At 47.4% G+C, this 134,479-nt stretch overlaps 3 protein-coding genes and 1 long non-coding RNA gene across 6 annotated transcripts in view; 2 read left to right on the top strand and 2 right to left on the bottom strand.

Moving 5' to 3' along the window:
• The window catches only part of ELF4 (E74 like ETS transcription factor 4), a 45,275-nt gene extending 3,827 nt beyond the window's left edge, over positions 1–41,448 (bottom strand). Inside the window, 6 exon segments of the mRNA XM_074391574.1 lie at positions 6–61; positions 831–1,022; positions 2,808–2,900; positions 3,337–3,508; positions 8,371–8,654; positions 41,216–41,448. Of these exon segments, the coding sequence (XP_074247675.1) occupies positions 6–61; positions 831–1,022; positions 2,808–2,900; positions 3,337–3,508; positions 8,371–8,445 (588 nt within the window). The 5' untranslated portion in view covers positions 8,446–8,654; positions 41,216–41,448.
• Positions 41,449–41,523: 75 nt separating this feature from the next.
• Positions 41,524–46,670, top strand: LOC141582872 (uncharacterized). Its single transcript, XR_012515779.1, has 2 exons — positions 41,524–41,614; positions 44,674–46,670. It is a non-coding gene; the product is annotated as an uncharacterized LOC141582872 (long non-coding RNA).
• Positions 46,671–62,922: 16,252 nt separating this feature from the next.
• AIFM1 (apoptosis inducing factor mitochondria associated 1) lies at positions 62,923–100,858 on the bottom strand. 3 transcript variants are annotated; one of them, XM_039464037.2, is made up of 16 exons: positions 100,549–100,858; positions 90,471–90,601; positions 85,310–85,409; positions 83,577–83,698; positions 83,318–83,448; positions 81,368–81,458; positions 76,041–76,125; positions 74,760–74,836; positions 73,541–73,649; positions 72,330–72,437; positions 71,892–71,980; positions 71,293–71,433; positions 68,251–68,393; positions 65,213–65,337; positions 63,506–63,702; positions 62,923–63,179 (listed from the first exon to the last, which is right to left on the bottom strand). In XM_039464037.2, the coding sequence occupies exons 1-16, from the start codon at positions 100,652–100,654 to the stop codon at positions 63,108–63,110; spliced, it is 1,827 nt and encodes a 608-aa protein (XP_039319971.1). In that variant the 5' UTR covers positions 100,655–100,858; the 3' UTR covers positions 62,923–63,107. The 3 variants fall into 3 exon arrangements, with proteins under 3 accessions (XP_039319971.1, XP_039319970.1, XP_074248241.1); XM_039464036.2 differs by lacking the exon at positions 90,471–90,601 and adding an exon at positions 91,770–91,912 and having other exon boundaries at positions 100,549–100,857; XM_074392140.1 differs by lacking the exon at positions 90,471–90,601 and having other exon boundaries at positions 100,549–100,637.
• Positions 100,859–106,406: 5,548 nt separating this feature from the next.
• RAB33A (RAB33A, member RAS oncogene family) lies at positions 106,407–118,913 on the top strand. Its single transcript, XM_003931122.4, has 2 exons — positions 106,407–107,155; positions 118,325–118,913. Exons 1-2 carry the CDS (start codon positions 106,898–106,900, stop codon positions 118,778–118,780), a joined length of 714 nt encoding a protein of 237 aa, XP_003931171.1. The 5' UTR covers positions 106,407–106,897; the 3' UTR covers positions 118,781–118,913.
• Positions 118,914–134,479: the final 15,566 nt, after the last annotated feature.

Below are 134,479 nucleotides of genomic sequence, written 5' to 3'. Positions count from 1 at the left end.
CTAATGGGCATGCTGGGGTCAGTGACAGGTGAGGTACTTCGGTTGCCCTTGCTCTTCCGGACTGTGAGGGAAAGGTGGGGACGATGAGCCGGCCAAGTTGACTATGACAAGGCCAACAAGGAGGAGGCAGGTCACCGGGGCTGGAGGCTGCAGATGGCTCTCTAGAGCCACAGCCCTCAGGCCTCTGCACCCTCATTTTCAGGCCCCCAGGGTAGCACTGCAACATGGCAACGCTGCAGAGAAACCAAGTGCTTGCAAACAAGTCACCTTTGTGAGAGCAGAGTGCCCAGCCTGCCTTCTGATATGGAAAGGCAGCCTCAAGGCACCACTGTTGTGCACGTAAGTGTGGAGCTGAGGTTTGGTTGCCATGCTGACAAGGCAGTATCGAGCAGCCATCGCCTGAGTAAATCAATAACACGGGGCCTGGGAAAGCCCAAAGTCCTCTCATATATGGCGTCGGCTTTATAAGCTCTGCAGAAGGGAGATAAGCACCCGGCATGACTAGCCTTTTGTAGGCTGAGGCCCCAGAGGTCTGGGGACTGGCCAGGGGGCCGAGCCTGGTGTCCAAACTCCCAGCCCAGCATTCAACCCGCCTAGATCATCGATGTTTCTGTAAGAGCTTATGCAGATCCCGGGCAGACAGGGGCAGCAGGGGAAATGTCAAGTTGCAGGCAGGCTAACGCATGAGGCCAGCTTTCACAGAAGGGAGGCCTTAGTCCATCTGTGTCACACCAGAGAGCTGGCCTCTTAACACATCCATGAACCCTGACCGCCCCCACGCCCCGCCCATCCCCTCGGAGACACACATACACTCACTCTCTCCCACTTACTTCTCTTCTTTGATTTCCCAGTCTTCTTGGCACTTTCCTCTCTGGGGACTTTCTCCTCCAGAGAATGCCCCTCCTGGTCACTAGTGTCACCCGCCCTGTTTAGGGCATTGGGCTCAGAGGCAGGAAACAGGTAGTTGGGCAGAGTGACGGCTGGTGCAGGGTCCGAGTCTGGAAGCATTTCGGAGGTACTGACTGCAAGAAGAAAGGCTTGGGGTGGGCAGGGCCCAGGGCAGGGGATGGAGTGGGGGTCGCCCAGTGCTGGAGAGACTGGTAGGTTCCAGGGGTGGGGGGGGGCTCTTTCCCCCACCCCAGACACAGGATGCACCTGAAAATGCCTCATGTGGCTTGTACCACAAGGAGAGGAAGCATCTGCAGAGCTGTGGGCATGAGCTGGCCCCAATCACAGCTGCCACATTTATAGCCCACTGCTGGCGGTGGGGAAGTTCTAGGCAGCACCCCAGGTAAAGGGCCATCTTGATTTAGTCCTAGGCTCATTTTATGACTCAAAGGGGCCTTAGAGATCATGTAGTCCCATTCCTGTGCTTTCCTGATGAGGAAACTGAGACCCAGAGAGGGGAAGTCAAGTGCCCAACGTCACACAGCAAGTTGGTGCCTGGTACAAATAGGCACCCCTTGTTGGATCCTGGATGAACACTGGTGAGAGCCAGGACTAGACACCTGTCACATTTCAGCTTTATAGCTTGCTTTCCCTCACTGTACCATAGCACCCCATGGGAGAGGGCAATCTAGGGGGACCTTCCTGTACCATTAAGGCATCTGCCTGAGAGGGCACTGGGAGGAGCCTGCCTTGGGGGTCCTTGGGGGAGCTAGGAGCCTGGTAGGATGGGCAGAGATCACTTCTTTCTTTCTTTTCTCTTTTTTTTTTTTTTTTTTTTTTTGAGACAGAATCTGGCTGTCACACAGGCTGGAGTACAGTGGCACGATCTTGGCTCACTGCAACCTCCGCCTCCTGAGTTCAAGTGATTCTCCTGCCTCAGCCTCCCCAGTAGCTGGGACTACAGGTACTTGCCACCACGCCCGACTAATTTTTGGATTTTTAGTAGAGATGGGGTTTCGCCATGTTGGTCAGGCTGGTCTCGAACTCCTGACCTTGTGGGATCACTTATTTCTAAATGAGCCCCACGCTGCATTGAGATGGAGTTTTGCTCTTGTTGCCCAGGCTGGAGTGCAATGGTGCGATCTTGGCTCACTGCAAGCTACACCTCCTGGGTTCAAGTGATTCTCTTGCCTCAGCCTCCTGAGTAGCTGGGATTACAGATGTGTGCCACCACGCCCAGGTAATTTTTACATTTGTAGTAAAGATGGGGTTTCACCATGTGGCCCAGGCTGGTCTCAAACTCCTGAGCTCAGGTGATCCACCCGCCTTAGCCTCCCAAAGTGCTGGGATTACAGGCATGAGCCATCACACCTGGCCTGAAAATGAAAAGAAATTCTGACACATGCTACAACATGAATGGACTTTGAAGACATTGTGTTAACTGAAATAAGCCAGCCACCAAAATACACAAAAGATAAAAGTCATATAAATATCAGTGGGTATGGCGCATATACCTGAGTGCACACATGCCTGAGAAACCAATACACAGATTTCTTTTTTTTTTTTTTTTGAGACGTAGTTTCGCTCGTTACCCAGGCTGGAGTGCAATGGCGCGATCTCGGCTCACCGCAACCTCCACCTCCTGGGTTCAGGCAATTCTCCTGCCTCAGCCTCCTGAGTAGCTGGGATTACAGGCATGCGCCACCATGCCCAGCTAATTTTTTTTGTATTTTTAGTAGAGACTGGGTTTCACCATGTTGACCAGGATGGTCTCGATCTCTTGACCTCGTGATCCACCCGCCTCGGCCTCCCAAAGTGCTGGGATTACAGGCTTGAGCCACCGCGCCCAGCACAGATTTCATATTTTTACACGGAATTCTTTTGTTACCTTGAGTTCAGGCACTGGGGTTCACACTTACAGATCTGCTTCTCATCCAGGATATCACTGGGAGACTCCATATTCAGCAAGACTTCCGCAGTTGACATGGTGTGCGAGGTGGTCTCATTGTCATCTGGTCCCAGTTCCATGGTGGGAGGAGAGAAGAAAAGTTCTCTCAGGGCACAAGGCAGGGGATACAGCTACAATCGGGGCCAGCCCGAAGAAAGGATGGTGGTAAGCATCCTTCGGGCTGGCCCTGAAGTGAGTGCTAAGTGAGCGAGAAGCAGGGGACCCTGTCCAGAGGTACTGAGGGACAGCCAGGAAGGGCCCGGCACCCTTCCCTCCCTAAATCTCCACCCCCTCAGCTGGTCTTCACTCCCGATTTTCCCACCCCATCTCCACAGACCATGAATCTACTAAGATGGTTCCCTCCTCTGTGAAGTAGCACGTTTTTGCTGGTGGCCTTGCCCATTCTGCATAGGATTACTATAAGCCACTGTGGGCTGCTGTTCCCTAAAGACACAGCCCCTCTTTCTACCACACATTCCCTGCCCAGCAAGGGAACAGACCTGTCAGCAAAAAACTGCCTTCCAGGATCTGATCCTGCGCCATGCACAAGGTCCCGTCTGTTATGATGCCATTGTGAACGTCGTCCAGCTCCAGTCCCGAGTACAGATGCAGTAAATCAGGGTACGGTACCTGCTCCACGATCACAGCTGGGAACACAGAGGGGTCTTCCAGCTATGAAGAAGATAGGGATGCGGTTCATGACACACCCAGGTGTTCCAGCAAACCCTCCCTACCAGAATCTGAAAATGGACCAAGTTTACAGCCAGAGTTAGGGGAAGAGCAGGTGGTGGACCAAGATAAGGGCTACAATGTCTGGATGTGGCAAGCCTGAGGTGCCTTTGGGACAACTGAAATAGGGATGCCTATCAGGAAGCCAAAAATAAGTGTCTAAGAGTTCAAAAGGGAGCTGGTGGTCGCTCGATCCCTTGGAGTAGATAAGAAAATTGAGATGAGAATTCAACCCTTAGAGAGTGTAAGTGTACTGAAATTAAGCAAAGCTAAAATAAAAAGCAGTATGACTGCAAATGTTTGTTTTTTTGTTCTTTTTTTTTTTTTTTTTTTTTTTTTTTGAGACGGAGTTTCGCTCTCATTACCCAGGCTGGAGTGCAATGGCGCGATCTCGGCTCACTGCAACCTCTGCCTCCTGGGTTCAGGCAATTCTCCTGCCTCAGCCTCCTGAGTAGCTGGGATTACAGGCACGCGCCACCATGCCCAGCTAATTTTTTGTATTTTTAGTAGAGACGGGGTTTCACCATGTTGACCAGGATGGTCTCGATCTCTTGACCTCGTGATCCACCCGCCTCGGCCTCCCAAAGTGCTGGGATTACAGGCTTGAGCCACCGCGCCCGGCGCAAATGTTTTTTTAAAGAAACTCCACATAGAGGAGGCTGCATGCAGTGGTGGCTCATGCCTGTAATTAGGGAGGCCAAAGTGGGTACATCGTTTGAGCCTAGGAGTTCCAGCCTGGGCAACACAGTGAGACCCCATCTCTATTTTAAAAATAAATAAATAAATAAATAAATAAATAAATAAATAAAAAACCTCTACATAGAAAGAAATATATCAGGATGTTAATCATAGTTTTCTTTTTTTCTTTCCTTTTTTTGAGACAGAGTCTGGCTCTTGTCACCCAGGCTGGAATGCAGTAGCTCAATCTCGGCTCACTGCAACCTCCACCTCCCAGGTTCAAGCGATTCCCCTACCGCAGCCTCCTGAATAGCTGGGATTACAGGCACCTGCTGCCACGTCCAGCTAATTTTTGTACTTTTTAGTAGAGATGGGGTGTCACCATGTTTGCCAGGCTGGCCTTGAACTCCTGACCTCAGGTGATTCACCCACCCTGGCCTCCCAAAGTGCTGGAATTATAGACATAAGCCGACACCACGCCCTGCTATAGTTTTATTTTCATTATGGAGTTTTGAATAATTTTTTCCCCTTTCTGTCTTTTTCATATCTTCCAAATTTTCTTTCATGGGAATGTTGATCATTCTTTTTGTTGTTGTTTACTCTCGAGATCTGCTTGTGGATGATAATTCTTTTATTTCATGCAAAAAGGATGAGAGTGATCCTCTCTATGTAGTGTTCCTGAGGGATCCAGAAAAACAAAAATGGATTAAAAGACCTTTGGGCTTGGCCCTCGGCAGTCACCCTGGCTAGATCAGTTTCAGGGCAGTGCTAGCATGCCAGGCCAAGTCGCAACGGATCTTAGTGAGGACAGACTGGGGTAGGCGGTTAGGTATCGTGATTAAGGCCCCAGCATCTAGAGCTATACTATCCATGATGATATCCACCAGCCATGGGTGGCTATTTAAATTTAGAGGTAAATAAAAACTTTGGAAAGCTTAAAAAATCATTTCTTCAATTGCACTAGCCACATTTCAAGTGCTCTATAGCCCCGTGTGACTTGTGTCCCCATACTGGACAGCACAAACACAGGACATTTCCAGCATTCCAGAGAATTCTATTGGATTGTGCTGATCTAGAACCAGACTCCCTGGGCTTGAGACCAAACTGCTGCTCACTAGCAGTGCGGCCTTGGGCAAGCTACCTAACCTTTCTGTGTATCAGTTTCCCCGTTTATAAAATGGGAGTGATCACATGATTGATCCCTTAGGATTGTTTCAACAGATCATACACATAAAGCACTCAGAGCAGGGCCTGCCGTAGGCTAAGCTCTCATTAAGTGTTAGGTATCAGGGGCTTCTAGGAGACTGGTAATGTTTTATTTCTTAACCTAAGTGGTGAGTACCTGGGTGTTTCATTTTATAGATGTCTATATCGAAATATGATTTATGCACCCTTTTGTATTTATTATACATTTCAAAATAAAAGTCGTTTCCTAAAAGGAGTGAAAGGGGCCAGGCGGGGTGGCTCACACTTGTTTTCCTTTTTCTTTTCTTTTTTTTTTTTTTTGAGATGGAATTTTACTCTTGTTGCCCAGGCTGGAGCGCAGTGACACAATCTCAGCTCACCACAACCTCCGCCTCCCGGGTTCAAGCGATTCTCCTGCCTCAGCCTCCCGAGTAGCTGGGATTACAGGCATGTGCCACCATGCCTGGATAATTTTGTATTTTTAGTAGAGATGGGGTTTCTCCATGTTGGTCAGGCTGGTTTCTAACTTCCAACCTCAAGCGATCTGCCTGCCTCAGCCTCGGAAAGTGCTGAGATTACAGGTGAGCTGGCTCACTACACCTGTTGTAATCCCACCACGCCCAGCTGGCTCACACCTGTTGTAATCCCAGCACTTTGGGAGGCCTGAAGCAGAAGGATTGCTTGAGCTCAGGAGTTCGAGATCAACCTGGGCTACATACCGAAAAATTAGGCCGGGTGCGGTGGCTCATGCCTGTAATCCCAGCAGTTTGGGAGGCCGAGGAGGATGGATCCCTTGAGGTTGGGAGTTGGAGACAAGCCTGACCAACATGGTGAAACCCTGTCTCTACTAAAAATACAAAATTAGCCAGGCATGGTACATGCCTGTAATCCCAGCTACTCAGGAGGCTGAGGCAGGAGAACTGCTTGAACCTGGGAGATGGAGGTTGCAGCGAGCTGAGGTCGCACCATTGCACTCCAGCCTGGGCAACAAGAGCAAAACTGTCTCAATACACACACACACACACACACACACACACACACACACACACACAAATTAGCCAGGTGCAGTGATGTGCGCCTGTCATCCCAGCTACTTGGGAGGCTGAGGCTACAGTGAGCCATGATTGTGCCACTGCACTCTAGCCTGGGTGACAGAGTGAGACTCGTGTCTCAATAAACACATAAGTAAATAAACAAACAAACAAAAAAGATATGAGACAGAGGAAGCGATCGATGGTTTGAGGTCTCGGAGGATGCCGGAGAGAACAGATTCAGTACATACAGAGGTTGGGAATTACCCTTGCAAGGAAAAGGAGCATTTCTTTCTCCTGGGCCAGTGGGAAGGAAACAAGAACAGGAAATGTTACGGATAAAAAGAGAGAAAGAAGGGAATTTAAGGGCATCCTGGGCTTGGAGGAGAGTCTGTCTGTTGAGGGTGGAGGGTAAGAACTGCTTCTGTGAAAAACGGCCTCTATGAAGAAAAGAAACAGTTGCTGAGTGGACTAGAAACAAATAAAAAATGACAAGTAGCACTGACAACTCATGTATGGTAGATTTTTCTTCCTTTCTCCTTGTCTGATGCCTTCCACTAGGCTAGGCACACCCTGTATGTTCAGTAAAATTGAGCAAGCTTTAGGTAGGGAGGTAGACAGAAAGTTCAATGTGTTCAAAGGCCACCAGGGGGCAGCCTTTGGTAGGCCACTAGAGATTTGACAGTTTTCCATCCTCACAGGATTTCGAATAGAGAACATCCGAGTTAGACTGGAATGCCCTTTGGAGGTAATCCATTTGGATCTCCTCTTGGTGAAGATGGGGAAACAGAAGTCAGATAGGGTAGGGGGCCAGGTGCAGTGGCTCACGCCTGTAATCCTAGCACTTTGAGAGGTCAAGGTGAGTGGATCACTTGAGGCCAGGAGTTTGAAACCAGCCTGGCCAACATGGTGAAACTCCCCGTCTCTACTAAAAACACACAAAAATTAGCCGGGCATGGTGGCAGGTGCCTGTAATCTCAGCTACTCGGGAGGCTGAGGCAGGAGAATCACTTGAACCTGGGAGGCGGAGGTTGCAGTGATCTGAGATCACGCCACTGCACTCCAGCCTGGGTGACAAGAGTGGGACTCCATCTCAAACAAAACAAAACAAAACAAAGAGATAGAGTAAGGACAGGACTTGCTCAGGTGACACTGTGGCCAAACTGGGATTGGAACCCAGGGCTCCTGACTCCTAATCTTCCATTCCTTCTACTGTACCTGGGTGCCTCTTCCCTCTCCATTTTGTAGAAGGAGAATGGAGGGTAGTGATGAGTGTGCCAGGATACCATTCAATGGTATCCTGCATTTAAGCGCACAGAAAATGTGCCAGTGCAGGGAAGGAATGGAGCAGTGGGGACTTGAGTGGGTGTCACAGAATCCTGTCCTATTTTCCAAATTCCTTCCACCAAAGACCTCATTTCTAGTTTGTCCTGAATCCTCAGGCTGGGGCCAAAGAGGTGACTGAAAATATCAGGGCCTGGACTCCAGTGTACAGTTCAGCTGGCCACACTCATTCTTGCTATGTGGCTCTTCCCTCAGCTTTCTCACTGTGACACTTTGGGAGAAGGGAAATGGCTGAAAAATGCATTTGATGGTCAGGGTACCCTTTATGCTTTACTCCATGTTGCTAACCAGCAGCTCAGTTGATGTACTTAGCAGCTGTCTGGCTGGCTTGTTGATTACACGTGAGCAATAAGCTCCTTAAATGATGGCCCAGTGACTGTGTACCAGCCTCATGAGTGACTGGCTGGTACGCAGGCTGGCTGGCAAGCAGGTCCAGTGCCCTGAGCATAGAGGTGTTTCATGGATATTTGCTGATTGGCTAGCTGTGCAGCCAGCTGGCTCCCTGGCTGGTTGTGTCTATCTGATTGTCCATACGGGCTGACTGTGCTCTATTCTCAGGGGCCATACCTGGTGGATATCATCGTCCATCCCGTTGCTTGCGAACTCAAAGATCAGGTCACTGGGCTGTAGGGTAATAGCCATGCTGTCTTCTCAGCGCGCTGACAGCGGGATTTACAGAGCCCTCCAGAGCTGTGGGGCTTTCTTAATGAAGAGATGCCACTCAGGTACTTTGGAGCCTAGAGCCTACCCCCTGAGGTGCAGTAAAATATGGGGTGGAGAGAGCTGGAGGAGGTGGTGAGCTAAGCCAGGCTCAAGGCTGCATGCTGGGCTGGACCAACCACAGGAGCGACCTAGAGAGAAGGGAGAGATGGGGACAGTGAGTAAGTCACCCTTGAGCTCTGTTGCCAGAACTGCCAATGAACCAGAGCGACGCTGCCCTGCTAAGGCAGACTGCCAACAGAGGAGCAGCCGAAAGGGGAGGACGAGGAGAAAAGAAGGGGGTCAGGGAAAGAAAGAAGGAGAAAGAGGAAGTCAACTGAATGGCCTCCCGTGGGAAGTGGCTGAGTGCTGGTGCCAGTCTGGTTCACCAGCATCAGCATCTCGAGCTAGTCCCAAAGACATGCAGCCTCCCTCCGTGCCTCCTCCCCTTCCCCTGGAGAAACTGACGGATGGAGGACCTCTGGGCTCTCTCCACCCTGAAGACGAATCCCCAGGGCACGGGGAAGTCAGGGCGCCTGGCCGGGCCTCATGGACATGGCAGCAGCATGGAGAATCCCTGTAACTCTCTTGGCTTGGGGAAAAACCGTATGCGGGGCTGAGTGGGGCCTGTGGGTATAGAGTGCTCTTCTGACTCTGCCTGGCTCCAGCTGAAGTCAGCCTTATTTTACCTTGGGAGTAGGGACCAGTTAGCTTTGAGGGGCCACATCTACAGAGGAAGAAGTGGGGGTGGTCATACTCCTGCCTGCCTTGCTGCGGGGGGGTTGTGTTGCGTGAGGACCAGCAGTGGCCTGACCCTGCTCTCAGGAATGGGACTCTCAGATGGAGCCACGCCTCCACAGAGCCTGGAGACAGAAGGACAGGTGGGTCACACGCACTGTTTTCAACAGCACCCCCCAGCCTCACCAGCACCGCCGTCACCCGCCAGAGAGCGTGGCCTCTGTGCTGTGTGTGGGTTTGTGTTCTTGGTTCAGCTTTGCTTTCAGTTTCAAGACTGAACTGTCACCCTGGGAACTGACGAGGACAGCCCCAGCTGGAGGAGGGGCAGGAGGAACCTTCCCCATCCTCTGGGGCTGGCTCGGGCCCCCTTTCCAGGAAATCTTCTGTGTTGGCCGCAGCCCAAACACATCTCCTCTCGCCCCGCGTGCCCTCAGCACTCACAGTGTCACTCGGCGGCGTCGGGGCCTGCATGTGTTTCCCTTGTCGCCACTCCTCAGAGCTGTCAGTGCAAGAGCGCCTCATCTGCGTGTTGTGGGTGGTCACACCCATGCCTGTCTCCCACAGCCCCAGCCCTCCCACCTCCCTCCTTGCCAGCCAGCTCTGCTCCTCCACCCCAATTGCTGGAGCTTCTCCACTTCCAGGCGCCACGTCTTTGGTCCCCTGGGCTCGGTTCTGAGTGTGTGGATGTGCGTGTGGGTGGGTCCACGAACAGCCTGGCCTCAGCATGAGCGCCTGAAGAATGAGCGCCATGTGCCACAGCAGAAGCCACACACTGCACGCTACCTCCTTGACACTCCCCTGCCAGTGCCGGGGTGGCCAAACCTTTTCCTGGCCCGGAAAGAAATGAGGAACTTAAGAGAGGGGCAAAGGGGAGGAAAGGGAGGGGGACCACGGTGACCTCCCTGATGACCGCTCTCCCCCACAGGAGACACCCAGGCCTCTCCTACTTCCTTTCCGTTAGCCCACAGGGCTGGCCGTGCCCCTGCCCCACCCCCACCCTCACCCCCACACCTTTCCACCCACCCCAGTAAAAAGTCGGGAGAAGTCACTCAACTCAACCGGTCAGGCCTGAATTTCCCTTTGGACAAGTGAGAGGCTGAGTACTTAGAGGCAGCGCCTGGGAAACCGCCGCCCTGGCCCTGGGTTCACTCCTCCCACCGCCACCCCACCTCCACCAGACCCTGCCTGCGACCCTTTCTCCACTGGTCTGTGAAGCCTCCCAAGGCCATTTATGCTTGGAAGGTCCCTCCCCCACTGCTAGCCTAAGCAGCCCCAAGGCTTGCATTCCAAAGCAGCTCCTGCCCTCCCACAGGCCTTCTGTCTGCCTCCAGGAAACATTCTCATACTAATCAAATTAAAGGTGATCACTTTCACCTAATCCCACTTTGTCTAAACATGAAACTCCGGTGTGTGTCCCTTCCCCCAAGGTCACTCGCTATAGCTCTTCCCTTCGGACTTGCTCATCTCTTCTTCCCAGATCAGGATTTCATGTTTGCAAGTTCATTGCTGGAGTTATCTGGCTGGCCTACTTCTATTCACCTTCCTTACCTCCCCCATGAGACAGTGGCTTCCTTGAGGGCAGTGACAACTGTGTTAGACATTGATGAAACCTGAGCACCTTTCATCACGCCTGGCACGTAGCAGACACTCAATTTGTGTTTGTGGAAAGAATGCATGAATGAATGAAGGGATGGATGGGCAGATGGGTGGATGGATGAGCGTGTGGATGGGTGGTATGGGTCAGTCAGTATATCTGAGGTATGTTTTCTGGGCAACATTTACCCGTATACAGTAGATGCCGGTAGGTGTCACGTACTCTGCCTTACGAGACAATGAGAAAAATGCACATACCTTCTGGGGTGACCTCTGTATGTTTTTACATTACCATTTACCCAGGTGCGCTATCTGTGTTCGCTGTGGGTGTGCGAGCGCACTGCGGGTATACGCATGTGCTCGGTGTGCGCATGTGTCCCCAGCATGGAGATGTGGGTATGAGAGCCTCTGTGTGTCAAAGGGCCGCCCTGGTCTGGCCGGCAAAGCCACAAGCTCAGTTGTTGGTTCCTCCTCCGGGCCAGCCTCAGCTGCCTTCGTGAGAATGACAAACCCGAGCTAATGCTGGCTGGAAGTGGCTGTGCTGAAGATGGGGGTCGGATTCTCAGGAAGAGAATGCCAGCCCCAGCTAGATATGTGGCCCATGGGTCTCAGGGGTGAGACCCCCCCCCCAACGTCCATCTGCTAGGGAGCTGGTGGGGGAGGGAGGGAACCAGGTCCCTGCACTGCACTGAATGGAATCTTTAGCCATCAATGCAGAGGTTTGAAATAAAAGACAGACGATTCCCAGGGCGTTCTTTTCTGTGTCCACATGTTGAAGCAGCAAAATCTAGGACTTGGTGAGTGCAGGTTTTGCTGCCTCGGGATTGTCAGGCATTACCCATCACCGGAGGCCCATCCTGGTGATCATCTGTCTCGAGCCTGAAGCTAAGGTCTTGAAGGGGCGGAGAGGGAGGAAGTGGCTGTCCTGCTCTTTTGGCCAAGGCTGAGAACCCATCCCGCCCTAACCTTCCAGTCCAGAAAGTTCCCCCTCCCCCTTGAGATGTTTGAGGATTTGAAAGTGAGAGGTGGAGAGAGGCTCATTTGCATGTTCACTCACTCTCCCCAGCAGAGGAGTGAACCCCCACTTCAGTCCTTCAAAATAACCTCCTTCTCCCAGGAACCTGAAACCAAAGATGCCACTACCACAGGAGGCGCGCCCTGCGGACCAGGGGGGCCCCCACCAGGGGCTCCCCTCTCCAGTGGGTTCTTTGGCTGGGACACAGCTTCAGTTGTCTAGAGCCCTGGATCTGCCTCCCCAGTAAGTGGAGGATGCAGGGGGCACACACGGACACTGTCTCCGGGAACTGAGGTGCCTGGGAACCTCAGTAACTGGTGCTGAATCCCCCCACCCTGCCACATCCTTGCACAGCTCGCAGCTTGTTCCGGTCACAGTCCACTGGCAGGGTGATAAGAGCTCCAACTCCCTTCACTCCCTTTGAGGCCCTACAGGGTCTCTGGCTCCCGCTCCCGCTGCCTGTCCTACTTGGGCCAAAAACAAAGCCTTTGTGTGAGTAGTGCCCCCGGGTGTTCTCTAAGTGTGTGGACCTCAGGGGGAGTGAGCAGGCGAAGGCATCTACTTCCAGGCCTGCAAATACACACCTCTGTGGCTCTGAGTGCATTTCAAAACTGAAGCAAAATTGAAGTGGTTTGGGCTGCTCCTGTATCACAACTGGGCCCCCTTCAGACATACAGACCCTTCCTGGGGCTGTCACTGAACTATCCCAAGCAGTGTCCAGCACCCACTCATCTGGGCCTCCCTGACAGGAAACCGCCCCAGTGTGAAAGCCACGTCCACGGTCTCCGTGGAGTGAGTTTGAATCTACACCCACTCCGCTGAGCCAATGGCTCTCAAAGGATTGCTGGTAACACCCGTGGCATTTTCACACATGCCAGGAAACATGGAGGCCAGATGGTCAGCTGAGCCACAAAGCACAGTTCTCCTTCTCCCGTTCCTTGTCCCCTCAGAGCCAGCTCCCACTCCTGAAATACCTCATCTTCCATGAAACCTTTCTGGAATTCTCTGGAAAGGAAGTGACAATTTCCTTCATGCCATTTCCCATTCCCCCAACACCCCTCCCCTACAACCACAAGCAAAATGGAAACTACCCCAGAAACAGCTGTACCCTCGACTGAAAACCAGCCCATCCCCCAGCGAACAGTCATCAAGCCGGGAACTGCCTGCTGCACCATGTGACCAGTGGTATGGATTTAAGAGACAGGCGGCCAGAGTCAGGACGACATCCAATGACTAGTCCTGGACAGAGCAGAATCCACCCATCCTCAGGACCTGAACCCACAACCTCACCAGTGAGGGCTTGACTCCAGTGAGTGAGCTAACCCTCCTCCTTAAGCAAGTGTCCAGTGAAGGCACCCCAGCCACGGTATTTTGCCAGCTCTTTCTCCTCTATTCCTTTCCTTCTATCACCCACCCCATTTGAGATGAAACCAGGAAGATGGAGGGAAAAAAGGTTTTGCAACCCCTCTGTTGGTTGGGGTTTCTCTGTGCTTATTTACAAGAAACCCAGTTCCTTCCTTGTCCCTCTGCCCCCACCTGATTCTACCATAGGGCTTGTCCCAACTCTGACAATGAGGTGACCCCAGGACTCTTCCCCAGTTCAGCCCCTCCCCCCCACACACACATCCTTCTCAGCTCTCCTCTTCCCCTACCTCCTTCCCAGGTCTTGATCTGTCCCAGAGGAGGAGGGATTAGACGGCAGGTCCCAGGCAAAGAGAAGCCTTCTCTTTTCTCCAGAGGACCCACAGCCCACCCACAGTGTAGACTGCCTCGGGTCGGGGAGGAGGAGGGAAGCGTTCTCTTGGCAATATCCTAGCAAGATGTATGACCATGGAAAAGGCGGCCATCTTTCTGGGCTGTGGTTTCTGTCATCCTTCGAGCTGGTGAGGGTTGTGAGTAATCCAGGCTTAGCAGGTGCTCACCAGGGGGTCTCGGGTGAATAAAGATGGCAGTGGGGAAAAAGCATTTTGAAAATTAAAAAGCACTCATCCAGATGATGAGTTTCAGGTGACCTCCCAGGGAGCAACGGGGGCTGCGGGGCCCCCATGAAGCTCCAGACGGTGGACCCCACTGGCTCCAGAATACACAGGGTGGGGCTGGAGTGGTCCAGTTGTTGGGTAGGAAGGGGCTGCTCCTCGCCTGGATTGGGGGCCCGGCAAGGAGGGAGGAACAGGCTGCTGTGGCTGGTGCAGCGCTCCGGGTCCCCTGTCCTCACCCCGCCCCAGTTCTTTGGGTTGTGGTTATGCGGCAAGAAAGAGCACTGCACTACTGAAGCCCCACAGGGGAGGAAGAGGAGGGGAGGGTTAGCGACAAAGAGAACCTATTTCCCCAGCTGTCCTGAGAAGGTTGAAAGAGTACCCCTGGAAGTGCCTGTGGCCACCACATCCCCTAGTGCAGGTGTCCCCAAACTTTTTACACAGGGGGCCAGTTCACTGTCCCTCAGACCGTTGGAGGGCCGCCACATACTGTGCTCCTCTCACTGACCACCAATGAAAGAGGTGCCCCTTCCTGCAGTGCGGCAGGGGGCCGGATAAATGGCCTCAGGGGGCCACATGCGGCCTGCGGGCCCATAGTTTGGGGACGCCTGCCCTAGTGCTTCAGGGAGGAGGCGCAGGACAGTGGCCTTAAGCCAGTGACGGGAGAACTCACTGCAGGGAAAGGGAGAAAGCCAAGTGTGGGGCAGCCACGAAACTCTAATATAATGGTCTCCCAGCTCCAGCCAAGGAGAGTCCCCAGAAGCCCCTGCAGACCCTAAGATCATGGGCTTTCCAGCTAGAAGCCCCAGCTCTGCCTTGGGGTTGAGACAGGTCACTCTCCTTTTTTGTAAAACAGGGATCTCCTACTTCGTTCAAGGGGTTGTTGCAAAAGGCCAATGAACTAATGTAGGCAAAAGCTCTCTGTTAGGCCCCAAATGTATTTTTCTTTTTTTTTTTTTTGAGACGGAGTTTCACTCACTCTGTTACCTGGGCTGGAGTGTAGTGGCATGATCTCGGCTCACTGCAACCTCTACCTCCCGGGTGTGCCTCAGCCTCCTGAATAGCTGGGACTACAGGTGCGCATCACCAAACCTGGTTAATTTTTTTTTTTTTTTTTTTTTTTTTTTTTGACTTAGAGTTTTGCTCTTTTTGCCCAGGCTGGAGTGCAATGGCATGATCTCAGCTCACCGCAACCTCCACCTCCCAGTTTCAAGTGATTCTCCTGCCTCAGCCTCCCAAGTAGCTGGGATTACAGGTATGTGCCACTATGTCTGGCTAATTTTGTATTTTTTAGTAGAGATAGGGTTTCACCATGTTGGCCAGGCTGGTCTTGAACTCCTGACCTCAAGTGATCCACCCGCCTCAGCCGCCCGACATGCTGGGATTACAGGTGTGAGCCACCATGCCCAGCCAACGTGTTTCCAATTCCCTGGTCTGATTTGTTACTTTGGGGCTCTGGTGGCTCATTAAGTAATCAGCATGTCTTTACCTAGATAGAGAGGAAGAAAGGGAAATGGAGGTGGCGAGATGCAGTGAAGGCTGAGGGGCCAAAAGCAACAACTGTAACATGTATGGTAGAGAGGAAAGCAGTTTGACTAGAGGGAGAGAGGAAGACTGCTTGGGAAGCTGGATAAGTGGATCCACGGAACTGTGGAATGTGAACTTAACATGGAAAGCAACTGTGAGTTACTGTAGATTCTTGAGCAAGGGAGGGGCATAAAACTCGGCCCTTTAGGAACGGCCGTTCAGTCTGGGTATAAGAGTGGGTCTGAAGCAGGAGAATCGCTTGAACTTAGGAGGCGGAGGTTGCAGTGAGCTGAGATCACATCACACCACTGTACTCCGGCCTGGTGGACAAGAGTGAACACTCCGTCTCAAATAAATAAATAAATAAAGTAGAGTGAGTCTGTGAGTGGAGGAGATGGGGGGAGACCAGGTAGGGTAGCTGAAAGCCAAGAGGTGAATCCCAGAGCCACCCCGAAGGAAAAAAATTGCCAAGACTCTGGGGAGATACGGTAACTGTAGAGACCCCAAGATGTGCAGCGTGTTCTCGCTGTAGGAATGTTAAAAGATATTGCTGGGCGTGGTGGCTCATTTCTGTAATTGCAGCACTTTGGGAGGCTGAGGCGGATGGATCACCTGAGGTTAGGAGTTGGAGACCAGCCTGAGTAACATGGCGAAACCCCGTTTCTACTAAAAATACAAAAAATTAGCCAGGCATAGTGGCTACCTATAATCCCAGTTATGTGGGAGACGGGCAAGAGAATCGCTTGAACCTGGGAGGGGGAGGTTGCGGTAAGCTGAGATTGTGCCACTGCACTCCAGCTTGGGCGAGAGAGTGAGACTCCATCTCAAAAAAAAAAAAAAAAAAAAAACCACACCGACTAATTAATTAGTGGGCCTTTAGAAGCTGGGATAATCTATGACTTGGTACCAACAGGATATTAAGTCAGATAGCTTTTATTGAAGGGACAGTGTTGTCAAGGCCCCTGCCAGCCCAGTATGTGTCCTAGAAACTAATGTGAAGCCTTCTTGCTCAGATTTGGAACTTTCCTGGGTAGCAGGGGCCATGGTGGGGTTGCTGCCCCTCCCAAATGCCCGCTGCTGCCCCTGGCCAGTCCCTAGGTCAGCGAAAGCAAAGGACAGTATTTCAGGCACAAGAGCAGTACTCCGGCATCCCTTACACAGAAGGGAGGGTGCCAGAAAGGATGACGTAGGAAGACAGCCTACCAGGGCCTGCCCAGACAGGGAGGGCAGCCTCAGCTCCGGAAGTCATCGAGAGCTCCTGGGGTTCCTCCTTCTGTCTCACCCTCACTATTGAAACCTCTCCTCGAGTTAGAAGGCCAGGGGCAGTGGCACACACCTATAATCCCAGCACTTTGAGGGGCCAAGGCAGGTGGATCAGGAGTTGAGGTCAGGAGTTCGAGACCAGCCTGGCCAACATGGTGAAACTCCATCTCTACTAAAAATACAAAAAATTGACCGGGTGCGATGGCTCACACCTGTAATGCCAGCACTTTAGGAGGCCCAGGCAGGCAGATCACCTGAGGTCAAGAGTTCAAGACCACCCTGGCCAACATGGTAAAACCCTGCCTCTACTGAAAACACAAAAATTAGGGCTGGATGTGGTGGCTCACACCTGTAATCTCAGCACTTTGGGAGGCCGATGTGAGTGGATCACCAGATCAGGAGTTCGAAACCAGCCTGGCCAATATGGTGAAATCCAGTCTCTACTAAAAATTACAAAAATTAGCCGGGCATGGTGGCAGGCACCTGTAGTCCCAGACACTCAGGAGGCCGAGGCAGGAGAATCACCTGAACCTGGGAGGCGGAGGTTGCAGTGAGCCGAGATCGCACCACTGCACTCCAGCCTGGGCAACAGAGAAAGGCTCTGTCTCAAAAAACAAACAAACAAACAAAAACAGAAGCCACACACACAGGGCATACTTTCCACCTCTGTGCCTGTGTTCACACTGTCCCCCAGGCCTGACAGGCCCTTCCTCAATTACTGTGAGTTCAATGCCCACAAGTTCTTCAAGATCTGAAGCAAATGTCACCTTCTTTTCAAAGCCTTCCCTGCTTCCTCCCCACCTGGCGTATTCTCTCCTCCTCCTCATGACACTTTAGCTTGACTTCTTAGACAAAGCAGGGGTTCACAGACTACGGCTCATGTGCCACATCCAGCTGTGCAGTCTGTTTTTAGACAGCCCATGAGATAAGAACGGTTTTAACATTCTTTAATGATTGGGGGGAAAAATCAAAAGAAGAATATTTCATGACATACAGGTTTTTTTTTTTTTTAATATATATTTTTTGAGACTGGGTTTTGCTCTGTCATCCAGGTTGGAAAGCAGTGGCACGATCAGGACTCACTGCAACCTCTGCCTCCCAGCTCAAGCAATCCTCCCACCTCAGCCTCCTGAGTAGCTGGGACTACATGTGCACACCACCTCGCCCAGCTAAGTTTTTGTATTTTTTGTTGAGACAGGGTTTTGTCATGTTGCTCAAGCTGGTCTTCAAATCCTGGGCTCCAGCAATCCTGTGTAGGAAAGGTTTACTGGCTGCTGGACTAAAGGCTTCAGTGTGAATAAATTCACCAAGTTCTCACACCTGTAATCCCAGCACTTTGGGAGGCTGAGGCCGGTGGATTGCCTGAGGTCAGGAGTTTGAGAGCAGCCTGGCCAACAAGGTGAAACCACATCTCTACCAAAAATATAAAAATTAGTCAGGTGTGATGGTGGGCATCTGTAATCCCAGCTCCTCGGGAGACTGAGGCAGGGGAATGGCTTGAACCGAGGAGGCGGAAGTTACAGTAAGTGGAGATCGTGCCATTGCACTGCAACCTGGGTGACAAGCACAAACTCTATCTCAAAAACAAAAAATTCATCATTTCTTTTTTAAAATTTATTTTAGGCCAGGCACAGTGGCTCACTCCTGTAGCACTTTGGGAGGCTGAGGCAGGTGGATCACCTGAGGTCAGGAGTTTGAGACCAGCCTGGCCAACATAATGAAACCCCGTCTCTACTAAAAATACAAAAAATCAGCTGGATGTGGTGGCGGGTACCTTGTAATCCCAGCTACTGGGGAGGCTGAGGCAGGAGAATCGCTTGAACTTGAGAGGCAGAGGTTGCAGTGAGCTGAGATCGCACCACTGCACTCCAGCCTGGACAACAAGTTAAACTCTGTCTCAAAAAAAAAATTATTTTCGAATTTGTATTTATTTTTCAGAGATGGGGTTTCGCTATATTGCGCAGGCTGGTCTTGAACTCTTGACCTCAAGTGATCCACCCACCTTGGCATCCCAAAGTGCTGGGATTACAGGCATGAGCCACCACACCTGGCCCATCACGTTCATTTTGAGAATGTCACCGAGCACTCGGGGATGGAGGTGCCTGCAGGGAGGTGTGGGCTGCCAAATACAACTCAGCAGATTCTCATCAGAAAGAAGGTCCTGGGCTGGGGTTAGGAGACGTGAGTTCTGCCCATGATGTGACCTCAAGCAGGTCACTTCTGCTTTGTGGGCCTCGGTTACCTCATCTGCACAATGAGAGGGTTGGGCTGGGTGGTCTAACGCCCTGTCTAACGCCCTGTGACTTTGACAGGCAGTGATCGACTGCATTTCTAGCTCCCACAGTTCTTAGCAGACACAGTCCTGATCATTTACTGTCAGAACAAAAGCTTACAGAAGGGTCCTCTGCCCAGCTGTGGTTTTCCACTGCCCCCGTGAGCCTCCCTCGATTCACCCTCACCTGCCCCACCCCACCCTTCCTGTCTGCTGACCTTTCTGCCCTCCTCTCAAAACTCCTCTCCTTGCAAAATGAAGACGGCCTCCTCTGAAAGAGCCCTCCCTCCCTGCAGTCAGGTGGGCTAAAAGCCTCCATTTCTTTGGGAGGGAGTCAGAGAAAGGACTCTCACCTCTCCCCAACCTCCCAGGACCCACAGCAGATAGGCAGTGGAACAGGAGATAGGGCCAGCTCTCACCGCACCCCTGCTTTGCCAGCGGAAACAGCCCTTCTCTGCCACTTCCTGTCCCAGGGGTTTCAGCAGTTTCCCCTTTGGGGCCTGTTAGCCCTCCCAGCCCCACCCCTGCCTCACACAGGTCAGGGAGTGCAGAGAGGGGAGGGCCCTGAGTGCTGAGTAGGGAGGATCCCTCACAGGAAGGCCGAGGAGACAGCTGTCTACACAAGGGGACGCCCCAGCTGAGCTCTACCAGCCTGCTTTGGGCTAGGAGCAGGTACAGACGGATGCAGTACCTGGGAGGGAGACTGGGGCTCTCCTAACCCAGACCATCTCCACAAACGCTCTCCTGTTACCAGATGAGTAGAAATGACTTTATCACTTTACCTAGCTACTGCCTTGATGGGTGGAGTGAGCCTGGCCTTAGAGGATTGGTTAAAAAACCTGAAATATAAATGCTGAGGTCAATGTCCAGGAAGGACTAGCCCAGGGTGGCTTCGAATGGAGGGACAGGTTGAATGAAGCAAGACGATGAGAGGGTCGTTCGATGGGGCAGACAACACTGAAATCAATGTCACTTCACAATTTTGCAGGGGCCTTGTCCCTAGCACCAATGGACACAGGTGACAATGGAGGGCAAAGTACAGTTGTCCTTTGGTATACTTGGGAATTGGTTCCAGGACCACCTATGAATACCGAAATCCAAACACACTCAAGTCCCGCAGTTGGCCTGTGGAGCCCACAAATCCAAAATGGTGGCCCTCACAATACTCAGGTTTCCAATCTTGGGAATACTGTAAACAAATACCCACATATGCCAGGTGAGGTGGATCAAGCCTGTAATCCCAGCACTTTGGGAGTCCAGGGTGGATGGATCACCTGAGGTCACACTTCAAGACCAGGCTGACCAACATGGTGAAGCCTCCGTCTCTACTGAAATTGCAAAAATTACCCGGGCATGGTGGTGCAAACCTGTAATCCCAGCTACTGGGGAGGCTGAGGCAGGAGAATCGCCTGAAACCAGGAGGCGGAGGTTGCAGTGAGCTGAGATCACACCACTGCACTCCAGGTTGGGCAACAAGAGCGAAACTCCATCTTGGGTAGGGGGAGGGGGAAAGTGTTCTTTTAGCTGGGTGTGATGGCTCACAACTGTAATCCCAGCACTTTGGGAGGCTGAGGCAGGTGGATCACCTGATGTCGGGAGTTCAAGACCAGCCTGACCAACATGGAGAAACCCCGTCTCCACTAAAAATACAAAAAAAAAAAAAAAAAAAAAAAAAGCCAGGCATGGTGGCACATACCTGTAATCCCAGCTATTCAGGAGGCTGAGGCAGGAAAATCACTTAAACCCAGAGGAGGAGGTTGTGGTAAGCCAAGATCGCGCCATTGCACTCTAGCCTGGGCAACAAGAGTGAAACTCCGTCTCCAAAAAAAAAAAAAAAAAAATATAGGCCAGGTTCGGTGGCTCACAGCTGTAATCCCAGCACTCTGGGAGGCAGAGGCGGGTGGATCACCTGAGGTGAGGTCTGGAGTTCAAGACCAGCCTGGCCAACATGGTGAAACCACAACTCTACTACAAATACAAAAATTAGCCAGGCATGGTGGCACATGGCTATAATCCCATCTACTTGGTAGGTCGAGGCAGGAGAATTACTTAAACCTGGGAGGTAGAGGGTGCAGGGAACCGAGATCATGCCATTTCACTCCAGCCTGGGTGACAGAGCAAAATTCAGTCTAAAAAAAAAAAAAAATCCAGGCCAGGCGTGGTGGCTTACACCTATAATCCCAGCACTTTGGGGGGATGAGGCGGGTGGATCACGAAGTCAAGAGATGGAGACCATCTTGGTCAACATAGTGAAACCCCGTCTCTACTAAAAATACAAAAATTAGCTGGGCATGGTGGCGCTCGCCTGTAGTCCCAGCTACTCGGGAGGCTGAGGCAGGAGAATTGTTTGAACCCACGAGACAGAGGTTGCAGTGAGCCGAGATCGCGCCATGGCACTCTAGCCTGGGTAATAAGAGTGAAACTCTGTCTCAAAAAAAAAAAAAAAAAAAAAAAAAAAACCCACATATAAAGTGGATCTATGGCTGGGTGTGGTGGCTCATGCCTGTAATCCTAGCACTTCGGGAGGCTGAGGCAGGCAGATCACAAGGTCAGGAGTTTGAGACCAGCCTGGCCAACATGATGAAACCCTGTCTCTACTAAAGATACAAAAAATTAGCTGGGTATGGTGGTGCATGCCTGTAATCTCAGCTACTGAGGAGGCTGAGGCAGGAGAATTGCTTGAACCCAGGAGGCAGAGGTTGCAGTGCAGTGAGCTGAGATCATGCCACTGCACTCCAGCCTAGGCAATAGGGCAAGACTCCATCTAAAAAAAAAAAAAAAGTGGATCTGTGCAGTGTAAACCCATGTTGTTCAAGCATTAACTGTATTATATCACATGTGGGTCAAGGGTAATGGCATTTTTCTGGGTGATGGAGCAGGAAACTCACATTCCATGGTGGCTGATGACTTGGTGACTTACACTCCTAAGTACTTCTGAGGTGCTGTTGCAAGGTGGGGCTCCCAGCCATAGGACTGTGTTCTTGTGAGGTTATTGTGCAGACAGGACACTCACTCGGTGAGACCCTCCCGAGGCCATGGGTCAGAACAGCTGTAAGCGGCCCAAGATTTTGAACCTCTCTGCTCAGTTGCCAGTCCTCCTTGGGACAGGCCAGAACTACGTGATGCTGGTTCTAGAAGCCTTGCTGCCCCAGGGGCCTCGTGGTGGATGGACATGATCACCTGTGCCTCCCCATGGTGCTACTGTTCCCTGAAGTTCAAGCAGCTGTGCAGGAAGCTAAGGGAATTCCTACAAATGATGGTTCTGGATGGGCCTGCCAAAAAAATGGCTGAGAAGGTGATCTTGATACTTCTCTCAGCTCTGAGGCCATATTCTTGTATCTTTGGCCAAGAACCCTGACCAGCCAGGCCTCCTATCAAGAGAGCAGGGGTCGGATATGGTGGCTCACACCTGTAATGCCAACATTTTGGGAGGACGAGGTGGGTGAATCACTTGAGGTCAAGAGTCCAACACCAGCCTGGCCAACATGGAGACACTCCGTCTCTAATAAAAATACAAAAATTAGCTGGGTATGGTGGTGGGCATGTGTAATCCTAGCTACTCGGAGGCTGAGGCAGAAAAATCCCTTGAAACCGGGAGGCGGAGGTGGCCGTGAGCCAAGATGACGCCTCTGCACTCCAGCCTGGGCAACAGAGCAAGGCTCCATCTCCAAAAAAAAGAGAGATCAGGGTCCAACTTTTCCCTGTCCCCTCTCCCTGTATGTCCCCCTATGACAAAGAGGAACCAGTTCCCCCAAGATAGGGCCCCGCCACCCGAGGGGAATATCTGCTTGCCCACTCCTGAAAGCTGGAGTGAATACAGCTTCACAGCTGGTAGGGAGAACGCCAAGGAAGCCTTAGAGACAACATCTGGATGTACACCTGGGCTTCTGCCAGCCCCTCCCTACATCTGCAGCACAAACCCAGGGCCAGGGTTTGGTTACAAGCCTGGCTCAAAGTTAGTGGCACGTGTTTGGGTGGAGGGGGTGGAAGCGCTTGAGGATGATGCCAGCTCAGGGTGAGCACTTGTGGGGTTGAGCAGTGATCTGAGCCACTGGTAGGCCCAGCATGGCGGGTGTGGCCACTGTGGCCTCGGCCATGGCCTGTTGGGGGAGGGGCGGAGGGGTGTGGGTGCCTGTGTAAGCGTGGGCAAGATTTTCTTTTGTGCCCTCTGATATCACTTCAAGTCACTTCCCCTGCGTCAGGAAAGGGAGGGCCAAACAGTAAAAATGACAAGGTGCCAGGACAAAGTGCAGGGAAGGCGGCAGGGATGTGTAGTTCTGGGGTGCGGGCTGTGGAATTGCTGGAGCATCAGGCACTGGATGCGAGTTACCTCCTTTCAGTCTTACATTACACCGTCCCTGCAAAGGAGCCAGCGAGTGGCAGAGCCGGGGTTTGAATCTAGCTTTATTTTCAACTACTACACAAAATGGACTTTGTTTTCAGTGAAATCTGTTTTGGTAATAACTCTGTTTTAACAGTTCCATTTGAAAAACAGTCAAAGTGAGGCTCAGAGAAGATTAGGTAACATGATCAAGGCCACCACAGCCAAGTGGAGGCAGAACTCAAACCAGGGCTGGTGTGACCTTGATCTTGAAGTCCCTGCTTTTCCCTCTGTCCATGCTAGCAACCATCTGCTAGGATCTCAAGGCTGGCTCACAGCTCTCAGCTTCGAAGCCTCAGAGCCCCTGTGAGGCCCCTCCAACAAAGGCTTCCCAGGCTTGTAACCCATGCCCAACCCAAGCTCCATCAAGTAAGTCAATTCTAACTTCCTGGGTCCAGTCTGCACCAAAATGGTGACTATTTGGGCTCCTGTGGCCAGCTGTGGAGAAGGGGTATTGTGGAGGGGGCGCCTTCCAGCTCTGACGATGGGGAAGCTGACTCTTCCTACAGCTCAGAGCTCTGCTGTTTCCAGAGTTCCTGGCCCCAGCCCTGAAGCAGCCACGGCATGGTCCCTGCCCCATAAATATACACTTGCTCTTGACTTATGCATCATGTAGGTCTGGACTCTTATCTTGGGGTGTTGGTTCACATGTTTATTCAAATATTTATGGAAAGTCAGCCTTGAACACCTCACAGGTGCCAGGCCCAGGGCCAGGGGACTGATCACGGGGCCCGCCCTATCTCTGCGGTAGAGTCTCTTTGTGTCACAGCTCCCAGTAAGCGCAGTAGCCCACCTGCCTAAACAGCATTGCTGGGTTCCCCATCCCCTCAAAATATGCCTGCAGCAAGTATCTTTTCAAAACTGAGGCCCAAGGGCTGGGAGGAAATGGGGACTGAATGCGAACGGGTACGGGATTTCTTTGGGGGTGATGAAAATGTTTTGTTGTTTTCTTTCTCTCCCTTTCTTTCTATCCTTCTTTCTTTCTTTCCTTTCTTTTCTTTTCTTTTTTTTTTTTTTTTTTTTGAGACAGAGTCTCACTCTGTCACCCAGGCTGGAGTGCAGTGGCATGATCTTAGCTCACAGTAACCTCTGCCACCACCTCCCGGGTTCAAGTGATTCTCGTATCTCAACCTCCCAAGTAGCTGGGACTAAAGGTGCATGCGCCACCACACCAGGCTCATTTTTGTGTTTTTAGTAGAGACAGGGTTTCACCATGTTGGTTAGGCTGGTCTCAAACTCCTAGCCTCAAGTGATCTGCCCACCTTGGCCTCCCAAAGTGCTGGGATTATACGCATGCGCCACCCACCGCGCCCTGCCTGGGAGTGATGAAAATGTTCTAAAATGGATTCTGGTGATGGATGTACAACTCTGTGAATAGACTAAAAACTACTGAAGTGTACGCTTCAAGGGGGTTAAGTTTATGGTATTTGAACTATGTCTAATAAATCAGTAGTCTTGTTTTTTAACTGAGGTCCAGAGAGGGGCAGTGGCCCACTGAAGGCCATGCACAAGGTAAGGTCTTCTGGTGGATGGCTTCAAGGCTGTTTCCTCCTCGCCCCCCCCTTCCCTATAATCCTAAGCAAGGGTAAATATAGGGTCACTGAGTATACATGGCAGGTCCAACCTTATGAAGCTGCTTTCCCAAGAACTTTAATTTCAGGTCTGCCATTAATGTGGCCAAGTCCCTGCCACTCTCTGGATCCCAGTTTGCCCATCTGTAAAGTGAAGCGGGTGAGTTTGGTAATCTTTTGCTAAAGGCTCAGCCAGCTCTGAACCTCTGCGGTTCTAATTAGAAAGTACTGCAAGGGACCAGCTATGGTAGCTCACGCCTATAATTCTGGCACTTTAGGAGGCCAAAGCAGGAGAATGGCTTGAGGCCAGAGGTTCAAGACCAGCCTGGACAACAAAGTGAGACCCAGTCTCTACTAAAAAAAGAAAAAAAAAGCAGCTGGGTGCAGTGGCTCACACCTGTAATCCAAGAGCTTTGGGAGACAAAGGTGGGCAGATCACCTGAGATCGGGAGTTAGAGATCAGCCTGACCAACAGAGAGAAACCCCATCTCTACTAAAAATACAACATTAGCCAGGCATGGTGGCACATATCTGTAATCCCAGCTACTTGGGAGGCTGAGGCAAGAGAATCGCTTGAACCCAAAAGGCGGAGGTTGTAGTAAGCTGAGATTTCGCCACAGCACTCTAGCCTGGGCAACAAGAATGAAACTCCATCTAAAAAAGAAAGAAAGGAGAGAGAGAGAAAGAGAGAGAGAGAGAGAGAAAGAAAGAAAGAAAGAGAGAGAGAAAGAAAGAAAGAAAGAAAGAAAAGAAAAGAAAAGAAAAGAAAAGAAAAGAAAAGAAAAGAAAAGAAAGAAAAGCAAGCACTGCAAGGCAGAATAGAATGGAGTGTCAGACACGTGGCCCTCCTTTGGGTGCTGCAGGAGGCCTTTGACACAATTAAGTGTTCGAATCAATGCTCCTCAACGATAGTGATGATGAAGATTTTCCCATGAGAGTCAGATTTTCTCTGACAATCCTACTGCTGACTCTCTCCATGAGGGGCAGCTGGATTCTGATTTCACCTCAGCATTGCTGGGTAATAGAGCAACCCATAATAGAGACCCATTGATCATGTCCTTTGGAGATGTCAGGAACTAGGTTCTTGGCCTGGCGCCCAGGCCAGCAGCCCCACCTTGCGCTGAGCTTGCCTTCGTGGTGGAGGGAGCGATCCTTGATGGCCACGAGGCTAGCCCCCACTGGACAGGATGTTTCCACATCGAGACCCACTTCCTGCAGCTAGGCCCGGGCTCCGGTTTCCCCCTTCTCCTGCCATCTGGTCGCCTGCCCTCTGCCCCCTCCCCTTGCCGGGTGTTTACAGGCTGCCTTATCAGCCTGGGGAATCTGGGCCTCACCCAGCCAGCTGCCCCCGCCCTGCCTGGCCCAGACAGCCTGCCCAGGGCCCTACCTGCTCTTTCGTCACTACAGGCTCCCGCAGCCCGGAGCCCCCCTCAGCCACAGGCAGGCAGAGGGGTGTGGACGAAGACTTGCTGCCTGGCACAGGCCCGCAGTGCCTGGGGCCCTGCCTGCCGGAGCGAAACCTGAATATTCATAGTGCTTTCTGCAGCTTGCTCAAGCTGGAGGAGGCATGCGTTCTTTGAAAATTGTACCTTCTCTATCTGCAGGCTATGGAGACAGGAATGAGACACCGGTGCTGCTAAGGAAGCTAACTTTGGCCTGGAGTGACTCCATGGCTCTTTTGTCCTTAGCCACCCAGAGAAGAGGGAGGGTGGAGGGTAGCTCTAGGCTGGAAGGCACTGCGAGTCCAGGCAGAGATATATATATATATATATATATATATATATATATATATATATATATTTTTTTTTTTTTTTTTTTTTTTTTTTTTACTGGAGACCACTGTAAACACTCTAAGCTAAAGGAGGGGCTGAATGAGGGGCTGAAGGCTGGCTGTGATGGAGGAGATGAGGCTGGGGGGTCTTGGGGCACAGTCTTGGCCAATCCACAGCCAGGCTTCTGAGCCTCATGGGTCCCAAGCTGCCTGTGTCCCTCCTACCCCGGGATCTGTGCACCCACCCAAAGGCTAGGATGAGGCCAGAGCTAACCACTGAGTAAGCCAAAAGATGATCCCCTAGGACAGAAGGGCCTAGATTTTTTTCATCTCATGTGTTTGAGTCATGAAGGCAGACAGGGATGGAGGTGGCACGCAAATGAAGATGCAGAGGGTGACAGATTTCCCTTCCAGCACTTGAGGCTAAAATTCTGAAAATTCAACCTCTGCCCCAGCTGTAGTCAGGTCCTACAGAGACACGGCCTGCATGCCAAAGCTGACCGAGCCCCGGACTAGGCGTCAAAGCCATAGTCCAGACCCAGCTCATCTTCCAGGGGCCTCCATTTTGTTTACTGATAATTCACTTAAAATGTACTCAAGGCAAGTAGATTGCAACATTCACAGTTAAGATCATAAGCCATACTTCCAAGAAATGTTAAAAGACTATGTCCTTCTAGGTCTGCAGAATACAATTTTCAGTAGTCTGGGAGCACTTGGGTGGGAAAGTTTGGAAAACCTCTGCTAAGTCAATTTTGCCATTAATGGGCTATGTAACCACAGGCATGCCACGTCACAGGCCTCTCGCAGCCTCGGGCCTCCATCCCTAGAGATTTCATGCTATCCAGAGCTCCAAGCAGGCTTACTGATTGTAGTAGCCATCAGGGCTCCACACTTCTTCCCTCTATCAAAACTTTCAGGCCAGCCAGGCACAGTGGCTCGCGCCTGTAATCCCAACACTTTGGGAGGCCAAGGAGAGCAGATCACCTGAGGTCAGGAGTTCGAGACCAGCCTGTCTAACATGGCAAAACCCTGTCTCTACTAAAAATATAAAAATAGCTTAGCTGAGTGTGGTGGCGGGTGCCTATAATCCCAGCTACTCCAGAGGCTGAGGCAGGAAAATCGCTTAAACCATGGAGGCCAAGATTGCAGTGAGCTGAGATCATGCCACTGCACTCCAGCCTGGGCAACAGAGCAAGACTTCGTCTCAGAAAACAAACAAACGGCTGGGTGCGGTGGCTCACGCCTGTAATCCCAGCACTTTGGGAGGCTGAGGTGGGTAGATCACTTGAGGTCACCCTGTCTCTTTATCTTTTAATTAAAAAAAAAAACAAAACTTTTAAGCCATGCTCTCATCTCTCCGAGAACAAATTTGCCTACCAGAAAAAAAAATTAATCATAAACCATTTAGTGTTAATAGCTGATAGTGGGTTAAGTGTCATCTCTCTCCTTAATACATTTTTTTTTCTTTTCTTTTTTTCTTTGGAGACAAGAGTTTCACTCTGTTGCCCAGGCTGGAGTGCAGTGGTGCAGTCTTGGCTCTCTGCAAACTCTACCTCCTGGGTTCAAACGATTCTCATGTCTCAGCCTCCTAAGTATCTGGGATTACAGGTGTGCACCACCACGCCTGGCTAATTTTGTGATTTTACTAGAGACAGGGAATTTGCCATGTTGGCCAGTCTGGTCTGTAACTCCTGACCTCAAGTGATCCACCCGCCTTGGCCTCCCAAAGTGCTAGGATTACAGGCATGAGCCACTGCCTGGCCCTTAATACATTTTCATTTAAAGAGACCATCTGGAATGAACATGTTTTAGCTTGAGAAGGGACTCCAGGGCAAGTGGTCGCCTGGAGGGGCCAACCTGCAGGTGAGCTAGAGGGTGTTTTTCGGTGGTTCTACCTCCCACCACCCCAGTCGCTGTGGAGTGAGCTGGTCTTCATCATCTATACCCCATGCCTGTGGGTTCTGTTAGAAAGCTATATGGAGTGAATGAAAATCCTTTGGAAAGCAAAAAACTAGGCCTGGTGCAGCAGAAAGCCCACTTGACTGGGAGTGAGGAAGATCAAGTTCCAGTCTTGGCCCAGCCTCTGCCCAGCTTTTGAGCTGGCGCCAACTCCTACTCCGGGGTACACACTGACATCTACGGCTGTGGCCACACCAGCCGGACTCGGCAGAGCCTTACGGTCCAAACTCATCTGCTCAGTTTCCAAAGGTCCTTCAGAGTCTGACCCCACCCTACCTACTCAGGCTTGTTTCCCATGATTTCCCAACTTAAGCCTGGGCTTCAAGCCCAGTGGTCTCCTCATGGTCCCCTGAGGGAACATTCCAGGCTCATTCACAGAGTTTCTCAGGCCTGCCATGCCTTTGCTGCTCCTTTTTGGCTAATCAAATAGTGCCTATCAAGCAAGGCCCCAGCTAAGTCCCCCAACCCCATGGAGCTGGTTGTATCCTCATAATTATGGCCTGCACCCATGGAGCCCTGTTCTCTAAACCCCCATGACTCTTAAATTCTACTACAAGATTTATTAATCCCACAGGGTCTTGAATTGCCCTTTAATTATTTCATGTGTATCTCTTGTTTCCCCAACAGGCAGTAAAATCCATGGGATCAAAGCCCATTTCATCTTCTTCTGACTAACACAGGTTTGGGCACTCACGAATGAAGTCCATCTTTTTTTTAATTTAATTTAATTTTTTTTTTTGAGACGGAGTTTTGCTCTTGTTACCCCCAGCCTGGAGTGCCATGGCACAATCTCGGCTCACCACAACCTCCGCCTCCTGGGCTCAGGCAATTCTCCTGCCTCAGCCTCCTGAGTAGCTGGGATTACAGGCACATGCCACCATGCCCAGATAATTTTTTTTTTTTTTTTTTGTATTTTTAGTAAAGACGGGGTTTCACCATGTTGACCAGGATGGTCTCGATCTTTCGACTTCGTGATCCACCCGCCTCAAAGTGCTGGGATTACAGGCTTGAGCCACCGCGCCCGGCCAAATTCTTAACAAGAGTGAGATCTCTAGAAATGACACCACAGGCCAGGCATGTTGGTTCGTTCATTCCTGTAATCTCAGCACTTTGGGAGGCAGAGACAGGCAGATCAAGAGGTCAGGAGATCAAGACCATCTTTGCTAACACAGTGAAACCCCATCTCTACTAAAAATACAAAAATTAGCCGGGTATGGTGGCACGTGCCTGTAGTCCCAGCTACTCAGGAGGCTGAGGCAGGAGAACTGCTTGAACCTGGGAGGCACAGATTGCAGTGAGCCGAGATCATGCCATTGCACTCCAGCCTGGGTGACAGAGCAAGACTGTCTCAAAAAAAAAAAAAAAAAAAAAAAAAGGAAGGAAGAATGAAAAAGAAAAAGAAATGAGACCACAGGTCCTGATAGATCTTACGGCTACAGACTAGGGGATAAGGTAGGTGTAGAGTTTGGCCAATGTCTCTAAGGCTCCAATGTTACTTTTTCTCTCTTGCTCCAAGCCTCTGTTAGGAGCAACATGTACTAGCTAGTCATTTATTCCAAGTGGCATTGAGAAGACAGTTGCTGATCAGGTCATCATTTAAGTATTCTCTCTTTGTACAAAACCACAGTGTTTCCACCCTGGTGATACTGGTTGATTACTGAACTCTCAGGAAAGACTTCATGCTGGATTAGGTCTAAGAACTAAAATGATTCAAGAGAAGAGGGGTATGAGGATAACTATATGAGAAAAAAAACCTTTTACTTAAAGAAGCCTTTTGTTTTCTGGACAGATAAGGCTAAAGAGGAATATAATTGGCATCTATAAAATGATGTATGAGGCAGATAGTCATGGATTTATTCCTTTTTAGCCTAAGAACATCAATTTAAAGATAAGCATCATCTAAAATAATGGTAACATAAGGGACAAACATAATTATAAAATGAGATTTAAAAAACAAGGCCAGACTGGGCATGGTGGCTTACGCCTGTAATCCCAGCATTTTGGGAGGCCAAGGTGGGTGGATCATTTGAGGTCAGGAGTTCGAGACCAGCCTGGCCAACATGGTGAAATCCCATCTCTACTAAAAATACAAAAAAAAAAAAAAAAAAAAAAAGAATTAGCTGGGTGTGGTGGTACACGCCTGTAATTCCAGCTACTTGGGAGGCTGAGGCAGGAGAATTGCTTGAACCCAGGAGGTGGAGGTTGCAGTGAGCTAAGAATATACCACTGGCACTCCAGCCTGGGTGACAGGTCTCAAAAATAAAGTAAAATAAAATAAAATCGAAATAGAAAACAAGGCCAAACATATTTGTTACAACAAAAATTAATGCAAGTGATATAAATGCAAATATTAAAGAAAATGTTATGGAAAAGTCAATCATAAAAATCATATGAAATTGCAAAGAACTTTAGCCAAAAACAACTTCAAAAAAGAGCAAAGATGAAAGGCTAATACTACCTGATTTCAAGAATGATTATAAAGCTACAGTAATGAAAACAGTTGGTATTAATGTAAAGAGAAATAAGTCGACCAATCAATGGAATTGACACAGAGTCCAGAAATGTGCCCACATATAGACAATGGTAGTAGACTCATGATAGCTTTTTCTACAAATAGTGCCAGAATAATTAGATATTCATATGCAAAAAGAAAAGAAAGGCTGGGTGCAGTGGCTCACACCTGTAATCCCAGCACTGTAGGAGGCTGAGTTGGGAGGATAGCTTGAGGCCAGGAGTTCAAGATCAGTCTGGGCGACATAGTGAGAACCTATTTCTACAAAAACTAAATTAAATTAAATTACCCAGGCATGGTGGCACACTCCTGTGGTCCTAGCTACTTGGAAGGCTAAGGTGGTAGGATCACTCGAGGCCAGGAAGTCAAGGCTGCAGTGAAACATAATCATGCCACTGCATTCCAGCCTGGGCAACAGAGCAAGACTCCATCAAAAAAGAAGAAAGAGAGAGAAAGAGAGAGAGAGAGGGAGGGGGAGAGAGAGAGGAAGAGAGAGAGAATGAAGGAAGAAAGGAAGGAAGGAAAAGAATTTGAATCCATACCACTCAACATACAGAAAAGTTAACTCAAAGCAGACCATAGACTAAAATGTAACACCTAATATTATAAAACCTATAAAAGGAAATATGAACCAAAATATCTGTGACCTAAGGCTAGGGGAAGAGCTCTTAAATACAGCATCAAAACTGTATTTTTTGAGTTCTTAAATACCACACTAAAACTGTATACATAACACGAAAAATTGAAAAGTTGCACTTTTATAAAAATTAAAAAGGTTTGCTAAAGTCAGAAGACACTGTGAAAAGGATGAAAAGAAGCCACAGACTATGAGAAAGTATTTACAAATCATGTATCTGACGAAGGTCTTGTATCCAAAAAATATAAAGAACTCTCAAACTACAAGAAAACAAACAACTCAGTTTGAAAGACAGGCAAAAGATGTGAATAGACACCTCAACAAAGAAGACTTACGGACAGCAACTATATTAAAAGATGTTCAGCATCATCAGTCATCAGGGAAATACAAATTAAAATCACAATGAGATACTACTGCACACCTATTAGAATGACTAAAAGAAAAAGACTGCCCATATCAAGTGTTGGCGAGGATGTAGAACAACTGGGACTCTCATACCCTGCTGGTAGGAATGTAAAATGGTTCAGCTACTTTGAAAAACAGCTGGACAGTTTCTTAAAAGTTGAACCTACACTACTGTATGATGTTGTTACTCTTCCCCTAAGTATTTAACCAAGAGAAAAGGAAATATATAGCCACAAAAAGGACTTGTGTACAGACGTTCATAGCAGCTTTGTAATAGCTAAAAGCTAGAAAAAACACCAAACATCCATCAACTGATGAATGGATGAATGGATAAGCAATGTATGATCTATCCATACAATGGAATGCTACTTAACAATAAAAAGGAATGAAATACTGATGTATACAACAACATGGATACATCTTAAAATAAATATGCTGAGTGAGAGAAGCCAGGCCAAAAAAAGAGTACATGCTGTATGCTTCCAATTATATAAAACTTTGAAAAATGCAAACTAATCTACGGTGACAGAAAGTAGAGCGGTGGTTGTCTCAGGATGGGAGGGAGGGATCGCAAAGGGGCACAAGGAAACCTTCCAGGAGTGAAGCATATGTTCACTCTCTTGATTGTGCTTATGGTTTCACAGGTATACATATGTCAAATGTTATCAAATTGTATGCTTGGAAATATGTGCCGTTTATTGTGGCACATCAATATTACCTTGATAAAGCTATTAAATCAAAAGAAAAAAGGTCCCCACATTAGATGAAATAACAGCAAACACTATATAACTTCTCCATGTAACATTACTACGGAAAATTATTACTAATTTTTACTATGTAACATTACTATATAACTTTTTACTACATCACATTACTATGTAACTTTACTATTAACATTGCTATGTTTACTACATAACATTACTATGTAACTGTACCATGTAACATCAGTATGTAACTTTACTGGGTAAAATTACTATCCAAATTCACTATGTAATATTACTATATAACTTTTTACTACCTCACATTACTATGTAACTTTACTATTAACATTGCTATCTAACTTTTTACTATATAACATTACTGTATAACTTTACTATGTAAAATTACTATCCAAATTTACTATGTAACATTATTATATAACTTTTTACTCCATCACATTACTATATAACTACACTATGTAACATTACTATGTTACTTTACTCTCTAACATTACTCTGAATTAGCCCTGGAGAGGAAAGAACCAAGAACACCCATGCTGTCCTAGAAAACACACTCCTTAGAGCCACTCTGTACCCAGGCTGAAGTGCAGCAGCACAAATATGGTTCACTACAGCCTCAACTTCCTGGGCTCAAGCAATCCTCTTGCCTCGTCCCCCAAGTAGCTGGGACTACAGGTGCACACCAGCACACCTGGGTAATGTCTGTATTTTTTTTCTAGAGGCAAAGTTTTGCCATGTTTCCCAGGCAGGTCTTAAACTCCTGGGCTCAAGTGATCCTTCCACTTTGGTCTCCCAAAGTACTGGGATCGCAGGTGTGAGCCCCCTCACCCTGCCAAGTGTGCTGATTTTAATGGGCTTAATGTTCTTTTCTCTCTTGCTCACTCCCATGCCAATGCTATTGTCCCCCTGAGCCTGGAATATCCCTAGAACACGGCCAATGATCTATTTCCTCTTTTTAAAAGGCCATCTCCCTTCTCGCCTGCAGGAAGCCTTGCCCAATAAACCTGAGGAAGGCGAAGAATGATCTTTCTCTAGACAGCCATTGGAGCCATCATCACCCAGTTTACAGATATTAAGTGCCATAGGCTGGTTGGCACGCCAGCTCTCACCTGCTGTGGGGCTAAATGCACGTGTATTACTACAGCTCTAGAATTGAATTTAGATCCTTCTGAGGAGGGGGCTGGCCCTGGTGTGTTTTTTCGTAGGATCAATGTGGCGCCAAGAAAGTGGTCACCTAATGAGACAGGTATTTTCTGTGCATAGATTCTCACAGAATCTGTGGAGCTGAACTAGCCTCTGTTATCCTTGGGGGGCATTAAGGAAAAAGACAGATTAGCTCCTCATTCTGTGTCTAAGTACCTCCTTCTTATCGGGTCATCAGGAATTTCGGGAGGTTAAGAATAATCGCCCACCCTCCCATCCCCCAAGGCCTAACAGTTCTAACTGAGGGGTGGGGACCAAGGGGCGGAGTGGAGGGCTCTACTCAGGGGTGGTCCAGTTTATCCTAGGCTGTCTGTCCCAGCGGGTGGTCACAGGCTCCTGAAGCAAACACAATCCAGTCAATAGCAAATGGAACCTCCAAGTTACTCCCTGGGAGGCCTCTGGAAGGGGCATGGCCACCAGTCCCCTGCGAGCTCTTCTGGGCAAAGGCAGTGCCCCAGCCTCAACTCAAGGCCTCTGGGCATTGGCCCAGAATGGACCCATCATCTATTCTAGTGAAGGGGGAGAGTGAGTGGTAGTCGGCCAGTTGGCTTGCAGAAGTTTACACTCAGTAGGGTAATAACAACAATCTGATGATTGCTAAATAGTTCCCAGGAGTACGTTAGGCCTTCTCTCAAAGAAACTAACTTACTCTTATTTCTGCAGTGAAGATACTCAAAATGAAAATGGTGAAGGGCTAGAGAAGGCAATGTTAATACAAATACTAATGATTTCAGTTTTGCTCTTCATACAGCACTGCCTGCCATTCAGTATATTACGCACACACACACACACACACACACACACACACACACACCCCACTACATCCTCTCCACATCCTGTGCAATGGCGGAGTCAACAAAAAGCAGAAAAACCTGGAAAATCTCCCTCTTACTTTCAGAAACGGGTGTGGCATGCCCTATCAGCATTGCCAAAGAAGTAGTTGGTCCCCAGAGCCTGGCAAAGTCAAGTGTGTGTGAAGAGGAAATGGTAACAACAATCACAATAACTGTCACAGGAATAACAATAACAGCAGTGAACACTTACTGGGTGGGTACTATATGCCAAGCACTCTGCTGAGTGCTTTATAAGCATCATCTCATTTAAGCTTCACTCCAACCCTGTGAGATGCGTGCCGACACCCAGAGTGGTTAAGTAACTAGCCCACAGTCACACAGCCAGTAAGTCTGGCATATAAATGTAGAGAGCCTATGCTCTTCCTCCCCTAGACAACAGCATGTATTAGAAAGGATATCGGGTCACACCGGAAGAGGAAAGGAAGCTTCAGGAGAGTCAAGTGTTCTGAGAAGCAGGAAGTGTCCACACTGGGACAAGAAAATGGTCCATCAAGAAGGCGGCAACTTGGCTGGTCGCCGTGGCTCACGCCTCTAATCCCAGTACTTTGGGAGGCTAGGACAGATGGATCACCTGAGGTCAGGGGTTTGAGACCAGCCTGGCCAACATGATGAAACCCTGTCTCTACTAAAAAGTACAGAACAAGGCCGAGCGTGGTAGCTCACTCCTGTAATCCCAGCACTTTGGGAGGCCGAGGAGGGCAGATCATGAGGTCGGGAGATTGAGACCATCCTGACTAACACGGTGAAACCCCATCTCTACTAAAAATACAAAACATTAGCTGTGCTTGGTGGCATGCACCTGTAGTTCCAGCTACTTGGGAGGCTGAGGCAGAATTGCTTGAACCCAGGAGGTGGAGGTTGCAGTGAGCCGAGATCTCACCACTGCATTCTGCCTGGCAACAGAGCAAGGCTCCATCTCAAAAAAAAAGAAGAAGAAGGAGGTGGCAACTTAAGGGAAAGCTTGCTCAGCTTGCTTCTTGTTAGCCCCTCTGAGAAATGTTTGGGCACTTTCCGTTGCAGACCTTGCTTCATGAAAAACCCTTCCCTGCTCCCTGACCCTCCACCACACCCTGGAAGCAGGCTGGGGTCTCTTTGCTGAGAAACTCACCTTAGGATGTGATTTCCCAACCAAGAAGTCAGGGCACCCTGGTATGTCCCTTTGGTGTTACAATGTGCTGGGGAGGGGGCAGAACAGTGACAGAGAGAAAATGATGAGTGTGTGTATGGGGGATATCCAGGTGTTTTTAATCCAATTAAACCCAACAAGGGCTAAGTTTCCTCCATGTCCAGCCTTGGGAGACACAGAATCAGTGGAAGCAATATATGGCTAGTCCTTAGCGGTAGAAACACATGAAACTCGAATTCTTCACTTCCTAGATGGAGGAGTGGGGAACAATTATGAAAATCTCTCTCGCTGGGCACGGTGGCTCATGCCTGTAATCCCAGCACTTTGTGAGGCTGAGGTGGGCAGATCATCTGCGGTCACGAGTTCGAAACTAACCTGGCCAAAATGGCAAAACCCCGTCTCTACTAAAAGTACAAAAAATTAGCTGGGCATGGTGGTGGGCGCTTGCAATCTCAGCTACTCAGAAGGTTGAGGCAGGAGAATTGCTTGAACCCGGGAGGTGGAGGGTGCAGTGAGCCGAGATCACGCCTCTGCACTCCAGGCTGGGCAACAAGAGCAAAACTCGGTCTCAAAAATAAAGAAGAAAAGAAAATCTCTCTCCTCCCACCTGAATGAAGCTCTGGGCTTCCAGAGAAATCCCAGAACCGTGGGGAAAGGTGGGATCCAGCCAGCCTGCAACTGCCGTCAGCACGTGTGGCGTGTCAGTTTTCCTGTCATTTTAGTGCCCCACGTCTCCCCGTCATCTCTCCCACTCCCCAGGTGTGTGTGTGTGTGTGTGTGTGTGTGTGTGTGTGTGTGTGTGTGTGGTGAGGGAAGGGTTTCAAAATGAAATCCCCTCAGCTTGGGTGGTAGGCTGGCCAGACACTTTGTGTCTCCTGGAGTGGAGACAGGGGTTTGCACCAAGCCACCCACACTCGCTGACCTGGTCTTTTATGTGACATGCATCTGCCAAACAATCACCCAGCCTTCGAAGGTCATTCTGTGGCCAGGGAATAGACAGGTGTATTTTCTTCCCTTTCTGCTGCGTCAAATCTCCCCCTCGCTTCCCCTCCACCCTCCTTCAAGATCTAGCCCGGGTCCACATCCCTCACAAAGCCTTCCCTCCCTCCTCCAGCGGCTGCAGACCTCCAGTCCCCGCCGCTGGCCTCTGCTCCAACAAGCACAATTAGCACCTGACCAGCCTCTGGCCTGGCTGCTTGTCCTCGCCTCTGATTGTTTCAGTGTCTTAGTCATCTCTTCCCTGGCGCCTCCTTCTCTCATCTCCTGCACGGCGTCTAGCATTGGTTGGGCACACAGTAGGTGTTAACAAATGTCTGCTGAATTGAAACTCAGCGGCCCCTATGAGGTCAAAATCCTCATAAGCACCCGGACCAGCAGTTTCTTGGCAACCAGCACTGGGGCCCGAGCTACAGGGCATTAGCAGCGAGGCTGCTATTACAGGACTCAGCGGCCAGAGAGAGGTTTGCAGGCAGGTTAGTGTTGATGAGAAAAGCCCCTGATCCCTAGGAAAGCGCCTGTGGGATTCTGGGTACCTTGCAAGAGTTTCCTTTCTCCCCTGCAGAAGTAGTTTTCAGTGTGAGAACCACAAAGAGAATAAATTGGATGACAAGCCAGGAACCTCTTTGCAGCTTAGAAATCCAGGAGAGATGTCAAGCCCAGGTTGGGGTCAGGCCCTACACCCCTGAGGGAAGAAGCCTGCCCACGGCCTTTCCCAGCTTGGTGGGGATCCCAGGAGACGCAGTGGGCATGGCTGGCATGAGCCTTTCCACTGCAGGGGGCTATAGGGATGTTTGGGGGTGTTCCTAAGAAATGCCATCTTCCCCCAGAACCCAACACATGACATCCAGCAAGACTGCCATCTGCGGCTCATGCAGAAACCAGTGCCCCGGCCAGACATAGTGGCTCACGCCTGTAATCCCAGCACTTTGGGAGGACATGGTGGGCAGATCACTTGAGGTCAGGAGTTCAAGATCAGCCTGGCCAACATGGTGAAACCCCCTCTCTATAAAATATACAAAAATTAGCTGGGGGAGGCCAGGCATCGTGGCTTATGCCTATAATCCCAGCACTTTGGGAAGCTGAAGTGGGTGAGTCATGAGGTCAGGAGTTCAAGACCAGCCTGGCCAACATGGTGAAATCCCGTCTCTACTAAAAATACAAAATTAGCTGGACGTGGTGGCGCACCCAGTTACTTGGGAGGCTGAGGCAGGAGAATCACTGGAACCTGGGAGGCAGAGTGAACCCAGATCATGCCACTGCACTCCAGCCTGGATGACAGAGTGAGACTCCACCTCAAAAAGAAAAGAAAAAAAATTTAGCCAGGGGTGGTTACAGGCACCTGTAATCCCAGCTACTCAGAAGGCTAAGGCAGGGAGAATTGCTTGGGCCTGGGAGGTGGAGGTTGCAGTGAGCCGAGATCATTACCACTGGACTCCAGCCTGGGCAACAGAGTGAGACTCCATCTCAAAAAAGAAAAAAGAAACCAGTGTCCCTTTCCCTCTCATTCACCCAAATCCTAGGGCAAAACTCTGTGTGGGAGGAGGGGAGGTGCATCTAGACCAGAATCTGGCCAGGGTCTTAAGACAAAGAGAAGCATCCAAGTCTAGGGTGCTTGATCCCCCACACTGGCTCAGGGATTTGATCCTGGCTTTAAATTATGATTATTTATAAAGATGGCTTATCCCCTCTCCCTGGCACCCTCCATTCTCCTGCTGTGACTCCAGCCCACAGGAAAAGGTACACACAATCCCGGAAGGCAGGTGGTGTCTTCCTCACATCCGCATTTTCCTCACTGCCAGTCTGTTGTACTAGGACTGGCCCTAAGAGTGTTTGCTGAGTTGCATCTGAGTTTTACGTGCTGCATTAGGCAATAGCGTAAGGCCGGCTCCCACTTACTCACTCACTGTGTGCCATGTGCCGTTCTAATAAGCAGCTTATATGTATTCATTCATGGATTTGATCCTCACTGCAGTGTTATGAGGTAGATCTCATGGACAGACGAGGAAACTGGGGCATACGATTGACTGGGATCACATAGCTAGTAAATAACAACGCTGGGATTTTAGCCTAGACAGCCAGGCTTTAAGAACTGGAGGTAAGGGGTTCAGAATTACAGTGAGCTGTGACTGTGCCACTGCACTCCAACCTGGGTGACAAAGTGAGACCTTTAATTTAAAAACAAAACAAAAAAAAAACAAAAAACAAAAAACCACTCAAAACGCAAAAACAAAAACTGGAGGTAAGATGAGAAAATTGTGGGGATGGGGGATGTGGAGAGCATGAAGGCCAAGCCTAAGAGCAGAAGAGCAGAGATTTCCCCAGGAAAGCAAACTCCTCAGCCTGTGTCTGCCTGGGTCTCTGTGACACAGGGCCTGATTTTTACAGGATGAAGGGCACTTTGGACATGCTATCAATCAGGCCCCTACAGACAGACCACAGCACCCTCCTTATTAGATCTCAGTATATACCAGAGAAGACAGAAGCCACTGTCACCAATTAGCACGAGGTGAGGGAGGGTGGATTTGGGGCCCCTAGGTTGTCCAGGGGTGGGCGCCAGTTCCTGAGCAACCACCGAGCAAACAGTGCAGCAGAGGGAGGAGGAATGCCAGACATAGTTGCAAACAAGCCACTCCTTCGGCTCACAGCAAGAGGCTGGGTGAGGGTGGGAGCCTGGAGCCTGGGTGAGGGTGGGAGCCTGCTTCATGGTCCCCCGCCCCCAACAAGAAATCCCAGGCTCTGAACCCAGCCCCAGAAACAACCACATGCAAGGGAGCCTCCTCCCCACACGGGCTGGCTGGGATAGGAAGTTCTCCCTGATAATCTCCGCTGAACTCCAGAGAGCTCCTCCTACGCGGCTCCTGTGCTGGATGCACTGAATGTGAATTAATGGTTGAGAAAGTACTTTATAACCAGGAAAACCCAGTGCCACTAACTGCAAGGAGGGATTGGCATTCTTGCTGGGCATACGTGTTCCCCAGGCATTTTCAGTGCCAAAGTCTCCCCAAAGGGAAGAACTAGAAGTGTTCCCTTCACCTCCCTCCAAACTGGCACTCAGGCCAGGGGTCAGCTCGCAGGGGGTGAGTTCCCAATGGGCGTGCCCACCAGCTGTTGGGGCTGTGCAGCGGTGGTTCAGGCCCTGGGGTGGTGACCTCACTTCCGCTCCTACCTCCCCACCTCCCCAGCACTCCTCCCATCTGAGGCCCCACCAGGCCAAAATCGAGAAGTCCAAGGTTAACTGTTCCTTCCCACTTTAAGAGCTAATTAAAATAATTAGCCACAATGAACTGTCAAACATTAACCAGAAGAGGCTGCAGGACCAGACAGGCCTCGATCATCGGCTGAGGGATGAGGGGCAGGAATCAAATGGCCATCAAATCCCTCAACTGGGGTATGGTGGGTGGGGGGTGGCCCAGGAGGACCTCGCTGAGCCCAGGTGCCAAGGGGTCAGGAGGCGACTCTGGTCAGGAAGGGGATGTCCAGGCACATGGTGGTGAGAAAAGGGTGTCAGGGTTAGGGTGCGGTGGAGAAGCCAGGAATTCATAAAGTGGCCACCGCCTCAGCAGTCCCTCAAGCCTCCAAAACAAGGCGCTGGCGTCAGGGGACCCCGAGCGGTGGCGCGGCTGAGTCCCCTAAGCGGCCCAGGAGGTAACGGGGAGGCGGGAGAGCCGGGGAGAGCGGGAAGGCTGGCGGCTGGCTCACACGGAAACTCAGGCCCCTGCCAAGAGGTCTCTATTTTGGCGATCCAGTTCTCCAAGTCATAGGTCTGCGTGCGCGTGTGTGCGTGTGACCCTAAAGCCCTAGCCCCAGAAGCCCCGGGGGCAGTCGATCAATGTAGCAGCTCCGCCACGGTCTGCCCCACCTCCTCTGCCCTCGGGCGTAAAGCTCCTGGGGGCTCGCTGTCACGATCGGCGGGTCACAGAACCCCGGCTGCCGGGGGCAAGAGGAAACGGGGGCCCCCACCCCGACTCCCCGACTCGAGGAATCCATTCCACTTCCATCCCGGGATCGGGAGCCCGGGTTCTCCATCACACGCGCGGCGGGGCGACGCCAGGGCGGCTCGCGACACGCCGCGACTCTTCCTCCCTTCCCTGGGCCCCCAGCCCCACGCCGGGGCCCCGGCGCTCTCGATCCCGCCCTCGGGCAAACTTTTCCAGGTCCCCGAAGGCTGGAAGAACCGGCGCCATCGACGTACCTGAGGCCGAGTGGCTCACGGGCCGGGCTCGGTCGCCGGGCCGGGGTCGGTCTCCGTAGTCCCCTGCCCGCTCCGGGGGCCGAGACGCGGGTCCGCAGCCCCGCCAGCCCGTCCTCTCCCCTCGGAAGCCCGGCCCGGCGAGTGGCGCCGGGAACTCGGCGCCGGCGAAAGGAGAAGTGGAAGTTGAGCACGGCGCCCGGTCCGTCCCCGCGGCCGCCAGGGCCGCCGTCCCCCGCCCTCCTCCCCGCCCGCCCTTCCTCCCCGCCCGCTTGCCCCCGCCACCCCGCGCCCGTGACTCACCTCGGCGCCGGGGCAGGCTGGTCCGGGCGGGCAAGGCGCAGGGCTCTCCCACACGTCGCGCCGCCTACGGCAAGTTGGAGGGAGAGATGCAAATACCAGGTGAGACGGCGGCGCCCCCGATAAAACGGGGCGGGGGGCGGGGTGGAGCTCGCGGGGAGCAGGGCTGACGCCTGGGAGGGCCAGGCCAAGACGGGGGGCGGCAAGGGCGCCCGTGGAGGGGTCGCGAGCCGGCGCAGACCAGCACCGAAACGAGCGAGCTAAAGGGGAAATTGCACTAGAAACACACACGTCCCCGCAGGCGGCGGCTGGGGCGGGCGCGAAGGAGGCAGGGCGGGAGGGGAGGGAAGAGCCGGAGGGAGGGACCGACGTGAGGGACCGCGGGCGGGCGGGGTGGGGGAGGGAGCGAGGGAGGGACGAGGCATCTCGGTGGAAACAGCGCCCCTCCGCCCCGGCCCGCCCGCCGCGGTCGCCAGCACGGCAGGGGAAGCCGTGCCAGGGGCCCGCTCAGCCTCTCCTTCCCCTCGCGGCTCGCTCGCGCCCGGGGAACCACGAGGCAGGGCGCCCGCAGAGCCCGCAGAGCCCGCGTCGCAAGCCGCGGCCCGGCCCGGCCCGGCACCCCCGACACTGCTTCCAGCAGGCGGGCCCTGGAGCTCTCCGCTCGGTCGGGGCCCTTCACGGCGCGAAGCCCTCACACAACGCCCAGCGGAGAAATCCCTTCCCCGGGGACTCGGGAAGGTTTCGTCCAGCCCCCTCGGCCCGTGCAAGTGGAGACCTGCTTGACACCTTTGGGCCAAGCCCTGCGCTCCACATTATTGAGCTCCTGGGATGTGCGGGCCCCAGCGGGAGGGCGGGCCGTGCGGTGGGTTGAGGCCACCAGATGCCCAGAGGATATGATTTTGGAACTATATGCCCGACTCCGCAGAATCCCGGGCCGAACACCTAGGGTGACTGGAGGGTTTCAGCGACTTCTTAGGGAAGTCGAGTCTAGGACTCCTACGGGGAGTTGGGGTGGGGGGCGCTGGGAAGATCTGAGTCGGGACGGGTTGGGGGACAGGAGCTGGAGCAGCAGGCGCAAAGACAGCCAGAGTTCGGGTGCTGGGAGCAAGCCCATGCCTACCTTTCTTCCGCTGTCCAAACCCAGGCTACTCTGCTCCACGTGTCCACTGGAACACCACGCACGCTCCCCTTCTAGCTCCCCTTCGCCCTCTCAGACCTGCCTCAATATCAACACCGCGCCCTACCTGATCCTGCAGCTTGGAGGCTCTGGAGAGAGTCCGCTGGGAATTGTCACTCCTTATAGCTCCACGTGGCCTTGTTGCGGTTGGGGGACAGCCAGGCCTCAGCCTTGACAGAAAGCAGCAAGGCTGAAGGGGCCCCAGGGGCTATGGGCTTGAGCGCTTGCGGTTGAAGGACCTGCTCAGCCTCCAGCATCGGCCTGCTTCTCCTGCCTTGGGAATGGATGATCCTAGGCGCAGGACTGGGGGGACAGGAGTGGTGGTGGATGATGGCCACAAAGGCAGCTGCAGATTACAAGTTCCTGGGGAAAGATCCTGTTGCTGGACTGGGCGCAGGCCCCTGAGATCTCCTGGAGACTCAGAATCAAGCCCCCAAAACAAGCACTTTGTCTTTACAATCTGGCATGCTTTTTCCCAGGGGATTCCAGGTCCTAGAGACACAGTTTTCTGCTGGCCCCTCATCCACGAGGGTCCCCTCTCAAATGTGGGGTAGGTCCCAAATGTCCCTAAGCCCTCTTTGACCTTGAAACTTAAGAATGGACACACTCATCCGCACATGCTCATAAGTGTGTGCGCGCGCGCGCACACACACACACACACACACACACACACACACACAGACACATGCACACCCTTTCCCATTTTGCTAAGAGTTCAGTGGTCTCTAACCTCAGACAGACCTGGGTTCCTATTCCCGCTGACTATTTATTTACCTGCGTCGTGATTTCAGGCAAGTCACTTAAACTCTCTGAGCCTCAATTCTCTTCTTAAGAAACAACAACAACTAGGCCGGACGTGGTGGCTCACGCCTGTAAGCTCAGCACTTTGGGAGGCGGAGGTAGATGGATCACTTGAGGTCGGGAGTTCAAGACCAGCCTGGCCAACCTGGCAAAACCCTGTCTCTTCTGAAAATATAAAAATTAGCCCGCTGTGGTGGTGCGTGGCTGTAGTCCCAGCTACTCAGGAGGCTGAGGCTGGAAAATCACTTGAACTCGGGAGGAGGAGGTTGCAGTGATCCGAGATCACATCACTGCACTCCAGCCTGGTGACAGAGCAAAACTCCATCTCAAAAAAATAAATACATAAAATAATAGTAAACTAAATTAAAGTTTTTATTTTTGTTTTTAATTTTTATGGGTACGTTGTAGGTGTGTATTTATGGGTGACATCAGACGTTTTGATACAGGCATGCAATGCATCATAATCACGTCAGGGTAAATGGGGTATCTGTCACCTTAAGCGTTTCTCCTTTTTTTGTGTTATATACAATCCAGTTTTACTCTTTTAGTTATTATTTATTATTTATTTATTTATTTATTTTGGAAATGGAGTTTCATTCTTGTTGCCCAGGCTGGAGTGCAATGCCACGATCTTGGCTCACCGCAACCTCCAGCTCTCGGGTTCAAGTGATTCTTCTGCCTCAGCCTCCCAAGTAGCTGGGATTACCGGCATGTGCCACCACGCCCAGCTAATTTTTTGTATTTTTAGTAGAGACGAGGTTTCTCCGTGTTGGTCCGGCTGGTTTTGAACTCCTGACCTCAGGTGATCCACCAGCCTTGGCCTCCCAAAGTGCTGGGATTACAGGCGTGAGCCACTTCGCCGGGCCTTTTTTGGTTATTTTTAAATGTACAATAAATTATTGTTGACTGCAGGCACCCTGTAATGCTATCAAGTACTAGATCTTACTCATTCTAACTAGATTTTTGTACCTATTAACCATCTCCAGTCCCCTGCCCCAGCCTTACTTTTCTTATTTTTAAATTGGAGACAATACGAACCTACTTCAACAAGGCTGTGGCAACGACTGAATGAGATAACGAATGTTTATGGCAGTGTCTGGTGCCAAGTAAGTCTTCAACAAATGCTAGCTGTCTTGGGCGTCATGTTCATCTTGTTCATCTTCGTTTTCCTTTCTCAACCCAGCTCTCAGGAGAAAGTATGGCATGGCCAAGGCTGAAGTTACTCAGGACTAGTGGTGGATTCCTCCCGTGAGTGAATGTGCTTGGAACTATGGCTGAAGCCTCAAGGCAGCACACAAGGAGAGATTTTCCGTTTGGGAAGGGCAGGAAGAGAGGTCGGCGCTGCCAACCAGCTCATGGTGACTGGCCCTAATGCCTGCCAGCGCCCTGCAGCCCACGGCTCCTGGGAATCCCATAAGTTCCCACCTTCCCCAGCTGCTCAGAACTAACCACAGCCCCATGATCTGCGAGTTGCAGCCAAAGCAAGCCCCAACCCCCGTGATGAAAAAGGCTGACCTCGCCTTGGGGAGCCGTGGGCCACATGAATGACCTTCCCGGCTGCCCTTCTCCTTCCCCACCCGGCTCGCTGCTCTTCTACCTACCCGCTGGGTGAGCCCCAGCCAGGTGGGGCCAACCAGGCTGAGATCACCACTCTCCCGATGACAGCCAAGCTGTTTCTGCCAATGGCTCATTCCCTGACTTGGCAGGAATTCCCCTTCTCGAGTTGCCCATGGATGCCCAGCCTGCACCATGAGCAGAGCACTCTGAGCCTCTCTGCTTCCATCCATCTCCAACCCTGACTGGGTGGTCGCAGGTCTCAAAACTTGGGTCCTGCAAAGAACGGAGGAGCCTCTGTGTTGCCCACAACCCGTGTGGTTCCACCTCCCTACCGGCACACTCAACTCACCCTTCCACTTGAACAGCTTTCAGAGCCCCTCTTTGTCTCCCTTTTTTTCCCCCCAGAGGCAAGGTCTTGCCGTATTGCCCAGGCTGGAGTGCAGTGGCACGGTCATAGCTCACCGTAGCCTCCAACTCCTGGACTCAAGCGATCCTCCCTCTCCTTGGCCTCCAGGGTATCTGGGACTACAGATGCACACCACCATGCCTGGCTAATTTTTGTATTTTTTATAGAAACAGGGTTTTGCCATGTTGCCCAAACTGGTCTTGAACTCCTGGGCTGAAGCGATTCTCTTACCTCAGCCTCCCAAAGTGTTGGCATTACAAGCATGAGTCCCATGCCTGGCCTTCATCTCTTTTTTCAAGCAGTGCCTGGTAGCTCATGTTTTCCTGCAAATCACCGGAGATTCTTTGGAGACAACTGGCTGGTTTCTCCCTCCTTCGGCTCACTTAACTCTCTGTCCTCAACAAATTATTATTATTATTATTATTATTATTATTATTATTTGAGACTCCTGACCTTGTGATCTGCTCGCCTCAGCCTCCCACAGTGCTGGGATTACAGGCGTGAGCCACCACACCCGGCCTCCTCAACAAATTCTATTCAAGCTTATGGCCAGAGCAAAATACCACAATGCCACAGCTTCTGTGGCCAGAGTCTGAACATGCCACCATAGACACATACTAGAAAAGTTGCTTACTGGCCAGGCAAGGTAGCTCATGCCTGTAATCCCAGCACTTTGGGAGGTTGAGGCGGGTGGATCACCTGAGGTCAGGAGTTTGAGACCAGCCTGACCAACATGGTGAAACCCCATCGCTACTAAAAATAAAAAAAATAGCTAGGTGTGGTGGCAGGAGCCTGTAATCTCAGCTACTCTGGAGGCTGAGGCTAAGGTAGGAGAATTGCTTGAACCCGGGAGGTGGAGGTTGCAGTGAGCTGAGATCACGTCACTGCGTTCCAGCCTGGGTGACAGGAGAAACTCAAGAAAGAAGAAAAAAGGAAGAAAAGAAAGAGAAAGAAGAAAGAAGAAAAAGAAAGAGAGAGAGAGGGAGGGAAGGAAGGGAAGGAAGAAAAGAAAGAAAAAGAAAGAAGAAAAAGAAAGAGAAGGAAGGAAGGAAGGAGAAAAGTTGCCTATCGATCAGACTTTTGGAACGAGGAGTGTATTCAAAAGCTGGGAGAGAGGTTATGGTGTAAAAGGAAGCCTTCCACCTATAAATCTGAGAAGCCCCCTATAATCCTTTCTATAAAACCAGTACTCATTGTTCTTCTGTTGCATTCAGTAACTCCAGGTTTGCATCTGTTGGGTTTACATGACAAGGCCATGGGTATCCAAGTGGCACACAGAGATCTCCAAGTCAAGGTTGTGTCTGGTCAGCAAAGCAGTGTTTGTTCTAAAAAGCTCCTTGAATAACTGCAAAACAGAATTCCTTTATTCAAGCAGTGCCTGATAGCTCATGTTTTCCTGCAAATCACCCCAGGCTTTTTTTTTTTTTTTTTTTTTTTTTTTTTTGAGACGGAGTTTCGCTCTTGTTGCCCAGGCTGGAGTGCAATGGCGCGATCTTGGCTCACCGCAACCTCCGCCTCCTGGGTTCAGGCAATTCTCTTGCCTCAGCCTCCTGAGTAGCTGGGATTATAGGCACGCACCACCATGCCCAGTTAATTTTTTGTATTTTTAGTAGAGACGGGGTTTCACCATGTTGACCAGGTTGGTCTTGATCTCTCGACCTCGTGATCCACCCGCCTCGGCCTCCCAAAGTGCTGGGATTACAGGCTTGAGCCACCGCGCCCGGCCTTTTTTTTTTTTTTTTTAAGGCAGAGTTTTGCTCTTGTTGCCCAGGCTGGAGTGCAATGGCGCGATCTCGGCTCACTGCAACCTCTGCCTCCCAGGTTCAAGAGTTTCTCCTACCTCAGCCTCCTGAGTAGCTGGGATTACAGACACCTGCCACCATGCCCAGCTAATTTTTTGTATTATTATTATTATTATTTGAGATGGAGTCTTGCTCTGTTGCCCAGACTGGAGTGCAGTGGTGCGATCTCGGCTCACTGCAACCTCTGATTCCCAGGTTCAGTGATTCTCCTACCTCAGCCTCTTGAGTAACTGGGACTATGGGCCTGCACCACCACACCCGGCGAATTTTTGTATTTTTAGTAGAGATGGGGTTTCACTGTGGTGGCCAGGCTGGTCTTGAACTCCTGACCTCATGACCCACCCACCTTGGCCTCCCAAAGTGCTGGTGCCTGTGCCCAGCCAATTTTTTATATTTTTAGGAAAGATGGGGTTTCACCACGTTGGCCAGGCTAGTCTCGAACTCCTGACCTCAGGTGATCCACCTGCCTCGGCCTCCCAAAGTGCTGAGATTACAGGCATGAGATACTGTGCCCAGCCACCGCAGGTTCTTTGGAGACAAGGTGGCTGGTTTCTCTCTCCCTCCCCTCACTCAACTTCTTGGCATGTGGATCTGTGTGCAACATGGGCTGGTTATACCAAAGCTCTTCTTCACAGATGATGGTCTGTTGCCTCAGCCTGAACTGCGGTGGAGGTGTGGACTCAGGCTATGGCGCAGGCACGCAGATGAGAGGATGGAGTTGGTAGCCACTTCCCAGATCACAACTTTCATCTGAGCCACCCTCCTAGGCTGGGATTCGTGTCTGACTAGGGATCTTGGAAAGCCACTTGGTCCCTGCAGCCCACCCTGCTCAGTTTACAATCATTAAAACAGGTACACATTTCTCCTCCCAGAACCATGAAAGCCCCTACAAAACTTCAGATCACAGGCCTTCTCTTGTCTTCCAGCTGGACAGCAGCTCAGGAGGCCTGCCTGGAGGAGGCGATGCCGGCACAGGAGGCGGTGGTGGCTGTGAGCAGGTGCTCGCCCTGTCAACCCTGAGGGTGGTGGCTGCTGGGAGGCACTACCCTCTGACCCCTGATAGTTGGGGAGTGGGCCTGTTGTTTGGGAAACAGTTTCAGTGTTCTTCCGGAGGACCCTTTGGGATGGTGGGAGATTTGGGGTGTCAGGGAGAAAGACCCAAACCTGTGGTTCATTTTTTTAAAAAAAGAGTAACGACAAAGTGGCTTTGGGCAGAGTCAGCAAATGAGATGAAGGCAAGGCCCCTGGAGTCTCTAACTCCACTGATCCCCAGCTCCTATCCTGGAGTGAAAGCTCAGTTTGAAAAAGTCTCTGGGACCAGGGCAGAGAGGCAGGCACCCACCCTGGGTTTCTATCAGAGGCAGTGCAGCATCCAGGGGTTTGATGGCAGAGTTAACCCCTCAGCCATGAACATCTGCTGGTTCCATACCTGTCCTGTGTCATCTCTATGACCTCTGATGGGTCCTCAGAGTGAAGCTGGCCTTAGCTGATCTCCCCATAGTCTGGTGCAGGTGGACCAAGATTGTCAACACAGGGAAGTTTGGCCAGAGGGAGCACCAAGCACATTTCTGCAGGCCCTTGAGTGTACTGGGGGACGGGGACACAAGTAGCCATCAAGCTGGCATCTCTTTTTCTTTTTCTTTCTTTCTTTTTTTTTTTTTTTTTGAGACAGAGTCTTCCTCTGTTGCCCAGGCTGGAGTGCAATGGCATGATCTCAGCTCACTGCAGCCTGCACCTCTTGGATTCAAGTGATTTTCCTGCCTCGGCCTCCTGAGTAGCTGAGATTACAGGCGCCCACCACCCCACCTGACTAATCTTTGTATTTTTAGTAGAGACGGGGTTTCACCATGTTGGCCAGTCTGGTCTGGAACTCCTGACCTCAGGTGATCTGCCCGCCTCAGCCTCCCACGGTGCTGGGATTACAGGTGTGAGCCACCTCACTCAGCTGAATCTCTTTTCAAATGGAGAAGAGACCCAGGGGAAGGGAGGGGCTTCCAGTCACACTATGTAGGGCTCTATGTAGTATAAAAAGTGAATGTCACCCCCTGGAAGTGTGCAAGGTGGTGGCCGTAAGGTCAGATCCAGGAGAGTTGGGGAGGGCACTTGGAGAGGAGGAGAGATCAGGAGGGGCTCAGACTGGGACACCACAGTGGGACCACGGGGCCTAACCCCAGGTACCCAGGACTAGGAATGAGGTAGGATCAAGGAGTGGCTATGAGGGGAACTCATTAGCCCCCCGATTTGATCCACTCTGCATCCTCCCAAGGGGCAGGCCCAGGCTGAGGTTTGTACCAGGAGGTTAGATGATTCCACTCTTTGGGATTGCCCCAATCCACTGGGAAGTGAGGAAAGGCCTGAGACATTTGCTAGGCAGAGGCATAGCAGAGGCCCAATGGAAACACAGTCACGGCCGGGTGAGGTGGCTCACACCTGTAATCCCAGCACTTTGGGAGGCTGAGGCTGGTGGAACACAAGGTCAGGAGTTTGAGATCAGCCTGGCCAATATGGTGAAACCCCGTCTCTACTAAAAATACAAAAATTACTGGGCGCGGTGGCTCACGCCTGTAATCCCAGCACTTTGGAAGGCTTAGGCGGGCATATCACCTGAGATCCGGAGTTCGAGACCAGGCTGGCCAACATGGAGAAAGCCCATTTCTACTAAAAATACAAAATTAGCCGAGTGTTGTGGCGCATGCCTGTAATCCCAACTACTCAGGAGGCTGAGGCAGGAGAATCACTTGAACCCGGGAGGCGGAGGTTGTGATGAGCCGAGATCTCGCCATTGCACTCCAGCCTGGGCAACAAGAGCAAAACTCCATCTCAAATAAAAAAACAAAAACAAACAAAAAAATACAGAAATTAGCTGGGCGTGGTGGCAGGCGCCTGTAGTCCCAGCTATCAGGAGGCTGAGACAATCGCTTGAACTCGGGAGGCGGAGGTTGCAGTGAGCAGAGATCATGCCACTGCACTCCAGCCTGGGCGACAGAGCGAGACTCTGTCTCATAAAAGAAAAAAAGAAATGCAGCTACCCCTCAGTTTCCCCACCCTTCCCCCACATCGGGGTTGAGGGTTGTTGTTGAATGCAGAGAAATATAATACTTAATGTGTATAAAGGTGCAGTATGAGTCACTTCACGGAATGTCTAGGCCCCTTCGCTGGCAGCAAATAAACTTTCCAGCCCTCTTTTGAGGAAGCCATCCAACTCGGCGGCTGCTGCTGGTTTGTTTGTGTGAGGGCGTGTGAGTGTGCATGCGGGTCTGTGTGTAACATGGGTCTCTGGGTCTGGCCTGCCTATGTGCGTGTCTGTGTGGGTCTCACAGATGTGAGTAAGGGCATAACTGTGTTGGGGGTGTGCATGTGTGTGTGTGTGTGTGTGCGTGTGTGTGTGTGGGCTCAAGTCTTGGATTTTGGGTCCTTCGAGCATGCGTGTGTGTTCCTGGAGGGTGTGTGCATATGTATGTCTGCAAAGCAGTATGGTATGTGAGCCTGTGCGTCTCAGGGTGTCTATGTGTACATTTTTTCCTTGTCACTGCCAAATTATCTTCCCATCTCTTCCCTCACGAAGAGAAGGGCTGACCGAGGGGAGCTAGCAGTCCAAAAAGGGGGCGGCCAGGGACGGGAGAGGGGTTGGAGGGAAACCAAAGCAATTCCACTCTTCAGAGGAACTCGTCAGCCAAGGATGAAACTGAAACCGAGACAGCAGTTCAAAGGCACCAGACCCTGGGATCGTCCCGGGGCTTTGGTTCCTCCCACTCCCCCACCCGCTCCAGCCGGCTGTGGAGATTAGTCAGCCTAAAATTCCCATCCCTGCAGCCTGAGCTTGGGGTTGAGGTTGTGATGCTGAGTTAGAACTTGGACCTATGGTTAGCACATGACCCCATTAGCTCCCATTATCACATTAACACAAATTAGTATATCAGATCCTCTCCTGGTCACCTAGTGGGGCGCGGAGCCAGGCTGGGGGGAAGAGCTCATGGCTTAGGTCCTGATCTGGGAGAAGAATCTGGCGCCGTGGCATCAGGAGAGGGCACAGGCTGAAACTGCAGGTCAGGTTGGACAGAAAGAGGGGGCAGGGGGCGTCAGGCTTTGCTGATCTGATCTTTTCCCTCGGTCCGTGCTCTGGGAGAAGACAACTTGAGGAGGGGTCTGGTAGAAAGGAGGGGGCTTCCAGGAATAGCTGGGCACCGCCCTGTAGGAAAAAAGGCCGGGCTCTGAGGTCTGGGCAGGAGACAGACGGTATTTCTCCTGGCACACAGTGAGACCTGGGAACGTTTATGATCCTTTGGATTTCCGCCCCCCCCCTTCCCTTTCTTTATGGAAAGTCTTTAGATAACTTTCTCAGATGGTTTTGGACACCCTGAAAGCAGGAGAACTGGACGGACTGAGAGGGGAGAAGAGGCACCCAGAATGCTAGCATAGGGTGCAGCTTTTATTTCTTGGCACAGAACAGAGGGACACACTCTGCCCATAGATTTTATATGTCAAGCTGTGTCACAGAAGTGGTCACTCGGGCTTCTGGAGAGGGCAAAGTTGGAGCCCCCAACAACTTTTTCCCCACAGGTTCTGGCCACAAGGTTATTTTTGTGCCTTGATATTCTCAATATGCTAACTAAACAGCCACCGCATGACCATGACCACCAAGCACCACGAGATGTCAAAAGCAGCAGCATGACTTTTTTTTTTTTTTTTTTTTGAGATGGAGTCTCACTCTGTCGCCCAGGCTGGCGTGCCAGTGGCACGATCTCTGCTCACTGCAACCTCCGCCTCCCGGGTGCAAGCAATTCTCCTGCCTCAGCCTCCCAGGTAGCTGGGACTACAGGTTCGGGCCACCACACCTGGCTAATTTTTTGTATTTTCAGTAGAGACAGGGTTTCATCATGTTAGTCAGGATGGTCTCGACCTCCTGACCTCGTGATCCACCTGCCTCAGCCTCCCAAAGTGCTGGGATTACAGGCATGAGCCACTGTGCCCGGCCAAGCAGCATCATGACTTCTAGAGCTCAGGGCCTGCAAGTTAGGACACCAAGTTCTGTCTATGAAGACAGAGATTGCAAGTTGGAGCCCCAGTGAGCCTCTGAGTGTTTGTTGTCTTTTTCTTTTTCTTCCTTTTTTCCTTATATAGTTGCCGAAGACCGCATTGACAAGCATGGAACCCGTAACTGTCCCTCTAGATCCAGACTTGGGCCAAGCCTCTACCTCTCATCTAGGCCGAGTCCGAGTCCCAGGCTTCGCCCCAGCCTTGGCCACCGTCTGCATCCCTGTGCTGGAGATGCGTTCTGGGTCTCATGGGAGCCAGGCTAGAGGGTGGCTGTTCAGGGGAACCCACCCCCAACACCCCAGCACGACTCAAAGTTTCCATTCGATTGCCTGTGGGTCAAGAGCGCCATCCCCAGAGAGCAGAGACCGCCCGAAACCGCAATCCCTTTGCTGAAGTTAGGAGCCGCCCGGAGCTCTGCGGGGCCTGGAAGGTGGCTCGAGGGACTTTGCAGAAGCGCGTAGAAACCAGCCCCTGATCTGGGGCGGTCCCCAGCGGGACTGATCCCCGTACTCTCCCGCCACTTGGGTGGGGGCGCGGCCTTCTCTCGAATCCGGGGACGGCCCGAGAAGCAGCGGGGACTGGCGGCCTTTCCCTCGCCACCTCCTTAATGGGCTCGCGCGCCTTCCAAACCCCTATCCCCTACCCCTTATCTCGGTGGCGCTGAGCGCCCCCACCCGCCCAGCAGTGCGCCCGGGCGCCTCTGCAGCGCCACCTGCACGAGGAATGGGGCGGCGGCGGCGGGAACTGGCGTCCGAGGAGGGGCCGCAGGAGGAGGAGATGTCCGCTCCTCTGCCCCCACCTTTCCTTGCTGGCGCGCGGCCTCCTTTCGCCGCCTCAAGCGGCTTGACCAGCCCAGCCCCGAGCCCTGTCCCGCGCCCTGCCCAGTACAGGCAGCCAGCACTTTGAGCTTTCACTCCCGCTGCTGCGCTCTGAGCCGCCTCCTGCCCCGGGCGCCTCTTTTTGGGAAGCAGTGAAGTCACACTGGGCCCTATCCGCTGACTCATGATAAAGAGAATCCTCCCCGATCCCAGGCATACCCCTTGAAACTTACCCTCAATCCTTTCTTTTTTTTTTTTTAATTTGAGGCGGGGCCTTGCTCTTTTGCCTAGGCTTAAGGGTCTCCATCTCGGCTCACTGCAACCTCCACTCCCCGGGTTCAAGCAATTCTCCTGCCTCGGTCTCCCGAGTAGCTGGAATTAGAGGCGCCCGCCACCACGCCCGGCTAATTTTTGCATTTTTAGTAGAGTCCGGGTTTCACCATGTTGGCCAGGCTGGTCTCGAACTCCTGACCTCAGGTGATCTGCCTGCCTCGGCCTCCCAAAATGCTGAAATCCTTTCTTTTCTGCTCCCACCTCCCCTCTTCCTCTTATCCTGACAGGCGAACTGGGGCAGCGCTGGACTCCCAGGGAAGGATTCCGTGGGGCAGCTGGGAGGGCAGTGGCGGGTGAGAGTCCCCGTGGAGACCTCCGTGCCCATGTTCCAACCTGGACACCTGTGCTGTTCTGGGGGTGCACAGGGAATGCCCAGGAGGGAACTGAATGTTTGCAAAATTGAGCAAAGCTCTGACTAAGGTATCCTTTTGTAATTAGCCACTGCTAAAGGAAAGGGAGCTTTAGGTGTTTCAGAAGCCAGCGGGGCTCCTCCAGCTTGAAGCCTTCCCCGGCCTGGGGCTGAGACCCTTAGGCTGGGAGTGCCTGCCCAAGGGAAGGGAGGTCTGCAGGTCCCTTTCCCTCTTCAGAACCTTGGGTCTGCCTGCGGGTTCACCTGGAAGCTGATGGCTCTTCTTTAGAACCACTTGTTCCAATGAACAGATAAGAACATGCGCTTGCTCCAGGTAGGATTTGGAACAGCTTCTGCCTCCAAAGGGACAAGTTCAGAGTGTTCTGAGCCTTGGGCTGTTCTGGACCCCAGCAGCAAGTCAGGTTGATCATCTGAGAGGTCACTGTGGCCCTTTTTCCTGGAACTTGATAGTGGACCAGTTCAGGTTACAGTGGGGGTAACTCGGAGGCCCAGGAGTCCTGGTTTTCATCCCACCCCCTCTGCCACTAGTTTGACAACAGTGGAAGGGATGAGAGAACTGGATTGTCTCATCACCTCTCCACTGGTGTGGGAGACCAGAGTCACACACTGGTTGCTTGGAATATTAGTTTCAACAAAGTGCCTAAGGGTCTCAGCCCCAGGCCAGGGAAGGCTTCAAGCTGGAGAAGCCCTGCTGGCTTCTGAAACACCTAAAGCTCCCCTTTCCTTCCAGAGGGGCATAGTCCTTAAGCATCCTTTCCCACCCAGCAAATCATGGTACTGGATTGGCAGTTTCCCTGTATGTAATTTCCTTTTATCTGCACCGTGAGAGCCAAAGCTAGGTGCTGAGGTCTGCAAGCCAAGCTTCCTGGCTTGCTTGTCACTGCACTTCAGGGCACAGCTCTGCCAAGGTCATGGTCATATGGAAATGGCCATGGACTAGGAGCAAGGGCATGGGAGGTAGAAGGGCTTGCCTCAAGGCTTGGGCTTATATGGCATGAGGGAGCTTTTCTGAGCTCCTACCTTGGTATTAGGTTGAGAGCCTGGGTTATGATGGCTGTCCACACAGCAGCTCTGTAGGGCATGTTTGTTGGGGATTGGAAGCTATTCAATGGCCCCGTAGGAATGTTATGTGTTAGGATCATGGTTGACAATAGTCCCACTGTCCAGCCTTCCTTGGGGAAACTCTGGGTTTGAAGCCAAACTTTAGCTTAGGGGTTGAAGGATGATCTGTTTCATGGAGCCTAGTTTTGAGGCTGTCAGTCTCTCCATGGAGAGGAAATAAGACAATGTACAATCTGTAGGGGTCCCAGGTCCAGTTGTAACTGGGTAGGTCAAAGAAAAATAAACTATAAACAAAAGTCATAAACTAAAAACAAAACCCAACAAAACCTGTACATCTAGCAAACCCAAAGGGACAGCAGAGGCTTAGGAAGATGGCTGCCAAGGGCTTTGGGTTCCATTGGCAGCCACTCTAGACCTTAGAGGTAAATGGCAACTGAGAGATGGAGAGATGAAGGAAGTCCCATGCAAACACCTGAAGACTGCTGCATACACAGGAGGTTAGGGCTGAAGGTGAGAGATCATTGAGTCTCTTCCCTCATTTTATAGATGAGGAAGCAGAGAGATGGGAAATTAGTTGCCTGAGGCCATCCAGGCAGTGAGCAGCAGCACTGAGGCTGAAATCTGAAGCGCGTTCTTTTCACCGTGCTCCTTGGCTTCAGGAGAAAACACAGGGGCAGAGAGTGGCCCCTGGAACCCAAGGAGGAAACACAGGGAAAAGGAAAACAAGAGTGGCCAGGTGTGGTGGCTAACACCTGTATTCCCGGCACTTTAGGGGGCTGAGGCAGGTGGATCTCCTGAGGTCAGAAGTTCAAGACCAGCCTGGCCAACATGGTGAAACCCCATCTCTACTAAAAATACAAAAAAATTTAGCTGGGCATGGTGACAGGCATGGTGGCCTGTAATCCTAGCTACTCAGGAGGCTGAGGCAGAAGAATCGCTTGAACCCAGGAGGTGGAGGTTGCAGTGAGTCGAAATCCTGTCACTGCACTCCAGCCTGGGCAACAGAGCAAGACTCTGTCTCAACAACAACAACAACAACAACAAATGAGGGGAAGACTGCAGAGATTCTGAGAGAAGGAGGGAGAACGATCAAAGACCTGAGGAAGAGTGAAGAGGGACATGAGTAATCTCTTTGGGTGAAAGGAGTGTCAGCTCCATCCTCTATGAAGCAGCGCATTCTCCGTATTTTTTCCATAGTGATGACAGAGAAGACACAACCATAAAACGGGGGAACTATGATTTGGTGAGTGAAGGAAAAGCCTACAATAGGCTGGGCACCGGGGCTCACGCCAGTAATCCCAGCACTTTAGGAGGCTGAGGCGGGAGGACAGCTTGTGCCCAGGAGTTTAGGAACAGCCTGGGCAACAAAGTGAGACCCCATCTCTATTTTTTAAAATGCCTGGAATAGATAGAAGCAGAACTGTAAAGCAACTAGAGAAGCAATGACGTTCCGATCAGAACTCACCCATCTCACTCCCAGCACGTAGGGTTATCGGCACAACTGATAATCCCTGTTGACTTGTCTGTGGCCACCACTCAGTTATAAAGCCACTGAGGACAGGGACAATCTATTACTCATCTTCCTACCTCCAGAGCCTAGTACAGTACCATGGCATGCATTACTTGCACAGAAAATATTAAAGAAATGAGTATGCTTATCTGTATGTTATTTATGAATTCAATACCTATGCTAGGTGCTCCCTGGGAAGCATCTTTGTGTTGTACTGCAAAATGCCAAGACATCCTAGGATCTAGGAACCTACCTGGGAAGCCAGGTACCTCTGTCCCACAACACAAGACACAACTCCTGGGCTTTCCCCAATCAGACACAGACCTAGGAGGCTCCACAGGGACTAGGTAAGGTCTTCGGAAAGGTACAATTCTAGGTGAAATTCACTGCAGTCTCTGCCTAGTAGTGCTCCTCCAGAGGGTATTTTGGCTATTTGTGTCCAAATTGTCAAACCCCTCTGGTCAAAGACCACCAGGAACACTCTTGTGGTCAAACAGGTTGCGTTTATTGCTCATTGCAGCAAGAAAGAAGGCACCCCATGGTGAAACCCTGCCGTGCCCCAGGATGGGGTGCTAGAATAGACTTAGAGGATTCAGGTTGGGTCAGGGGATTTGGAGGAAGGTTTAAGGAAGTCAGGCTTTGCTCTGGACTGGATGCTGGTGATTCTATGATTGGATCGGGTATCTTAGCACCTCAATCTTATCCAAGAGGAGGGCAGACAAGAGCGAGGCTGAAGCTGCAATTGGTAAGGAAGCAGCAGCTGCTCAGAAAAACCAGGATTGGGGGGTTGGTCATTTTCGAGGTTCAGGCAATGTTCATGTTTTGGTCCGTGTTCACATGATTATGGAGCGGTCTTGTTTTTGCCTCAACCCATCATGGTCACAGAGTGGCCTTGTATAAAGCTCATGTCCTGTGAGTGTATGTTCAGCAGAACACCCAGACCTAGCCGTGAGTGCTAGGCCAGTTGGTAGCAACACCAAGTCCTGGCCAACAGTACCAGGCGAGCTCCCATAGATGCCAGGGGCTGCTTTTCTTTCTGCAAATGTTCATTTTGAGAGGATCTCTGGTTTCCATTGAGGGCTTGGCAATCCAGTATCTAAATATTTAGACCCTCCCTGTCCTCTCTGACCAAGTCACACCCATATGTAGAACCAGCCAGGCAGGGGAACGTCATCACTGGCTTGCGCTGAGTGTATGTGTGTGTGGTTTTGTGTACACGTGTCTGTGCCCGCCAGGAATTCCCTGATAAGCTGCGAAAGAGATCAGAGGCAGTCTTACTTTACCTCTGGGCCCAGCAGGACTTCCCCTCTGCCCAGAAAGCAAGGCACTGGGAGTGAGTCCCAACAATCTCTAGGACAGCAAGGGTGCCTGGCTTTAGGTGGAGTCAGGGAAGGACGCACAGAAGGGATATGGCAGTAGCCAAACTGCAGAGGAGCGGGAAAGGGAAGGGGTAGTGGGGGAAGGGAGGGGAGAGTTCCTTTGTATAAATGGGTCTCTTGAGAAGCTGCTGATTTTCCTTCAAGGAAGCAGCCTGCAGTCGGTTACTGTGGAGTCCCACCCCCGGCCCTTTCTGTTTAAAGCCTCTGGTCTCCAAAACAGGCCCTGCTGATTAGAACAACAAAAAAAAATTACAAATGTTGCAAATGTTGACCTCATCCTTCACAAACAGGCTTAATCTAACCCCTTTCCAATCAAACTTCCTTCCTTCCTGAGTTCCACCTCTCCAGCTTTAAAAACATTAGGACACCCCCTGCTGTGGCTTACAGGTAGCCAGGCAAAGGTTAGGATTGTCACTAAGTGGTGCCAAGGACGTCTGATACCGTTTGTGAAATGACCAAGGAAAGCAAGGTTGAAGTCAAATTGGTGGGCTCCAGACGCCTGCTCTTTGGACAAAGCCCGCTGCTTCTTCCCAGGGTGGAACTAGCCCTGCAACACGCTGTGGTATGGCCCAGCTGATCACAGACCAGCTACTGAGGGCCAAGCTTCGACTGGCACTGCTTGTCTGTGGAGTCAGAAATCAGATCCTAGAGGCCAGTGGCTCGCACCTGTAATCCCAGCACTTTGGGAGGCTGAGGCAGATGGATTACCTGAGGTCAGGAATTTGAGACCAGCCTGGCCAACATGGTGAAACCCTGTCTCTACTAAAAATACAAAAATTAGCCGGGCATTGTGGCAGGCACCTGTAATCCCAGCTACTCGAGAGGCTGAGGCGGGAGAATTGCTTGAACCCGGGAGGTGGAAGTTGCAGTGGGTCAAGATCATGCCACTGTACTCCAGCCTGGGCAACAGTGCGAGAGTCCATCTCAAAACAAAAAGAAAAGAAAAAAAAATTGGGCCGGGCGCGGTGGCTCATGCCTGTAATCCTAGCACTTTGGGAGGCTGAGGCGGGCAGATCACCTGAGGTCAGGAGTTCAAGACCAGCCTGACCAATATGGTGAAACCCCGTCTTTAAAAAGAAAAAGAAAAAGAAAAGAAAAAAATAAAAATAAATTGGACCCTAGGATCCTCTGCGGCTTGGCAGATTAAATGCATCCTGGGGTAAATGGCAAGTTGTGACAGTGAGTGAAGTGGTGAAGATATGAACACCCTCCCATAAACAACCTGAATTACAGAGACCAGAGGCTACAAGACAGAGGTGCTTTTTTTTTTTTTTTTTTTTTTTTTTTTTTTTGAAACAGAGTTTCGCTCTTTTGCCCAGGTTGGAGTGCAGTGGCGTGATCTCGGCTCACTGCAATCTCCACCTTCCAGTTTCACACGATTCTCTTGCCTTAGCCTCCCGAGTAGCTGGGATTACAGGCACCCACCACCACGCCAAACTAATTTTTGTATTTTTAGTAGAGACAGGGTTTCACCATATTGGCCAGGCTGGTCTCGAACTCCTGGCCTCATGATCCACCCGCCTTGGCCTCCGAAAGTGCTGGGATTACAGGCGTGAGCCACAGCACCTGGCCCAGACAGAGGTGCATTTTTACAGTCAGCCCTTTATCTAGCATCATCTAGCCAATCAACCAAGGACTTGTTCAGCACTTCGCCAGGGTACAGCATACAGTCCCCATCCTAAGAAAACATGGTCTCTGCTCTGGAACAGCTGACAATTACTTTAGAATGACTTAAAGAACAATTACACTCAAAGGTGCTAAGTGCAACTGGAGTTCAGAGATAAGAGAAATCATGCATGGGCACTAGTCCAACTGGTACCATGCCACCAAGGCAGGACTTGATTTGGGCCTTGAAAGATGAGCAGGATTTGGATAAGGGGAGAGGGATGGCGTTCCAGATGTGAAGAAAATGAACGTGGCAATAAACCAGGTGTGTGTGCGTGCATGTCCACATTAAAGGTCATGGTCAGCCAGGCAGAGTGGCCTTAGTACTACAGGAGACTTTGAACTCGATGTGGTTGGTGACAAGGAGTCACTGTACATTTTTTGTTTGTTTTGTTTTGAGATGGAGTCTTGCTCTGTCACTCAGGCTGGAGTGCCGTGGCGTAATCTTGGCTCACTGCAACCTCCGCCTCCCAGGTTCAAGCCATTCTCCTGCCTCAGCCTCCTAAGTAGCTGGGACTACAGGCGCACACCACCACACACCACCACGCCCGGCTAATTTTTGTTTTTTTAGTAGAGACGAGGTTTCACCATATTGGCCAGGCTGGTCTAAAACTCCTGACCTTGTGATCTGCCTGCCTCAGCCTCCCAAAGTGCTGGGATTAGAGGCTTGAGCCACCATGCCTGGCCGTCACTGTACATTTTTAAACAGAAAGGGGACACGGACCAAGTGGTGCTTTAGGAAGTGGCCTAACAGCAATGGTTGACTCAGGGTGGCTGCTGTGGTTGAGCTCTCCATTCTTGGCATGGCCACAGTACTTAAGGATGCAGCTCATTGTATTGGAGTTCGGCATCCATGTGTCTGCAGTCCTCACTGACACCAGGAGGTCCTTAAAAGCAGTGGCCATGTTTTATCCTTCTTCCTATTCTGACATCTACCTGGCTCACAGTAGGCACCCAATGAACACTGATTAGATGATTTAATTTCAATCCACTGAATTACAATGACATACCATACAAGGATAACTACTGTCAAAAAATTTGACGAAACAGTACATAACGCTAAAGCAAGACAAATCACAATTGGATCTTTTCTTAATGATTTGTGGAACAGGAGGATCTTAGAGTCTTACCCCCACCTCTGTAAGCAGCAATTATTGCTGTATAATAATTTCTTTTTTTTTTTTTGAGACGGAGTTTCGCTCTTGTTACCCAGGCTGGAGTGCAATGGCGCGATCTCGGCTCACTGCAACCTCCGCCTCCTGGGTTCAGGCAATTCTCCTGCCTCAGCCTCCTGAGTAGCTGGGATTACAGGCATACACCACCATGCCCAGCTAATTTTTTGTATTTTTAGTAGAGACGGGGTTTCACCATGTTGACCAGGATGGTCTCGATCTGTCGACCTCGTGATCCACCCGCCTCGGCCTCCCAAAGTGCTGGGATTACAGGCTTGAGCCACCGTGCCCGGCCTCTGTATAATAATTTCTATGTCAGAGGATACTAGATGAGTTTTCTTTTTTTTTTTTGAGACGGAGTCTTGCTCTGTCACCCAAGCTGGAGTGCTGTGGCACCATCTCGGCTCACGTGAACCTCTGCCATCTGGGTTCAAGCTATTCTCCTGCCTCAGCCTCCTGTGTAAACTGGAATTACAGGTGCACATCGTCACGCCCAGCTAATGTTTGTATTTTTAGTAGAGATGGGGTTTCACCATGTTGGTCAGGCTGGTCTCGAACTCCTGACCTTGTGATCTGCCTCGGCCTCCCAAAGTGCTGAGATTACAGGCATGAGCCACCGTACCTGGCCTGAGTTTTCTTTCTTTTTTTTTCTTTCTCTCTTTTTGAGACGGAGTTTCACTGTGTCACCCAGGCTGGAGTGCAATGGCGCAATCTCAGCTCACCACAACCTCCACCTCCCCGGTTCAGTCAATTCTCCTGTCTCAGCCTCCTGAGTAGCTGCGACTACAGGCCCAAGCCACTAAACCTGGCTAATTTTTGTATTTTTAGTAGAGAGGACAGGGTTTCACCATGTTGGCCAGTCTAGTCTCGAACTCCTGACCTCAGATGATCCAACCACTTTGGCCTCCCAAAGTGCTGGGATTACAGGCATCAGCCACCATCCTCAGCCTTCGATGAGTTTTCTACATATGGATTTGGATACGTCATTTGGACATGATATCTGACTAAACCTGTATCCATATAGTACTGTACAGTATGCCTGTACTGCTAATTTTTACAGTGGAGATTTGGCCTGTTCTCCCAGTATTCAGAAAGGATTTGGTTGAAGCTGAAACTGCCCTTAATCAAACCCAATATTAAAAAAAAACTCCAGACTGGTAATAATTTTCTCTTTATATACATGGAGTTTCACAACAGGACTCTTGAAAGTAGTAACAAATTCCTCTTAAATAAGATTTGATTTTTTTAGGCCAGGCACAGTGGCTCATGCCTATAATCCCAGCACTTTGGGAGGCCAAGGTGGGCAGATCACCTGAGGTCAGGAGTTCGAGATCAGCTCAACTAACATAGAGAAACCCTGTCTCTATTAAAAATACAAAATTTACCAGGCGTGGTGGTGTATGCCTGTAATCCCAGCTACTCAGGAGGCTGAGGCAGGAGAATTGCTTGAACCCGGCAGGCAAAGGTTGTGGTGAGCTGAGATCGCGCCACTGCACTCCAGCCTAGACAACAAGAGAGAGACTCCACCTCAATTAAAAAAAAAATAAAGTAAGATTTGATTTTTAAAAGTTAAACCATCTAAAATGCCAAACAATGAGTTGTGAAACTTTAAATTGTATTCCCAGGAAAATAATCTAAAGTGAGGTATGCCCACAAGTGTATTTTAGGGAAAAGGTGCTTTAAGGAGGGCAGATGTCTGGTATGAAGACAACAGGCAGAAGAGTCAAGAGATGATGGTCCTTCTAGGAGTCCATCTCCAGGTTTCATTGTGAAGCACCAGGTCTCTGAACTCAGATTTGCAGCAAGTATCCTTTCTGTCCCCTGCAGGACCCAGTCCAGTTCTGGGACAGGAGTTGTTCCGGGTAAAACTGAGTCTCTTCCATACATTTATTTGCTTACTCATTTGACAATGATCTATGAAGCACTTACTATGAGCCAGAGCCTGTGCTAAGCTCTGGAGATAAAACCATGAGCAAGACCTCAATGTCAGGGCTTCTGCTTCCAGGAAGTCATGGGCGAGCAGGGAGACACATATACAAGGATGAGGCCTGGAGGGCTGGGAACATCTTCAGAGATAGTGAACCTCCTGAGAAGAGGGGAGGAGAGTCAAGTGTTGTGGGCCGAGGCCACAGCAGGTGCGTGCAAAGAGGTCTGGAGGGGTAAGGGAAGTTCAGGAAAGGAAAGGAGTTTCACGTGTGGAACAGGGCATGAATACACGGCTGAGAAAAATCCTGCACTTGGTCAGTGCTGCGATTTGCTTGCTTTCTAATATGCATGGCTTTCCTCTTTTACCCACCTGCCCCCTTGATGAGAGATCAGAATTTAATTTAGAAGAATCAGAATTTATTTCACTATGTGAATATTAAGAATTTGCCTACATAGTTGAAAATATTCACAAAGGACTTGAACATTCACACTCATACACAGAGAAAGTCTGCTGAATAAAAAAAATGCTCCTTTACCCATCCGACCTCAGCAGTGGGTTTGCCAATTCCACTGTGGCGCTTCAGTCTTCATGAATGTTGAATAGTTTGGCTACTTCATTGAGATCTTCATGCTGCTCACCGTCCTTAATTATCTGAGGGAGAGAGAGTAACAATAGGTCCCTAACTCATTCCATGTGCATTCAGGCCATGCCCACACAATGGGGCCACCATACCACACTGGGAGGGAGTTGTGGGAACAGCTTTCTACTAACCCAAAACAAGCAGCCTGCCAACTCCCAGGTCACCCAGCCAAGTCCCAAGTGAAAAAGAATGTTCCTGAGCCAAGGCTATACCTTTGTTCTGCTTAGGCACAATTTGACCTGGGGGTACAATGTATCTCAGGGCACCCGATGAAGTTACAAGAGTCTTTCTGACCCGCACTTCCCGCCTTCCTCTAGGAGCTATGGCAGGCACCTACCTTCCTTGCTATTGGCATTCGGTTAAAGATGTTCCACAGCACAATCCCCACGACCACTTTGTCCCTGAGGTAAAAGACAACACCTTTGCCGTAGTCCTCCCCCTGGACGGGGGCCTGTGGAACTCCCGGAGTGCTGGGAGGAATAGTAACTTCTGAAGCCTCGGACTCTGTTTCACTCTCTGATCGGATACCAGTTCCTGTGGCCAGCCCCCAAAACAAACACAGAAGCACAATCAAAACTTTAGTTATGATGAGCTTGGGACATTCTAGAAGCCAACAGTCTTTTGAGGCCTGCTTCAAGCTACTTCTAGAGGATTTATTTCTCTATGCCCTCTCAGTAAACCCTGGCCTTCTCCAGCCCCTCTCCACTGACAAAGCCAAGGAAAAAAGTCTTCCTTTCCAGCTTCGGGGCACTGGGTCAGTCTGACCCAAAACTTCCTTCCCTTATTACCTCATTTTAAATTTATGCTATGGATATTTCCTGGTATCTGGATTTCTTCAAACTGCAGACGGCTGGTTCTTGTCCTCTGAGGAACATTCTAGAGCTGCATGGTCCAAATACAATAGCCACTAGTCACAGATAGCCATGTAAATGAACATCATTTCAAACTGAGTAAGATGTACAATTCAGTTCTTCATCGGTACTCACCATGTTTCATGGGCTCAAAAGCCACATGTGGCTAGTGGCTAATGTACTGGACAGAGCAGAGATGAAACATTTCCATCGCAGCAGAAAGTTCTATTGGACAGTGCTATTAGACAGACACTTTAGCCAAAGCTGAAGGCACTTCCATATGGAAAAACCATAGTGGAGGCATTTCTTCCTAGAGAAAGATAAGAGGGGAAGGGAAGGGTGGCAAAGGAAGGGGGCACCTTGTTTTCTGAGAACCACCAGGCTCCAAATAATACTGTCCAGTGGACAGATCAGTGACCTGAACCCACTTACTAGGTTACTAGGAGAGATCAGAATTAAGGAGTATGGAATACATAAGAATTACACAGGAAAAGGACCTACATATCCATATGTCTTGCTTCCTCCTTCTTAAAGAGCACCTTGCCCTTGAAATACCTCTGGCAAAAGGACACAGAGGTTAAATAACTTGAGCTAAGGTCAAGAAATAAGGTCTTGGAGTTAATGAAAGAGACATGTGTGGGAGAGGAGTCCATTCCAAGAGGGGTGCCTCCCATCTAAAGAAAACCTGGCACTAAGATTTGCCGAATGGAATGAAAGGCAGCTGAAGAACTACTCAGCCCAGTTCCTCCCTGCCTGGGACCCATGGAGGATAGCCAGTCAAGCTAAGGCTCTCAGGCTGCGTTCTTGAGATTTACCTGAAGCAAAATAATAAAAATGACAACTGAAAGAAAGGAAAGTAAAAACGCAACCTAGAAAGTTCAGGTTTTCTTGTTTTCTTTCCTTAGATAGGTCTTCCCAGAGACAAAACAACAGTGTTGTTGAGCTAGCCACTGTCCACTGTCTAGGGCGGATACCTGCAGTATTTGAATCTATGCTTTGACCAGGATACCTGATTGTGCCAAATCTCCGACCACTAAAGAGTGAGGACTTGGGGTTTGGTTTCTTTTAAAGCACAACATGAAGACAGGCTTTCACTGACAACCCTCTCTGGCCAATACAGAAGCTCCTTGTTCAGGAGAGTCTGGACCACTGCTTCTCAATTCTCTCCATGAGGAGTGCTGGGGCTGCCTTACCTGACTGCTCTGTGGCAGATTTGGGGTTGTCCTGTGCAGTTGCTTTTGCAAAAACACCAACTGTGGGCAAACTACTGTCCACAAGACCAATAGCTTCATAGCCAACATCGGGGCCCAAATCACTCCTAAGAAGAGAGAAGAGGGTGTTCTGTCAAGGCATTGTAAGGAATGACATGGTAGCACATTTTCTCCATGACACTGTAATCTTTTTTTTTTTTTTTTTTTTTTTTTAGATGGAGTTTTGCTCTTGTTGCCCAGGCTGGAGTGTAATGGTATGATCTCAGCTCACTGCAACCTCTGCCTCCTGGGTTCAAGCAATTCTCCAGCCTCAGCCTCCCAAGTAGCTGGGATTACAGGTGCTCACTACCACACCTGGGTAATTTTTGTATTTTTAGTAGAGAAAGGGTTTTACCATGTTGGCCAGGCTGGTCTTAAACTCCTGACCTCAAGTAATTTTCCCACCTTGGCCTCCTAAAGTGCTGGGATTACAGGTGTGAGCCACTGTGCCCAGCCAACATCGCACTCTTATGCCAACCAAAGAACTTCTTATGGGTATCACAAGAGATGCCAAACTCATTTGCTATTGCTAGAGCACCTAAGGATGACCATAAGAAAGTAAGATTGGCTGGGCGCGGTGGCTCACGCCTATAATCCCAGCACTTTGGGAGGCCGAGACGGGTGGATCACGAGGTCAAGAGATCGAGACCATCCTGGTCAACATGGTGAAACGCCGTCTCTACTAAAAAAAATACAAAAAGTTAGCTGGGCATGGTGGCACATGCCTGTAGTCCCAGCTACTCGGGAGGCTGAGGCAGGAAAATTGCCTGAACCCAGGAGACGATGGAGGTTGTGGTGAGCCAAGATGGCGCCATTGCACTCCAGCCTGGGTAACAAGAGCGAAACTCTGTCTCAAAAAAAAAAAAAAAAAAAAAAAAAGAAAGTAAGATTAACTGTAACAGCTTTGATTTTTCCTTAAAAAGACATTATACATTATCACATATCCATGCAGTGATTGAAACGTTCTTCAACTTATTCATGCTTTTATCCCATGCCACATTTGGAAAGTGATGAGCTCCCTACTTCTGCTATTAGCTACTTTTGTCTTAAAATGACCTTTCTGAAGCTTTAAAGAGTGCTCCACATTTACGGAATTCAGAATTTGAGACGTTTTTATGGTTTCATTAACATACAGTATTTCCCCTTAGCCTTCATTTTTCTTTACTCTAAAAAAAATTTTATTTAAAAAATTCAGACAAGGTCTCACTGTGTTGCCCAGGTTAGTCTCAAACTTCTGGGCTCATGCAATTCCCTGGCCTCAGCCTCCAAAAGTGCTGTAATTAGAGGCATGAGCGACCACACCAGACCAGCCTTCATCTTTCAGGACTGGAATGCTTTCTATAAAAAGGCATCTTCATCTACTTGGTCATTTTATTTTAACTGCTCTTCTTGGAAACTTCTTATCATCATCACGCCTTTCCACTTCTTTTTTTCTGAGACAGGGTCTTGCTCTGTCACCCAAGCTGGCTGGAGTACAGTGGTGCGATCACAGTTCCCTGAAGCCTCATCATGGGCTTGAGCATTCCTCCCACCTCAGCCTCCCAAGTAGCTGGGACTACAGGCATGCACCACCACTCCCGGCTAATTTTTGTATTTTTTGTAGAGACAGGGTTTAGTCATGTTGCCCAGGCAGGGCTCCAACTCCTGGGCTCAAGGGATATGCCTGCCTCAGCCTCCCAGAGTGCTGTGATTACAAGTGTGAGCCATGGTGCCTGGCCTACACCCTTCTGAATATATCAGGGACTTCACAGAATATCTGAGGCACAGACATATCACTACCATGCTTTTTGGTAAGAATCTAGGATACTTGAGCTGTTTTTGTTCCTGGTGCTCTACATTTTATCTTCTTGGCTGCTGTGGTTTGTCGGACTGGTGTCTTCAGGGAACAGTCTACCATGACTCCTTGGAATCTATTCCTAGGCCCTGATAATTATATATTTATGGATAATTTTTATTTATTTATTATTTTTGAGATGGAGTTTCTCTCTGGCTGTCCAATGACACGATCTCGGCTCACTGCAACCTCCGCCTCCTATGTTCAAGCAATTCTCCTGCCTCAGCCTCCTGAGTAGGTGGGATTATAGGCATGTGACAACATGCCTGGCTAATATTTTGTATTTTTAGTAGAGACAGGGCTTCTCCATGTTGGTCAGGCTGGTTTTGAATCCCAACCTCAGGTGATCCGCCCACCTCGGCCTCCCAAAGTGCTGGGATTACAGGCGTGAGCCACCATGCCCGACCATTTATTGATTATTTTTTCCTAGCTGCATTATCTATGTTGACCCTGAAATTCATCTGCTGTTTTTTTGCAGCCCACTCATAAGACTGTGGGTGACTGTCCTAAAAGGTACTTCATCAGCTAAGAATATCCCCAACAGAAACCACTTAGAGGCTTCTGAAACCTTGATGTTTTTTATGTACATCATCTTTCAAATCAACAAGATGAATGTGTGTCAAATAGGGCCAGTCTTGGTACTCAGGAATGTCCACTGCTAACCATTCTTTATCCAAAGAACTGCCTATATATCCTGACTTTGAGTAACTCATCATTAAGGGTTACATGAGTGGGCTGCCCTTTTGTCAGTACGTTGGGCTAATTAAGGTTTTCAGCAAAGAACAAATTAAAATCTATTGCTGTCTACACCTAAGAGTATACTTCTGTACCACCTGTTACAGCTTGAACTCTGAGCTATTCTACCAGAAGTGCTGGTGCCATCTCCATTCATTCACCTCATCTAACATATGCCAGACAGGAAACTTAATCATTTTTTTTCTCCAAAAGCATCAGTTTGGTGAAAAACCAAACAGGACAGTTTTGCCAGATGGCTACCTGAGGGTAGAATGTGTAGACATAAGATGGACTTTTTTTCCCTTCTGCATGAAGCTAACCGGCTTGTAATGAAACCAAACCCTAACTCTGTGTGTGGTCCTAGAGATACTGGATTCTAATCAGTTGAGTCCCCAAGGCACACGACTATTACCAGAACATTGACTGATGCCAGTATGGCTTAGCAGCTCCAGTCATATTTTCTCCAGCCAATCTTCCACTCACAACAGCGTGATCATGGTGCTCTACCCGCCTCCTTCCCAACTTTATATCATAGAAGCATGCAGCATCTCCTGCCTGTGGAAACAAATACATAACATGAACACATGATTTTAAAAAAGCAAGTTAAAGACAAAATAGAAACTTTTGGAGCTCAAAGAACACTTGTAATGGTAACTAATTCATGTTTTCCATCTACTGGCCAAAGTTGTACATAAACTAACAATAACAGCTGAGAACCCATTTAAAATAATTTTTTTCTTATCTTCCTTTTGAGACAGGGTCTCACTCTTTTGCCTGGGCTGGAGTGTAGTGGTGTGATCATAGCTCACCACAACCTGATCCTCCAGCCTAAGCCTCCCAAGTAGCAGAGACTACAGGATTGTACCACCACGCCCAGCTAATTTTTTTTTTTGTAGAGATGGGTTGTTGCCATGTTGCCCAGGCTGGTTTTGAACTCCTGGGTTCAAGCAATGTGCCTGTCTCAGCCTTCCAAAGTGCTGGGATTGCAGCCGTGACGCACCATGCCTGGCCTGAGATCTCATTTTTAAATATCTATTCTGCTTCCATAAAGCTAACCTAAATCTTCTATAGTTCAGTTTACTTATATCTACTTCTTGTTCTTTCCTTAACAGACAGGACATTTAATAACTATGATTTGCAGAATGTTCTTTTCTATATGTAGAAACCAGTTTTGGGATGTGACTGCCTCTTACCTAGAAATCTTTTCTAAGATTAGATTTCTTTTGTCATTCAGTATTCATTCACATTAGACAAATATTTGTGGATTACTTATTATATACAAAAGTATTACGTTAGGCTGGGTATGGTGGCTCACGCCTGTAATCCCAGGGGTGGCTCATACCTGTGATCCAAGGCGGGTGGATCGCCTGAGGTTGGGAGTTCAAGACCAGCCTGATTAACATGGAGAAACCCTGTCTCTACTAAAAATACAAAATTAGCCGGGTGTGGTGGCACGCTGGCACATGCCTGTAATCCCAGCTACTCGGGAGGCTGAGGCAGAAGAATAGCTTGAACCCGGAAAGTGGAGGTTGCGGAGCTAAGAGCGTACCATTGCACTTGGGCCTGGGCAACAAGAGTGAAACTCCGTCTCAAAAAAAAAATAAAAAAGTATTATGTTGTCTGGGTTGCTGAGACAAAACTAACATGGATCTTGACTATGAGGAACATACAACCTAGTGCAGAAAGATACAGCCTTGCTCGTAACTACAGAGCAATGTAAACAGTAATGTGCCATATGAGAGGAACAGATTAAAGGAGTTAAGTACTTCAAGCAGAGGGCGAGAACCTCCAACTGGGGGTGAACTGGGCCAGCTTCACGAAGAATGTGGTATTTGAGCTCTCTAATCCTTTGTTCATCTTTGTGGCTATGTAGAGTCTCCCAAAGCAACCTAAAAATCCAACGAGTGAGCAACGGTAAACTATGAAATTCGCTTAATGGAATATATAGTCATTAAACTGTTTACAGAGTCTGAAACAACATAGAAAATGCTTACATTTATGGTGTTAAGTGGAAAAAGAATGGAATATTATATGCAGTATGCTTGCCACAAGTAAAACAAACCAACAAGAAAACCTACGTGCAAGGAAACAAAGGGAAGGAAATACACCAAAATATTAATGGTTGCTGCAGGTGACTTTCCTCTGCTCTCTCCTTCTTGTCTGTCTTCTACATTGACCACATATTACTTTTTTTCTTTTTTTGAGACTGAGTCTTGCTCTGTTGCCCAGGCTGGAGGGCAGTGGTGTGATCTCTGCTCACTACAGCCTCTGCCTCCTGAGTTGAAGCGATTCTCCTGCTTCACTCAGCATCCCAAGTAGCGGGGATTACAGGTATGTGCCACCACACCTGGCTCATTTTTGTATTTTTAGTGCAGATGAGGTTTCACCACATTGACCAGACTGGTCTTGAACTCCTGATCTCAAGTGATCTACCTGTCTCAGCTTCCCAAAGTGCTGGCATTACTGGCATGAGCCACTGCTCCTGGCCCACCTATTACTTTCATAACAGGTTAAAAAAAATTGGTACATTTCATCTTTTTTTTTTTTTTTTTGGAAAAGGAAAGTTTGGAGGGGGAAAAAGATTCCTCCAAGGTGCTATGTCCTTAGCTGCAGAGTCTATACACAAACACGATACACTTGTAGCTAGCAATGGAGAAATTACTTCATGGTTCCTACATACTATAGTCTTGTTTGTGTCATAATAAATTTTAAGAAACAACTAAAAATAGCTCTTAAGGAAAACAAAAATAGAGTAATTTTCCTTCCTAGAAAACATGTTATAAAATTGCTTCATCTTCCATCCCCCAGATTCACGTGTGAGCAAAGGGAACAGCAGATCTGTGTGAAGGCTATGTGCATACCCACCAGGGGTTATGCCAGTGGCTGCCGCCAGTAAGTAGAATCCGAAGAGCTCTACTCCTCCAGGCATGCACACTGTTCATTTCATCTAACACTAGCTTGCAGATGAGGCCATACCTGGTCTTCTGAATCAAGCAGTTCACACATTTCTTTTTTTTTTTGAGACCGAGTTTTGCTCTTGTTACTCAGGCTGGAGTGCAATGGCGCGATCTCAGCTCACCGCAACCTCCGCCTCCTGGATTCAGGCAATTCTCCTGCCTCAGCGTCCTGAGTAGCTGGGATTACAGGCACGTGCCACCATGCCCAGCTAATTTTTTGTATTTTTAGTAGAGACGGGGTTTCACCATGTTGACCAGGACGGTCTCGATCTCTTGACCTCGTGATCCACCCACCTCGGCCTCCCAAAGTGCTGGGATTACAGGCTTGAGCCACCGCGCCCGGCCACCAGTTCACACATTTCTATTGTGTACCCTCAGCCTCTAAACACTCTGACCCTATTTGGTAAGGCTGTTGATGAGCTTTAGTATACTACTGCGCAGACTTGTTCACAGGCTAGGAGAATGAACTGTGCTTGGTCATGCTCTCGCACACTTACCACCCAGATGTTAGAGCGTGCTTGTAGCTCTGCATTTACCCGGAAGCCACCAAAATCTGAATCTATTTCCAGGCCACCAGTCTTGGCCAACTCAACATTGGGCTCCAGGCCCACAGCTGCCACTATGTGGTCAGTTTCTACCTGAGGCAAAAAAGAAATACTTCAGTCAATTACCACAGTTCACACTTACGTCTACAGGCATAACAATGGCCCATCATGCCATTAAGAATTGGGACTTTAAAAAATCATGGGTTAACTTACCTCTGGTAAATGGATTTTAAGTTCTATTTCATAAGCCTCCACCACCCCATCTCATGTACACCCCCCATATCATTCAAACAGAAATCTGCCACCCTAGCAAGGACTCAAAACTCTCTGAGACAGTTAGAGAGAGGCTAAGGGGAAAGTGGTTCACAGGTGCCTACTCTGACTCTCATCATTCTGTTTTAATGGAGGAATAGTTAATTTGGAAAATTATATCAGGTTAATGGCAACTGCCAGGAAAACTAACCTATGGGTGTCAAATGAAGGCATAAGAATGGGGCAAGGGGAGGGGAGAACTGGAAGCTCTCCTGGCAGCCTGTCTTTTCTTTCCTTACCTTCCTGCCGTCTTTCAGCTTGATAAGTAACTTGCCACGGCTGACTCCAACGGACTGCACAATAGCATTAGGCATCACCTTAACCCCCTCTGTAAAGGCAAACGAGACCTGAGATTGAGCCTATGAGGCTATCACTTTCATGGGAAGTAGGGAAACTGACCCGTAGTCTCCTCCACAGTAAAACTAATAATCATCAGTACACAGGCAACTCTGGAGAGCTGCAAGAACCTGAACCCATGGTTCATTTTCAGCACTTCCAGGAATTTGGGGCATCTGATTCAGAACACCTAGATGAACTTGGCTGACTGGAGAATGGTGGAAACATTTTACAGGCCAGGTGATAGGGCTTATGTTAAGAGGGTTCCCATAGAAGTGAAGTTTGCCTTAGGTCACACTCAAAGGAAATAGAGTAGCGGCATATAGAAACAGTCTCTCTACCTCGTCTGACTTTTTCCATAGTCCAGTTGCTGAGGTATTCAGGAAGGATCTTTCCCATATTTCCTTTTTCGGGGAAGAGTTGAATCACTTCTGTGCCCAAGGCTTGAGCTGGTTAGAAGAAACAGAGTAGTTACAGCAAGAAGCAAAAGTCAATCCTAGGAAGACAGTTAAGAAAGTAAAGGAGCATCAGGCAGCCTTCACTACAGACAGGGCAGAGCTGCAATCCAGGCCAGAGCGCCCACTTATAGGACACTGGGCACAAGGGCGTTGGTGCTCAAGTTCATTTGTAAGGCAAATAAAACAGGTGCCAGAACTGCTATCCCCAGATTAAGCTTCAGATGGTAAGCTCTGTGCATTTCCACCCATGCAGTCACCTAAGGCTCACACAAGTGCTTTGCAACCTCTGAATAGGAAGCATCCTCCTGAGAAGATGCCCTGATTTCATACAGCTGAAAAATAACACTAAGAAAACTAGTTGCCACGAAACACTCAAACTGGAGCTCACAGATCTGTCAGGCTGGGAACCACCATGTGCCTGAAGGGAAGTTTTTTGCTTTTTTTTTTGAGACTGAGTTTTGCTCGCTGCCCAGGTTGGAGCGCAATGGCACAATCTTGGGTTACCAAAACCTCCGCCTTCCGAGTTCAAGCAATTCTCCTGCCTCAGCCTCCTGAGTAGCTGGGATCACAGGCATGTGCCACCATGCCCAGCTAATTTTGTATTTTTAGTAGAGACAGGGTTTTTCCGTGTTTGTCAGGTTGGTCTCAAACTCTCGACCCCAGGTGATCCGCCTGCTTCAGCCTCCCAAAGTGCTAGGATTACAGGTGTGCACCATCACGCCCGGCCACAAGTTTTTGGCTTTTTACAGGAAGCAGCAGTTCAAAGACACCTATAATTTTATAGTCTGCATTGCCCTTATCATCTTCATAACTCACTTTCCTTAATATTTTATTTCTAAGGAGTCCTGGCATAGAGGCAAAAGGAAAGGCAAAGGGAAAGGGAAAGGAAAGCATCACTCTTAAGTTGCTCAGGTGACAGCTTGTTGATCACCAGGGATTCCTCACTAGAACTAATCTCAGTGCCTAGCTTTTCACTATATAAACCTTAAACTCTTTCTACTGATCCTGCCAAATACATCTCTGGAATTTGTAAGACCACACAGAAACTATAAAAGACTAGAGAAAGAAAATCAAAGTCAGCCCTCAATACTCACCCTTTCTGCCAAGAGCACAGGCCAGTTCGCTACCGAGGAAGCCCCCACCGATAATCGTAATTGACTTTACTTCCCGTGAAATCTTCTCCAAGCTTCTAAAGTCTCCAATCTGCAGGATCACATCAGTTTAGTCCATTAATATCCAAAAGGGGCATAGGATAATAATACTAGGAAGTAGTTTCTTCTAATTCTTTGGCAACAGTAAATCTTCTCCTTGTATAAGGTACCTCAATTTTAACTTCTATGTTATTAATATAAATTTCTTTCTTCATGGTAACAGTCCTTCTATAAACAGTGGTTCTCAATTGGTGGCAGTTTTGCCCCTATCTTCCCCAAGAGGACATCTGGCAATATCTGAAGACACTTTTCATTGTCAGGGCAAGTAGGTACTCCTGGCATTTAGTGCATAGAGGCCAGAATGCTGCCAACATACTACAATGCATAAGACAGCTCCCACTACCATTATCCGGCCCAAAATGTCAATACTGCAGAGGCTGACAAACCTTGTTCTATGAAGAATTTAAAAGACAGTACACAGCCTGGCCAACAGGGTGAAACCCCGTCTCTACTAAAAATACAAAAAAAAAAAAAAATTGGCCAGGCGTGGTGGCATGTGCCTGTAATCCCAGCTACTTGGGAGGCTAAGGCAGGAGAATCGCTTGAACCTGGGAGGTGGAGGTTGCAGTGAGCCAAGATTATGCCGCTGCACTCTAGCCTGGGCAATAGAGCGAGACTCGGTCTCAAAAAAAAAAAAAAAAAAAAAAAAAAAAGACAGAACAAACCTTATCCCTGAAAAATGACAGCAGTTTTTATAAGCACAGTATTAAGAAGCAGAATACCCCCTTGCTTTTTATTTAGGTACTCTTAACTTTTTTCTCTGAAGTCTCTACACAGCACTTGCAATGAAAAATACCAAGAGGCTATAAGGGGTTCCAATGAATCAAATGCACCAGGAAAAAACAACTATGGAGGAGCAATCAGAAGGATCTATTGCAAGCAATACAAACACTCCAGTTTTTCCCTAGGAGCTTAAAACCCTTGAGTGAGGTATCTGAGGTGCAGAGAGAGGAAGTGACTTGCTCAAGGCCAGATAACAAGTCTGGAGAAGAGCCATAAATAGAACTTGGATCTCCCAAGTCCCGGGTGGGCACCTGGGGACTGCAAGATTATACTACCTCTTCAAAAACAACACAAGGAAATCACTAAAGCAGACGATTACCTTTCTGAAAAGTGTTGTTCTACTCTTCACCTCTGCTCCAGCCCTATCAATGGCAGACAGACTTCTTGGAGTACCTCCTGGAAATAAGAGAAGGAAACCCTTTAGCCCAACAAGCAGGAGCTAGCCCAAACAATACCCCCTCCACCACACAAAGGTGGAGCCCTCTTCACTTAGCACCATGGCGGCAACAAGAGAATAAGATAAGAAGGCTTTGTTTGCCTTCAACTCACCTCACAGCAGGCTTTTTGTCAGTTTCCTTTGAGAAGCAGATTTGAGAGTCTGTCTTTAAGGGGTGTACCCTCCCACTAGGTGGCCAAAAGGCTTAAAGGCTTTACTTTTGGCTTCCATGTTCTTTTTTTTTTTTTTTTTTTTTTGAGACGGAGTTTCGCTCTTGTTACCCAGGCTGGAGTGCAATGGCGTGATCTCGGCTCACCGCAACCTCCGCCTCCTGGGCTCAGGCAATTCTCCTGCCTCAGCCTCCTGAGTAGCTGGGATTACAGGCATGCGCCACCACGCCCAGCTAGTTTTTTGTATTTTTAGTAGAGACGGGCTTTCACCATGTTGACCAAGATGGTCTCGATCTCTCGACCTCGTGATCCACCCGCCTCGGCCTCCCAAAGTGCTGGGATTACAGGCTTGAGCCACCGCGCCCGGCCTGGCTTCCATGTTCTATTCTAGTTTCTCATGAGGATTCGCCAGCTAGCATAGCTACATGGGTTTGATGAATTGCTTCTGTCTCTTTTCTTGGTTTCTGATTGCAACTGGCAATGAAGCCACAAAACAACATCGCTTTCAGGGCAAAGGGTGAGGAGAGAGGAAGTGACTTGCTCAAGGCCAGATAACAAGTCTGGAGAAGAGCCATAAATAGAACTTGGATCTCCCAAGTCCCGGTCTCCCAAGTCCCGGGTGGGCACCTGGGGACTGCAAGATTATACTACCTCTTCAAAAACAACACAAGGAAATCACTAAAGCAGACAATTACCTTTCTGAAAAGTGTTGTTCTACTCTTTTCAGAACATGGAGAGAAAAAAAGCATGGAGAGAAAAAAGGGCAACTTCTTTATTCCTCTACCAGGAAAACAGCAAGGATCATCCAGACGGGCTGGTGATCCAGGATGCCTGGACACATCCAGCTTTTGAACCAAGAGAAGACACCCAATTCAGAGTCTGAGTTTCCGTTTTCCTAAGTAATAATGCCTTCTATATTTAGAGTCCAGAAGCCTGTACTCTAAAATTTGAATGAGCTGTATCAGGGAAGAAAGCCATCTCCAGAAATGCTCACCTGTTGCAATCAAGCACTTTTCATAGGTTATTTGAGAGCCATCATTAAGTTTCACCATGTTGCCTCTCACATCCAGCTGTACTACCTGGTATAGTCATCACACACATACACAAAAGAGGTAGAGATGAATTAGCTTTGAAAAAAATTTATTGAGATGTAATTCACATAAAATTCACCATTTTAAAGTGTGCAATTCTGTGGATTTTAGTATATTCACAAGGTTGTGCCACCATCACCACTTTCTGATTTCAGAACATTTCCATCATTACCCCAAAACTCCAGACCAGTAAGAAGTTGCAAAGTTGCCAGCTCAGGCCAGGCATGGTGGCTCATGCTTGTAATCCCAGCATTTTGGGAGGCTGAGGCGGGCGGATCGCTTGAGGCCATGAGTTCAAGACAAACCTGGCCAACATGGCAAAACCCCGTCTCTACTAAAAACACAAAAATTAGCCAGGCATCGTGGTGCATGCCTGTGGTCCCAGCTACTAGGGAGGCTGAGGCAGGAGAATCGCTTGAACCCGGGAGGTGGAGGTTGCAGTGAGCCAAGATCACACCACTACACTCCAGCCTGGGCAACAGACCAAGATTCCATCTCAAAAAAAAAAAAAAAAAAAAAAAGAAGTTGCCAGCCTAATAAGAATTAGTTATTGATCTAAAGTGATCCTTGAGAAACCATTTCCAAGTAATCATGAGAATCACAGTTTCTGGTACCCAGTTTCTTCAAGCAGTCGTATGTTGGAAACAGGCAATTAGAAAGCAGGCAACATTAGAGCAAGTCATGACAGTCCCAAAGTCCCTGCCCCATGTGTGGAAAAGGATAATTGGGACAGCCTTTCTTATTTGGCTGTTCAGAATTACTTATTATTACTTTGTTAATAAATCTCCTATGTCTACAATATTTTTACAGAATGTGTTCTCCAACTTGCAGCCCTCACTGAAACTTGGCTCTCTCTCAAGGAGAGCTAACACGTAGAGACTGTTCGTTCCCCCACACTCCACATCACAAGGCCAGGAGGAGGTACTGTCATTCTGCAAGCTTCCTGAGGTTACTGGTCTGCTGCTTCCAGATCCTTGTACTTGCATACTCCTCTGAGGGATATCAGAGGAGTCCTATATTCCTGCGAATCACTGTTTTGAGCCACCTCCTGGCTACTCCTCCTGACTGACTGAAGACCTTGAAACCTGGCTCATACTTTTCCTCATCTTGTCTCCTAAACCTCTACTTCTACCTCAATTATCCTACTCAGTCACAATTTTCCATCCTTTCAGCTTTTGTTCCATCTGTCTCCTATACTTGCTTTCAATTTTCTGTTTATTTGACTGGCTGCTCCATTCTAACTAATTTGAGTGGATGGCAGAATATTCAAACTGTTCTTTTGCCAGCACCTTTAATTATTTCTTATGGTTAAGAGCTTGAGCTTTGGAGTCAGAGAGAATAGCATTCCAGTCTTTGTTCCACTCCTTATGAGCTATGAAACCATTCAATCAAGCATCTACTATGTATCAAGTGCGGTGCTAAGTGCTGGGGACATGACGGTGAGACAATGATCCTTGCTGCTTTCAGAGTTCAGTGGCCAAGACAACTTAACAAGCACTAACAATAATCACAAGTCATAAATGTGATATGAATGGTAAGAACACTGCAGGCAGTGCTGGGAACATATGACATGTGCAATCTAGTCAGGTTGGGTTGGGTAAAGCTTTCTAGAGGCAATGAGAGATAAACTGGGATCTGATGGATAAGCAGCTTCTTTAGCCTCCTTTGATTTGTCCTTAGTAAGGTCCCTCTTCAATTCAATCCCGCTACTCAACCCCCACACCATTGGCCCTCAAATAGCCACCTTATGTTCTATTCTATTGCAAAAATAAGTGAAGCCATTAGACACGATCTTCCACAGCTTCCTATAGGGCACGAGGGTTCCCAACCACCCCCCACCCAGCCTATTAACAGGTTTGTCCCATCCCATGAGTCCCACCTTTGATGCTATGTCCCCTTCAAGCTTTTGTCCCATTGCCATCTCTTTTTTCTCATTTAAATCTTTTGAAAGAGTACTTTACCCTCTTTTCTAACTTCCCAGTGGTATCTGTTTTATTTTATTATTTTTTTTGAGATGGGAGTCTTGCTCTGTCACCCAGGCTGGAGTGCAGTGATGTGATCCTGGCTCATTGCAACTTCCACCTCCTGGGTTCAATGATTCTCCTGCTTCAGCTTCCTGAGTAGCTGGAATTACAGGGGTGCACCACTACGCCTGGCTGATTTTTTATATTTTTAGTAGAGATGGGGTTTCACCATGTTGGCCAGGCTGGTCTCAAACTCCTGACTTCAAGCAAGCTACCTGCCTCAGCCTCCAAAAGTGCTGGGATTATAGGCGTGAGCCACTGCACCTGCCCCCTAATGGTATCTGAACCACCAAATCTCATAGTGCATTTACAGTTCTTTTCTTCCCAGATTCCTCTGCCACAGTAACACTATGGATCACATCCTTCTTCTTGAAACTCCCTACAACCTTGGCTCCTGTTCTCAGGTTTCCTCATGCTGCTCTTTAAGTTCTTTTCTAGTCTCCTTTGTGGGTTCTTCTTAAGCCTGCCTCCTAAAAAATAAGGTTCCCTGGGGTGCTATCCTTGCCTTACTCCTCTTCTCACTAGCTCTTCCTCTCGTAATGTTTTTCTCAGCTGGGGATACACTGCCATCCACTCAGCCATGCAGGCTAGAAATTAGAAAGTCATCTTTGCCTCCTCCATCTCCTTCATCTTCTACCTTTAACCAATCACTGAGCCTCATTAAGCATGCCTCCTAAGCATGCCTCAAGTGTGTTCCCTACTCCTCATCACCTTTCTATCAAGAAGTAATACTGCCCAGACACAATGGCTTCACAACTGTAATCTCAGCACTTTGGGAGGCCGAGGCAGGTGGATTATCTGAGATCAGGAGTTTGAGACCAACCTGATGAAACTCCATCTCTACTAAAAAGACAAAAAAAAAAAAAAAAAAAAAAAAAAAATTAGCATGGTAGTGCATGCCTATAATCCCAGCTACTTGGGAGGCTGAGGCAGGAGAATCGCTTGAACCCAGGAGGTGGAGGTTGCAGTGAGCTGAGATCACACCACTTTACTGCAGCCTGGGCAACAAAGTGAGAATCTGTCTCAAAAAAGAAAAAAAGAAAGAAAAGAAAAAAGGCCAGGTGCGATGGCTCACACCTGTAATCCCAGTACTTTAGGAGGCCAAGGCAGGCGGATCTCAAGGTCAGAAGTTCAAGACTAGCCTGGCCAACATGGTGAAACCTCATCTCTACTACATATACAAAAGTTAGCTGGGCGTGGTGGTGCACATCAGTAATCCCAGCTACTCAAGACGCTGAGGCAGGAGAATTGCTTGAACCCAGGAGGCAGAGGTTGCAGTGAGCCGAGATCACGCCACTGCACTCCAGCCTGAGTGACAGAGCAAGACTCCATCTCAAAAAAAAAAAAAAAAAAAAAGAATACACTGTAAATTATTTAAAGTGTACTTATTTTTTTTAAAGTTCAACTTATTTCTCTATAAGAGAGAAATAATATCCACCTCATAGGGAGGATAAAATGAAATGCTGCACATAAAGCATTTAAGAACTGGCCTTAAAAGATTAGAATAGGTACTATACAAAGTTTAGCTCTTACTTTTTTCATCATCATCATCATCACACTACTACTATTCTAATTTGGACTCTCACCACCTCTTGCCTATATTATTGCAATAATCTCTGAAATTCTCTCTCTCTAGTCTTTTCTCCCTGAAATCCATCCTCCTCACGCCAATACCAATTATTTAAAATTCAATTGCCTAAAATGCAACAGCTCCCCAGTGCAGAAAAAGCTCATGCTTTTTTTGTTTTTGAGATGAAGTTTCACTCTTATTGCCCAGACTGGAGTGCAATGGGCATGACCTCAGCTCACTGCAACCTCTGCCTCCCGGGTTCAAGCTATCCTCCTGCCTCAGCCTCCCTCGTAACTAGGTTACATGCATGTGCCACCATGCCCAGTTAACTTTTGTATTTTTAGTAGAGACGGGGTTTCTGCATGCTGGTCAGGTTCATCTCTTGCCACTTCCTAACTTGTACCTAACTGCTCTATCAGTACCAAGCTGCTTCTATTTCCTGGCACCAAACATGCTTTTTGTACCCTTGTGCTTTTGCTTATGCTGTTCTTTTTTACTTGAATGCTCTTCACTCTTCTCCAGTCTGGTGAATGTCTCTTCATTCCATAAGACTGCCCATTTTGTAAGACCTTCTCCTCCAGAAAGCCTTTCCTAAAATCATCACTCCACTGGGCACGCTTCCCAGTGTTTCCCACAACACACTGCACAGATCTCTCTTGCTACACGCATATGTGTTATGATTACCTATTTATGTTTCTGCCTAATACAGCTAGCCCCTAGAGGGTAGGGCCTGAGGGTTATTTACACATAGGGGATGCTTAATGTCTCAGTACCAGCTTATCAACAAACCTATATCCATCTTCTCTAATGTCCCCTTTACAGGAGAAGAGTGGGTATGTTCCTAACAAAGGACAATCCTTCCCCTTGTGCTGTGTATCTCATCTACTCTGGGCTTTGCTCCTTCAGAGAACACCTCTCTACTGGAACACTGCCATTAGTTTACACCAAGCATCCCCAAACTACAGCCCGTGGGCCGCATGCGGCCCCCTGAGGCCATTTATCCGGCCCCCTGCCGCACTTCAGGAAGGGGCACCTCTTTCACTGGTAGTCAGTGAGAGGAGCACAGTATGTGGCAGCCCTCCAACGGTCTGAGGGACAGTGAACTGGCCCTCTGTGTAAAAAGTTTGGGGACGCCTGGTTTACACACACATTCTAGTACCTCCCATTAACAACCATAAAATATAACAAACCATCCCGGGATTCCACAAATACCCTCCAATAACTGACCTTATTACTCAGACACTCACCTTTCAAAGTCTAACAATATATTCCATGCTGAGTTATTCCGAAATTATTCTACTATCATGAATAATACACATTTGTCAATCTTTTCTCATCGATAATCCCAGAGAGAAGTTAGTGTGGGAAAACAGGAAGAATGAGGAAAAGTAGAAAAGCAAATAGGAGAGGTAACAGCTTTTAGGGTCAAGTTGAGTTGGCATGCTACACTACGCTTTGATACTAGCGCTTTCCCCAGAAAGACACACTCAGCATTATTCAACCTAAAGCAGCCTGATCCTTCTTTGATGAACTACAATGGCAGGACAGACATAAATGGTAATGGAAACACATATCACGATACTGGCTGGTGGGCACGTGCGTAGAGCCTAACAAAGGAAGCAATCTACTAGCTCACCTTCTTCCCAGTGAGGACGGCCACACCACCATTTTCAATGTGAGGCAGGTCCTGAGCAGAGACATAGAAAGAAGGTGGCTGGAAATATATGCTGTATGGAGAAGAGAGGGAGAATATTATAAACATGTGGAACTGTTATCAGCTTCTCCCATAGCTTTAATAAAATTTTTGGTATCCAGATCAGTGGTTCTCAGGTCAGGGCAATTTTGCCCCCAGGGGATGTTTGCCAGTATCCAGAGACAATTTGGGTCGTAACAACTTGGGTAGGGATGGTACTCATATCCAGTGGGTAATGGCCAGGGATGCTGCTAAACATCCTATGATGCACTGGACAACCCTACCACTACTAGTAAAGTGTTACCCTGTTCCAAATGTCAGTGATGCTTAGGGTGAGAATCCTGCTCTAGATTTAAGATCATTTCAAAGTAAGAGCAAGTGGAGCACCTAAGGAGCTGGTATTCACACATCCCCCCAAATGGGCTGTCCAGAATAGTGCTCGTCAATGGAACAACTAGTTCTAGCTCCTGAGATGACTCTGCCTCAAATATGATATATTAATATTAATATATTAATATTGGCTGGGTATAGTGGCTCAGGTCTGTAAACCCCAGTGCTTTGGGAGCCCAAGGCAGGAGGATCCCTTGAGGCCAGGAGTTTGAGACCAGATTGGGCAATATAGCAAGATCTCGTCTTTAGAAAAAAAAAATTTTTAATTAATGAAAGGCACGTGGTAGTTCACACCTATAGTCCTAGCTACTCCGGAGGCTCAGGTGGAAGGATCACTTGAGTCCAGGAGTTTGAGGCTGCAGTGAGCTATGATTTGGCCACTGCACTCCAGCCTGGGTGACACAGCCAGACCCTGTCTCTAAAAATATGTATGTATGTATGTATGTATGTATGTGTGTGTGTATGCATATATACACATATAACGGCCGGGCACAGTGGCCCATGTCTATACTCCCAACACTTTGGGAGGCCAGGGCGGGTGGGTCACGAGGTCAGGAGTTCAAGACTAACCTGACCAACATGGTGAAACCCCGTCTGTGCTAAAAATACAAAAATTAGCCGGGTGTGGCAGTGCACGCTTGTAATCCCAGCTACTCAGGAGGCTGAGGAAGGAGAATCACTTGAACCTGGGAGGCAAAGGTTGCAGTGAGCCAAGATCACACCACTGCATTGCACTCCAGCCTGGGTGACAGAGCAAGACTCCATCTCAAAAAAAAAAAAAAAAAAAAAAATATATATATATATATATATATATATATATATATAGTTAGCCACTAACTTAATTGAAAGTAAAGTATACATCCTGTTTGAAAATGGAGCATGATACATGACAGTGGGGGTGAGGGAGAGGAGAAAGTTTATAAAATTTGGTCCAGTATCAAAAAGGCCACTAGTGAGAAAAAAATTGGAATCCAAAGAACATGGTACTAGAATTAAGAGATCTAAGTTGTCCTTTAAAAGGAAAAAGTTTTTGGACCTGTATCTCCAAGTCTGTCATGCAAACATTCTAACAGAAGCTCTTCCTTTCAGTCTTCCCACTATACTCCTGAAATTCTGAATGCTGGCTAGGCTGTCAAACAGTGCCATTGAACAGTTTCTCTTTTGCTCTTGTAGGACATGTCTAGGCAAGTATAAAGAAGTGACAATACAGGCCAAGTTGATCTTCACCAAAAGTTTAACATAAAGGATCCAGAAATAGGAGCATTAGTATTTCAGAAGCCAACATGACACCATCAACAGTTGGTAGATCTGGTAACAGTATCCAGGACTCTTGCCCTTTGTAGCCTGGTACCTCTAAGCTGTACTAAGTGTGGAACATAGAAGACTCTAGCAGACAGCCAAGCCATCCCTCCTACTGACTGTACACAGTCAGCAGCAAAATCATAACCTACTCTGTGCTTAGCTGAAGTTGTTAGTCAGGCTCATTTACATAAGCAAACACACCTTCTCTCTTTTCCATTCCACTGTTTGAATCGCAGTGTCTTTGTGACATTTGGGTCATCTGAAAACCACAGTTCTTTCGAAAGAGGAGGTCGCATGTATGGCAGCTCAGGATCTTCAGATACAATCAGCACCTTCAGACATAAAAATCATGATACTTATCACAGCCAAGTCATTTAAGGGGCTAATGTCAAAGCGTTCACATTAGCTAAATGCTTGCAGACTATACTCTCAGTGCCAAGCAAAAAAACATGCACCTTACCCTGGCCCCAGGATCCCGAGCCCGGATGGATCTGGCTGCAGCAAAAGCAGCAGTGCCTCCACCAATTAGCAGGAAAGGAACATGATTTGGTGCCCTGACTTGAGAAACCGGCTCTCCTGCAGCTGTAAGCAACAGACCAGACAGGATGAATCTTCTTGAAGTTTCAGATGATGCTCTGCCACTATTCAAAAAAAATCACCTTGCACTTGTCTCAATCCTTCACATAAAGCTAGCAGAACATAGGACCTACACTAATCTTAACAATCTTCACAGCATCCTGATGGGAGAGGAAAAGCAAGTATCCCTTTCATTTCATAAGTGAAAAATAGAGAGGAGAATGATTTCACCAATGTCATTCATTCATTAGGTCTGAACTGGTACTAGGACATAGCTTAAATATTTAGTTATTTCTAAAATATTTAGAAAGTATCTATCAGTAGGCTTCTTCCCTTCCCATCAATTTCCTAGTGACTACCAGGAAAATATCAAGCTCAGTTTCACCTTTTGTTAGCAACAAAGGGAGAAAATCCAGGAGGTCAACTGGGGATTATTATACAATGCTCAAAGGAGGTGCTGCTGAAGAAAGCAGAACAAACTGCCCACCCAGAGTTGTGGGGCTTATGAAAGGATGAAAATGTTCCTCTCTGAAAATTGAAGTGTATCATGTGAAATGGAAGTGATGGCGAGGATATGTACTTTAGGAAAGTAAATATACCTTTAGCAACTCGAAACTCTAAAGATTCAAAAGGGGAACTAAACAGACCAGAATTTCCTCATTTAAAAAGTGGCTTTTGGCTGGGCGTGGTGGCTCACACCTGTAATCCCAGCACTTTGGGAGGCTGAGATGGGCTGATGGATCACCTGAGGTCAGGAGTTTGAGATCAGACTGGCCAACATGGTGAAACCCCATCTCTACCAACCATACAAAATTAGCTGGGCATGACAGCACATGCCTGTAATCCTAGCTACTCTAGAGGCTGAGGCAAGAGAATCGCTTGAACCCAGGAGGCAGAGGTTGTAGTGAGACTAGATTGAGCCATTGTGCTCCAGCCTGGGCAAAAAGAGCGAAACTCCGTCGCCAAAAAAAAAAAAAAAAAAAAAAAAAAAAAAAAAAAAAAAAAGGCTTTCATCTCTTTTCCATTAGTTTTCCTTGCTAAGCTTGCCTTTTAAGAGACTAATTTTATTTTATTTTATTTTTTAATTTTTTGAGACAGAGACTTGCTCTGTCATCTAAGCTGGTGTGGAGCAGTGCAATCTTGGCTCACTGCAACCTCCATCTCTGTTCAAGTGATTCTAATGCCTCAGCCTCCAGAGTAGCTGGGATTACAGGCATGTGCCACCACACCCAGCTAATTTTTATATTTTTAGTAGAGATGGGGTTTCACCATGTTGGGCAGGCTGGTCTTGAACTCCCAGCCTCAGGTGACCCGCACATCTCGGCCTCCCAAAGTGCTGGGATAACAGGTGTGAGCCACTATGCCTGCCCAAGAGACTAATATTAATATACAGAAAATCAACCAGTCATAATCTTCACTTGTTTTATTCTCAAACCCAAATTTCAGCCAAATTCTTTAAATCACTCCCAGTTCTAGAGTAATACTATACTTTCTAGATGCTTGCAGTCTCATGCCATAATTGCTTCTACAAGACATCCATAAATCACATCACCCAAACTGTTCATAACTTTTCCTTTATGAGTCTCAAATCATAGCAAGATCTAAGGGAATACTCACCAGATAATTCAGCCCTTTTCTGTTTCTCTTCTGGTGTCAGCCCCATCCCTGAAATTCTTTCTTCGTATCTTTTTTGGTCCTCTTTTACAGTCTTATAGGCCTGGAGATCCAAACACGGAGAACATTTATTTCACCATGCAACTAGCTCATACTGAAGTAATAATATCTTTCAATTAAATGAGAAGCTTTTGTCTATCTGATGTTAGTTCCTCTATGTCAAAACCGCTAAGACAAAGTTGTTTTCTTAAGAAATAAAAAATACTGGGCGTGCACATGCTTGGTGTGGAAAAAATATGCATAAGCAGACGAAAATGTTCCAGTTTCAGATTTTCAGGCTCTCTGTAAGGAATTCTCCTCCTATTTAATTCTGAATGTACAGTTTTAAGAAAAAAAAAAAAACATTTTATACTAGAAGAATAAAGTGCTAGAAAGGGCTAATCTTTATATGAAGCACAGAAAGGGGGTTTGGACTATGCTGGATGCTAGCTGTGAAATCAACCTATAGGGTCCCAGGTAGGAAGCTGGGATTCTAAGTTTTCCTGATCAACATTCTGGCTTTTGCTGAGTATTTACACAGTGGTCAGAAACATGGCCACCTATATTCCACTTTTAGAGAGTTACCCATGGTTCCCTCAATGGTCTATCCTTTTCCTAAACTTATGAGGTAGAAAAAATCTCATTCAGAAAAACTACACACAGATATTTACTAGGGGGTTAAACACCTTGTTTAAACACCTGTTATATTTCAAACAGTCTATCTTCTCTATCCTTTCAAATCGGAGAAGGGTAATTTTAGCATCATGACTAGTTTTGTGTTGTTCTTTTTTAACACACAGCACCAGAGTTTTTGGAGATTTTTTAAAGAAAAGGCAGGCAAGTATGACTTTACATTACAATACTTTTGGCCAGGCACAGTGGCTCACGCCTGTAATCCAAGCACTTTGGGAGGCTGAGGTGGGCAGATCACCTGAGGTAAGGAGTTTGAGACCAGCCTGGCCAACATGGTAAAACCGTCTCTACTAAAAATACAAAAATTAGCTGGGCGAGGTGGTGCATGCCTGTAGTCCCAGCTACTTGGGAGGCTGAGGCATGTGAATTGCTTGAACCTGGGAGGTGGAGGTTGCAGTGAGCCGAGATCATGTCACTGCACTCCAGCCTGGGTGATACAGTGACTCTGTCTCAAAAAAAAAAAACAAAAAAACCCGGCTGGGCGCAGTGATTCACACATGTAATCTCAGCACTTTGGGAAGCTGAGGTGGGCAGAGCATGAGGTCAGGGGTTCGAGACCAGCCTGACCAACATGGTGAAACCCTGTCTCTACTAAAAATACAAAAATTAGCTGAGCACGGTGGCACGCACCTGTAATCCCAACTACTCGAGAAGCTGGGACAGGAGAATCGCTTGAACCAGGAGGTGGAGGTTGCAGTGAGCCGAGATCACGGGACTGCACTCCAGCCTGGGCGACACAGGAATTTAAGTGAACATACTTCAAATGAAATCTCAGATTATTAATTAATTGTAGGAAAAAGTAAAGATAATCAGAGGAACAATAAAACATATTCTAAGAATACTTCTATGACTTCCTTCCAGAGCAGCCCATCAGGCAATGTGCTGCAATTGAGAAACCTGGGCCCTGAGAGCTGGGTTTATCCTGGAAGCATTTAACATTGTGACAAATGAAGTAGAAAGTTAAGTACTGTATGTGAAAAGACAATAGGTACTCCTTGAATTTACTACTAACTTTATCAAATAAACGAATTTAATTAACACGAATTTCAAGAAGAGTTATCTTGGCATCAGATACAATACAGAAGTCCAGTATTTACTCATACCTTAAACACATTTCTTTTAAGAATGGGACTTTGGCCAGATGCTGGTGGTTCACAACTATAATCCCAGCACTTTGGGAGGCCAAGCTGACTGGATCACTTGAGGCCAAGAGTTCAAGACCAGCCTGGCCACCACGGTGAATCCCTGTCTCTACTAAAAATACAAAAATTAGCTGGGTGTGGTGGGGTGTGCTTGTAATCCAAGCTACTAGGGAGGCTGAGACATGAGAGTCACCTGAACCTGGTAGGTGGAGGCTGCAGTGAGCCAAGATTGCACCACTGTACTCCAACCTGGGCAACAGAGAGAGATTCCGTCTCAAAAACAAAAACACAGCAAAAAAATCTAGAGGGAAAAACTTCTCCTTTTTTTTTTTTTTTTTTAAAAAAAAAAGGGACTTTTACCTAAAAAGATGGCTTAATCTGGTCAACATGAATGAAGAGAGAAATAAACAGGGGCCATGTTCATTGACAGGAATATCCCAAAATAGCCTGAGCCCAGCTCACATTTGCTAATGGCTCACACATGAAGGGAAGAGCAGACCAAGAAATACCTACAGGTTTAGTGGAGAAAGGGCGGAATGAGGTCAGTCTGTCCGATATATATGTAAATGTATTGATTTCTTTACCTTTCCCCCAAGGGTTTCTGTATTCCTAGTTTGCACGGATTTCCAATTAATGACATAAATACATGTCAGGTTAAGAAAAACACATTTATGAAAAATATTAGTGAAGACAATTTTTCTAAACAGATGAATATGGTGGTATTTATTCAACTTAATGGGATTTGAAAGGAAACATGTCATTTTCTGAGTGAGGCAACGCAGTCCTATGGGTTAACAATGGCAAAGGGCCCAAATACAAAATCTTAGTAAATATTATTATTTTTCTTTTGAGACTGAGTCTCGCTTTGTCACCAGGCTGGAGTGCAATGGCATGATTCCGGCTCACCGCAACCTCTCCCTCCTGGGTTCAAGAGATTCTCCTGCCTCAGCCTGCCGAGTAGCTGAGACTACAGGCGTGTGCCACCATGCCCGGCTAATTTTGTATTCTGTAGAGATGGGGTTTCACCATGTTAGCCAGGATGGTCTTGATCTCCTACCCTAGTGATTCACCTGCCTTGGCCTCCCAAAGTGCTGGAATTACAGGCGTGAGCCACTGCACCCAGCCTAAATCTCATTCAAATATTCTAAAGCCCACTTTGGCTCTGCCCACCAAGAAAAAAAGATGACTGAGATTTGGGGATCTGCCTCAGGTCCTACTGAAAGTTACCAGCAAAAAGAGGAAAAACTCACATCAATGCCAATCAGCAGTCCATATTTACAATCCAAGCAGCAGAAGCACTGTTGAAATCAGTGTTTTTTGAACTGTGCTTGGATCCCATTAGTGGATTGTGAAGTCAATTTAATAGGTTGCAACAAGCATTAGAAACAAACACAAATAGAAGAGAAGAGAAACTAGAGTAAATATATGACACCTAGTAAGAGTAGCTTTTGAAGCTTTGTTTCAGTTTTATGTATTTGTAGTCATCAAATGGGGTGTAAGAGAAATGTATTTCTCACTGCAGATCATGGTAAAAATTTTTTAAAAGCCAACAGTTTACTCCCTTCTTTTTGGAGGGAGGTAAAGAGCTCCCAATACAGGAATTGCCAAAGCAATATTTATACTTAAGTTAGGAACATTTCTTCAAATGAGAGAAAAAAGTTATGAAGAAACGCTGTTCACTGTTATGGACCAAATGCTTCCTATTCCTATATTGAAGCCTTAACCCACTATGTGATGGTATTTGGCAATGGCAGTATTTTAGGGAGTTGATAAAGGTTGAATGAAGTCTTAAGGGTGGGGCCCTAATCTGAAAGGGCTGGTGCTCATATATAAAGGGGAAGTCACCAGAGTTCCCTTGCTCACTCTTTCTCCCTCTCCGCCCCCACACCCGCCAAAACCATGTGAGGACACAGTAAGAGGGTGGCTGTCTGAAAGCTAAGAAGAGAGCCCTCACCAGAAACTGAACCCTGTCTGACCTTGATCTTGGCCTTTTCAGCCTTCCGAACTATAAGAAAATAAACTTCCGTTGTTTAAGGCACTCAGTCTGTGGTGTTTTGTTGTGGCAGCCCAAGAAACTAAGGCAAACACACTCAACAACTTATAGCTATATCTCATCAAATCTGAACACTGATTTTAAGTTCACAGTTCTCTTGAGACTAACATCAATTTCAGACAAAAAACTAAGCCATTTCAGATCAAGTTTTCAAGGATTTTAAAAAAACAAAACTATTCATAACAGTTCAATAACAATTGTAAGTAGACAAAAGCTTATCATTTAACCTGGAACCACTTTATAATACAGTAGCTTTATTATTACCAGTGTTGGATAAACACAGAGTACAATGAGGCATTTAACTGAATGACTTCAGAGGAACTAGTGCTTCTTAGATATTTCTAAGGCAGAAGAAAGCAACAGTCACCAGCCCTGTCTTGTAGCTTGGCATCAAGAGAATTTGCATGGTCAACTCTGTGGAGGCCATCCAACTCTGGTACAGCAACACAGACCAGGAGTTTATCAGGTTTAAATTGTTACAAACATACTGAACACAAAGGCTTTAAATCTATTTTTGAATGAATGGGGTAGAACTGATGATAAAAGTTGAGAGATATGAAATGGAAAAAGTAAGGCTCAGAGGGTAGCATCTGAATTATGAATGAGAGGCATTTAAGAAAGCAATCTACATGAATGCGTTAGCTTCTACCGCTTCAGCCACTAGTTTGACCAAATTAGAGATTACAAAGGGACACTGCCAAATGAATTTACTTTGAAATAGAGGCTGTGGGTGGGTAGGTGAATGGGGAAAATACTGCAATTTCTATGGCTTTCTGGGTCTTCTCAGAAGCATTCAATAAAATGCCTTTTCACAAAGTCTGGTTGATTGTTACCCACAAAACGAAAATTACATTTTACCTAAAATGATTAAGAATGGATGGTATTCACATTACCTTTATTTGCTTATTTAACATTTACTCTGAGACTGTCTTGTTAGGTATGCAGCACTAAAGCACAATATAATTTGGTATAATACAAAATCCTTATAAAATTGGCAAAAGTTTCAAAGAAAGAGTTGATGATGAGGATTTGTGACTTTAATTATATCTGGTAGGACTTCAACAGTTTGAAGAATAAGATTGGAGGACTCTCTAGTGACTGACAATGTCCCTTTAATAAACACCTAGAAAAAGCACGTGCTGTGAATATTTGATTGTATTTTAATGTATCAAGTGTTCATTAGTGCCATGGTCTCACCCACCCTACCCCAAAACATATTTTAGTGTAAGCATCTTACATAATAAACTCCTGCCCCAGTGACTGTTGCTCCTACAATTAAGAAGTATACTAGGCTGCTGCCATCTTTCCCAGAAGCACCTGTGGACGCTAGTGATCTAGAAGGGGATCCTAGGTGATGAGACTGCACAACTGTAGGTAAAGATAAGGCCAAGAGAGAAACAAAAGGAAATAGAAAGAGCACTAAGTATTAATGAAGAAACATTCAATACAAAGGCAGTTTTGGTTACCCTGTGCTAAAAAAGAAAAAAAAGCTGCTCCAGGATTGCAGAATGTGTATTTCATCAAAGCACATTATCAGACAGTTCTTGCCTATTTCTTACTCTGATTTGCCACACAATAGGCAAGAGCGATCTACTTTTCTTGTCCATTTGGGAGTCATGTCAGGTATGAGGATATAGGTAGCTTCAAATAATTTTCCCTTTCTTTAACCTAGCGACCAAGGAGCAAAGATAAATTCACTGTCTTGCCAATGTAGGAAAAAACCCTAAACTTGTAATGGCTTAATAAGTAAAACAAACAGCTTCCTTCAATCAAGGGTGTTACTAGGTGTTATCTAAGTTGGTTCAGTCAACCTTACAGGATCCAACTTTGGAGTGATCTGCTTAGTCACAGTAAACCCTGCCAAGTTAGGAAAAAAAAAAAAAAACACCCACAGAATAATTCCTCTGTGACCTGCTAAGCTGATCAGAGTTCATTTAAGGAGATATACTTGTGCTAATACTACGTAGCAGTTAAACACCATACTTCTCACCTCACACAAACTCCATTCTAAAATCAGTGATACTAGGCCTGCTTCTGTAATTTAGTCTTTGGGTGAGATTCAGGGATAGTTTTCTTTTTAGGATCACTTAATATTTTTGATTGAAGGCTGTTGTTTTTAAATGTGAACCTCAAGCTGAGGAAAAATAAAATGTTTGACAACTAGGTCAAAATCAAATATTGTGCTAAGGAGCTGCAATGGATTTTGACTTTATTCACAGGTTAGTGTGTAACATCCAAGAAAACAGGTACAATTTTGTGGGTTGCTTGAATCTAGGAAAACACAGTGGCTTCCAAGTGAAGAAGAAAAAGACAAGTGAAAAGAGAAGAAATCAATCAACATGAGATTAAATTTCAGTAATTCCCAAATTGGCTCCCATAAGATATTAGGCAGCAGGCACTTAAGAGAGAGCTTTTTGAAAATTTTTCCAAAAGGAGAAAGGGGAATTAGCTTCAAAAGTTTTAAAGCAGAGTAGTATTGAGTCTATTAATGGGAGCTGTTGGGCAGCTTCTTTACGCACGCTGCTTTTCTACTTACATAGGCACCAGCTCCTATTGTTGATAAGCCCACAATAAGGACTAACACAGAATTATCGATTTTGCCCCCTGATGCACCAGAGCTAGCCATTTGTCTTGTCATCTGGAGTTCTAGAGGAACATGCCATCGCTGGAACAAGTTGCCTAAGAAACATAATTTATTAAGACACACACATACAAAAATAAAATAGTTAATACATATTTATGATTAAATGTCAATGCACTGTTTGAGACTTATTGCCCAGATACTCACTGTTAAATGATCAAGAAAAACATCATCAAAACTGCATACATAAATACAACAGACAGCTGAATGACCACTCTTAAGTTGCTGAAGTTTTTAAGAGTAAAATTTAATGTTGCTCAGTGAGGAAATTTTGAGCTGCCAGAAAAGATCACGAAAAACACGAACAATCCATCAAATACCTCTCCCTTCATGTCTTTGCCATAAATGAAGTGAACACAGAGAGATGATTGAATAGGCAGATATATAAAGTTAACCATGGGCTACCTGGGACATTATAACAACCATTTAAAAGGATTAATCTAAATGGCTCAAATCTTGCATAAAATAAAACGCAATGCACTCTAACCAGGACACAGTTCAGTCTTGCATGAAAGGTAATGTGTCCTGAAATACAGAAATGTTAAAGCTCAGAAGAAAATCAGAAAAAAAAAATAATAATAAATGACTTTTTCTCTCCCAAAGAACTGAAAAACTTTTGACTATGAAATATTTTTTAGAACAACAACATTTAAAGTTTCCAGCACCTCCTTGGCTCTTGCTCCTCCAAAATAAAACAAAGGTTATTTTGATGTAAAACTATGCAGAGCTCTGTAATGATGTGATGATCGTAACAGCAGCCACACATAGAAATATATAAGAGTTTTGTAGATTTCTTTTTCTAGGGAGACGCTGACATTTTCAGATAAAGGAAGGTATCAGTGTACCTTTTCTGTGATTATTCCTCCAGTTTGTTAACTATCAACCAACAGCAGCAAATTTTTTCTGCAAAGAACCAGATGGTAAATATTTTCAGCTTTGCGGGCCATTTGGTGTCTGCTGCAACTACTCAGTTCTGCTGATGCTGCATAAAAGCAGCCAGAGACAATACATAAATGAGTAGACGTGGCCATGTTCCAATAAAACTTTATGGACACTGAAGTTTAAATTTTATATAATTTTCATGTGTCACAAAATTGTCTGTTTTTTCTTTTTCTTAGCCAATAAAAAAATGTAAAAACCGCCGGGTGCAGTGGCTCAAGCCTGTAATCCCAGCACTTTGGGAGGCCAAGGTGGGTAGATCACGAGGTCAAGAGATCGAGACCATCCTGGTCAACATGGTGAAACTCCGTATCTACTAAAAATACAAAAATTAGCTGGACATGGCGGCACGTGCCTGTAATCCCAGCTACTCAGGAGGTTGAGGCAGGAGAATTGCCTGAACCCAGGAAGTGAAGGTTGCAGTGAGCCGAGATCGTGCCATTGCACTCCAGCCTGGGTAACAAGAGGGAAACTCCATCTCAAAAAAAAAAAAAAAAAAAAAAGTAAAAACCATTCATGGCTCCTGGGACATACAAAAGCAGGTGACTGACTGGCTTTGGCCTGTGGCTATAGTTTGCAGACCCTGCTCTAGAGCAGTGGTTCTCAAACTTCAGAGTATATCAGAATGCCCTGAAGGGTTTGTGAAACAAAGCTGGCCAGGCCCCAGGCACAGAGGTTCTGATTCAATAGATCTGGGATGGGGCTGAAGAATGTGCATTTCTAACAAGTTCCCAGGGGATGCTGTTGCTGCTGCTGTTAGGGTGGGGACCACACGTTGAGAACCAACTGTTAGAGCAGGGGCCTCCAATCTTTTGGCTTCCCTGGGCCACACTGGAAGAAGAATTGTCTTGGGCCACACATAAAATACACTAACAACAGCTGATAAGCTAAAATAAATGAATAAATAAATAAATCACCAAAAAAATCTCATAATGTTTTAAGAAAGTTTATGAATTTGTGTTGGGCTGCAGGCTGGACAAGCTTAGTCTAGAAGCTGCTACATATGTCCCTGTCCTGTCTGGGCCTTAAAAGACAAACAGGCTGGGCACAGTAGCTCATGCCTGTAATCCCAGCACTTTGGGAAGCCGAGGCAGGTGAACCACCTGAGGTCAGGAGTTCGAGACCAGCCTGACCAACATGGAGAAACCATGTCTCTACTAAAAACACAAAATTAGCCGGGTGTGGTGGCGCATGCCTATAATCCCAGCTATTTGGGAGGCTGAGGCAGGAGGATTGCTTGAACCCAGGAAGCGGAGATTGTAGTGAGCTGAGATCGTGCCATTGCACTCCAGCCTGGGCAACAAGAACGAAAATACATCTCAAAAAAGAAGACAAACAGAATGGACACTGGTAGTGACATCCCATGTGGACTTGCAGAGATTAGAGAAGGAACTTTCCCCCTTGCTTTCACAACTTTAGGGCACAGACGGCAAAATCAAGTCCAGTGTGGATCTGTGGTCTCTCATCTGAAATCCTGGGGACACAAGGAACTTTAAATTCTTTGGTCTTAAGTATATGAGGCACAAACCACATAGTGACACCTAGCAAGGTAAAGGGCAGCAACCCATAGTCAAACATATTAATATTTCTATGACCAATCGCGCTAAGTGAGATTTTAAAAAATATCCTAAAGTAGCTTCTCTCCAGTTCAGGTCAGGTTTTACTGGCAAATGAATTACAAAAACTTGATAGTCTTAAATTCTGGTCATTCTAAAATTTCAATTTCAATTTCTGAATTACAGATAAGAGACTTTAAATTTATACTCTTAGAAGAGGAAATGTATTTTTCTTTACTGTTCTTATTTCTTACCTGGTTTTAGAACTCTTCCTCACCACATGAAATAAAATGTTTTAGATTTGGACATGACAAATCATGAAAATAAAAACGTGAGCAGGGAAGAAGCTTATCTCAATCTGGGCAAGCTTTTGATTTTCAGAAGCTTATAAAAATAATGAACCATCAGAAGTAGAAAGTGGTAACTCTCAGAGCTTAGAAAATGAAACTGATTAGGAAAAGTTCCACGTGATTTAGTTCAACAAATTTAGCTTGTCCTCAACCTCTACCCCTGGTTCATTTACTAAATATATATGTATTTAAAATTCTGTTTATTCCTCCAGAAGACCTTAAATAAAGACATCATAACAAATTTGTTTAAATGTCATACTTGTATTTATCCTGTTTCTGCTTGCTTTTCACAAACTGATAATACTAAGAGTGTAGATTTGGGAAAGTTCAGCTTTTGTCTCAATTTGCCAAAAAAAAAAAAAAACAAAAAAAAAAAAAAAAAAAAAGAAAAAAAAAAGAAAGAAAGAAAAGAAAAGAAAGAAAAAAAGCATTTAAAAGTAAAATGACTTTTTTTTTTTTTTTTTTTTTGAGACAGGTTCTCACTCTGCCACCCAGGCTCGAGTGCAGTGGCATGATCTCGGGTTACTGAAACCTCTGCTTCCTGGGATCAAGTGATTCTCCAGCCTCAGCCTCCCATGTAGCTGGGACTACAGGCATGAGCCACCAACACCTGGCTAAATTTTCTATTTTTTGTAGATATGAGGTTTCACCATATTGCCCAGGCTAGAAAAGTAAATTGACTTTTAAAAAAGTAAACTGGTTAATATTTAAACTAATGCTCGAAATGTAATATACTACTATCATTAATAAACCAACTTTTAAAACTTTTTATATACCTACAAAGTGACTTTAATTTTGTAAAAGGTACTAAGTATTGTCTGTTTACATTCCCCCACCCCCATTTTCTTTTTCCCATGAAATTCCTCCCAAACCTTTCTTCCCATAGCTTCAAAATTTTAGGAAATTTTACATCAGGACTAAAACATGGCTTTTCACTTGTCTTACTAACATGAAGAAGCCAATTTATTCCTTGACTTCTTGTTATGGCACCAGTTTATTTATTTTAGGTTTTCTACAGTGAGACCACACATACAGTGCAATTTCTTCCTCACATTTAGGATTTCATTCTTGAGAAGCCAGTTTGATCTGTGCAACAGTGCCTGACACATAGTAGGTGTTTGCTCAATAAATATTTATTGAATTGATGAATGAAGGAAGGAAATAGCAAGTCTTCCTTATCCTATTGATATTGACTGAATATTTTTATTACTATTAAAAAATTTTTTGGGCCGGACATGGTGGCTCACGGCTGTAATCCCAGCACTTTGGGAGGCTGAGGTGGGTGGATCACGAGATCAAGAGATGAAGACCATTCTGGCCAACATGGTGAAATCCTGTCTCCATTAAAAATACAAAAATTAGCTGGGTGTGGTGGTGCACAGCTACAGTCCCAGCTACTCGGGAGGCTGAGGCAGGAGAATCGCTTAAACCCGGCAGGCAGAGGTTGCAGTGAGCCGAGATTGCACCACTGCACTCCTTCCTGGCAACAGAGCAAGACTCCATCTCAAAAAAAAATTTTTTTTTAAGTTAAAGGTTATCATTATGTTGCCCAGGCTGGACTCAAACTCCTGGGCTCAAGTGATCCTTCCACCTTAGCCTCCAGAGTAGCTGGGACTACAGGCATGCACCACCATGCCCAGCTGACTGAACATTTTAAAGAATTCTTTGCAAAGAAATCTTAGACAGGCCAGGCCCAGTGGCTCGCAACTGTAATCCCAGCACCTCGGGAGGTCAAGGTGGGTGGAACCACTTGAGGCCAGGAGTTTGAGACCAGCCTGGCCAACATGGTGAAAACCCATCTCTACTTAAAAATAAATAAAATAATAAACTTAGAGCTAAAAAAAAAAAAAAAAAAAAAAAAAAAAAAAAAAAAAAAAAAAAAAAGCTTTAGCCAGATTTGATTTATTTCAGGTTGCTTAATCATAAATGAGTAACCTCAAACACCACAGACTAGCATTAGAACAGCATCTAAAGCAGCAAGTTCATTTCTGTAGGTTTTGTGATCTGTTTTTCCATACACTCAAGAGGCCTTTTCCAAAAACACATCTTCACAACTGAAGCACCCAGGGACCCTAAATGGCTAAGAGATCTATATGTTCTTGAGACTTGTTTCCTGAGTGTCAAACTGATTTTTCCAACATGGATAAAATACAGGACAAGGCTAGATAGTTTGTCCATTGTAGCTAAATGATTCTTTACAAGGAATCCAACAACTATTGAAACTTATCAGCCTTTTTAAATTTTTTAGTATCAACTGTTGCTGAACTTTTAGAAGAAACATAGTAATAACTACAGTACAGCGTGAACCATTCTGATGAAAGACAAGGAAAAAAAATTTTTTTTGAGACACAGTCTCCCTCTGTCGCCCAGGCTGGAGTGCAGTGGCACAATCTTGGCTCACTGCAACCTCTGCCTCCCTGGTTCAAGCAATTCCTAGCTGGGATTACAGGTACCCGCTACCACGCCCGGCTAAATTTTGTATTTTTAGCAGAGATGGGGTTTCACCATCTTGGCCAGGCTGGTCTTGAACTCCTGACCTCGTGATCCACCTGCCTCAGCCTCCCAAAGTGCTGGGAATACAGGCGTGTGCCACTGTGCCCAGCCAGGAAAAATTATTTAGATAACAGAAAATAAAATCTCTCTTCTGCAAAGTTAAGCCCTTTACAGTGCTGTACCAGGGTTTAGTCATGAGAAACTGCCATGTGCCAGAGATAGTTCAAGATGCTAAGGACACAAAAACAAACAGGACATAATCCATGTCCTCAGGTAGTGTTTAGTTTAGGAGAATGGCTGCTACCATCTGAATATGAGAAAATGGGCTTGATACAAATCACAAGGGACTCTAAATTGCTCAGTTTGGTTTTTTAATCCTTAGGTCAGTGAAACAGAAGGGGAACAGTCACTACTCACCCAAAATAGTATTTACCAAACTTGCCTGATCATATGAATGTCAAGGGGCTTGTTAAAATACAGATTCCCAGGACTCTCTCCTGGAAAAGGTTAGGAATTGGTCCTCTACTAGATTCACATGACCAGGCAACTTTTGGAAACATGATCTAGAAGAAAGCTAAGACATGCAGTAACTCCCTCAAAAAGTTAAGAAAATTTCTAGAAAATATAACTTATTAACTGGTTACAGAAAGGGCTGACTTCCCAAAGAATTTCTTCTGCAAAGCCTCGTCTCAGCAGAAAGAACAGGGGAAGACTCATCTTTTAGGCTTCAAAAAGAATTCTCATTTGGCAGTGTCCAGGAAGGCAGGATCCTTGCCCACAAGGAGTTCAGTTTCCTTTTTAAAGAGGTGAGAAGGATTCCAAATAGAGAAAAATGTTCAGACATCTGAACCTAAAGTCAGGGAGTCAGTGATCAGTTTGATAACATGGGAAGCACTATATTTGGTGACCAAACAAAATATTACAGAACAGAAAACATCTATTATCTAACCTATCTGCTCCTCCGTGTGAATGCAGACATAGACTGATGTCTATGAGTTATCTTCAATCACTTCTGGAAGGAGGCAGAGCATCCAAATAAATAAAGCAAATAAACAAATAGTAGCTATCATGGTTTTAAGGCAGAATGCAACATATAATGGAAATGAACCTGACAATGCTAACAAATGTCGATGAGATAGCTGGAAGGCAGGTTTAAAGTTTAAAGGTTTGGGAGGCTGAGGCGGGCAGATCATGAGGTCAGGAGTCCGAGACCAGCCTGGCCAGCATGGTGAAACCCCATCTCTACTAAAAATACAAAAAATTAGCCAGGCATGGTGGCACACACCTGTAGTCCCAGCTACTCGGGGGCTGAGGCAGAACTGCTTGAACCCGGCAGGCAGGGGTTGCAGTGAGCCAAGATCACACCACTGTACTTCAGCCTGGGCAACAGAGCGAGACTCCAACTCAAAAAAAAAAAAAAAAAAGTTTAAAGGTAAGGAGGAGGGAGAAATGGTGTATAAATGAACATGGCTCTTTTCCACCTGTGCAAAAAACATGGTAGATGTTACTATGTGAAAAAGAAATCAGATTAGAACCAATTAGTAATCAAGCCACAAAACAGAGTTAATTCCTAAAATGAGAGTATTATAAATTCTTTTTGAAATTGTAACACTACCCTCACCCATTTTTAAAGCCAGATGATGTCATACTTTGGTGCACAGCCAAAGGACAAAGAGTAAGTGTATGCAAAGAGATGGATGGATATGTCAGGAAGTCAGAATATATTCTACAGTAGACTGCCTTCAAACAAAGACATGCAGTGGAAAAAACCATTTGAGTCTGTATCTTTCAGTAGTTCTAACATCACCAACCATATTCCAATGTCTAATAAATCAACTTAACTTTGCAAATGCACATTTAATTAATGAGAACTTTGGGTCAGACTTTAGAATGCTGGTAAACGTTGTGAGACTTAAACAAGTACTCAAAGTTTGAAAGGCCAGTGTGGATGAAAAAATTGGGGTTATCTGAATTTCTGTGTAAATTTCTGTGCAATAAGCACAAAGCACCATCATTTCAATGCTCAAAACCCAAGAAGATGACATCCATTGATAAGGCATTCCTTTAAAAGCTAAGCAGAGGTTTCAAGTTCCAAGGGCAATATGTCCCAGGACATAACTCAAATACATATACCAGGAAACATTTTCATTGTGCATAGCAACTGGAAAAACTTTCAAATGCACATTTCCAAAGACCCTAACAACCCATGGAAAATATTTCCACTTTTTATTTTGAAAGCACCCAGGTGTTTCTGTATTGTAAAAGCCTCAAGGATAACTTACAACATTGCAAATGCAAATACTTGGGGGTGGACATTTAAAGATTACTGATTTTTTTTAAAGCATCTCCTATAGGTGGATCATTCATTGCCCCCATGAAGTAATGAAGATCCAAAATAAGCAGGCTCAAGCCATGCTCAGATAAATTCACGGATATCTGATGGACAATGGTCTAATTACTGGGAAGAGACCCGAATTCATTCTTAACTTTTTGAGGTCAACTTTAGGAAGCAGAATGGAGTTGCAGCAAAGGGATTAAGGACCTAAAGGCTAGCAAACTACTATCCTTAGGTCTGCCTATTAACTAACTATAGGATCTTTGGCAAGTAATTTCACCTCTGTGCCTCAGTTTATTATCTATAAAATGAGTGGGTTGAACTTTACCACAAAACCCTTCCAGGTCTAAAATTTGATGAAACAACTTAATGGAGGACAAATACAGTGCATTCTGCAAACTGTTTCTTTGAAGCCTTAAAGACCACCAAGAATTACTCGGCTCGCGCATCTCCAATTAATTCTGGACCAATTCTCTAGGTGTCTGAGGCACAACCGACAGACTCCTTACTTGCCCTGCACCATTTTTGCTTCACTGGGTATTCAAATCCAGGGATCTCATCTGTGGTTTGGAAGGCTGAGTAAATACCCTCATTTACACAAGAAACTTAGGCGTAGGGCTTAAACGTCCTGTTTAAAGTCTCAATCGGGAAATGACAAAGTCTACTTGACCTCATTGATCTAAAAAGGGGGGTAGGGGCGGGGATGGAGGGGAGGCGGCAACGGCCACTTGTTCTGGGATCCTTGAAGAGCAAACGTTCCCGGGAAAAGGCCTCAGGCCGACTACCGGGTTCAAATCTCTTGAAGGTCAGCTCAGCATGGCTGAGCCAATTCCTCCGCTTGCAAGACTCAGGGTTCGGGTCCTGACAATTTGGAATTCACGCGACTGTGTGTTAAGTTTCTCGGGGCGGGGTGGGGGGGGGGAGGCAGAGGGCTGCAAGGCATAAGGAGCCTAAGGCGCCAGGCCCTTGGACTTGGAGGTTGCCCAGAATGGGTCAGTCACCTGGGAGCCGGTTCCTCTGCCTCGGGCTTCGGACGCACACGGTCCGCACCAAGGGCACCAGCTTCTGCTTCAAAGCACCTGCCGCCAGGCTTCCACACCGGAACATTTCCGCGACCGCTATTCGGGACCTCCTCCTTCCCTTTCCTCTCACGCACGACCGACGGGTCAAACACCGCAAGCACCGGCCCGCTACCCCAGTCTTTTTCACACGCAAACTACGCAGGCTTCTCCTCCCAGCTCCGGGTGGGCATTGGACAGTGAAGCCTGCCTGCTGGAGCCCAGAAAAGGAAACGGCGACCGGAGGGCTACTGCGCAGGCGTAGCACTGGCTTCCGCATTGCGATTGGTCCGCAAGGCGAGAGGATATGCGCATGCACTAGCTTCCCGCAAGCTGGCAAAGATCCCTGTTCTAGGTAGTCCGTTTCCGCGAATTAGTGGCACAGTGTTGGACTGAATGAGTCAAGGAAGCTATCCAAGAAGGGACTTATGGGACTGGTTTGCCTGTCAGTTGTGCCTGGTGCTGCCGCTGTGTTGGTGACGGGAACTGATAACAGCATCTCACAGCAGCGTAACCCTGGCACCGCACTTGGTCTTTTGGTTTTAGGCCGCTAGTTACTAAATACCTAAGCCTTCCTGATTCTCTTGCAATGATCCAGATCCAGTTTTTCTCAGATCCGGCGTGTACTTTCTTCCATCTTTTAGAAGTTGCCGGCTCTTTCCCACCCAACTCGTGTTTCCGGGACGAGTAATTCTGCGCCCTCTTTCCCGCCTGTCACCTTTATTTTTTAGTGCATTTGTGTGTCCTAGATACTGTACCAGGTGCTGCAGATACACACAGTCTCCTGCTGTGGCTTCCGTGCTTGGGAGTAGGATGTTAGCGTTCGGGCTTCTCAGACTTTCTGGAAAGAGAAATCCTAAGCAGAAGTTTCAGAATTGTTTGAGTAGGGAGAGGGGCTGAGTGTAAATAGGTGTTTGGATTCTGCCAGATGTCAGCTAAATTGGAACTAATGTTTTGGCTGCGTGCAGAACATAAAATGTGCCTTTTTCAAAGATTCGGCTTACATACTAATTTAACAAGTATTTCTTGAGCACTTGCCTCTTGGATTGTACTGTAAAAGGGGCTCTAGTGGGTATGAAAAATACGGATGGTCCCCGGCTTACCCCTCACAATGGTTTGACTTACAATTTTTCGACTTTATGATGGATTTAATAGGACCTAACCCGATGTAAGTCGAGGAGCATCTGGACTTAACCATGGTTCAACTTACAGTTTTTTGACTTTATGATGGGTTTGTCAGGATATTAAATGCAGTATCGACTTAAGATATTTTCAATTTACAATGGATTTATTTGTATGTAGCATCTGTATAGGAAGTGGCCAATGTCTAGTTGAGGAGATGACATGTACCGGTCAGTGAAGTAAATATCTGGTGTAGCACCAGACAGAGCAAGAGAGAAGAGTATGGGATGGAATCCCTAAGGAAGAACTTCACGCAAGAAGTTATTTGAGCTGTGTCTTGAAGGATGAGTAGCAAAATTCAAATAATGGAGGAAAAGGAATATTTCAAATGATGAATACTTTGGTACCAAAGGTAACATTTTTCATTGTTAAACATGTTGACCTTTGATCCAGACCAACCCAGATTGAATCCTGGCTCTGCCACCTGGGCAAGTCACCTAATTGTGCCTCATTTTCCTCATCTACCAGTCTCACCAGGGTGTTCAGAAGACTAAATGAGCTAATATTTGTAAAGTGTCTTACAGGAAGCACCATGCTGTTTGTAAAATGAAAAGGCTTGAGAGTATTTTAAAATACCAAAATCCAGCACATTTTCAGGGGACAATGATAGAGAGTACAAACTAAGAAGTATTGATGTGGTCAGGCTCCGTGGCTCATGCCTGTAACCCGAGCACTTTGGGAGGCCGAGGCAGGTGGATCACTTTAGGCCAGGAGTTTGAGACCAGCCTAGCCAACATGGTGAAACCCTGTCTCTACAAAAAATATAAAAATAAGCTGGGTGCCATGGCATGCGCCTGTAATCCCAGCTACTAGGGAGACTGAGGCAGGAGAATCGCTTGAACCTGCGAGGCGGAGGCTGCAGTGAGCTGAGATTGTGCCACTGCACTCCAGCCTCAATGACGGAGAAAGAGTGTCTTAAAAAAAAAAAAAAAAAGAGAGAGAGAGAGAAAGAAGTAGTGATAAGGACAAGTAAGTATGGTGGAGCAAAAGAATTTGGACCTAACTTTGCAGGTGATGAAGTTACTTTTCTCGTGTGGTGGAATCGGGATAGAGAATGAAATTACAGGGCCAGGTGCAGTGGCTCATGCCTGTAATCCCAGTACTTTGGGAGGACAAGTTGGGAAGATTGTTTGAGGTCAGGAGTTCCAGACCAGCCTGAGCAACATAGTGAGACCTCATCTCTACATTTTTTTTTTTTTTAATTAGCCAGGCGTGGTGGTGTCTGCCTGTGGTTCCATCTAGTCAGGAAGCTCAGATGGGAGGATCGCTTGAGCCCAGGAGATCAAGGCTGCAGTGAGCAGTGATTGCTCCCCTGCACTCCAGCCTGAGTGACAAAGCAAGACCCTATTTCAAAAAAGAAAAAGAAAGAAATTACGAAGACATTCTTTTTTTTGAGACATAGTCTCTCTCTGTTGCCCAGGCTGGAGTGCAGTGGCAGGATCCAGGATCTCAACTCACTATAACCTCTGCCTCCCAGGTTCAAGCAGTTCTCTACGTCAGCCTCCCAAATAGCTGGGATTACAGGTACATGCCACCGAGCCCAGCTAATTTTTATTTATTTATTTATTTATTTATTTATTTATTTTTGAGACGGAGTTTCGCTCTTGTTACCCAGGCTGGAGTGCAATGGCTCGATCTCGGCTCACCGCAACCTCTGCCTCCTGGGTTCAGGCAATTCTCCTGCCTCAGCCTCCTGAGTAGCTGGGATTACAGGCACGCGCCACCATGCCCAGCTAATTTCTTGTATTTTTAGTAGAGACGGGGGTTTCACCATGTTGACCAGGATGGTCTCGATCTCTCGACCTCGTGATCCACCCGCCTCGGCCTCCCAAAGTGCTGGGATTACAGGCTTGAGCCACCGCGCCCGGCCTAATTTTTATATTTTTAGTAGAGAGGGGTGTCACCATGTTGGCCAGGCTGGTCTTGAACTCCTGACCTCAGGTGATGGACCCGCCTCAACTTCCCAAAGTCCTGGGATTATAGGCATGATCCACCATGCCTGGCCTAGAAAGACATTCTTTTATGAAGTTTAGCCCAGGAAGTTTTTCGTTTTGTTTTGTTTTGTTTTGTTTTGTTTTGGGAACAGAGTCTCCCTATGTTGCCCAGGCTGGTCTTGAACTCCTGGGCTCAAGCAATCCTGCTGCCTCGGCCTCTCAAAGTGTTGGGATTACACATGTGAGCCACTGTGCCAGACCTAGAAAGTAGTCTTTATTGGGTGAAAATGATCCGGGGTTCCCTTACCCATTAAGCAGAGTAGATCAGTGCTCAGAAGTGCAGGCAGTGGGTGACATTTTATGTAGTGCTTCTTTCAGGAATAAACATTGAAAATATCAATTCCAGAGTAAGGTAAAAATTATTTATATTAATACTTTACCAGCCTTATGGACATTGATGTTTATTGATATTTCTAAAAACCAGTAATAAACATGGATTGATTAAATACAAAATTATATCTGGTGGTGAAAGAGACTGGAAAACACTGTCAAAAACATGATAATCAGATAGCTATGAAAACAACTGCATGTATTTGAAAGTCAGTAATTTAATAATGCACAATTAACAAAGGGCATTGTATAGTACATTTAATTTTTTTACGACAGGTACGATAAGGTAGTTTTCCTGTCCGTTTAATTAAAAATTATGTTTTTATCTTTTTTTTTTTGCAAAAGCAATATATACTTATTGAATTTACGAACACAAAAAATAGAAGTGGAAGTCCCCCAAAGTCTCACCCCACAGAAGTAACAGACACCTTTTATTGGGGCAAGAAGCCCATTTTTGGATATCATATTTTCAGAAATAAAAGTTTCTTCCTTACAAAAGTAGACTCAGTGACAAGTTTTTGCTAGCAGCAAACATCTAAATAATCTTATTATGTGCATTTTTTAATATCTCTCAGGAAGTTAGCATTAATTCTACTGTGAGTTGGCAAAGGGCAAAGCCCCGTTCTACTTTGTGTACGGGATGTGCCTAATTAATAGTTACCCTCCCCCACCCAAAGCTATTCTGTAGATAAAGATCACCAGGGGCATTAGCTTCCAATACAGAGGGAAATGATCCAGCAAACTAGGTATCAGACTAATCAAAACCAAAAATACTGTACGATGATGATTGATACATAATGAAAATTGGTATTCATAAGGATGATCTTTGATTCGCCAACTAAGATTAAATCCTCATCTGGGTAGTTTTAATGTTGAATAGTATAATCTAGGGTTTTAGAAATGGGCGACCCACATATATGAAAAGGGTTAGCTGTAAATATATTTGCTAACTCAGTTAATAAACTCATTAACTGGAAGGCACCATTCTGAGTAACTTGGACGTCCTTGAGAAGTCACATCCCAATTTGCTTTCAGATGTATCACTGATGCACTGAATTGTTTTTCTCTCAGCAGAAACAGATGTGGTCATGTTTGAGTCTTCCTGCAGCTCAGCCTCCCAAATAAGATGGCAACTCAACTGTGCTGCTTGAATCCCTGACCTTGGTGGCATTAGCAATAACTCACGAGTCAGTGCTATCAACGTGTGCCAGTGTTACCTTAGCTTATGAAATATGTGGGGGGAGAAGTAAAGTCTTAAAAACAAACAAATGGGTGCATATATCATATGTAAGTTGCATCCTAGTAGAGTTGATTTCAAATTCTGAACCCGGGAATCACTTTAGGGAGAGGGAATACCGGCCTTGACCAAGTTGTGTGAGATGATTAGTACGCTTTGGGAAGCAGCCCCCAATACTGCAAAGAAGTTGCGTTCATTTATCATCTTCCAAGCATAATCTAGGCTTCTGGCAAATTAGACCCAACCACTTTGTTCTACATTCAGCTGCAGGGGAGTGAATCCTCCTAGGGATTCCCAACTCCCTCCGAAACTCCACCCTTCTGGAGTGCTTGGGAATGGAAGGCACTGTGGAGCTTATGCCATGTCCCAAGATCCTCCACCTGAGCCAATAACGGTTAGCCCCAGAAACAAAGTCCCCTTTTGCTGGAACTGCCACCACTAGCTTCCCCCCTTCTCTCAGCCTCTGTGTGGCCCTCTCCCGCGGAGGGCCTTCCCCATTGGCCAGCCAAACACAACCGACTGCGGCAGCCAATAGGAGCCGCTCTCCTGAACATTCAGAGGATGGGTGCTCGTGGTGTGATGAGGGGAGGTTGGCGCCTGGTACGCGCTCCCCTACATCTGGCAAGTCCGTGACAGAAACAGTAACACCCCCTACACACGCACACGCGCGCCTGCTGGCTTCCTCCTCTCAGCTGTGCAGGCCCCCGACAACCCGCTGCATGTCTTGGCAGCGCCCTCCCAGGCCGCCTGGGGCCTGCGAGTGCACCTGCTCACTCAATAAGACAGAGCATCCCTTTATCCCTAGGTGGGGGTAGAGGGGACAGGGTAACGGGGACCGGGGACCAGGAAGGCTCCGCTCAGCTGGCCGCTGCTCCCGAGGTGAAAGAGGTGCCTCCGCCCCCACCCCACTCCCGCCGAGTCGCGTTGCTCCAGCAAGGTCGAAGTGATCCAGTGATGCCTTAGGGGCAGCTCTTTGTCCTCCCCAGCTGCACTCGCTGCCCGCTGACCCCATGCGCTCTGAGCCAGTGGGGGCGGGAAGCCCGAAACTTATAAATGGGGGCAAGAAGAAAGAAGTCTATCCCGGCGTGGCGTGTGCCGCTGTCCCCACCCGCTCCCTTTCCTCCTGAGGCTTCTTCCCTCCGGTCCATCCCTGGGGTGCAGGCAGGGGACGGTGTGGACCGACGCGCAGCGGCGGCTGGAGCAGCGCCGTAGGGTCCTTCGCCCAGAGCATCCGGTCCGAGGGTACACACAGGCAGAAGGCTCGCAGCTCATCCACTCTCCTCCCTCTCTCCTCCTCTCCCTAGCTTTTGTGTTGGTGCCTCCGAGCTGCAAGAAGGGTGTGCTGAAGGAGGAGGAGGGGGGCCGGGGTGAGAGGCACCCCCTTCATGCGCGCGCGCACACGGTGCCGGCGCACGCTCACACGGGCGGACACACACTCACGCGCGCACACACACGCACAGAGCTCGCTCGCCTCGAGCACACGAACGTGGACGTTCTCTTTGTGTGGAGCCCTCGAGGGGGTTTGGGGCCCCGGTCCGGTCCGGGGGAGATGGCGCAGCCCATCCTGGGCCATGGGAGCCTGCAGCCCACCTCAGCCGCCGGTCTGGCATCCCTGGAGCTCGACTCGTCGCTGGACCAGTACGTGCAGATTCGCATCTTCAAAATCATCGTGATTGGGGACTCCAACGTGGGCAAGACCTGCCTGACCTTCCGCTTCTGCGGTGGTACCTTCCCAGACAAGACTGAAGCCACCATCGGCGTGGACTTCAGGGAGAAGACAGTGGAAATCGAGGGCGAGAAGATCAAGGTGATCCAGGGGGTCAGGTCCGGGAAGGGAGGGACCTGGGAGCGGACCCCGCCCGAGGCATAGCTCTAGCCCAGCGTCCAGCGTGTGGCGGTTTCACCTCTTGCTGAGCCAAAGACCCTCAGCCCCTCTTCACCCCTTTTCACCTCACTCAGCGGGGCCCCATCCCCACCTTACTCAATTTTTTAGGGAGGGCAAGAATGGTGGCATTCTTAACCTTTGCCCCTGCCTGACAGGTCCTGCCAGGAAAAGCATGTTAGAGCCCATCCTTGACCCCTAGCCAGAGCAGCGGCACCTGTGGGCAGAGGGAGGCAGGAGGTATCTCTGGGTCCTAGTCTGTGGGATGGATCCCAAAGCACTTTACACATCCCGAGGTCTCTTCTACCTCTTGGGTGCTGATAGGCTGCAAAACCCCACTTTGGCTAAGCCTCAAGGCGTTAGAGGGAAGGAAAGGATGGAAATTCATGGAGAATGAAAAAGCTGTTTTATTCTGAATTGCAGCTGAAAGTTAAGATTAGGACTGAGTTGAGATGGGGTGGAGTGGAGTTGCTCTGGCAGAAAGCCACGAGCCCTTCTGAAGAAATTGAGCCAGGGTCACCAGCCAGCCCTTTCTAATTGACAAAACTTGTTGGTTTGGAACAGGGCCCCTGGAATGGTATCTTCTTTACTTGTCTGCGGTATCTAATACAAGAACTGCTCCTTATTCATTCTGTTGGTATTGTCTTCAGAAGGTCTTTGTAAAAATGTAGAGTGACTTAACCGGGGGCCCAGGGAAATGCTCAATCCTCCCCCTCCATAAGTTTATGTAATAGGTGAAGTGCAAATATTCTTGTCTGACCATTTGTGCTCACCTTTCATTCAGAAAAGGTAGAAATGTGAGATGACAGGAATATGTCAGTGTGCAGGAGATGGCGGGAGGGAAGACATAACAAGGGCAACTTTGTGTGTCAGGGAGCAGAGGGGGCCTTTATAAAGGCACTGGGATCACTGAAGACAACTCTAGGCTCACAGCCGGTCTTTCCTTGAGCCTGTGGTTGGACCCTACGCAGAGTCAGGGTGACAATAAGCCTTCTTCTTGCTGGTCAAATGGCCACAGTGACCATAAGGCCCCTCTTCTGAGTGACATGGAGAGAAGAGCTGAGTGACTGATGAAACACTTGAAACTGTGTAAGAGTCCTGACTCCTTGATTATTAAAATAAATGTGTTCTAAAATTGGCTTCAGAAACTGGGCCAGCGCACTAGATGTCAGGAAGATGGACAGCTCAGTGCTGATAAGGGAGAGCCTCAGGGTCAGGAAGACAGAACATTATTTTGAAATTGTGATCTTCTTGGCCCCTTGCATTTTGGAGGAGAATTGCTACATTTCCTTTTAAAGTCAAAGGCGATATCTGTCTCTGTCCTTTCCTGGGGCTCTTATGTTGACATTTGCTTGGTTAGGACTTCCCCTAGTGTGTCTAGCTTCTTTAATTTAAGACTACAAGATTCTAGAATTTCTAAAACATGCCTTTGTAATCCAAAGTAGAAATATCTTTACGGATGGGCTCTTAAACCCTCAAAAACCTTAACGTTTAATGCTCTTATTTGCTTAAAATCAAGTGTTACGGTGAGCTGAAGAGTTCCCTGGATTTAAAAGGTGGGAAATAAGTCCATCTGAAATTTAGATGGAGAAAAAGGAGGAAGCTAGAAAGTGAGGAATGGGAGATGAATACTAGTGGAAGAGTCACCACCCAGTGGCCTTGGGGGAATTTTTAAACCATTCCTTCTCTTCCAACACCCCAGTACTTAACCAAACTGGATTTTATAGTCTCTGCCAAAGACTCCGGACTTTTTCCCAGAGGGCAGAGCCTGTGACAGTGTGACTCACAAGAAACAGAACTCAGCACAATACCACGTGCACATAAGTGCTTAATAAAGGCTTTTTTTGGGAAGATGATATTTTCAAGAGGACAAAGCCTTGTGACACTGCTCACGGAGGAGTCCTGTGAGGGCAGATTCCGAAGGAACTCAGAGTGGCACATGGGAATGGGGAGACGGTGACCCTGCCTCTTGTAAATCTGCTGCAATCTCAGGGCCAGAGCTGGCAGGCGAGAGACCAGCATGTCTGTGGGAAGACGGCAGAGCCTGGCAGCTAGCACGTGATCTAGATAGGAAAAGATTTGGCCTCACACTCTGGCTAGCCTGAAGTTGTTCAAGGAATACGTGCCAAAGCCATGCTTGGAGATGACTGCCAAAGCCTTCTCCCTTTGGGAGAGAGAGAAAAGTCCAATGTGACAGTCCGAGGTCACCCTAGACCACGGCCAGCAATAGAAGGCTGTTGGGCTGTAACATACCAGCCCTTGCAGGAGAGTGGTAGAAAGGTCTCAGCCAGCTCTTCTCAGTCCAACGGCAAGGGTGTGGCCTCTTCTGGGCGGCCTCCCTGTGTCCCAGGGTAACACATACATGAACCCCTGCTAGGGACAACTGATTTGGTGTAGTTGGAGCCACGCTCTAATTAATTATCAAGGCCATCCCCAGGAGGAAGCCCCATGTGCTGTCTCCAATCATTATGTTTCCCACCCCCACCCCATCACAGCATTTGCAATTGAGTCCTGATGAACTCAATTGTGTGAACACCAAGAAAAGCCTCCAATGAGTAGGCAATAATAGTAATAATAATTTCTACGCATTGAATAAGCAAAGAGCCCAGGCTAGGCACTTTCCATGCATTGTCTTACTTGCTCCTCACAGCAGCTTTATGAAATCAGGACTATTATTATCATTCCCATTTTATAGATAAGGAGATTGAGACTGAGAGGGATGAAATCACACAATGGCACATGGATCTGAGCTTCGGTCTTCGACTCTTGAGCCCAAGCACTTTGCCACCTCACTATCCTGCCTTTCCTGTGACAGGGCCACAATTTCAACCCACATTCAGAGACCATACCCTTTACCACAACATTCCACTCTAGAGGACAATATTCGGCCTCATAGATTGGGGGAGTTTGACAGGGGGAAGTAGAATGCCAGGCAGCCAGTCTTGCTTTCTCTTCTAGACCAAGGACTCAGGGTTATAACCCAAGGACCCAGGAGCCTTTCAGATGTCCTCTTCAATTTACATCCGGGACACACAGAACCCACCTGGTTTTACCTTTTTTTTTTTTTTTTTTTTTTTTGAGATGGAGTTTCACTCTTGTCACCCAAGCTGGAGTGCAATGGTGGGATCTCAGCTCACTGCAGCTTCAGCCTCCTGGGTTCAAGCAATTCTCCCGCCTCAGCCTCCCAAGTAGGTGGGATTACAGGCGCCCACCAACACACCTACTTGTTATATTTTTAGTAGACATGGGGTTTCTCCATGTTGGCCAGGCTGGTCTTGAACTCCTCCTGATCTCAGGTGATCCACCTGCCTCGGCCTCCCAAAGTGCTGGGATTACAGGCGTGAGCCACTGCACTCAGCCCTGGGTTTACTTTTTGCACCTTGACTGTCTCAACTCAGATATGAGAGTCAGAGAATGTTCAGAGATAAAAGAGACTTTACAGATTCTGTAATCCAATGTCCTCCTCCTTCAGATAAGAAACTGAGACTCAGAGAGGGAAAGTGACTTCCCCAAGATTACACAGGGCCAGGCCTAGAACTCAGGTCTCCTAATTCCCTTTCTGGTGCTCTTTTCACACATCGTGCTGCCTGGCTTAGAAGAGCACAAAATCCTCCCTCCAGCCTAGCTTCATGATCCATCCAACCCACAGGTTATCTATGACAAGGACCCAGAAGGACATCATAGCTGACAGTCTTTCGTGACATCAGCCTAGGAAGGGTGTAGGCATCCCCAACCCCAAAGGAAGGGTGGAGTTTCCCTTAATGACTATGATGTGTCTATCACCTACAGATGTGGCTAAATTTAGTCTGTCTCCTAAATGCATTGGAAAATGCTGAAAAGGGGTGTGTGTGTGGGGGGGGAGGGTATATAGTAGAGAGGAGGCTAAGAAACTTATTTATTTTTGGAGATAGAGTCTCACTCTGTCACTGGGCTGAAGTGCAGTGGCGCAATCTCGGTTCACTGCAACCTCTGCCTCCTGGGTTCAAGCGATTCTCCTGCCTCAGCCTCCCGAGTAGCTGGGACTACAGGCATGTGCCACCACGCCCAGCTAATTTTTGTATCTTTAGTAGAGATGGGGTTTCACCATGTTGGCCAGGATGGTCTCAATCTCCTGACCTCATGATCCGCCTGCCTCAGCCTCCCAAAGTGCTGGGTTTACAGACGTGAGCCACAGCGCCTGGCAATTAAGAAACTAATTTTTGAACCATTCTTGGTAAATTTGCATGGAAGCTGCACTTTTGTCTATAATAGTTTGGTTCCTTTCACAGGCTGGGCACTCCCTGTGCCCCAGCCCTGGGGACCATTCAAACTGCAGGTCAGCTGTGGCTATGGGCAGGTACAGCTCAGGACTGTGAATTTCTGTTCCTCTGCTGATCACTGGGGGAAAAAAAAACACCTTCCTGTGTTACATTATCAAGTGGATGGAGGCTGAGCTAAGCGTTCCTCGGAAGCTGCCTGCAGTCAGAATGACATCATGTCTTCTTTAGGGCTTCTGAGCTTCTATCTTCTGCCAGTTAGCTTAATGGTTAATTATCCATCAGTGTGAGTTTCTGTCTCCCTTGCTGCTTCTTTCTGTGTATGAGTTTCTCTTTGTCTCTGGCCTCCTTTGCCATTCTCTGTGTCAGCTTTGTGGGTGGATCTTAGATGCAGATGGGACACTCCAGCTAGTTGAAAACAGGTTTCTTTTAAACTTTTCCCATCATCCACTGGGGCACCTCCAAAGGTTACAGATGTATTTGTGTCCTTTTTTTTTTTTTTTTTTTTTTGCACTTCTACCCTCCCCCATTGGCGTCCAACAAAAGGACATTCATGCCTCATCTCTAGAAAGATGTCAGTCATGTTTCCTAGGGAAAAGAAATCCCCCTATCAGCTAAGAGCACGTGCAGGGGGTGGAGGGCTGCTGAAGCTCACTCAGGGAGGGCTAGCACCCAGAAAATAGTTCAAAAGGCTAATTTCTCTTTGGCAGTTCCCCACACTGTGCCCATCCATCCTCCTCCAGCACCCCATCAGTTCAGGCCTGCCCCCCTACCACTACCCATGGCCTGTTGTCAGAGCAACTGGAGGCCGAGGTTGAAGTGAGCCGAGATCATGCCATTGCACTCCAGCTTGGGTAACAAGAGTGAAACTCTGTCTAAAAATAAATAAATAAAACCGGGTGGGTTCCGTGTGTCCTGGATGCAAATTGAAGGGGACATCTGAAAGGCTCCTGGGTCCTTGGGCTATAACCCTGAGTCCCTGGCTTAGAAGAGAGAACAAGACTGGCTGCCTGGCATTCTACCTCCCCTGTTCAATTCCCCCAATCTATGGGGCTGAATATTGCCCTCTAGAGTGGAATGCAGTGATAAAGGGTATGGTCTCTGAATCTGGGTTGAAATTGTGGACTGTGCCTTAGATCTGTCTCACCTTCGAGAAGCCAAGCTTTCTGCGTTTTCCAGGATGAGAAACCAATGGACCCAGGGCACACGGGAACCATACCAACAGAAGAGGGCTTGATGGCCTTTCTGAGACCAGAGAAACAACTAATATTTGCAGAATACTTGACATCTTCCAAAAGCCCTTTCTCATGTGTTATTTCACTGGATCATCCCAGTGACCACAGGAGGATCAAGGTCCCACTTTAGAGATGAGAAAAATAAGGCTCAGTTCAGGGAGGTTAAAAGATGTGTCTGGTGTTTACTCAGCTTCTACGCAGAAGAGCTGGGATGCTCGCTGCCTTTCCAACAGTGCCTGTTCAAGTTGCTGCCCATCTAGACTTAATGGTGGCGGTTTCAAGCCATGAAAGAAGGGAGAGTGTGTATTAGGCACTGGGTCAAGTACTTACAAGGAATACTAATCCTCACAGCATCCCTACCTGATTACTATTGTACCATCACTTACTAGATGAGGACACTGAAGACAGAGAAAGTAACTTACCTAAGGACACCTAACTAGTACATGACTTGGGCCAACATCTGCACCCCGGTAGATTTGACTCCACTATACCCCACTGGCCATCTGAGAGAAACAAGGACCCCGGGGTGCACGTATGTGGCTGAGAGGCAGTCTTCACCCCATCCACTGTATGCATGTGGTGCCCACAGGAAGGGAGGAAAGGGTGAGAGGAGAGGCAGCTGCAAAAGAGGAAGGAGATGCTTTCACTGCCTGGCGGGGGGCACAGTTTATGAAGATGCTGAGAACAGGAACACCTAATTCTCAAACAAAATGAGATCACTGCTAGGCAAGGTGGCTCACACTTGTAATCCCAGCACTTTGGGAGGCCGAGGCAGGATGATTGCGTGAATCCAGGAGTTCCAGACCAGCCTGGGCAACATAGGGAGGATCCTATCTCTACGAAATAAAAAAAAAAAAAATGAAAATTAGCTGGGTGTGGTAGCATGTACCTGTAGTCCCAGTTACTTGGAAGGCTGAGGAGGGAGGATGGCTTTTGCCCAGGAGGTCGAGGCTGTGGTGAGCCATGATTGCGCCACTGCACTCCAGCCTGGGGGACGCAATGAGATCTTGTGTGGAAAAAGAGACAGACAGACAGACAGACAGACAGACAGAGACAGACCAGGGGGGCAGATCACTTGAGCCCAGGAGTTCAAGACCAGCCTGGGTAACATGGGGAAATCCCATCTCTACCCAAAGTACAAAAATTAGCCTGGTGTGGGTGGGGGTGTGTGCCTGTGGTCCCAGATACTTGGGAGGCAGAGGTGGAAGGATCACCTGAGCCTGGGGAAGTTGAGGCCACAATAAGCCGAGATCGTGCTATTGCACTCCAATCTGGGCGACAGAGTGAGACCCTGTCTGAACTTACTTTGTTAAATGAGATTATTTCGTGTGTTTAGGGAGCTTGCCTGCTGCGATCTTCCTTTCTGATGGTTCTGAGGCCACACCACTGCTTATTCTATTTTCTGCTGTGAGCAGCCTGCTTCCTGGCCCCCCTCTCACTGCAGACATGTCTGCAAAGAACGCAGGGTGGGGTTTATAAAGATCTGGAAGGGAGCAGTGCCTGCAGTTTAAATTCAGAGCCTCCAAATAAAAGTGTCAAGGCTCCCAATAGTGTTGGAAAGGCAGAAGAGGTCTCCAGCCGTGAGGGCCCTCCCGGCAGTTCCGGCAACATGGGTGGCGTATGCAATTATGAAGCCAAAGAAAAGCCAAATGGCCAACCTCACTCAGTCTCAAACACCTCACACACTCCCACCCGTGTTCCTGCTAGTGGCAGGTATTTTTAGAGTCCTGAGCTCATGGTGTTAAAGCATCTGCCACACGCCTGAGGGCTGGTAGGGATTCAGCCTTCTTCAGAGGCAAGAAGCAAGAGTTAAGACTTCTGGGGGGTGGGGTGGGAAGTGGGGATCAGGAGCCAAGTTGTAATGATATTCTTGGACTATGCCTGCTGCCTTCTTACTGGACTCCATTCCTCCGGTGGTCTGCTCTCTCTTTCTTCCTGTTCAGAATACCATGGAGATGGGGAAGAAATGAAAACCTTTCCCGTCTCTGCCTGCAGAAGCAAATCAGTCTTTGAAGACTTGTGTTTTTGCTGTGTGCTCACGGTCAGATGTTCCCTCTGAAATCATCTTGGCAGCTACCTAGGATCCCAGACTGTTTGTCGTTTTAGTGGTTCAGGTCATCACTGCCTTTTGATAACATGGCTGCTGCTGCTAATGATGATGAAGACAACCTCAGTGACGAGTGTGGTCTGATGCAGAAAAAGACTGCTTACAGTCTTGCTGGAGAGCTGCCAAGAGCACTGACGAGACAATTAGAAAACATAAATCTATTTGAAATGGTATGATGCAGACTCCAAGTGCAACAGAGATTCCTAAGAAAAGAGAACTGAAGGGAAGCTGGCAAAGGTTTGAGGAACAAGCCAGAGGCATGAGCTGCACCTTGAAGAATGGGTGAGATCTGGATAGGGTAATGATGGGTCAGGCGATTCTATAGGGAAAGAGTAGACTAGCACGACCCATGGTACAGAGGAGGGAATTAACCAGGTGTAGCTGAGTAGTTTGAAACCAGGTTAGCAAGGGTCAAATTATGGCACAGGGCCGGGCGCGGTGGCTCAAGCCTGTAATCCCAGCACTTTGGGAGGCCGAGGCCGGTGGATCACGAGGTCAAGAGATCGAGACCATCCTGGTCAACATGGTGAAACCCCGTCTCTACTAAAAATATTTAAAAAAATTAGCTGGGCATGGTGGCGTGTGCCTGTAATCCCAGCTACTCAGGAGGCTGAGGCAGGAGAATTGCCTGAACCCAGGAGGCGGAGGTTGCGGTGAGCCGAGATCGCGCCATTGCACTCCAGCCTGGGCAACAAGAGCGAAACTCTGTCTCAAAAAAAAAAAAAAAAAAAAAAATTATGGCACAGAATTCCATTTGTGGAGTCCATGTGATGGCACACACAGTAGAGGGCTACAGTCATTTCCTGAAGAGGTGGATGGCATGCTGATACCAGCAGGGATTGAGGAAAGCTAGTCAGAAAGCAGTATTCAGAGACCAGGTGCGGGGACTCACACCTGTAATCCCAGCACTTTCGGAGGCTGAGGCACGTGGATCACCTGAGCTCAGGAGTTCGAGACCAGCCTGGCCAACATGATGAAACCCTGTCTCTACTAAAAATACAAAAGTTAGCCAGGCGCAGTGGCACATGCCTGTAATCCCAGCTACTTGGAAGGCTGAAGCAGGAGAATTGCTTGAACCTTGATGGTGGAGGCCTCAGTGAGCTGAGATCACACCACTGTACTCCAGCCTGGGTGACAAGAACTAGAGTTCATCTCAAAAAAAAAAAAAAAAAAAAAAAAAAAAAAAGAAAAGAAAAAAAAGAAGAAGAAGAAGTAAAAAAGAAAGCAGTACTCAGGAGACACTGCATTGATACTTTGCTATAGTCCAAAAGTGAGGAGAGGAAAGGCTGGCTGAGGGCTGAGGGACACAGAAATCAGAATAGAAGAAGGGGTCAATCTGAAGGTCTCGCCAGAGGAACTTGGAAGCCACGTCAATAGAGGGAGATGACGGGGAGCCTGGACAATGGAAACTGATATACGGAATGATGACTCTAGGGCCCTGTAAAATCTTCACTCAGCCGACAGATTCAATTATATTTACTAGATTATACTTACTGACTGCTAACTCCAAATAAAGGCTATACTTCGTTTTAAGAGCCATAGCAGTCAATTAGTGGCCATAATCAAATTTTCCTTGATAACTGAGAATTGTATAGGGCCTTGGGACCATCATTCTGAGCATGAATCTCCCTTGTCCAAGACATTGAATATATAAAGGGAAATAGATTGGGCTGAATGTATATCTCCTGGGAGTTGTGTCTTCGCATATGTTACAGATAGCAGCTTTTTCCTTCATAATTTGGCCTTTATCCCAAAAGCTGAGATACAGAAGAAAAAGCCAGTGAATTAAGTTACCTTTTACATAACAAAAAAGTAAACTTAAAAATAAATTGGAGGCTGGGCATGGTGGCTCACTCCTGTGATCCCAGCACTTTGGGAGGCCTGATCATTTGAGGTCAGGAGTTCAAGATCAGCCTGGCCAACACGGTGAATTCCCATCTCTGCTAAAAATACAAAAATTAGCTGGGTGTGGTGGGAGGCGCCTGTAATCTCAGCTACTCGGGTGGGTGAGGCAGGGGAAGAGCTTGAACTTGGGAGGTGGAGGGTGCAGTGAGCCGAGATTTGCCATTGCACTCCAGTCTGGGTGACAGAGCAAGATTCTGTCTTTAAAAAAAAAAAAAGTAATGAAAAAATATATATACCACCTATAGTCTCATTGCTCATAAATAACCATTAATGTTCTGATGTGTACACTTCGTCTGTGCTTTGCATATATTTATTTTTAACATTAAAAATATTGAGACCATAGCATATGAAAAATTTTGTATCCTGCATTTTCACTTGTATTTTGTGAGCATTTCTCTCACAAATTTAGTCTTTAAAAACATTATTTTAATGGCTGCATAATATCCCACTGTACAGATATATTTTCATTTTTATTTTTATTTATCTATTTATTTGAGACTGAGTCTCACTGTGTCACCCAGGCTGTAGTGCAGTGACATGATCTCAGCTCACTGCTACCTCCACCTCCCGGGTTCAAGTGATTCTCAGGTCTCCGCCTCCCGAGTAGGTGGGACTACAGGTGTGCACCACCAGGCCCGTCTAATTCTTTGTATTTTTAGTAGAGATGGGGTTTGACTATGTTGGCCAGGCTGGTCTTGAACTCCTAACTTCAGGTGATCCACCCACCTTGGCTTCCAAAAGTGCTGGGATTACAGGCGTGACCCACTGTGCCCAGCTCCACTATATAGATACAAACTTTAGCTATTCCTCTTCTGGTGAACATTTAGGTTTTCCCCATTTTTTAAAAAAGTTCTAAATAACACTGGAAGACGTTTGTACAAAATTTTGACCACATTTCTTTTTCTTTTGTATAGTTTTCTGGAAATGAGATTACAGGTCCTAAGAGGTATGAACAATTTTGAGGTTCTTGATAATTTGTCAAATCGCTTTCCAGAAATGTTGGCCAATTTACAAACCAGTTTTTCAACTAAAAATCTTAAGTTTTTTTAACTCGATATTTTCAGTTAACAATCTTAAGAAAAACTTGACAAAACCTGAAACTTCTCTTTATGCTTTGATAAGTCCATTCTGCTCATCTGTCAAAGAACCACTTCCTGTGTCACAGCTTGTCACTCCATTTTCTTTTCTTTCTTTCTTTTTTATTTATTAATTTTTTTTTTGAGATGGAGCCTCTCTCTCGCCCAGGCTGGAGTGCAGTGGTGTGACCTTGGCTCACTGCAACCTCTGCCTCCCGAGTTCAAGTGATTCTCCTGTCTCAGACTCCCAGGTAGCTGGGACTACAGGCGCATGCCACCACACCCAGCTAATTTTTTGTATTTTTACTAGAGATGGGTTTCACCATGTCAGCCAGGATGGTCTCAATCTCCTGGCCTCATGATCCGCCCACCTTGGCCTCCCAAAGTGCTGGAATTACAGGCGTGAGCCACTGCGCCCAGCCCACCTCATTTTTATAATGCTACAGAACCATGTTTTCTCCTCTCTGTTCACGTTTCCTTTTCTGACTCTACGTTTGGGTTTTTGTATCTTCCAGGTTCAGGTGTGGGACACAGCAGGTCAGGAACGTTTCCGCAAAAGCATGGTTGAGCATTACTACCGCAACGTACATGCCGTGGTCTTCGTCTACGACGTCACCAAGATGACATCATTCACCAACCTCAAAATGTGGATCCAAGAATGCAATGGGCATGCGGTGCCCCCGCTAGTCCCCAAAGTGCTTGTGGGCAACAAGTGTGACTTGAGGGAACAGATCCAGGTGCCCTCCAACTTAGCCCTGAAATTCGCCGATGCCCACAACATGCTCTTGTTTGAGACTTCGGCCAAGGACCCCAAAGAGAGCCAGAATGTAGAGTCAATTTTCATGTGCCTGGCTTGCCGATTGAAGGCCCAGAAATCCCTGCTGTATCGTGATGCTGAGAGGCAGCAGGGGAAGGTGCAGAAACTGGAGTTCCCACAGGAAACTAACAGTAAAGCTTCCTGTCCTTGTTGAAACCAAATGGTGTAAATACAAGATAAATTATCACTGGAGTTTTTTCTTCCCTTTTTTTCTGTGCCTGCATAATGCTGACACCTGCTTGTTTCCATACAAATTGATATCAAAATAAAATTTGTATAGATTATCACATGGCTTTTTGTCTTGCTTTCCTCTAAGACATTCCTGACTGTGATGAGTGACATTCCCACGCCAGGGCACACCCCCTACCAGCTTTCTAGGCTCTCTGAAATTCTCATCATTTGAGTCACTTCTTTGGGACTAATTCATTCTCTCACTCAGTGTAATCGGTAGGCAGAAACACCTGGTGGGGATAGGACACAGGCCAGAAATGTTTTTCTAGAGAGCAAGTGCAGGCGGAGTGCTAAAGAAGTCCTGAAAGGAGATGTGGGCTCATCAGTATTTCCTCGGTTCCCTAGATACATGCCTTGAATGTCCAGATAGGCTACTCTCTCCGTTTTCCAGTTTGAAAATAAAAAAGTATGGCCGGATGCAGTGGCTCACGCCTGTAATACCAAGACTTTGGGAAGCTGAGGTGGGCAGATCACTTCAGGTCAGGAGTTCGAGACCAGCCTGGCCTACATGACAAAAACCGGTCTCTACTAATAGTACAAAAATTAGCCGGGCATGGTGGCGCGTGCCTGTAATCCCAGCTACTCAGGAGGCTGAGGCAGGAGAATCACTTGAACCCAGGTGGCGGAGGTTGCAGTGGGCCAAGATTGTGCCACTGTACTCCAGCCTAGGTGACAGAGTGAAACTGTGTCTAAAAAAAAGGTAGTTTGCCCAATGAGCCCAATTACTTCCAGAATAGTTAGATTCTGCTTCCTATTTTTCACCAATCAGTCTTGAATCCTAAGGCTGTTCCCACTGTGACCCCCACCCCCACCCTTTCTTGGATGGGGAGGGCTCAAGCAACAAATAACTATCAGGTCTGTCCCCAGACCTTTGCTAGGTGCTACGGAAGAAATGTTACAAGAGGACACGTTCCCTGTGTTCACAGACCCTATGATCTAGTTGCAGGAACGATGTACACACTGAAACTATATGCAAACAAAAAGTAGATGACAACATCACCAAGTGTGAGGTTGTGCCATGGGAAGTGAGAGCATTATGTATTCACTATCAGGGAGGGTTCGCGGGAAAATGATTAGACTTGTTTTGTCTGTTAAATAATGTGTAAGGCTTGGATGGGTAAAGGGGAGGGGAGTGGGCAAAAGCAGCAGGACAGGAATGACCTTGGAAGTTGGACAAGAGGCCAATTGGGGGGTCTGGGCCAAGGACAGCTGAGCAGCGCTAGTGGGAGCTGAGGCTGGGGAGGGCTTGTGCATCAGGCAGAACAGTTTGGACTTGCTTTTTTTGTTTGTTTTGTTTTGTTTTGAGACGGCATCTTGCTGTGTCGTCCAGGCTGTAGTGCAGTGGCACGATCTCAGTTCACTGCAACCTTCACCTCCAGGGTTCAAGCAATTCCCCTTGCCTCAACCTCCTGAGTAGCTGGGATTACAGGCACCCGCCACTACACCCAGCTAATTTTTGTATTTTTTAGTAGAGACAGAGTTTCGCCATGTTGGCCGGGCTGGTCTTGAACTCTTGACCTCAGGTGATTGGCCCTCCTCGGCCTTCCAAAATGCTGGGATTAAAGGCATTAGCCACGGCACCCAGCCTGGACTTGCTTTCTAAGCCAATGAGAGCTCTTGGTAGTTCCCCAGCAGGAGAGTCCTATAGTTATTTCTCATACATCTGGTCCTATTATTGATATGAAAGCTCCTTGTCCAATTGTGAAAGTAACTAAAAGTGGCTAGTAAAGGCTTGTCTATGACAGCTCCAGGTGGATTTCTTTGCTTGAGACATGGTGTGCTCCTTAGAGGGCTCTCTTGTTGGAATCCCGCTGTGAGGGGGTCTCAGGAAGACAGCACCTGAACACTTTATCTGTTAGGCATATGGAGCTCTGCTCCTAGAAAGCGAAGGGTAACATACACCGGATGTGCTTACCACCCAAAGAAAGAGCTTCCCTGGTCATGCCTGGCTCATCCTTGCAGCTCTCTCTAGTCCATCCATCCCCACCTGACCTCAGACTCAGTCCAGCCCCCAGTCTGGTTCTCATCACTTGACTTTTGCCTGGATCTCAGTCTTTGGAACCTGTCTAGCACTCCAGTTAGAGCTGGTTTTCTTTCTTTTTTTTTTTTTTTTGAGACAGTGTTGCTCTTGTTGCCCAGGCTGGGGTGCAGTAGTGCTATCTCTGCTCACTGCAACCTCTCCCTCCCGGGTTCAAGCTATTCTCCTGCCTCAGCCCCCCCGAATAGCTGGGATTACAGGCATGTGCCACCAAGCACTGCTAATTTTGTATTTTTAGTAGAGACGGGGTTTCTCCATGTTGATCAGGCTGGTCTTGAACTCTCGACCTCAGGTGATCTGCCTGCCTTGGCCTCCCAAAGTGCTGAGATTACCAGAATGAGCCACCATTCCTGTCCTAGAGCTGGTTTTCTTACTAGTTGTTCCCAACTTCCAGCCCCAGAATCTCCCCAAAGGGCTGGGCTCCTGTTGCCTGTGGATGAGCTGCCTGCTGGAAGCCTGGTTGCTGTGCCTCTCCCAGATGAAACATTCCATGACCTTGTCTCACGCTCCAGATGCTGACTCCTTGCTCAGGACACAACCTGTTGTTGTGTTGCCTTTTGGTTGCTGTCACCTGGCTTGCAGGGCTAGGCCACTGCTCAGTTACTGCAGGTGGACTTACCTGTCCAAATGGGTGCATTTCAGTTTGGATCCAGGCCTCTCTTGGTCAGGCCTCCTTCTTCAGTTACAGGGTCAAGGATGACGACGTTCCTAGTGTTACGAGTCCTCTTGCCGCTGACACCTTCTAGGCTTTCTTTCTTTCTTTCTTTTCTTTTCTTTTCTTTTTTTTTTTTTGAGATTCTCCTGCCTCAGCCTCCTGAGTAGCTGGGATTACAGGCCCCCACCACCACACCCAGCTATTTTTTTTTTTTCTTGAGACAGAGTCTCACTCTGTCGGCAGTCTCGCGAACTCAGCTCACTGCAACCTCCGACTCCCGGGTTCAAGTGATTCTCCTGCCTCAACCTACCAAGTAGCTGGGATAACAGGCACCCGCCACCACACCCAGCTAATTTTTATAATTTTAGTAGAGACAGTGTTTCACTTTGTTGGCCAGGCTGGTCTCGAACTCCTGGCCTCAGGTGATCTGCCCACCTTGGCCTCTCAAAGTACTGGGATTACAGGCATGAGCCACTGTGCCCAGCCACCTCCTAGGCTTTCAACAAACACTCACTGAGAACCGATTATATGCCACTGTTCTGAATCCTGGGGTTACATACATGAACAAAATCCTACTCTCCCAAAGGAGACAGACACTAAACAAGAAATGCGGCCCCTAAATGAGCTCATTTGAGAGTGATAAGGACTCTGGGAGCCACAAAACAGGGGAGATGAATTGAAGGTGACAAACGTGGGGGAGGGCAACATGTTGCTGGAGTGGCACAAAAGACATCTTTGAGGAGATGCCACTTGAGCTGAGAACTGAACGAAGAAAAGCAACCAGGGACGGATGCAGTGGCTCATGCCTGTAATCTGAGAGCTTTGGTGAGCCAAGGTGGCAGGTCAAGCTCACTCAATGTAATCAGTAGTGGGAGGATGCTTGAGCCCAGTTCAAGGCCAGCCTGGGCAATATAGTGAGACCCCATCTCTAGGAAAAAAAAATTTAAATTAGCCCAGCACGATGGTTCGTAGCTATAGTTCCAGTTACTCGGAAGGGTTAGGTGGGAGAATTGCTTGAGCTGGGGATGTAAAGGCTCCAGTAAGCCACAATCACACACCACTGCACTCTACCCTTGGTGAGAGAGTGAGATTCTGTCAAGAAGGAAAGGAAAGGGGCCGGGCGCCATGGCTCATGCCTGTAATCCTAGTGCTTTCGGGGGTCAAGGCAGGCAAATCATGAGGTCAAGAGATGGAGACCATCCTGGCCAACATGGTGAATCCCCATCTCTACTAAAAAATAGAAAAATTAACTGGGTGTTGTGGCATGCACCTGTAGTCCCAGCTACTCAGGAGGCTGAGGCAGGAGAATTGCTTGAACCCGGGAGGCAGAGGTTGCAGTGAGCCAAGATCTCGCCACTGCACTCCAGCCTGGCGACAGAACAAGACTCTGCCTCAAAAAAAAAAAAAAAAAAAAAGAAGGAAAAGAAAGAAGAAATAAAGGGAGGGGAGGGAAGGGGAGAAGAGAACCCCAAGCTGCAGAAATAGCAAATGTCAAGATCCAGAGGCAGGTAGTGGTGTGACGTTGGTGTGTTTGAGAGGCAGAAAGGGGGCCAGTATGGAGGTGGCTGGAATAGAGCAAGCAAAGGAGAGAGTGGTAAGAAATGAGGTTCAGGCCGGGCGCGGTGGCTCAAGCCTGTAATCCCAGCACTTTGGGAGGCTGAGGCGGGTGGATCACGAGGTCAAGGGATCGAGACCATCCTGGTCAACATGGTGAAACCCCGTCTCTACTAAAAATACAAAAAAATTAGCTGGGCATGGTAGCACGTGCCTGTAATCCCAGCTAATCAGGAGGCTGAGGCAGGAGAATTGCCTGAGCCCAGGAGGCGGAGGTTGCGGTGAGCCGAGATCACGCGCCATTGCACTCCAGCCTGGGCAACAAGAGCGAAACTTCTTCTCAAAAAAAAAAAAAAAAAAAAAAAAAAAAAAAGAAATGAGGTTCAGAAATAGGTAAGGCCAGGTCTACGGGGACCCTATGGGCCACGACTGTGAGTTTTCTTTTCTTTTCCTATTTTACGTTATTATTGAGATGGAGTCTCACCCTGTTGCCCAGGCTGAAGTGCAGTGACACAGTCTCAGCTCACTGCAACCTCTGCCTCCTGGGTTCAAGCAATTCTCACACCTAAGCCTCCTGAGTGGCTGGGATTATAGGCAAGCCATCACACCCAGCCAATTTTTGTATTTTCAGTAGAGACAAGGTTTCACCATGTTGGCCAGGCTGGACTCAAACTCCTGACCGCAAGTGATCTACTGGTCTTGGCCTCCCAAAGTGCTGGGGTTACAGGCATGAGCCACCACGGCCAGCCTCCTATTTTATTTTTGAGACAGAATCTCACTCTGTCGCCTAGACTAGAGTGCAGTGGCACAATCCTGGCTCACTGCAGCCTCGACCTCTCAGCCCAGGCAACTACCCACTTCCACCTCCTGGGTAGCTGGGCCTACAGGCGTGCACCACCATGCCCAGCTAATTTATCTTTTTTTTTTTTTCTAGAGATGGGGTTTCACTATGTTGTTCACTCTAGTCTCAAACAGCTAGTAAGATCTCTTTTGCGGCCCCAGAAATGAATGATGGCAAGAGCATGGTTGTACACTGGTACTCAGGCCTCCCTCAGATTGAGGGAGAGGATATGGGAATGGGCTTGACCCACAGCATACCCAGTAGAAGGGAACCCAGGAGGCCAGAGAACCATGAGACTCTTGTTGCTGTGAGGGTGATGAGGAGTGGAGGGATTCAAAGTAAGGAGAGTGCCTCCAGCATCCTCATTTGGCCTTACTGTGTCTCTGGATCTATTTATGTTGGTCCCTGCCTTTTTTCTATGGCTCCCGTTCATTATCTAGACCTGTACCTTCACGACTTCACCTGTGCTACAGAGACAGTACCTGGGGAAATAATTACTAACATTTCAATGCCTATAATGCACCAGGCTTTGCGCTAAAACACTTTACATTCATTCACTAGCTCATTTAATGCTCCTTCAACTCTATGGAGTGGGATAATGATTTCCATTTTTATTTTTTGTTATTTACTTTTAGTGACAGGGTCTCACTGTGTTGCCCAAGCTAAAGTGCAGTGGTGTCATCACTGCCCACTGCAACCTCCAACTCCTAGGTTCAAATTAACCTGTCTCAGCCCCCTGGCCGGCTGGGACCACAGCTGTGTGCCACCACACTTGGCTAATTAAGAAAAAGTTTTGGCCGAGTGCAGTGGCTCACGCCTGTAATTCCAGCACTTTGGGAGGCTGAGGTGGGCGGGTCACCTGAGGTCAGGAGTTTGAGACCAGCCTGGCCAACATGGTAAAACCTCATTTCTGAGTCGGGCGCGGTGGCTCAAGTCTGTAATCCCAGCACTTTGGGAGGCCGAGGCGGGTGGATCACGAGGTCGAGAGATCGAGATCATCCTGGTTAACATGGTGAAACCCCGTCTCTACTAAAAATACAAAAATTAGCTGGGCATGGTGGCTCGTGCCTGTAATCCTAGCTACTCAGGAGGCTGAGGCAGGAGAATTGCCTGAACCCAGGAGGCGGAGGTTGTGGTGAGCCGAGATCGCGCCATTGCACTCCAGCCTGGGTAACAAGAGCGAAACTCCATCTCAAAAACAAAAACAAAAACAAAAAATAAACCTGATTTCTACTAAAAATACAAAAATTAGCCAGGCATGGTGGCAAGTGCCTGTAATCCCAGCTACTCAGGAGGCTTAGGCAGGAGAATCGCTGGAATCCGGGAGGCGGAGGTTACAGTGAACCCAGATTGCACTACTGCACTCCAGCTTGGGTGACAGAGCAAGACTGTCTCAAAAAAAAAAAAAAAAAAAGAAAAGAAAAAGAAAAAGTTTTTTGTATAGAGATGTGGTCTTGCTATGTTGCCCAGACTGGTCTTGTACTCCTGGGCTTGTGATCCTCCTGCCTTCACCTCCCAAAGTGTTGGGATTACAAGAGTGAGCCACCATGCCTGGTCAATTTCCACTGGATGAACAAGAAAATGGACGCACTGAGACTCTGACTTGTCCAACAGGATCTGTCTCAAGTCAAGTCTAGGCTCTTTCTGTGATATTACACTGTCTTTCTAGTCAGTTCCAAGCTCTCGGAGTCTTGTAGGGATGCCAGGTTTACCCTAGCCAGTTTCCCTGATCCATGGAAGCTTGGCCAGCAGGACATTCACTACCCAGGGTGATCTGGGTAACCAGGGAATCCAGCCTGGGAAAGTGGATCTTTTCAGGCCCTAAACTTAGGATAAGCGAAACGGTTCCAGTTATACCCAATGTCTCTGGGCTGTTCCCTTGAAACTAGCAAGCAAGAGCCTCTTAATTATATGAAGCAACTGAAAACTAATCCTGAGTATAACCTGAGTGAGATTGAAAATACAATAGATTGCATGTCTGCCGCACGCCTCCTGCTGGTAAGATTAGTGAAGACAGGAGGCAGGAAAGTGTTTACCAGTAATTTTTTCTCTGAGCAGTACTGACCATTTCCTGGGATGGACATTCAACCAGAAGGAGCTAATTCTGGTCCCAATCTGTGCATTTAGATACCCGGAACTAGCAGGGTTATTTTTGTAAGAGGTAATGGGCGGGGAGTGCCCTGATGCTACCTTTGCCAAATCACTAGGGCTTAACTCTCCTGAGGGAAGTCTGTGAAACCTACTAGCCTGGCAGCAGGGAGGGAGGGAGGGGGAGGAGACAGTGAGAAACACCTCACCCGCCCAGAGAGGCAGATTTTGAAGCTGGGTAGGCAAGTAGTCTTGGTAGTCTTTAAGAGAGACCACTGGCTGGGTGCGGTGGTTCACACTTGTAATCCCAGCACTTTGGGAGGCCAAGGTGGGCAGATCATGAGGTCAGGAGTTCAAGACCATCCTGGCCAACATGGTGAACCCGTCTCTACTAAAAATACAAAAATTAGCTGGGTGTGGTGGCACACACCTGTAATCCTAACTACTCAGGAGGCTGAGGCAGGAGAATTGCTTGAACCTGGGAGGCAGAGATCACAGTAAGCTGAGATCACACCACTGCTACTACAGCCTGGGCAACAGAGCAAGACTCCATCTCAGGGAAAAAAAAAAAAGAGAGCGAGACACACACACACACACACACACACACCCACTAGAGGGCATAGAGAGACACCCCTAAGCCATGATGCAGTTGAACTAGAATGAGAAATGGACTTCATAACCTGATTTGACTCTACAGGTGGTAATTAATCCCTTCCCCAGCAATAAAGTAGGTACTGTGACCCTCTGAATTCAATCTTAAAATATCAGAGAAAGCTTCAGGTAGAAGCATAAATAAAAAACCTGGGCCAGGCACCATGGTTTATGCCTGTAATCCAGCACTTTGGGAGGTCAAGGCAGGTGGATCACGTGAAGTCAGGAGTTCGGGACCAGCCTGGCCAACATGGTGAAACACTGTCTCTTCTAAAAATACAAAAATTAGTTGGCATCGGCCGGGCGCGGTGGCTCAAGCCTGTAATCCCAGCACTTTGGGAGGCCGAGGTGGGTGGATCACGAGGTCAAGAGATCGAGACCATCCTGGTCAACATGGTGAAACCCTGTCTCTACTAAAAATACAAAAAATTAGCTGGGCATGGTGGCGTGTGCCTGTAATCCCAGCTACTCAGGAGGCTGAGGCAGGAGAATTGCCTGAACCCAGGAGGCGGAGGTTGTGGTGAGCCGAGATCGCATCATTGCACTCCAGCCTGGGTAACAAGAGCGAAACTCCGTCTCAAAAAAAAAAAAAAAAAATTAGTTGGCATCATGGCGCATACCTATAATCCCCACTACCTGGGAGGCTGAGGCAGGAGAATTGCTTGAACACGGGAGGTGGAGGTTGCAGTGAGCCGAGATTGCACCATTGCACTCCAGCCTAGGTGACAGAGTGAGACTCCGCTTCAAAAACAAAACACCAAAAAAAAAAAAAAAAAACACCCCACAAAAACACCTGGCAGACCTGACACCTACTCACCAATTCCAGGTAGAAACCTGGTGCTTCAGATAAAGGAGAGATACCCCAGGTATTGTTGTTCTGCCTATTTAGGGAGATTACCAAATGAGAAGGATATTGGAGCACACCTGGTTTTCAGTCTCCATGCTTCCAACTGAAATAATGACAATTATTAATAGCAGCTAATACTTACCGAGTGCTATGCAATACTAAGTACAATGTTATGTGCTTACTGCCATGTTTAATCTTCACATCACAATGACCTCTGAGGTACAGAAGGATCAAAGCTTCTTGCCCAACGCCACATGGCTGCCAAACGTTGGAGCAGACTGGAACTGCATGTCCTGAAGCACAATGTTAATTTCCCTTATCTTTCTCTGTTTCTCTCAAGCCTAAGAGCAGGATGTGCTCCTGGGCCTGAGGTTAATGGTCCCATCTCTGCTTCATTTACGGTAACCTAGTAAATTAGATGGGTGTTGATGCTAGATGTTATTTTATCAAAATTCAAGAAAATCCTGTAAATTTTTTTTTTTCCATTTTGCAGATGAGGAAACTGAGGTAACTTGTCCTTTGGAAAATAAATGGTTATCAGGAAGTATCGACTTGTTCACTTTAGAGAGTACCATTTTCCCTGCCCTGGTTTTACTCAAATCAGAGCATTTTCTTTAATGGAAGGTCTGTACTATTCAAAGCTGACTTCTGATCTGTGGACAAGTAAACAATCATTATCTGCAGATCGAGAACTTCATTCCCTTCATTCTTAGCTGAATTCATTCTTAGGTCAGGCTTAGGCACAGAACCTGGGGATAGGGGCTGAGCATGTTCCTGAGGATCAAATCATCTCCCAGGAGGGGAGGGCAATGCAGGGGGGTGGAAAGTCTAGGATCAGGTGGGCCAGCTCGAACAACTGGAACTTTTTTCTCTTTTTTGTTTTTCTGTGCAAGAGGGAATTTGTTTCAGTTCAACAACTGGAACTTTATAAACAGATATTTTAGAGGAGCTTCTTGCACCATTTGAAGGATGGGAAGAAATGACCTCTAAGATCCTTTTCAGTTCTCCATTCCTCTGAACATCAAAAATAGTGTGATTGTGCACTCGTTTCTATGGCCATATGCATGTTAAGCCAGCTATGAAGAGAATGAAGTTTCAGATCTCCAGATAAGGATTGTTTACTTCTCAACAGATCAGAAATCAGCTTTGAATAGTACAGACTTTTCATTAAAGAAAGAAGGGAAGAGAGATTAAAACCAGAGCAGGGAAAATGGTGCCCTATAGTGTGAAGTCAGTACTTCCTCATAATATTTATTTTTATAATGATGTTACCTCAGTTTCCCCATCGCATAATGGAATTGGAAATCACCTTTATGGGACTTCCTTCAATTTAGATAAAGTATCATATGAAATGTAATTTATGGATGAACATTTGTGTATTATTCCTTATCCAATTTCCCTGATACAAAGGACACTTGGAAATATTGAAAATGGAAGATCCTTCAGGTAGTTCCTAATCATTCAGTTTTAAAAATAAAGCTGTGTTAAATATGTCCTTCTTTTAATTTATTCAGAACTGAGGTAACTTGACCACAAAGCCATTTAGAAGTTACTAAGAGAATTAAATCAACTTTTTGAAATTACTTCAAATTGTGGCCTTTTAGGCATTTGACTCAATCAATAAGACAACTGGTTAAGTAGCCAAGTTTTCCAAGCTTGAGATATCTACTAATTTATCAAGGATTCTTTTTTTTTTTTTAAGACGGAGTTTTTTGCTCTTGTTACCCAGGCTGGAGTGCAATGGCGCGATCTCGGCTCACCGCAACCTCCGCCTCCTGGGTTCAGGCAATTCTCCTGCCTCAGCCTCCTGAGTAGCTGGGATTACAGGCACGCGCCACCACGCCCAGCTAATTTTTTGTATTTTTAGTAGAGACGGGGTTTCACCATGTTGACCAGGATGGTCTCGATCTCTTGACCTCATGATCCACCCGCCTCGGCCTCCCAAAGTGCTGGGATTACAGGCTTGAGCCACCGCGCCCGGCTATCAAGGATTCTTATGTTCTGAGGCTCTGAAGATTTGCTAGATAGAAATATCCCATTCTGTTCACAACATTTTATCAAGAAAAAAGAAATGTGTACAACTTAACACTTTCCTTCGATTCTGTGTTATGATAATCGATTTAGGTGGACGTACTGGAGAAGACAGACAAGGGGAAAAATGGCTGTAAGGGGAAAACAGAAAAGGACAATTTCAAGATTGACTGACAGTATCCGTACTCTCTGAGAAAGCAAGGTATTTCTCAATCATTTTAAAAGTCCTACAAAAGTAAAGAACACTTTACTACTGCTATTTAAAATTACATTATTTTGGTCGGGAACGGTGGCTCATGCCTGTAATCCCAGCACTTTGAGAGGCTGAGGTGGATGGATCACCTGAGGTCAGAAGTTCGAGACCAGCCTGACCAACGTGGTGAAACCCTATCTCAACTAAAAATGCAAAAATTACCTGGGTATAGTGGTGGGGTGCCTGTAATCCTAGCCACTTGGGAGACTGAGGCAGGAGAATCACTTGAACCCTAGAGGCGGAGGTTGCAGTAAGCCGAGATCGTGCCACTGCACTCCAGCCTGGGCAATGGAGCAAGACTGTCTCAAAAAAATAAAAAAAAAGTTTTCATATAATTAATTGTATTGAATAAGTAGCCAAGAGTTCATTGATTCAAGATTCATTTCTTTCTGTAAATGAATTCCTGGTAATAATGAATAAAGAAGTTCCTTTTAAAGAAGTTTCTTCAGCACAAAAGGAACGCTTCCCTCCAGAGCAGACAGGATTCTGCACTAGTTTTCAACAAGGCAGTGTCATTTTGTAGTTGTTAGACAGAAAAAGCCAGAGCTACATTCATTTCCGACATTAGAGAATTATGCCACATGTAATTGAAGCACTGTGATAACATGTCGCCCACCTGGCAGTTTGTACTTCAAGACCTGGGAATTATAATCCAAAGTTATGAATAACCACAGTGTGGATGGATTGTCACTAAAACTGTCAGAGAAGATTCCACTGATGTGTCGTTTCCAGGGTCTCAGCAGTAGCAGCAGTGATAGTAACAGCAGCAACGGAAATAATAGCAATGGCAGCTGAAGCAGGAGTAGCAGTAACATCAGCATTGTTTATTCATTGTCTACTCTTTGTCATGCCAGAGCCAAAGGTTATACTTATATATAATATACAGATGGTCCTCGAGTTACAATGGTTTGACTTAGTTTTTTTTTTTTTTTTTTTTGAGATGTAGTCTTGCTCCCTCACCCAGGCTGGAGTGCAGGGGCACCATGGTGGCTCACTGCAACCTCTGCCTCCTGGGATCAGGTGCTCCTCCCACCTCAGCCTCCAGAGTAGCTGGAACTACAGCCGTGCGCCACCACGCCCAGCTAATTTTTGTATTTTTAGTAGAGATGGGGTTTTGCCATGTTGGCCAGGCTGGTCTCAAACTCCTGGGCTCAGGTGATCTGCCTGCCTCTGCCTCCGTAAGTGTTGGGATTAAAGGTATGAACTATTGCGTCATGCCAATTTACGATTTTTTTTTGACTCTACAATGGTGTGAAAGAGATACACATTCACTAGAAACTGTATTTCAATTTTTTTTTTTTTCTGGGTTAGCAATATGTGGTAGGAGATTCTCTCGTGATGCTGGCAGTGGCATCGAGCCACAGCTCCCAGGCAGCCATGAAATCACAAGGGTAAACAACCAAAAACAGTGTACTGTGTTGCCAGATGAGTTTGCCCAACTGTAGGCTAATGTAAGCGTTCTGAACGCGTTTGACGCAGGCCAGGCTAAGCTAGAATGTTAGGTAAATTAGGTGCATCAAATGTATTTTCAATTTAGGATGGGTATATCAGAACGTAACCCTATTGTAAGTTGAGGAGCATTTGTGTGTGTGTGTGTATGTATATATATATATATATATATATATATATATATATATATATATATATTCCTTACAACAACTTTGCAAAAAAATCACCATTACATGCCTTGCACTGATGGGAAAGCTGAAACTGAACAAGTTCAGGTAATTTACTGAAGGCTACACAGATGATTAGATACAAAACCAGGATTGAAACTTAGGACTGTCTTATTTGGAGGACGCACTCTCCTCAGCAGCACCCCTAGCCACCGTATATCATAGTGGTGTGGCTAAACGGGTATTTTTTAGTGTGGACGATTAGGAACAGTAGGATACATGCACAGCAGTCTCTCCAAATTTGTTGATGATACTAAACTTTTTCAGGTGGTCAAATATCAAGCTGACAAGAATCAGACTGCAGAAGGGTTTCAAAATCAGAGCAGTGTATGAGGTGAACCATGGTGTAGTCAAATATAAGGCAGTATAATTTAGGGAAAATACTGTAATACTATTAAATGGTATTAGCAATACCATTACTTTCAATGGCAAAAATCGTGATTACTTTTGCACTAACCTAATCTTTATAAATGACAATTGTGACTAAAATGAACCCAGGAGCATTGATAGACATTCCCTAAAAATATTAGTCTGGTGAGCTTGAGAAACCAAAAAATATAAAGGTATGCCTATTTTAGTACTGCATTTCAACAGTGACCCTCAAGAAAGCTACTGGGTTAGGAAAAGAGAGTTAACAAATTGATTGTGAAGGTGGTATGAGAAGGTTGGAATGAAAAATTGGGTGAAGATTTGAGGTATTTCTATCTAAATAAAAATAAAACAAATAAGATCAGGAAAGGTAGTCACAGACTAGCAATAACAGTAACAATGTTGGACTATTGGCAGACATATCCTGTTTGCCAATAAGTGGTATATATATATATATATATATATATATATATATATATATACTGTATTAATTCCCTCAACTCTGAGTAGGTGCTGTTACATGCAATTCACAAATGAGGAAAGTGACACACAACTAAAGTCACACACATTTAATCTCTGGCAGAGCAGGAACTCCAACCCAGGCAGTCTGCTGCAGAGCCTGGGTTCTAAGCACTCCACTGCATTGCCCCTTTAATGGTGCAGAGGATTTACTGCGGAGTCAGGTATTGAATCTCGGACCTTGTAATCCCAGTATTAAGAAAATCTCTTGAAGCTGTTTAAGCAGGAACTAAGACTTTACAGAGTAAGAAATTTGTTAATGGATAATAGGCTGAAGATAGTAATAGTTCCAAGAAAAGTAGGTAGATTAATAAGCTAAGCATAATGCTATAGAGAGAAGCTAGACACGATTAAGTCTGAAACTTCGAGTGTGAAATCATTTAAAGTAACTGTCTCATTTATGTATACCTATTTTACAAACACAATAATGACCGTATTTTTCTTGGTATAATTTCTAAAAATGTGAAAAATTATTTGAGAGTCTTGCTCTGTCACTCTGGAGTGCAATGTGTGGGTTTACTTTTGGACTCTCATTCTATTCCACTTCTGTTTCTATCCTATGGCAAGAACACACTGTTGTGATTACTTTAGCTTTGTAGTTTTTTTGAGACAGAGTCTCACTCTGTCACCCAGGCTGGAGTGCAGTGGTGCAATCTCGGCTCACTGCAACCTCCACCTCCTGGGCTCAAGTGATTCTCCTGCCTCACGTTCCTGAGTAGCTGGGATTACAAGCGTCCGCCACCACACTCGGTGAACTGTTGTATTTTTTAAGTAGACGGGGTTTTGTCACATTGACCAGGCTGGTCTCAAACTCCTGGCCTCGTGATCCACCCACCTCGGTCACCCAAACTGCTGCGATTACAGGCATGACCTGCCACACCCGGCATGAAAATTATTATTGCCAGCCTCCAGTTACATGTTGCACCTTACAAGTGATTCATGAACACCCTCGACAGTGTCTGTTGTTCCCTTCTGTATGTTCATGAGTTCTCATTTTTAGCTCCCGCTAAGTGAGAACATGTGGTATCTGGTTTTCTGTTCCTGCGTGGATACTTCATATAAATGGAATCATACAACATATGATCTTTTGTGACTGATTTCTTAATGTTTAAGAGGTCCATACATGTTGTAGTATCAGTACTTCATTTTCTTGTGGATGAAAAACATTCCATTGTATGGACATTTCACAATTTTTTTTTTTTTTTTTTTTTTTTTTTTTTTGTGACAGTCTCACTTCGTCACTGAGGCTGGAGTGCAGTGGCACCATCTCAGGTTACTGCAACCTCTGCCTCCTGGGTTCAAATGATTGTTGTGCTTCAGCCTCCCCAGTAGCTGGGACTACAGGTGCACACCACCACACCCAGCTAATTTTTGTATTTTTAGTAGTGACAGGGTTTTGCCACATTACCCAGAATGGTCTCGAAGTCCTGACCTCAGGTGATCCACCCAGCTTGGCCTCCCAAAATGCTGGAATTACAGGCATGGCACTGTACCAGGCAACACACCATAAATTCATCCCTTTGTGTGTGTGAGACATTTAGGCAATTTCCATGTTGGCTATAGTGCTGCTATGAAAATCCATGTACAAGTACCTGAGTCTCTGCTTTGGATTCTGTCGAGTATATATCTAGGAGTGGAATTGCTGTTCTGTCGAGTATATATCTAGGAGTGGAATTGCCTCGTCATATGGCAATTCTACACTTAACTTTCTAAGGAATTGCCAAACTGTTTTTCATAGTGGCTGAACCATTTTACAATGCCGCCAGCAATACAGGAGGGTTCCAATTTCTGCTTCAGGGCTTTTGCACTTGTTTCCCCTCTCCAGAAAGCTCCTGACAGATACCCAGGCGGTTGACTTCCCCACCTTCTTCAGGTCTTTATTCAAATGCTATCTTCTCAAGAGGCCCAAACTTGACCATCAAATTTAAAATGCCAACCTCCCAACCCCCAACCTATATGTCGCTATCTTCCTTCCCTATTTTATTCTTCTCCATAGTCTTCATCACCATTAACATACTATACGATTTTATTTGTTTTCTATTGTCTGTCTCCCACCACTGAAATTAAGTCCCATGAAGGCAGATTTGTTTGTATTTTCAA

The sequence above is a fragment of the Saimiri boliviensis genome, chromosome X (genome assembly GCF_048565385.1).
Source record: "Saimiri boliviensis isolate mSaiBol1 chromosome X, mSaiBol1.pri, whole genome shotgun sequence".
NCBI lineage: Eukaryota > Metazoa > Chordata > Mammalia > Primates > Cebidae > Saimiri > Saimiri boliviensis.
The sequence above is the reverse complement of the archived record's forward strand: the minus strand, read 5'-3'. Positions and strand labels throughout refer to the sequence as shown.

What these genes read in the sequence shown, in the direction of transcription:
- AIFM1 (XM_039464036.2), bottom strand. Translation starts at nt 100,654, where the DNA reads ATGTTCCGGTGTGGAAGCCTGGCGGCAGGTGCTTTGAAGCAGAAGCTG. An exon ending in TGGAATGGAAAAGAGAGAAG is followed by an intron (nt 81,459 to 83,317) that starts GTGTGTTTGCTT and finishes TTCTCCATACAG; the next exon opens with CATATATTTCCAGCCACCTT. An exon ending in AGCTGAAAGACGGCAGGAAG is followed by an intron (nt 71,434 to 71,891) that starts GTAAGGAAAGAA and finishes TTTTTGCCTCAG; the next exon opens with GTAGAAACTGACCACATAGT.
- RAB33A (XM_003931122.4), top strand. Translation starts at nt 106,898, where the DNA reads ATGGCGCAGCCCATCCTGGGCCATGGGAGCCTGCAGCCCACCTCAGCC. An exon ending in TCGAGGGCGAGAAGATCAAG is followed by an intron (nt 107,156 to 118,324) that starts GTGATCCAGGGG and finishes TGTATCTTCCAG; the next exon opens with GTTCAGGTGTGGGACACAGC.